The following is a 144,179-nucleotide window of genomic DNA, read 5'->3' on the forward strand; positions in this document are numbered from 1 at the left end:
CCAATATTCTTTTGAAAAGATTTACTTTGGAGTTATGGATTCCCTTACTTATGGGTACAACAAAGCAAAACCAAACTGCTCTCTTCCTGCTGTTTTAAAAGTTACTGTGACATATTTTCTTGAATTTATGTCCTTTTCTTAGTGGATGAAAAAATCCATAGTTTACATCGGTGAATAAACATGTGCTCATTGTCTAGGAGGTATAATGAGTTATATTGTAAATGGGTGTGTCTGTCTGAAGAGATCATTGAATCACTCCTTGTATCATTATTACTACACCCACAACAGCTTACTTCCCCAGGTGAGGCGTGTTTAAAATCGGAGATTGAAAGCACAAGAGGCCAGGTGTGGGATTCATGTTGACCCCAGCGAGCAAAAGGAGGAAAAATCCCAGAGAAGAAGCAGGTATGTTCTACAGAGTGTGGGATTGGGAGCTGTACATTATCCCACTTGGCACAGCTTCTGTGGCACAACAGAATTCTGTATTTTAGTTGAGAAACTGCTGTTGTGCTTCTAGCAGGCTGTCGATTCGTGATTGTGAGGATTTACTTACAAAGCTTGCATTGTTTAGTCAAGTTTTGAATCAGTTATTCTAGGATGCTTGCAACATTTCCAGAAAGGTTAAGGGGGATTTTGCTATCCAGAATGAAGTAGACAAAAATAAAAATAAAATAAAATAAAGATAAACGCTGGGAACAATAGCACACGCTGCAGGTAAAAGTTGAGAAAGTAGCTTGCTTGCTGTGTCGATTGACATTTAAGAGTTATCTGTTTGCCATGTGTTTGGAGACTGATTTGTAAAAGAGAGCTTCAGAGGCAGCAAATTAGTCAGTCTCTGAAAAATAAGGTTCTCCAAAGTCCATGTGGAAATTTAGGGGTTTTTTTTGTTCCCCAGAGAGAATAGAATGAAAGAACTCAGCTGCAGTTGATTAGTGCTTCGGAGAGAGTCTTATCTTTTATGTATTTAAAGAGGTTTTATGCAAATGCAAATAGGCAAAAGGTGAACTGAGAAGAAGCTATTATGTCCCTAAGCTAAAGAGGGCATCTTTGAAATAGCCACATTTTAGAATCAGTCTCTCACACAAGCAAGCTGGGCAGTGAATATTAGGCTATGCATAACTTTGGCCTAGTTTTGCATAGGGTGCACAGAAATGCAGATGTGAGCCATATGAATTGCGCTGTCAGTCTTATATTAGATATATGTCAAAGTGCAACTGAATGCACAGTCAGCACTACAGAAAACTTTTATTACTGATCCTATTGTTCCATTTGCATCTTCAGCGTTAGGAATGAGCTGTGTCCCATAAATCATTGTTTCTGAATTTAAAGGGGGTTAATGCTGATACGTTCCCAGGCAGCTGACAGTTTTTCCATGACTGCATTTCCCCATTCACTGCCATGAAGAAGGCATTTGTGTTATATATATATGTGCTTGTCTGTCTATCTGTCTATCAAGTGCTTTTTTCTGAAAAAATGTTTAGGGGTACTCTCATTTTCCTACTCATATTGAAATACTGCCCCTCAATGAGGCCAAACCCACAAGATGTTTAGGGATATGCCCCCCCCCAAAGCACTGTATCTATCTATCTATCTATCTATCTATCTATCTATCTATCTTGCACAAAGCTGTCTCCACCACTGAAGTGACTAGATAGCGGTCTTGGCTAGAGGAGGCCTGTGTGACAATGTGCATTTTATCCCTTCCATCTGCTTCCTTCTGCATTGAGTTTGCACTTCTTTACATTGCAGAAGCAACCACAGTGAAATGGCATAATTGCAAACCAGTGGTGCAAAGCTGGTAATCAGAGATAAGTTAATGGGTTGAGGGATTGTCCTTTTCTGTGTCTTCATCTGTGCCACTGAATTTATGCTTTACATTCATTTCAGGTGAATTTTTAGCGTTACGAAATCTCAGCATCATGTGGATATTTCTTTTTTTTCTGGGTAAGTGTTGGCATTCTAAGCATGCATCTACCAAAAAGAAAATGAAGTCTTTGAGATTTGTTTTTCGTGAAAAGCACAGAGGTAAAATCAGTTGTCCAAGATGGTTGGATATAATCTCTAACTGAAACTGGTTAAAAATTGTATGCATTCTACTAAAGACCACTCACAATAAGTACTTGGTGTTAAGATAGGGACAACCTCATCTTTGATATCTACCAAAATCAAAATATGCTACTGAGTAGTAGGCTGGGGCAGAAATTATAGATGTAGCAGACTGTGTAGCAGGACAGAGGCGCTTACCTGACCTCCTGGCAGGTGAGTCACTGCTGCTTACGAGGAGGGGGATGCAGGTGGTGCTGTGGTCTAAACCACTGAGCCTCTTGGGCTTGCTGATCAGAAGGTCAGAGGTTTGATTCCCCGCAGCGAGGTGAGCTCCTGTTGCTCTGTCCTGCCAACCTAGCAGTTTGAAAGCATGCCAGTGCAAGTAGATAAATAGGTACTGCTGCAGCGGGAAGGTAGACGGTGTTTCTGTGTGCTCTGGTTTCCACCACAGTGTTCTGTTGTGCCAGAAGCGGTTTAGTCATGCTGGCCACATGACCTGGAAAGCTGTCTGTGGACAAACACCAGCTCCCTTGGCCAGAAAGCTAGATGAGCGCCACAACCCCATAGTTGCCTTTGACTGGACTTAACCGTCCAGGGGTCCTTTACCCTTTACCTTTCATTTACCAGGAGGGGAACGGGGGCTGTGAGGTTGCTGTGGTGAAAACACGCAAGAGAACACACAGTCTTAGCGGAGGGATAGCTCAGTTGGTAGAGCATGAAACTATTAATCTCAGGGCCATGGATTCAAGTGAAATATTCCTGTATTGCAGGGGTTGGACTAGATGAACCTGAGGATCCCTTCCAATGCCACAATTCTATGAATCTATGAATGATCAGCATACTACTCGTATCAGTTAAAAAGATGGGTGGCTGTTTGACATAATAGCATAAATAGTGCTTTTGAATATTTAAGGTAGATACATTATCTCAGTAATCCTTACAATAACCCTTTAAGGTGGGTCAGTATTGAAGAGACCTGCACGTATTGCAGATTAGGGGCAAATGTGTGCAGTCCTGTACATGTCTACTCAGAAGTAAGCCCTGTTTAGTCAACTGGGGCTTACTCCCAGGATGGGTGTCTGAGTGACCACCTTGATGCCATTGAGTCCACAGCAGGAAGTGAGATTTCACAGAACCACTTCTAATTTCTAGTTAATTCACAACCATACTACACCAGCTGTTACGTTATCTCTGACGGCTTCTGGGAAACCAGCAGGTTATACGTTGCTATGATGATTTTTAAAATCTCCTTTTGTCTTTATTAACTGAAATTCGGTTCTTGTTTCATTCTAGCTTCACCACACCTCCTGGCTGCCCAGTCTACCTGCTCACATGGAGCTTGTTATCCACCTGTGCGAGACCTTCTGGTAGGAAGAATCCATCACTTGAAAGCCTCTTCTACCTGTGGACTTGTCCAACCTGAAACTTACTGCACTCCATATGGGGAAGTACGTATGGCATAAGTATCTTTTATTCACACAGGAAAGGTACATTGTCTAGCAGCACTGGCTGTCGTTTTGTGTTCGCCACTGAACAGAAATGGCAGTATTTAAACACTAAGGGGCCTCCTCAGCTTCCCAGAATATGCAATGCCTGGTTGCAGAGAAGTATCAGAATTTTAATCAGGCTTAAAGGCAAGAAGTAAAAACGTTAGATATTTCCCATAGGCTTCAGTTCTCCTCCATAACACATCCGACAGGGGCCAAGTTACATGTTGCAACAAGCAATAATGTTCTGTATGCCTTTTCTGTTTTGATTGGTGCCCTTATTTGGTCAGTCCCTATGTGCCTCAGCATCAGGGGAAATTTAGGCTCCTCGTGTTAACTGTATTCATATCTTTTTTGTTTGTTTGTTTTGCCCTTGTTCATTGAATGTCAGAGACATTCAGTTTTTACCTGTAGGAGTTTCTTGATTTAGGGCCTATGAGCACAGAGGTGGTTTTTTTTTAAAAAAAAAAATTTCGTAATTTATATCCTGTACATTCCAAATAAATTTATGTTCTCAGGATACCCAACAGAGTTGTAATTTAAAAATAAATAAATAATGTGTGCAAACAGATTTAATTTTTTGGGGGGCCCCCAAGAGAGTGGGGCCCTAAGCTATAGCTTGTTTAGTTTATACATAAATCCGGCATTGATTGCGCTCACGTTCAGCACTAAAGATGACTCATAATGTAACTGTCTGGATGTTACCTTCAAATTTGGTCTCCCAAACACACACACTTTTCTTTGCTCTCAGTGAAGAAAAGTACAGTGGTACCTCGGTTTACATACGCTTCAGGTTACAGACTCCGCTAACCCAGAAATAGTACCTCCTGTTCAGGATGAGAACAGAAATCATTAGCTAAAGTGGTGCTTCAGGTTAAGAACAGTTTCAGGTTAAGAACGGACCTCCGGAATGAATTACCGTATTTTTCACTCTATAAGATGCACCAGACCAGAAGACGCACCTAGTTTTTGGAGGAGGAAAACAAGAAAAAAAATATATTCTGAATCTCAGAAGCCAGAACAGCAAGAGGGATCGCTGCACAGTGAAAGCAGCAATCCCTCTTGCTGTTCTGGCTTCTGGGATAGCTGCGCAGCCTGCATTCGCTCCATAAGACGCACACACATTTCCCCTTACTTTTTAGTAGGGAAAAAGTGAGTCTTATAGAGCAAAAAATACGGTAAGTACTTAACCCTGAGGTACCACTGTAGATCAATAGGAGAGAAGCCACTTTTTCCATGAAATGAAGAAGTCCACCAGGTACATTTCCACTTTGCATGCAAAATGATGCCACCTGGATTTGGGAGGACTGGGACATGGCAACCGTCTTCCGACTTGGCATGCGCCAGCCACTTGCTCTGTATCAGCTCTGCAGTTTAATAAGTCAGTGCTGTGAAGACAAAGTGGCAACAGTTTCATCATCCATCTGCCCTTCCCCCTTGTTTTGGGCCCCAAGCTTCCTGGTGTACTGTTAATGAGGCTGTGTATCACGTTCCTCACTTTTGTGCCAAACGGTGGAAAAGTTTGAAAGTCCTTTTTTTTTTTTTTTTTGCAACCTCTGCACAGGGTATGGGAGGAGGGGCTGCATTCGCTTGCTTGCTTTCCTCACACTCTGCCCTGCTGGCCAATGTGCACTGTCTGAGTTTGGTGCCAATCAGAGAAGTGTCCCAAAGTGTGTGTTTTGTGTCCCAGAGTCTTTTGCAATCCTGGTAAGTTCCGTGCTGATGGAAGCACTCCAATCCCGAGCCTCTCGTCTGCTGCCTTTGCTTTGGCTGTGATTCCTTCTAACCTTTATACTTTGTACCCCCACAGAGGCAGCCTCTCGCCCAGGACTAGGCAAAGTGCAGCCTCCACTTCCACTATTGCAAATTATGCAAAAGGGGGCATTAATCCTGATCAGTGATTTGGAGGTGCTTGACCTCAGACTCTGGCTTGCCAAGAGATAAATCTTGGGTCCTATTAGAATCCTACATTAGTTTCCATCTCTTTCTCATTCTGGGTCAATAAAAATGGGTTGCCAGGGTTGCCACTGGCAAGGCTGCTATGCATTTAACAGCCATGGGACAGGCAGAGGTTTAACTGGTGATGTTTTTTCTAGCACACAGATGGAGGTGATCTTCAGTTGAAATTCTGTCTGTTTTGCTCCTTAATTAAGGAAAAAGCACTTTTAGCTGCACTTTTTAACAGCAGTTTCTAATCTTAGAGAGTAGTGAAAACCAGTCAAACATCCAATTTAAACCATAGCTGGCTATAACTTAAAGTGGATTTGTTTTTATTATGTGTTAAATTGTTGTGACTCATCCAAATGCAATAAGGAGTGGGATAAAAATCTCCCTTATTTTATCTTCACAACAACCCTGTGAGGTAGATTTTAGGTTGAGAAGTAATGGCTGGCACAGGGGCATTCAGTGTGGATTGTGGCTGAACAGGGATTGGAACACAGGTCTCCACTCAGCGCTCTAACTATGTAGGGTTAGGGTTAAAGGGACGAGAGCCATCACAGAAAAAAGTGGCAGCTCTGGGGGCAGATTATTGAGCTGACTGAAATCATATAATTAACCTCTTTCTGGTACCTGCTGTAATGGTGCCTCCGTAATAGGCATGGTACCTCTGATTGTCTTTCAAATAGTGGTGGGAGCGTTAAAATATTACAGTATGATAGCATTTTGGATAGTTTCAGTGGCAGGGAGGGAAAACATCTGAGAGGCTGGTTGAAATATTCCATTTTCAATCTTTATGTGAAGTGCCTTCCACAGTTCCAGCTTTTTATGGTGAGGCAGATAATCTTGGAGGCTTATACATGAACTCGCCAGTCTAACTTTCCTCAGTGTTTATTATATGAGAGGCCTTGGATATTAAGACTGCTGTTTGCATTAGGTCAAGGACATCAGACTCTCTCACCATTATCTTGCCTGGCAGTGAGGGGGCTATTAATGCATGATAATCACAAAGAGTGAGAAGATGCTTTTATCATCTGAGATATGGCAGGATAAGAGAACTATGTCCGTGTACACACACACACACACACACACACACACACACACACAGTAAGCCAAGGAAAGTGTCAGGTACTGTCTGTGGGGCCTAACATACTTCAGTTACTGCCCAGGGGTCGGCAAGGTTTATCTTGCCTGGGCTGGATCGGTCCTGCGGAGATCCCTCTGTGGGCAGGATTGTGTGTGTGTGTGTGTGTGTGTGTGCACGCACGCCCACGATTTCCGGCATCTGCGCAGACATGATTTCTGGCGCCGCGTAAGCGAGTCCCTGTGCTGCACTGCACCGGTTTAGTGCAGCACGTGAGCGGGTGGCTCGGTTTGGGAGCAGCTTGTGGGCCGGTCAAACGACCTCCGTGGGCCGCTCTGAGCCCATGGACCTTAGGTTGCTGACCCCTGGTTACTGCCCTAAGCCTGCTTACTCTGAAACCAGTCCTATGGAACTCAGTGGAACCTACTTCTGAGTAAACAGGCTGAGGACAAGATTATAAATCATAAAAAAGCAGGTGAGTTACGGCAAAAGAGTTACAGCAACTTTTCAAGACAGGTAGAGGTGGTACTATACGTAGCTATTAAGCAACTAATCATACTTGTTCTTCTTCTTCCTTGGCTTTTATCATAAGTCAGGATGGTATAGTGGTTAGATTGTTGGTCTAAGACTGAGAAGAGCTGGGTTTTGATCTCCACACAACCATGAAGCTCAGTGGGTGACCCTAGGTCAGTCACTCTTTCTCAGCCTAACCCTTTTTGCTGGGTTATTGTGAAAACACGAGAAGGGGGGGGGGCATGTGCACTGCCCTAAGATGCTTGAAGTAAGGGCAGAATCTAAAAAAAGTGTAATGTCAGAGCTGGGTGAAAGTGACCTCAATTTCTCCAGCCTCTCCAGAAGCCACAAATTTGTGGGTGTCAATTTTGCTGGATATTATCCAGAGATAACAAGACATTTGAAACATTCAAAACACCCACTTTTATAAAAAAACAAACAAACCTGTGTCTCATGAAACCTCATATAGGTTATTAATATTTCCATTTTATGAATATTGAACTGAGGCATGCAGATAGGGATATTCTGAAAGCCTTTTCAAGTTTCACTTGTTTTGTGGAAAAACATGGCTTCAGCTGGCATACTCCAGAGCACAGAATTGGGAGCTTCCAGTAACAGCAACAAACCTTTCCACCAGGGCATTTCTTGCTTGCATCCCCTTTTTACAGGGATGTGCTGTAACCTGTACAGTTCAAATCCTTGCCGGCATTTCCTGGCCTTTCCATTTGTCATCTGTTAAGGCTGTTGGTCTTCTGCAGAAGCCCATAATCTTCATGTGTGTTTCTTTGCAGTGGTAAGGAGATAGCACTGTTGAGCCCAGCATTCACATTAAGAATGGCTGGCTGGTGTGTTGTGGTTTCTCCAATCTGTTGCTTGAGCAGTTTCCCCTCAAAAGGTTTCTTATGAAGAAGGGGGAGAAAGGGCTGAGTGAACAAGTCTCTGAGACAAGCGCTTGCACGTTTGCCAAATGAAATAGGAGTTAGGGGGATTGCTTCATCAGATTCAAGCAGCACCACTCTCTAGATTTTGATTGCAACTTGCTACTAATTCTTCAGATTCTGTCCAGTCAGGGAAAATACTAGGGTACACACCAAAAAGCTGCTTTTGGCATTGGGTGGTATTTGCCGATTGGACTTACTGTGGTTGGATGTGGATGATGAGGGATTCGTTGAGTGATTGATTATATATCTATGCTACTTTTCATTCAAATGAATCCCAAAGCAGCTTACGATAACATGACAGAACATAATAGAACATCACAAATACAGCATAAATCTCATAGAACAATCAACAAATCATAGTAAAACAATCAGTCTATAAAACTATGTTAATAAAGCAACAACTAAAAAAATAAGCCAAATATGACAATTAAAGCGAAAGTCATGTTATACGATTAACAAATTGATACAGCAGTTAAAAACTGTAAAACAATATAAAAAAATAGCAACCGAAATATAAACTGAGCACTGCTTCAAAAGTCTGCTTAGCCATTAAACTCAGAGGGAGACCTTTGGCGAGTCACAAACTCAGTTTGTTTGTTCTCAGTTGTACTTGTTTCTGTAAGGGGAAAATGTTATGCTACCCTGAGCTTCTTGGAAGGGTGATGGGGTATGAACGTGATAAATAAGCACAGGATTGACTTTTGAGTTGTAGTCAGAGAGATGAAAATAGGTGAAACTATTTGTGAGTGGGTGGGTGTGTCTCTTAAACATCACCAATAAAAGAGGAGAAAAGAGAAAACAGTTTTGCATAAAATTTGCCTGTGCTAATTGATATGTATAGATGTAAATTTAGAAATATTACTATAATTTAAATAGAACGAATCTCACCATAGTGGAGAGATTGTGATTGGGGATCTTTTCTGCATGTTCAGTCAGGTGCCCAGTACTGAAAGCTCAGCTGATGGTCAATTTCAATGCCCCTGCTCTCACTTCTTATGGTTCTTTATCTATACATTAAATTGGATTTGGATTGGACAGCTCTTACAAACAGAGGGCTGCCCTCTCTAAAAGAGGACACAGGGCCATCCTGAGCAAAACAGTTGTCTGAAGGAACTGAAAAACTGGTAACAACTTATGTGTATAAATGATAATATTAAGATAGGCTGGTTTTTCAAAAGACCTTCAGGCACTTAAGCTGTCCTGGTGCCCCTCCTGGCTGTGGTGGCACTGCTGTTCACCAGAACTGTGACAGAGCACATAGGTTGCGGGGGGGGGGCACCAAGTTGGCAGCAGTGGCAGGTGCAAGTGTGCCAGAGATTGGTCCCAGAGAGTGGCAGCACCACTGCAGCTGGAGGATGGGGCAGCGGTGATGCCTCACCTCATGCAGCGTGACTGAACCTAAGTTGATACTTTGCAGGGAATCAGGACTGCTACCTTTCTCCTTATTTAAGTCCCATCCTTTGCAGCTGTATGACTTATTTTACTTCAGATAATGCCATGCTCTACCTTTCAGGGCGAAGCCCTTCTGAGGTGCCTCACACACCTAGCAAAGTCTTTGGGCTAAGATATGGCTGTTTTTAAGCCTGATACCAAGCAAATTTACCTTTCAAAGTTCATACGGTGACTATATATGCATGCACTGTTACAGTATGTACTGTGTGAGTCATTCCACTCTGGCACATCGATTAGCGGTTTACATACACAAAGTGTGCACTGTTACTAATTTCCTGCTGCCCTCAAATGCTCCTGCCTCGTATATGTTTGTTTAAGGCATATGCTGTTAACTTGATTATTAGATCAGCTGGTAAATCTGACTTTTAATCAGGGGAAAGCAGCAAACTAAATGGTATAATGTTGATTTAAACAGCTTGATTTATACAGTCCATTGCTCTTGAAAGGACGGCGCTTGTGTCCTTGCACGGCATCTCTTAAAAATGTCAGCCTATAAATCGCATAACAGGGCCCTCATGGGATTGGTTCCAGACGGAGCTGAAATCATTACGGCATGCAGAGTCAATTCCAGCATTTTTAAAGGTACTTGAGTTAAGATTACAGGCTGTTTCCCCATTCTCTGTGCAACATACTGGGAACGGGCCAAGCTCATTCTTCTAATTTAAGTGAGGCCTTGTCAACATCACTGTGTTAGAGGCAGTATCTCTAAATGGGCATGCCAAAGCCGCAAAATAAGTTTTCCACAGGCACTGTGCATGAGCGATATGTTTCAAGGTGGGGCTGAGATGAGACTGTGTGGCTACAGGTATGTGTCAGGGAGTTTAATCTTTTTTACGGTAGTGGAATAACCAAGAATGCATGGTGTATAGTTGGTGAACATAAGAATAGCCTGCTGGATCAGGCCAGTGGCCCATCTGGTCCAGCATCTTGTTCCCACAGGGGCCAACCAGTTGCCAATGGGGCACCTGCAAGCAGGACATGAGTGCAACAGCATCCTGCCCACCTGTGATTCCCAGCTGCTCATATTCAGAGGCATGGCTCCTCTGACAGTGACAACATGGAACTAGAGGACAATAGGGAGCTTGTAGTCTTCCAGCTGTAGCTGGACTACATTTGCAGACCCCTACCACCCCTGGCCATTGGCCGTGCTCACTGGGGCTAAGGGGAGCTGGAGTCCCACAACATCTGGAAGGCCATAGGTTCCCCAAGGTTGGATCAGGGGGTCCCTCTGGACTGTTGTTTATTTGCAAGAGTAGTCTGCAACATGTCATTGATAGAATGCAGCAGTGGTGGAGTGTTTAAGAGGTTCCTGTTAGAATGGTTCCTGTTCACTCACTACTTGGTTTTGCAGTTTTGGCTGACAGCAGGTGAACAAAGAAACATGGCTATACATTTTGCACAGCAATAACTGTTTCTCTCATGCTCCAGCCTAAGAACTCCAGCACCTCATGATATATATTTTTTTTTTTGGGGGGGGGGAGACTTCTGCCATTTGTTATGTTGAGCTTTTAGGAATGCATGCTTATCACTGAAAGAATATTTCAAATTACTCAGTATCACTTTATAAGCACCCAGCTATATTCACGGTTGAGCAGATATTGTGCATTCCTGGGGCTAGTATCAATTTCCTGGAAATCTTGTGTGTAATTTTCTCTCTTGCCTCTGTCCATTTCATACAGTGAGAACTGCTTTTGTTGCCACATGACATTTTTCCTACAGGGATATAATTTTCTGTTCAGCGAAAAGTATGTGTGCATGACAGTACACACGTTTTATAATAAACATGCATGCTGGGAAACTAGTTAGTACCTTGACTTTCGGTTTTGTTTTTTTTAAAAGCAATGGTAGCTATGGGGGGGGGGGGAATTGATGGGATAATATAACATCATCTTTGACACCCTGGATGGCATTCTTGGCCAACACTCCCCTTTCTTCACAGAGATGCAAAGTATCTGAGAGCTCTATTTTTGGAGCTGTCTTGTATGATGCGACTTGATGCTATATTTTCACTGGACTTAGGCATATAAAAAGTGTATTGTGTAACCCAGCTTTAATGGATGACCTTGCTCTGGGCTGAAATATAATTCCTCACAGTCCAGATCCTGCCAATTCTTGATAGATCTTTTCACTCTCTCTTTTTCCGAAAGTCTTAAGTAGCATCCCAGCTCCTCCCTGACACAATGAAGCCAACAGTGAACAGTTCCATTAATAGCACAAATGTAAGGCCATAGAAATCTTCAATTTGAGAAGCTGGTTATTGACAGGCTGGGATTGAGAGATAAGGCCAAATACGTGACCATGAAGTGCCCCAACCAAGCACCAAAGGTTTACACATGGGCTTTCTCATGCTAGAGGAAGCAGAATGGAAGGGTAGCTTTGCTGAGATGTTGCAATTCCGCCTTTGGTTTAATATGCACCCACATGTTCCATTAACTGGAGAGACTATACATATATTTACTCACTAAGTCAGCTTAATATTCTCTCCTTGAGGCGAATGACCTTCCTTCAGTTCCAAGGTCACTGGGATAAACAATGTGCAAGTTCATCTGAGGAAACAGGCCTCTGTGGAAGTGCACAATGTGGGTGGGGGTGAGTGTTTTTTGCAGCAGCTCAGCTATTTGCCTTGCATTATAATGCAAGTGATCTGCTACAGAGAGGCACATAATGCAAAAAGCACCCAAACAGTCACACATAAAACTGCTATAAGGAGCTTGTATGAACTTTGTACTTGGACTAAAGCTGCTTGCATTCATTCCTCCTCCTGCCTCTCTCCTCACTGCTTGACTGCATGCTTAATTAGGGTTTAATTGGGAAGAGCCCCAGTTTGGTTTGGGATTCAGCCAAATTGGGGGTACAGCCCTGCTGTTTTATCCTGAGTATAGTTCTGCTGCTTCATGTCCAGCTTTCAGGAATTTCAGCTTTTCCTGAAATGTTCTTACCTTACTGGGTATTCCTTTGCCACATTTTTACACAGGACGTTTGTTTGTTCTTTAAAATATGCTTTCCTCTTGGCTGCCTATTTTGCAGTACCACAGCAATTGATTTGCCAGCTAGCCAGAAAAGAACAACAACAGCAACCCTGGCCTAGTCTGTCCCTTCTGGGCTTTTTGCTGGCATCTGATATATAGAAAATCAGCCCTGGAGTCTTTTCATAGCATGGAGCTAAATATTATCACAGGCTAAATTGCTGCAGCTCAAATTGCTCTTAAAGGGACAGTGTAAAAACTGGTGAAACCCCACAGAGCTCTCTTTCACCCCCTGCCCAATTTGTTTACATCTCAGATGCTGGGGAGCACAGCTATATGCCCCGCAGAGCCCTCCTTTTGAAAGTTCCTCTATTTGAAGGGCTGTCCAATCCATGTCCACCTTTATAGAAAAAGAACCTGAATCCTGGTCAGACCAAAGTGCTGGGGGTGAATGGGGCAAAATATGCAGCCATGCAACTTGCTCAGTGTTGAACTTGCTCTAAGACTATGTATCTTATGATGTAGTGTTATCTCAATGCAAAAGAAAAAATTAGGGGCCCAACATTCAGCTGGAAGACAAAGTAGTGAATTATGAGGGTGGAGCTGGATGAATTCCATGGATCTGTCCATGGTAATCCACTCCTTGCTGCAAGCATGATGATCTAACTGTCTTGATGGTTCTGACTCATCACCTCACAGACATTTATCTGCTCAGCTGGACATACAACCTAGAATTAAGGTACCTGCATGAACAAGAATACTTTTTCACAGTTTCCCCCCTATTCAGAAGTGGACTCTATGCGTGGAATTTATAACCTTTGAAAACCAAGCCTTTTACATCACTTCCAGATCTTTAAAGCCTGGTTGTTGCCCCCCCCCCCCCCGCACTGCAAATTAGAGCTGTGATTTGCAACTGGGGAGTTTGGGGCCTGGGGGAAGCCCTCCTTTTCCATGCCATTTCCGTCTCCCATATCTCTCTTCCCCTGATTGCTTTCCCTTGAATTTAGGTTCAACACTCAAGCCTGCCCTGAAAACATGGATCTAGAGTGGGTGTGGGGAACCTCACCCTCTGGGTGCTGCTGAACTACAACTCAACTGGACATACAACCTAGGGTCAAGGTACCTGCATGAGCATGAATACGTTTTCACCCTGGCCATGTTTGCTAGGGCTGATGGGTGTTGTAGGTAAGCAGCATCTGAAGGACCAAAGGTTCCTCACTCCTAAAAGTAGGCTGGTAGGAGGGAGTTCCTCTCCAAAACTTTGTTACTGCTAGGTCTATAAATTTGCATAGGAGAAACAAATAGCCTGGCATGAGGTTCAAGTGCACTGTGCAGTTCTTCTAATCATAGGTTAAATCTGAGATGGAGAACCTGTGGACCACAGCTCCTGTCATCCATGGCCACTGGCTGATAGGAGTTGGAGCCCAGTAACATCTGGAGGGTGCCAGGTACCCCATCTCTGGGTTAGGCAAACACTTGGAGAGAAAATAGGCAATGTAAAGGACTGAATAGGCAATGAGTGAGATATTATATTGCACCCTTCCCAAGGGGTCTCTTGGTTCCATTTGGCTACCAAAGGCAACAGAATGAAAGAAGTTGACAAATGTTCCCCACTCTTTCTTATCTCCTGGTGATAGGGAAGAGTAGAGGACATTGGTTCAGGAGATCTCCACCATTTTTCTCATGAGTAGGCCCTTGCTTCTCTGTTCCTGGCAAGGGGACTAGCCGGCAGCTTCATGTCCTCTCCTTCCTGCCTATATTCTTGATCATAGAGATTGTGCCCTGTTCATTTAGCCACAACCACACTTGACCCCGAATAAGTGGCGAGTAAGGGATTTGTGCATTTCTGTCAAATGTCAGCCTTCCCAATTGTGATGTGTCCATTATATCTGGCAGCCAAAGCGCTTGGTAGAGATCTTCCAAAGCAGGGTGACCTTCAGTTCAGCCAAAATAAAATCCATAGTTTTAGTTTCTGGGGCAGGGACCCTATCTTCCCAGAGGAACTTTGAGACACACACCTCCTCATGAAAGCTGCAATTTCAACAATGGGCAGAAAATACCCTCCAAAGCAGTGGAAAGGTTACACAGCTTGCTCAAGAAAGCAAACGTCCCATGCGTCTGCCCCCAGTGTTAATTTTAGCCTCCCCAAATATTGAAAAAGAGCACAATTTCGACACTGTGGTGGGTTGCCACATGAAATGATTATTTCAGGGTCCAAGTGTTTCAGTGTCTGGGCATGAAGGCATCCAAACTTGGTAGGCAGCACATCTGGCATTAGCGTGATCTTGATTTGAGGGAACGCAAGGTCCTGCTGGAATTCTAGCAAACTTTTTGCATAGTATATTGTGCTAAGCAAAAACGGGCAAGATTTTGAAGGGTTCCATCTTTCTGAGAGAGCCTGGGAGAAGGACAATCTCCCTTGGTGTTTCAGTACATACCTTATTCACGTTTCATTGAGGGAAACTCATACAACAATGGCAGGAGCAGGGGTTTAAAACTGTAAGGAGAAACCAGTGATGGGAGCAATCTTCAGCTATTGTCCTGCTCCATTTCCTCCAGCCGGTCTGTGTTTCACCTGTGGCCAGGTGAAAGCTGCTGGCACCAGAGGAAGAGATGTTGCATTGGAGGCTGTGCTGGATGGTACCTGCACATTTCTGAGCTCATTGCACATCGTCCTGGAATGCTGGAAACAGCATACAAAACCCTGGATCATCAAGACCACGTGAAAGCTAAGAGTTGCATCCCAGCATCCTCTGTGATATTATAGGACCAGAGTAGACAACATGGTGCCCTCCACACACTGTAGAGTCCAACTCCCATCAGCTCCAGCCAGCATGGTCAGGGATGGTGGGATTTGTAGTGTGGCAGCATTTGGACAGTACTATGCTGGCTATCCTTGTTGTAGGGGATGCTGGGGTATATCACCCCTAGTTAGCAAGGCCAGAGCTCAGGGATGATGGGAGTTGTAGTCCAACAACATCTGGGGACCCACAGGTTGAGAACCGCTGCTCCTAGTGCATAGAATGTGGCAAAAAAATATGTTTATAGCAGATGTCCGTCTTTCCTTACAGGAAACTCCATAGTATTGCAGGACATGTCATGGGTATGGAGTTCAGAGGGACAGCTTTGATAGTAAATTAAAACTGATTGGGTTAGATAAGAGTATGCTAGATGAAAGGTTCCTGTCCTAAATATGAACCTTGTAACAGGTATTGCTGAGCAATGATGAATGAGCTGAGAGTCCATTATATTGAACCTCTGCACCTGTGTAAAGGCCATAGACTTCTATAACTGCACCCTCTGCCTCTGCCTCCCCTCTAAAAAACTCTTTTTAGAGGGGAGGCAGGGCCACTGTGTGACCTTGGGCCAGTTTCAGTCCCTACCTCACAGGGTTGCTGTGCAGATGAAATGGGTGGAGAACTTTGAGCTCCATGGATGAAAGGTAGGATATAAAAATGTAATAATCAATAAATAGGCATCTGCTAAGTCACTAGATAGCCTGGTTGTTGTTGTTTTTTAAAAAAGTCTTTAAATAGTCAGGACTTAACCGGATCTGTCATCTTTTAGTATTTGTTTGCCAAGTTGGGACTGAAGTCTCTTTAAGCCATTTGTGCACAAAACCATTAGGGGATATCCAGGCCTGGCCTGCTTCTTGAATTACTCACTCCAGCTGAGGGATGACATTTGCTCGGCTTGACTTTCCACCTAGTAACCTTTCACCCACTGAAGCTGCCTAACCTCTGTTTGACTCTTTTTTGGGGGAGAGGGTGTTAAAGGGTCTAGGTTCAAACTATCTTGAGATTTAGATAAAGGTTCCTTTGTTTGCCCAAATGAAACATCCCACCACAAAAGCTTGACCAACCCCTGCAAAGTTGGGTACTTGTGGCTAATCTTCTGCTGCATGGCAAATATTGTCACAGGGACATTTTTGGCAGTTTGAAGACTTCTCTGATTAAATTGAAGGTGCGAATTTAATCTTGTGTACCAAACAAAGGATATAAACTGGTGATCCAGAATGTACTGTTCTCCTTTGTGTTTAGGGGGATCTGAAGTTGAGCAAATACTAAGTGGCCACATGTGAAACTGGGGGAAAGAAGTCCATTTTCACCATAGTTGAACAGTGGGTGTTCACCCCTTGATCTGAAGCCCATTCTTTTTCTACTCTGTCATCCTTTAAACTAGGCAACTAGTAAAGTCGCTCTATAACTTCAAGGCTTTTTTTGTTTTAAAAAATCTGTTTCTTGACAAGCTTGACATTTCTTGACAAGCTGTCCAAATTTCGGAGCGTAGCAGTGGTTACAACCCATGTCTTTCTACCCTTTTGCTCATGCCCTTGGACATCATTCTCCGCATCAGGGATAGGGAGCATGTGACTCCCCTGATGTTGCTGGACTACAATTCCCACATCCCTGACTATTGGCCATGCCACCTGGGGCTGATGGGAGTTGAAGTCTAACAACACCATGAGAGTTGCAGGCTCCCCATCCCCGCTTTACACTCTAGAGCAGCCTTTCTCAACCTGTGGGTCCCCAGATGTTGTTGAACTACAACTCCCATCACCCCTAGCTAGCAAGGCCAGAGCTCAGGGATGATGGGAGTTGTAGTCCAACAACATCTGGGGACCCACAGGTTGAGAACGGCTGCTCTAGAGTTTCCTTTATCTCTACTGTACAGTGGGCTATAGAATATTTTTGGCCAATAAGTAGCAAACCTTAAACCCCAAAGCATCCCATGAAGAAGGATGTCAAATCTATCCGGCATAGCTTCAGCTCTTAGATCTACTTAGCATTGGTCTCCTAAATCTAGAGTTCCAGTAACATAATCTCAGAGATATTGAACAACCCAAGAAGAAGGACATACTTCCTAATTGGTACTGATTTTTATTTTATTTAAAACATCACTATACTGCCCTTTATCAGTCAGGCAAGGATGGTACGTAACAAGGTAAAACAGTTCCAGGAAACTCGGCTGGTTAAAATACAGTAAAAATACACCAAGCGGTAAGATCTATTAAACTATGCTCTGCTTTTCTTGAGGTTTGAGTGGCATCCTTACTTGGACTTTTGGGACACCTTTGTTATGTTCAGTTTTGAGCTTTTTTTATATGGTTGTGTGCACTTCTCTCTGTGTGTGTGTATGTGGTCCTCAACCTTCTGTCTTCAAAGTTTGGTGAAATTTTGGTTTTTATAATGGAAAAAAAAATATGAATCATAGAATCATAGAATCATAGAGTTGGAAGAGACCACAAGGGCCATCGAGTCCAACCCCCTGCCAAGCAGGAAACACCATCAGAGCACTCCTGACATATGGTTGTCAAGCCTCTGCTTAAAGACCTCCAAAGAAGGAGACTCCACCACACTCCTTGGCAGCAAATTCCACTGTCGAACAGCTCTTACTGTCAGGAAGTTCTTCCTAATGTTTAGGTGGAATCTTCTTTCTTGTAGTTTGGATCCATTGCTCCGTGTCCGCTTCTCTGGAGCAGCAGAAAACAACCTTTCTCCCTCCTCTATGTGACATCCTTTTATATATTTGAACATGGCTATCATATCACCCCTTAACCTCCTCTTCTCCAGGCTAAACATGCTCAGCTCCCTCAGCCGTTCCTCATAAGGCATTGTTTCCAGGCCTTTGACCATTTTGGTTGCCCTCCTCTGGACACGTTCCAGTTTGTCAGTGTCTTTCTTGAACTGTGGTGCCCAGAACTGGACACAGTACTCCAGTACTCCACAGTACTCCAGGTGAGGTCTGACCAGAGCAGAATACAGTAGCAGTATGAGAGAGAGACATTGCACACACCTTTGTAAATCAAGAAAATCTTTAATAAAAATACATTTTAAAAAATGGACATGAAAAGGAAAAGCTTCCACAGTGCAATAGCAGATTCCATGCTTTGCCTGCATGAAGTTCTAGGTTCAATCACTGGCGTTCCCACATCAAAACAATATGGGGTATCAGGGCTAGGAAAAAGCACTCCTGCTTTGCATCCTTGAGGGTCCTCAGCAGCAACAGGAGACACCACCATCACTAAGTTTATTAACTCAAATTTCCCACAAAAACCAAATGGCAGGTAAAAATGATAGAATACATGCAATTGGCAAATATGACAGGGAGAGTTAGAGGATATCTGATGCAGAAGGTGAATAAAGAAAGGATAGTATTTAAAGAGTACTTGAAAAATGGTTGTGATAACAAAAATCTCTGGGCAGACCTTGAATGATTCTTGTAATATATTGGTGACAAATAATAGAACTTTTTGTAAAGAAATGGGGGGGGGGGGGAGAATAACAAGGCACTGTGGGTAAAATAACAAAATAATAAACAGTACAATGAGAATAATCGGAAGTATATTTTATTTATTCCATCTTTTGTCTTCTATCTTTTGTTTTCTTCTTTTTCTTTTTTTTGTAAAGTATGTGTATGTAGGTTGTATATTTTATATTATTGTGTATTGATGTGTAGGTTGATGTTAATTGTTCAATTAAGTTCTATTTAATATATATTTTTTAAAGTTTATTAATTCAAAGTGAACATTTTCTTCTTTTCTGGATTATCCAAGGTGCACCGTATGGCCATGCACCTGACTTCTGAATTTACTTAAATTGAAATAAAGGTTCTTATGAGAGCCAGTGTGGTGTAGTGGTTAAGAGCGGTAGTCTCGTAATCTGGGGAACCGGGTTCGCGTCTCTGCTCCTCCACATGCAGCTGCTGGGTGACCTTGGGCGGGTCACACTTCTTTGAAATCTCTCAGCCCCACTCACCTCACAGAGTGTTTGTTGTGGGGGAGGAAGGGAAAGAAGATTGTTAGCAGCTTTGAGACTCCTTAAAGGGAGTGAAAGGTGGGATATCAAATCCAAACTCTTCTTCTTCTTCATATCCAACATTTGCTGTATCATAGAAGCCCATCACACCTCGCCCCCCCCAATGTCTTCTATCCAGGCATTGGCCAGACACAGACCTGCTAAGCTTTAGCAAGGTGTTGGCTTCATGGAAATCCCTTTTCCTAGGCATCCTAATCTGATAGTCACCTTTTGTCCTTTTTTAGTGGCAAATGAAATGTTGCCGATGTGATTCCAGAAAGCCTCATGTATTCAACAGTCACCGGGTAGAAAATGTCCTCTCTTCTGCAGGAAATACACGCTGGTGGCAATCCAAGAATGGTAAGCCTCTGCCTTGCTTAGTGGGCCTTCAAGAAAACCAAACAAACACTGTGGACGTGCTCTGGACAATGTCTTGGTTGGATAGCATAGAATAGTAATGATAAGTTGAGTGGGGCAAGGGTTGTGTAGATTCAGCAAACAGGGCTTGGGTTTCAGTGGATTAAATGCAATGGGGAAATGGATGACCTGACTAATGGGAAAATCCGTTTGCAATTTTGTTTTCACAACCTGCTATTCTAAAAACTGCTCTTGTCTTTCTCTACAGATGTGAATCCTGTCTTTCTCCAACTAGACTTGGATAAAAAGTTTCAACTTGATAGCATCTTGATGGATTTCAGGGTATGTGAATAATAACTCTTACACTATTTACTGGGGGTATAAACTTGAATTCAGATGGCCTTTGGAAGCTTAGCTGAATATTATCAGGACTCCAGATACATTACATACATCAGTAGTTTTCAACCAGTGTGCCATGGCACTCTGGAGTGCCTTGAATGGTGGTCAGGGGTGCCGTGGGCAACACTGGCCTCTGTCCCCCTTTCCTTCCCTCCCTCCTCTGATGCCCTCTTGTGTCTCTGCCTCCCAAAGGCTTGTGCAGCTGTTTGTTGCAGCAGCCCTGGCTACAAGCGCCCCAGGCGAATGGTGCCTCTAGGTCTGGTTGGGGGTTCTGGTTGCCAGGAGCTGAGGCGGCATCAGAGTAAGCGAGCAAGTTGGTCAAGGGAGCCCAGCCAGCCAGTCCACCAGCCCTTGTTTTTGGGAATGGACAGACAAGTCCTATGCCCCTGTGGGGCAGTGTGAGGAGGCACATCTCTTTGGGGCAGGGAGGGATGCAACTCAGAGACCAGGGGCGGCAGCAGAGGTGCCCATAGCACTCCCAAGGAGAGAGGAGAAGAGGTTGGGGGAACACCTCACAAGGGGACGGTGTTCGAAAAAGGGTGAGAGGCTGCCAGCTCTGCAGGCAAGGGGTGACATAACTGGGTTCCTGAGCCCCATAGGGGCACCACAGAATGGATGTAGTTGACCAAGGGAGCTGTGGATTCAAAATGGTTGAAAACCTCTGCATACACTATTATTATTCTGCTGGCTTAGGCTGCATCCAATTCCAACCCATTGTTTGTTAACGTTTTCAAAAAGATACAAGGAAAGGAGGAAAAACCTACATTAAAGAAACTGCAGATTTTCAAGAAGAAAATCAATTGTTAAGTTCAGAATCAAGCACAACATTAAGCATTTTTGTTCCATGTACATTTGCACCAAGTATATTGTGATGTGTTAATTTTAATTTTATGGGGGAGAAGGCACAATAACACTGAGGGGCACTGGAAAGACCCTTATGTCAGGTCTGACTATTTGTCCATTGAGCCCATGTCATCTATTTCTTTGGCAGAGATCTTCCCAGTCTTCTTTTATGTGAGCCTTTTTTACCAGAGGTGTGAACTAGGGATTTCACTTGGGATGGTTTGCATGCTCTGCCTTGGAGAAATGGCCTGCTCCTTTGAAGTATATCTTCCTCTATTTTGGCATGTCCAGTCCAGTCCAGTCTGCTTTGATACCTCTTTCCCTCTGTCCCTCCAGAGTCCTCTGCCCACTGGCATGGTGATTGAGCACTCTACAGACTTTGGCAAATCCTGGAAGATTTATCAGTACTTGTCCACAGATTGTGCCACTTCTTTTCCACGGATCTCTAGAGGTCTCCCTCAGACCTGGCAGGATGTGCGTTGCCAGGACATCCAGACTCAAGCGCAGAACGGGGGAAAGGTATAGTAAATGTGATGCTTAATGGATTTCACCAGACTTAAGACTTCTAGGACCTAATTAGTTTGACAACAGCCATCCCCAGAGTGACTTTACTGCACTCTTCCAGGTGCAGATCAACAAATGCCAGAGGGCCCAGCAAGCCCTTTTTGTGGAGAATTGGTAGCCCCTTCCAATCTAGCTGCTCTAGGGCACAGAAGATTTCAGGTCTCTGGGGACAATTTCTTAAGAGACATGCTGGAGCTCAAGAATCCAGCCCCTGACTTGGAAAAACTGCCCTCTGGTGCATGTGGGGAAGCTGTTGAGTAACATTAATGAGGTGATATTCTGTGTTAGAGATGCTTTCCCTCCAGCAGTGATTTCAATGAAAATGTTGGCAGGTGGGTGTGGCAACCCACTTGTCAAACATCTGACATCATAGCAACACCAGGTGATTGTCAGGTAAATCTTCCTATGTACTTATCAAAGTTGGCCTGTAGGGCAGGGGACAGATCTGCCCGCCCTGGGGGGGGGGGGTTGGCAAAAATGTTCCCCATCCATGTTCTAAATCATACAGGGAGTCTATCTAGAGAAGGCTTCTTACTCCAGAAGTTATCGCATAATTCAGCCTGGAGGAGCTGCACAACTTTGTTTAATATGCAGTCCCACAAGTGCTTTGTTTCAGTGCTTCCCTTCCATGTGAGTAATGCATGAAGCAGGCTTGTGTTATGGCTTTCTTTAAAAGGCAAAAAGTATTGTGGTTTAAATCTGTTTCATGGGATTTTAATTGCTGCCGCCACTTTTTGGCAAAGAGAGGGAGGGAGAGAGGGAGGAAGTATCACACAACCCTCCTTTGGTGGGTGAAGAGACTATAGTCTTCCTTGTAGCAGTAATTGGGTGCAAAATCGCCATTTTAGTGCTAATGTAAATAAGCATTTGCCTAACTGGGAAGTGCCGTTGATAGTTTTTAGAATGACAGGATAGAAAATCCCATGCTTTGACTGCCATCATTTTTCCTCCTCTGTTCTTCTAAGGTTGAGTTCAACCCCATTGGTCTTGCATCTGGGATGAGGACACCTCAAAGCCAAAAAATCAACAGTATGTACATATTATTTGTGTCTGCTGGGGTGGGGTAGGGGAAGCTTTTGGGGGATTTCAGGGAGCAGAACTTGTTTAGGCACCCAAGTGGATGGTTTATAAAATCCGGTGCCTGAGCTCACTTTCCTGCTCCTCCTTCCGCATCCCCTTTCCCTTGTTTGTCCTATTTTTTAGATCATCAGCCTGAGGGCAGGTCTTAGAAATGAGCTTTGTAAGCTGCTCTGGGAGCCTTTTAAGCTAAAGAGCAGGGTGAAAATTATTTAAATAAATTTGACTCCTTCATATACCAATGGGGTCAGTGATTTAAGGTTCCTGTGTCTTTTGTGCTGATCTGCATCTGACTCCAGTCCTGACAGCCTCACTCAGACTTTTGGTGTGCTCCTCAGTGCCAGGTGGCAAGTGGTGTGAGCTTTTTAAAGGTCCACCTGGCCTGGCAGGTGCCAGTGATGTTTGGTCCTGGGAGGCCCAGGCACTTGCCCAAGGATCACAGTTGCTGATGCTGGGCTCAGTTTGTTAAATGTGGTTATTGGGACCTAACAGTTATATTGTTTGTACTTCCATGTATTAAGAGGAAAACCACATCCAACGGAGTTTGCATCTCCCTTTCTCACTTGGTCCTTGTCCCAGGAGCTAAAGGCTTTAGGTCCCATCTCACTGTGTGTGTGTGTGTTTCCCTTTGTTTCTCTTTCTCTTGTCTCCAAAAGATCTGGGCCAGTTCACCAACTTGAGAATCAACTTCACCCAGTTGTCGCGTCCTGTGCACCAGGGGTACCGCACGCCCAGTGCCTTCTATGCCTTGAATGAGATGCAAGTGAAAGGGAGCTGCTTCTGCCATGGACATGCAGACCGCTGTGCTGCCCTGGACGCTGCTTCTGCAGGACACAATGTTATGGTGAGGCTGAGGACAGGGAAAGGTTGCTACAGATCTATGTATATCAGTTCTATTCTTCCCAGTTCTATTCTTAGATTCTCGCAGGCCTGCTCTGCAACCTGACCTCTCTCTACGGTTAAATTTGTCCTTACAGGTTTGTAGCGATACACCAGAAGCCCTCTGTGCTTTTGGAAAGCAGATAGTGTTTCCTTGTATTATGCAGAGTGCAAGTGACCAAGATGATAAAGGTCTTGCCATCTTCTCTGCCTGAGCCACAAAAAGAAGGTAGTTTGGCATAGCACAAAGGCCAACCAGCCTGCTTCAAATTGCATTTCTGACTACCTTTAAAAGGTCAATGACCAGCTGCCCTTGGGCTTAGTAAGGCTGCTCAGCGTGCAGCTACTAGCTTCTTTCTAACTGGGCTTCTGGGGCTGCCCAGAGGGCTGATAGGGAGGGCAGAACAGAGAGTGGTGTACATTTTCTTCTTTGCACATCCTTCATTCTGTAGCTCATATCCCCTCCTCATTGTAGCCGTCATAGCTCCTCATCATAGCTCTTGGAGGGGAGAATGGGCAGAAGCAGAGAATGGGGATGGTGGAGAAAACCATTTTGTTCACATCTTAAGGCGAACCTATCCACCAATTCACTCTTCACACCAATTCACAGCAGAATGCAGCAACCGTTTGAAACGTGCACTTCTCTGAATGTCGCAAAGCTGTTTTCCAATCAAAAACCACCTGCAAGACACATGCAAGCAGAAAGTGTGCCTCAGACTTGAACATATTAGTGAAAATAATGTACCAAAGTGCATTATTATAATAGAGAAAATGCAAGCATGTGCATTATTAGACAAAATGAGGAGAAATGCACGTAAATATGTGCTTTAATTTTTGTGTGGACTTGAAAGGAAAATGCATTGTTGCAGAAATGAGGCAAACTGAACCTAAGACTGGAAAAAAGAAAGAGCAACAGAGACAGAATCACCCCTGCCTAGCAAAAAATACTTGAGAAAGAAAATAATGCTCTGTCTCTATGGTCCCTTCAGATGGGATATGGCTCCATTGGGGCACAGAGGAATGTGTGCAAAGGGCAGATGAGAGCAAGTTTCCTCTTGCTTTTGTGCACAGGAGAGTGCAAATAATATTAGCCAAACAAAGTGACAGGCTTCTTGCAGGGGGGAGAGGGTGGTTCAGCACACCCCCACACCTCGATTTATAGGTGGTTTGCATCTTGATATAAAAGCAACATAGCTTAGCTTCCTTTATTGTCTGGCCTGGAGCAGCTTGGACTGGACAGGAGTTTCCAGACAGGAACTTCAGAGTTAAGCCTGAACTGTGAGAGGCAGCACACACAAAGAAGAGGGATTACACAATATAGTTTTTTTTAAATGGCAGCCGTACTCTGATAATCTTCTGTTCAGCCCGGGGAGTGGTAGGGACCATCAGTATAAGGGTTTTTCTTTTGCTTCTGACATAAAGTGCTCTGATTTGGCATGAATGCAGAAGAATCAGAAGAGACACAATGTGAGAATTCATAGCATACCGTAGAAGAGCAGGCTGATCTATGACACCCGCAAAGCAAAGCTTTCTTTGCATCTTCTAGGTGAATGGACAGTGTGTGTGCCAGCACAACACTGCTGGAACAAACTGCGAACAGTGTGCAGCTTTCTTCAATGACCGTCCATGGAGAGCTGCTGAAGATGGCAACCCCAACGAATGTCACAGTACGTATGCCTCTATCCAACTTCCTAGGGAAACAGGCCACACTTTAATTGAGCAAAGCTTTCTTGGAAAGATAACTGGAGTTTATAAAATACAGTGGAACCTCGGTTTTCAAATGTAATCCGTTCCAGAAGTCCGTTCGACTTCTGAAACATCTGAAAACTGAGGATCAAAGGGCTGTCAGCAAGTTCAACGGGGAAAATTGAGAAACATTCCTCGGAAGCCATTCAACTTCCGAGGCACGTTTGAAAACGGAAGCATTCACTTCCAGGTTTTCGGCGTTCGGCTTCCGAAATGTTTGGCAGCTGAGACGTTCGAAAACTGAGGTTTGACTGTATATACTTTGTGCACTGTAGCCACTGGAAATATTATGGTTTCTCCAGTGCTTTTTTATCTGGGGGGGGGGGAATGTAGGGGTATACATACCCCTAAACATTTTGTGAATCTTTGTACTTTTGTCCATTTACTATATTTAGTTTTCCTGATTTGAACTGTAAAATGGTGATTTTCTTGAGTCAAAATGAGAGTACCCCTAAACATTTTTTTTAGAAAAAAAAAGTACTGGGCTTCTCATCAGTTATGGGATCTGCAGATTCCTGAAAGGGTGGAGGTGATCAGGGAAAGGGGAAGCTGAGGTAAAAAGTACAGGAAGGAGTGTTTAAAAGAATCTACTAGCAAACATTTTTAAAAAGGCTGAGGCAGATGAGAGGAGAGCTTTGATTTCCATTTGCAAAGAAGCTAACTGTTTCTTGTCAAACTTCCTCCATCAGCTTGGAGAAAACAGGCAAGTTTGGGGAAATTGCAGTGTGTGTATAGCACAGTGCTGGTGGAATTGATGTTCCCTAAAGTCCTAAGGCTTGCACTCTGGCTGTTTTTCATGTTCTGTGTGGACCCACAATGTGATAAACCTCATGGTTTTATACGCTTGCTGTAGAACTAACCAAAGAGGGAGGCCCAAGCGCCACCTAGTGGTGAAGCTGAAGAGTATACGCACTATTTTCCTTGAACGTCATCTCAGAAATGGCTTTGTCTCTTTTCTCCTAGGGTGCAACTGTAACAGTCATTCTAACAAATGTCATTTTGACCCAGCCGTGTACCAAGCCAGTGGGGGTGTGAGTGGGGGCGTTTGTGAAGACTGCCAGCACAATACGGCAGGGAGGAACTGTGAACATTGCAAGACCAAGTTTTTCCGTAATAAGCGTTTTGAACTTGATCACCCAGAAGCTTGTCTCCGTAAGTGGGTGCTTAAGCATTTTCTTCATGAGTTTTTTCATAATCTTTTTTAACGATAATATTTGAATATTATAGTCTGTTTTATTCCAATGGTAGAGAGAATTCCCCTGTAAGATTGGTGCTCAAAAGAAACCTTTTCTGTATTTTAAGTTGAATCTGAAGTGTAGATATGCCTCCAGATTCTTCACGTCCTTCCTTGTGTCCCATCTTTGGAACTCACAATTCTTTTTCTGAGTCTATATTTTGGTAACTGGAGGAGATGATGAGGCTTTCCTCTTGCTCCCCCCTGAACTAGAATCTTCAAGTTCCTAGTGCATTTTCCTATGCATTTAAAAGGGAGGAGCAGTAAAGCTGCCTTGCAGCTGGCCAGAGAAAAATGAACGGGCTTGTTTTCTGAAATCTTTTGTGCCAATTTCAAGTGAGAGAGAGGAATCCTGAATGGGCAACCCTGTCTGCAAATGAAGAGTGGGAGAAAGAAATGATGAGGAACAAGGCAATGCTAAACCCCTACACAAAGCTCAGGTTTGATGACACCCTTTTAATGTGGCCTGTACCTTTAAAATTTGTTGATTCCATGTCTTCTCTTTTTAGCTTGTGAATGTGACCCAGATGGCACTGTTCCTAACTCCAGCTGTGACCCCCAGACGGGCCGCTGTGTCTGTAAGGACAACGTGCAAGGAGGCCGTTGCCATTTGTGCAAGCCTGGATTCACCCAGTTAACCAACTCTAACCCCCAAGGTTGCAGAGGTTAGTCAAATTTCAACCATGCCAAACTAGATGTGGGCATGGTGGAGATAGCCACCTCCTGCTGTTTATCCTCAATCAAAAGTTTATTTCTTTGGGAGGGCCCTTTATACACTGTGATAGAGATAGATAAATATGTTTAATCTACTTTTAAAGCTGTCTAAACTAGTAGCGACCACTACATCTCATTACAATTCATTCCATACATGAAAACTGTACAGTGGGTGAAGAAATTCTTCCCTTGTGTTTGTTTGGAACCTATAGCCATTCTCATGTTTTGAGAGACAAGCATTTCTTTCTCCACTGTTCATAATTTTATAAAGCTCTCACATGACCCCTGTTTAGTTACCTCAAAGGCCTCAAATCAGTCAAACAAGCACCTATCTTCATGGGGGATCCACCCACTTTGGTTATCCTTTCTCTGTAACCCATGAGACCATAATATTGGTGAAGCTCTGCTTGTGCTGTTGCACTAGTACGAATGCAGCACATAAACTGTGAGAAGATCAATTCAATGTGAGCAAAACCTGGACCATTTTCACACAGCCACCACCAGCATCACTGCTCTTATGTTGGCGGTGTGCATATGAGAGGAGCCAGCCAGCAGTAAATCACACTGAGCAAGTGGAGTTAACTCTTTATTAGCAAAAAACAGGATATGCACATGGGTGTCAGGTCTAATAAGAATAGTAGCTCATCTCTGGTAGGTCTTGCCACCTTGAAGCAGTTGCTGAAACTGCTGCCCAAAGTCTGGGGTTTTCCCTAAGCAATCTGAGACTGCGCCTGTGTGAAGCTATCTCCTGGTTCTGGGAGACCAGGGGCGCGGGGGGGGGGAAGCTTGTTGCAGCAGGAGGGGGAGACACTCATGCCTCTCCACCAGCTGGAGTCGTCTCTCTCTCTTGGCCTCTCTGCTCTCCTGATTTAGAGCCAGTGTGGTGTAGTGGTTAAGAGCAGTGGACTCGTAATCTGGGGAACTGGGTTCGCGTCTCCGCTCCTCCACATGCAGCTGCTGGGTGACCTTGGGCTAGTCACACTTCTTTGAAGTCTCTCAGCCCCACTCAACTCACAGAGTGTTTGTTGTGGGGGAGGAAGGGAAAGGAGAATGTTAGCTGCTTTGAGACTCCTTAGGGTAGTGATAAAGCAGGATATCAAATCCAAACTACTACTACTACTATTACTACTACTCTTCTTCTTCTTCTTCTTCTTCTTCTTCTTCTTCTTCTTCTTCTTCTTCCTCTGATACAGAAGTTCTCTCTGCCACAGACTCTTCCTGCTCACCAAACCCTGTTACCTTCCAACACCACCTCCTCCCAGTCTTCTTCCTCTTCTCCCTCTAACCACTCATTGTTGTCCCACCACCAGTCCCCTGGCTCTAAGCTGCCTTCCCCTGGGGGTTCCCCAGCTGATTCCTCCCATCATTTCTCTGCATTCAACCAGTCCACAACAGCATACTATGTAAGGGCAATCTAGCCTTAAAATTATTTTTTGAAACAGAGCAGGTTGAAACATTCAAAACATAGCCCTAGGAAGATGGAAGAAGAGGGAAAGAGTTTTTCTTTCAATTTCACACAGATTTGAAGATCTTAACGCTTATCCTCCAGGCAGGTCCCTTGTGGCATATGGTTTCAACTGAGGCTTGGCTTACATAACCAATTTCTCTAGATCCACCTTCATTTATCTCTCACAATCTCTTGGGCAGACCTTGCCTTGTTTTAGATTAAAATGAAATGTAGCCTCTGCAAGCAGCTATACTGATGGGTTTCAGCTCCCTCCCAGCAGGTGGCAGTAGCTGCTTTGCTAAGCTTGATCTTGGAGAACAGCCGCAGAACATGACAGCAATAGCTGGACAGAATCACCTTGGGGAAGGACCGTAGCCTAGTGGCACAGCAAATGCCTTCCATGCAGAAGGTTCCAGGTTCAGTCCCCGGCATCTCCAGCTGGGAATGTTCTCCGCATGGAACCTTGGAGAGCTACAGCCAGTCAGTGTAGACAACAGTGTGTGAAGTGGACCAGTTTGCTGGCTCAATAGAAGGCAGTTTTTGTATGTTCCTGCCATTATTCATAAGAAGACTGATCTCCTGTGGTCAGCTGAGGGGGGGGGGAGGGTCTGTGCTGAGGAAACAAATCTAATTTCATGGAACAATATCTGCTTGGATATGACTAGTATCTGGAGTGGTAATGGGCACTGTCTGTCATAGCCTCAGTTCAAAACTGTAATTGATTAGTGATGTTGCTAAAGAGTGCATCTCCTTAGTTTGAAATGCAGACCTCGGTGTCTCATGATGCTCAGCTCCAGTCTGAGATGCATGCTTTGATAATTGCAATGTCTGTGGTGATATCAAGCATGAAGAGCAACCAGCCTTCATTCTTAATTTGATGCTGAATAGATTTAGTAAATTTCTATACCACCCTTCATCTAAGGCTCACAGGGGGGTTTACAATATAATAGCACAAAAATGGATAACAAATGAAAACAATACCTCATCCGTCACACAGTTTTAAAAGCCATAGATTGTTTAATTAGCCAAAGGCCTGGGAGAAGAGGAATGTTTTCCCCTGGTGCCTAAAGATGTGTAAACTAAAGATGTGCAATGAAGGCACCAGGTGAGCCTCCCTGGGGAGAGCGTTCCTCAAGTGGGGAGCCAGCACCCGCCCACTGCCGCATCTGCAGATGTAAAGGAGAAGTAGAGCTGTGTGTTGTCAGCATATTGCTGACAATGTACTCCAAAGCTCTGGGTGACCCCACCCAGCAGTTTCATGTAGATGTTAAACAGCATGGGGGATAAAATTGAACCATGAGGAACCCCACATTGAAGGCTTCATAGTGTTGAAGAGCACTGCCTGAGCACCACTTTCTGGAAATGTCCATCCAAGTAGGACTGGAACCACCGCAAGTGGTGCTGCCCTCAACTCAGACATCTGCCCCAGATACAGTGGCCAATGGTATTGAAAGCCCGTGAGACCTCAAGGACACATTGATGAGAGGTTGAGGACATGAGGATACATTTCCCCTGTCTCTCCCCCAACAGAGGTGGTCACGAAGGGTGGCCAAAGCAGTTTCTGTGCTAAAACCAGCCCTAAACATTGACTGAAATGGTCTAGAAAATCAGTTTCCTCCAACAGCACCAGGATCTGGTCTGCAGCCAGATGGGTGGGGATCACCGACACTTCCAGGGAGATCCTTTCCTTCTTCCAGATCAATGTGTTTCAGGAAGTCTATAGCAGAGCTGGGGACTGGAGGCGAATCTGCCCCCAAACCCCTCCCTATCTGGCCCTCTGGATGTTCTCCTTGCTTGGCTGGATGGAAGACAGAGAGGGGTATATAGAAAATAGCCTACTGCAGAAAGGTCACATTTACATTCATTGGCCCACCTTCTATTGCCCCTGGCTCCACCTGCCATTGGCATGACTTTCAAAACCTGGAGCCAGCACGGAAGGGAAAGAATTTTACAACAAGACTTTGCTACTGGCGGACTGAAGGGTTTCATCAGCTTTGATTTTATCTATTTAATTCTATATCACCCTGTACCCACAGGTTCACAGGAGACCTGATACCTCCTGCGCACACCCCAGGAGCATCCCCCAGTAGTTCCAACACAAATGCTGGCTCCTTTGTTTTCCAGATTGCGCCTGCAGTGTTTTAGGCAGCCGCCACAACGTGCCATGCGACGACGAGACGGGCCGCTGTTCTTGCCTCCCCAATGTGGTGGGAGACAAGTGTGATGAATGCGCCGCCAATCACTGGAAAATTGCAAGTGGGCAGGGCTGCCAGGCTTGCAACTGTGACCCTCAGCATTCACGCAGCCCTCAGTGTAACCAGGTACTGCCCACGAAGCAGCAGTGCAGCAGCTTACAGCTCTAGAGGTGGGCGGGAAGAGGGAAATTCTGGGCCATTGCACTTTGTAGCACCACGATCAGGGCATTGTCTTCTTAGTCCTGCAGAGACAGGGGGAAGCTGTTTTGCTCAGTATCTAGGCTACAGTTGAGAGTACTTAGTACATTCGGTGGTATTGGGTGGTAATGCTTTCTGCAGATTTTACTAACTGAGGCTGTATATCTGGGCATGGGGGTTGCTGTTGCCTGTTTGAATTAGGGATGGAGGAAAAATTCATTTTAAAGCAAAGTGGCCTCATTTGCGGGTCCCTGATGGCTATGTGGATTAAAATGCAGCTGTCCATCAGATCACACATTTCTCTGGATTTTGCGAGGCAGTTTTTAAAAATGCACACGAAATTTATGTTTTATGGAAAAATGCATACAACAATCCATATTTGTGGGGGAGCATTAAAAAGCATACAGGACTGTGGCTGGTAACTGACTTTTACTCAGAGTAGATCCATTGAGATGAATAAGCCTAAGTTGGTCATGTCCATCAATTTCAATGGGCCTCCTCTGAGTAGGAATAGCATTCGTTGCAATCCCATGTATTTTAGGGGAAGGATGAGTACAACATGTGTACCATTTAAATGTAGTTTTTCTTTTGCATTAAACCGCCCCCCCAACACTGTAAAACTTAGAATGTAACAGACCTAAAACTGAACATAATGCTCAAATACATGTGAAACTAACCTGTAACGGAAATAGACTGATTTTTCCATTCCTACCACGAATGCTTTCTCATGAAAAACAAGCAGCTGAGGCCGAAGTTGGAGCTTTTCCTTGTAAATCCCTTCTGGAACTCAATTATTCTCCAGACCAACAGGCCTAACTCTGCAGTTCTACGTCAAAGAGATTTCCTCCCTGGCATCTTTCTCTCTTGTTTTGCAGTTTACAGGGCAGTGTCCATGCAGAGAAGGCTATGGGGGCCTGACATGCTCTGCTCCTGAAGTACGGGTTTGTCCGGACCAGTCTTATGGAGATGTCAGGACAGGATGTAGAGGTAAGGAATGCAGGTTGCACTCACCTGTAAACCACTGGGTGTTTAAATGGTTCTTGCCATCTTGCTGTTCCATCTAACTCGGGTCTGGAGGAGCCTGTGGCCCTCCCGATATGGTTGTAGTTCATCTCCCTCCTTCTCTAATAGCTGGCTGTTGGGGAGAAGAGTGAGCAGCCAGAGGGATGCACTGTGGAAATGTCAGCCTGTAACCAGCAAGTAAAGCCTGTGAGTATTTTTGAGGGATCCAGACCCTTCTTATTCTCCTCTCTCAACAGCTTGCGACTGCAACTTCCAGGGCACAGAGGAAATGGGCTGTGACAAGCTGACAGGCAGATGTCTTTGCCGTCCCGGCTTTACTGGAGACCGCTGTGACCAGTGCCAGCGGGGCTACTGTGGCAACTATGACCACTGTGAGGCATGCAACCCTTGCTTCCAGGCCTATGATGATGAGCTCCATAGGTTTGGCTTGCGCCAGGCCACCTTGAAAAATTCCACCCAGCGGCTTCCGGTGGGGACAATGAGCTCCGGCTTCAGCACCCGCCTCTTAGAAGCAGAAGGCGAAGCACAGCTCATCCAAGGGATCCTGGGAAACCCCCTCTTGACGGAGCAAGGGCTGGATCAGGTGGCCAACGCCATTGCGTCGATCAGGTGAACAGGAATTGCATTCTACTTACTGTCAGCAAGCAAGCATTGTCCAAAGCATGAAGATAACAATCTCTGATGCTTTGCTTTTAAGCAGTCTCTCTTCTACTTAATGGGTAGAGCATGAGATGCTTAATCTCAGGGTTGCAGGTTCAAGCCCCACCTTGAGCTAAAGATTCCTGCGTTGCCGGGGACCTAGAGAGGGGCCCTAGTTCCTTGCCAATCCTTCCTTGGGTGCTTCCAGACTGTCACTGTTTTGTGAGAGGGATTCAAGTGCATATTGTAAATGGAGGTTTGTGAAGTTGGATTAAAGTGCTCTGTTGCTCTAGCGGGACAAATCCAACTCGAAAAAGAGTGGCTCGGAAAATGACAAGGAAATGTACTTAAAAGTGTGGGTAAGACATATGAATGCCAGGCAACCAATCAGGATGAAGGCTCATTGTTACATTACTGCCCTGCAAACAAGATAGGAATGAATACTCGAGAAAGACCTCACATAGTCTAACCTCTGCGTAAACTTTGTGCAAACAAAGTGGAATGAATGTTCAATAAGCAGATCGTCTGCAGGAGCCCATTGATTCACTGGCAGTCTATGAAGAAGTCAGTCTTTTAGTCTCTCATAGGGGCACAGAATACTAATGACATGCTTTCATTTGTTTCACAGTATAAAATCTGTGAAACACTGTGCACATTCAAGGTGGTATCCAGCTGCCCATTCAGTGATTATATGTTTGAATCAATTGTTTTAATTACTTTATCCACTTCAGTCCTTGTCTGTTAATTATTATAAACTGCCCTGTGATCCTCAGATGGAGGGTTGTATAGAAAATTAGCAAACAAATAATAGTATTAAATTAAAATTCTGTTCTGTCCCTTCCGTTACATTTGTTGTCCTGCATTTGATACCAGTGGGTACTCGGCTGCTGATATATGAGTCAGAATCTTCAAGCTTTATTTCAAAGAAGTGCCACTGATTTCATGGGCGTATGTTGGCATGAAGGTTTTAAGGGCAGTAATCACTGGATGAAAGAAAGAGAATAATTACAAGATGTACCGGTATGCTGAAACCAAAACCAACTATCCTGTTTTTGTTTTGTTTTGTTAATTCCAGGCAGACTATTGAAGGTTTAAGACATGAAATACCTTTCAGGGATGAAGCATCCTCTTTATCCATAGATATGGATAATCTTGATAGAAGCCTGGTTCTGATCATCACTGAGTACCAAAACAAGAAGGCTCAGTTTGAAGCCAGCCGAAGCACAGATGTCTCAGGTATAATACCTGTGTTTCAACCACTACATTCATCAGTTCATACATAAGCGGCTGTATCTCCTACTGTAAATACGGACAATAATCTGATTATTGGGCGACTTTGCCATATTGTGGATTTTGTGTCCTGCCTGAAAGAAATTGAAGAGAGATCTTCAACTTAAGTCAGGCTTTCACAATCTTTCCCACTTCTCATTTTTCCTCTTCCAACCCCCTCCCCTTTGCCTGTAAGAGTGGATCCAAACACAGGAGCTTATATCAGAGACAACGTTGCACTCTCACAAAAGCACATTTCCTAGTGACCCTCAGAGGAAGCTTTGGTCATTTGCACACAACACTTTTGTTTTCAGCTGCTTAAAAATGGCAACCTACTGTGGATGGAATATTTTTCTTCTTCTTCCCCCCTGTGTTAAAGGTGTTATGAAACTGACCCCACAGCTCAGGGTGTGTAGCCTCATCCCGCTAGCATATCTAGAAAAACAGATTTTGCAGTGCTTCAAAGTAACTTAACAACTCTACATCAAAAAGAATGACTTTCAGTTTGTGAATTGACCCCGGGCTCCAGTCTCTGGCAGATCTGCAAGGCGTTTCTAATTATTCTTCTCACTCACATCACACAGCCTATAGTTCTTACCAGCAAAGTGCTGCTCTGAGGCTTTCCAGACACACCCCAGTGGTATTAGTAGGCCATTTCAAGAAATGTATGTTTTAAGTTGTTTCTGTTCCTGCTTGGTGATCTAATTAGAAGTGTGCAGAACATCCTCCCCTCCAGGGAATTATCGCCAGTCTGATTGAAACTTTTTTTTTGCTTCCCTTGAAAATCACTGGATGTTTCCCTTGATTAGGAAGCTCCAAATTAGCTTCCGGATTTTGCTGTAGGTGAAGTGTGATGGCAACTCTGGATGTAATATATTTACTCTGGAAGGCTAAAGAGGACTTTCCAGCACTTTCTCAAACCTACATGTTCACTTACTGCAGTAGCTTCAGTTTTGCCTCCCTTTCTGAACCCTGATGGAAGGAAGGAGGTGTGACAGACCACATACCTCAGCTTGCTAAGTTCTGATGTGAATCTTGGAGCTGCAGGTGGCAGAGGCACGTCTCTACTATAACATGTACAGTACAGCTTAGCTTTGTATAGTACATTTTCAAAAAACAAAACAAAACACTAATGCAAGAGAAAAACAGCCATTAAGCAGTTTCATGTGAATGGCGATTGGCAAGTGCTTTTCAGCTGGCGTCCTTGTGATTCACTGCTCTGGCAGATCCTCCTTCCTCCTTTTTTCAAGGTAGAACTCCATACCAGGAGGCCTTGAAAAGGAAAGCTGCATTGTGAGTCACTAAGCCATCTAAACATCATTTTTTCCTTTGTTTCCCTAGGAGCTTTCAAGACACTCAGCTCTGCGCATCAGACATCTTCCAATGCCAGCTTGCGCATAGCTGGCTCTTCCAGGCTGCTGGCCCAGTCTGCGGAAAACAGGCAGAGTGCTGAGGAGCTAGAGAGTGATCTTGCAAGCCATGGGTCAGGACTGGAGGCTCTGCAGGCTGAAATGGCCTTCTCTCCAAACTTGACTCCTGCCATTAATAAGGTGAAGCCAGCAGTTAACCTCTACCAAAGGTGCCGCTGCATAGCATCATTACTCAATTTGCCTCATAAATTGTTACCCAGTGAACACTGCTTCCCATTGTTCTGACTGCAGCCCAGTAATGGCTACAGACTAATGAGGCAGAAGGTTGTTTGGGGCCAAAGTCTGTTATTGTTATTGGGTGTTTTTTTTATTCCTCTTTTCTGCTGTTCTACTATTGCCATGGAGACTGATGTAAGCATCTCCGGTTTCCATGAAAAACCACCCATCTAATCTTGCTGCATTTCAGCGCAAGTGTTCTCAAATGAAATCTATGGGTGTGGAGGAGTTGGGGATATCAGGAATCTCAACTGCCTCTGGATCTCTTTCTCTCCTGTGAACCCTACAGTTGTTTGTAGTTGGGCAGAAATTTTGCAAAGGGGTGGGGAGAGGATGTCTGCTTTCCTCCTGGAGTATGGGTGAAGGACCTCCAACCCAAATACCCAAGGCAGCACTCATTGGCTCTCTGTCCCTTGAGACACTTTCCAGGCCATGTTCCTTCACCAGCCAAGAACTGCGCCCCTTGAGTGCTTTGGCCTGGCCTGGCTTTTGCTTGCCAGGATGGAGGAATATGTAGATATAGTGTGTGTGCAGAAATCTCTGGATTTTGTGTGACTGGAATGTACTGTACTAAGAAAAGGTAGGGCTTACAACAGTTGCCCTGTCCATTTGTGGCTCCGTGGGGCTGCAAATGGTTTCTTTTAGCTTGCTGCTGTGGCAGTGCTTTTAATCCCTTTCTGGGAAATTTTACTTAATATTTATGAAAATCCAAAGCATTATTTGTGTATGAAGTATTAAAGCAGAACAGCAATGTTCAGCTCTCTCTTTGGGGCTGCCCTTGAGGTTGACCCGGAAACTGCAGCTAGCGCAAGATGTGGAGGCTGCACTGTTCACCTTTTGCTATCATGTTACCCCGCTGCTGGAAGAATTGCAATGGCTGTCAATTAGCTGCAGGAAATTGGATGGAATGGACTTAAGAATGAGCAGGTGCAAAACGGACACAGACTGGAAAAAAGTGACCCACCCTCCTCCCTTCGTGTATCATTGTGACTACTCCTTTCCCCCCTTCCCCATCCCACCCCCACTGACTCCCAAGCAGTCCTTTGAGCTATCTATGTGCCCCTCCCAGTGGGAAATGTCTTCTGGGTCATCTCCAACCAGCAGTGAGCTCTCTACATGTCAAGGGCCTTGGCCATGCCCATAGAACCTTCTTCTTTGATTGCCTTTTATGTTGTCTCCATTTAGGCATCTAAAGCTGGGTGCTGTGCATCAGTGGATGTGCTATACTATAAGTGCATGAAGATAGTAACTCCCTGAATCATTTTTGGTTTTTGTATTATTGAAGGCATAACTTAATTGATTGTGTGGCTTCTCTGTTTAGATTTGCAGTGGCATCAGGTCAGAGATTTGCAGCCCTGGGGAATGTTCTGGAGAAGTATGTCCACAGCAAAACACAACTGGATGTGGCCCTGGTCGGAGCTGTACTGGAGTGTTCTCACTTTCTGGAAGTTCCATCCAAACTGCCACGAAAACCTCCCAAGATATCCACAACTTAAATATCCGACTTCAGGAGACTACACAGATGGTGTGTGTGTGTGTGTGTGTGTGTGTGTGTGTGTGTGTAGAAAGGAAAAGGAGAGCTCCTACCTTTGCCTTCTTGGGAGACAAAGAGTCTCTTTTGCAATTGCCAAGGAAAATGCATGACTTGTGCTGTGTGGCTTTTTGTGAACATGTGAACATGTTTGTCATGACACCCAACATGCAAACAGCATTCCTTCAATTTTAAACTCTGCCCAGGTAACTTTTCAATTTGGGAGATCCACCTGGCGAATATTGCTTTGTGAGGGTGCCCTGTCTGACAGGTACACTGCACAGGGCAGGGTGTCTTCCAGAAGTTGTTGGACTCAGGCTTTCATCAGCCCTAGCCAGCCTCATTAACATTCAGGGATAATTGGAGTTGTCACCGAGAAGCACCTGGAAGGCACCAGGTTGGCTGTCTCTGCACCAGCACAACAGCTGAAAGTGAAACATCCAAGAAGCATCTTGGGTGTGCCCTCTTCCTGAACAAAAATATGGCGTGTGGAGCAAATGAGAACCTGCTTGTGAATGTGCATAATGCATGTTGTTGTGATGCCATTGTGGGATTTTGCAGAAACAAATACCCATGTTCTGAGTGCCTGTTGGTTGTTGCAGAGAAGGCAATGGCACCGTTCATTTTCTTCCTCAATTTCTACATTTTTCACTATAAAAACACATTTTTTTGTTTCTGAAATACTAGGAAGCACTGGGTAATTAAGAAACAGGGAGATTGAAAGTATGGATGAATGACACTCTGGAACCAGCTTAGGATCTTAGAAACTGACTCTGCCTTGCATGTTGTTTGACATAGATCAGAGCTGCAGAAATAGCTGTTGGCCAAATTCAGACTAATGCCCAGAGCCTGGGAGACCAAATGACTTCAACTAGGGCCCAGATAGAGGGAGACATCCATCGCACCCAGCAGTTCATCTACCAGGTTCGCAACTTTCTGACAGGTAAGTCTATGCATGAAACTTCTGTCTTTGATTTCTTGCTGTTACATTATCTTTAAAATGGTCAGCTTTCTCATAAAACACACATACATGAAGCAAATGATCAAGTGCTATTCATTGGACCAATTCATTGATTAAAAAGTTTCATGCTTACAGGACTATGAATAGTTCTAAAATGTATGCTAAGGCCAGATAGATAGCAGCTAGCTGTTGCTGGGGAAAGGACAAAACATTAGATAGCAGGCAAGACTTCCTCCAAGCCCTTCAGAGACAAATACAGCAGATGAAAAGCATACAGCAAATTTGCCGCTATTCGAGGATGGCTGTTACAAAACCATTCTTCCTGCTTGTATTTTCCTTGCTCAATATCTTTTGCCGATTGTCTGTGACTCCTGCCCGCTGGTACAGAAATAGAATCCATTGTGCATCATAGTGGTTATGCACAAAAGCTTTATCCAAATGGTTATGAGCTGGACTACTTCCCAAGTTATGCTTAAAACATGTGGGAGTTTACTTTTGAGTCAAGGGCATGTGGTAGAAAAGTTGTACTGGCAGTGCAGGAGTGCATTTAAGAGAAAGGATGTGCCAGCCCAGGATCTAGTTGCAGAAGTTTGGTCAATGGGGGCCTTACCTTCAAAGATAGTGGTGGCATTCTGACATTACAGTTTCACACAACTTTGGGCAAAGCAGGAGGGTTTGACTTGACGCGCTTTGAGGTTCCTACCAATTCTAGGATGCAGATGCTGACAGTAATTCAGTGAGGTAACTGTAGACAAAGAAGGGAGCCATGCATATTTTCCTAGGGAGGCTGTTCCAGAGATCTGGGACCATCACAGAGAAGAGTCTCTCCCTGGCTCTTCCTTCCCACCCACCCCTGTTCCCCAGCAACACATAGGTGCTACTAACCAATCCCATAATAAGGAAGCTGATTTGGTGCCATGGCTTATTTTTTTGTTTGGAGGTGAACATTTTCACATTTGAGCTCCTGGGTGTATGAGAGTATCTGGAATTTGTATTGTTTTGCTAGAAGTTCCTCTCCTGTCATCTCTAATTGACTTAATGGTTCTTCAGTTGCCCATCCCTGAAAAAAATAAATTCAGACATGGGTATCTGTCCAGCATCTTCTTCAGGGGAGACCAATGTGTAAAGAAGAAGAAGAAGAAGATATTAACCACTTGTCCTACTCAGACTAGGCTCACTGAAGTTAATAGGCATGACTAACTTGAGTTCATTAATTTAATTGGATCTAATCTGATTAGGCCTTAGTTGAATTCCTCAGGCGACAAACCTATGCCAGCTAACTTCAATAGGACTTATTCCTGAGTGGATACATATGGGATTTCACTGTTAGGCTTTAGCCCTTGGGACTCTTACTTTAGAGTAAGCTCTGCTGAATACAGTGGACTATATTTCTGAGTATTTAATCGTCCAATCATCTTCCTGGGTAATTTCTTCCTTATGTATTTTAACACATTTGTTTTTAAATTGCAGGCATTATTTAGCATGTAAATGTGCTCCTCAATCCCTTTTTTTTAATAAAGTCATGCATTATCATTAGTTAATATTATTTTGTTGGAAGCCTATATATAACACCTTGCCTATTTGAAAAGCTCTCTCTCTAAATCCCCATCTCTTGCTTGAGACTTCTCCCTGAGGTAAGAGACAGGTCCTGTCACTGGCAAAATTCTAGCAGTGCATACTGACAAGCACGAAGGCTGTGAAATGACAAGTATCTAGGGGAGAATACCGAGAGGGTGGGATACTTTGGTTGTGAGAATAAATCATGAAACGTTGAGACATCTCAGATGTGGGAGATGCAGAGAGTGATGGACCAGTTAACTCCTGCTGCTTTGAAAAATGTCTACATGTAGAGAGAATAAGAAGTGCTGCTGACAGCTAGGGTGGCCAGATTCAAAAGGGGAATGTCTACACAACTGGAATGTTAACTAAGAGCTCCTCCAGACAACCTGTTTATTTAGAATTCACCTGGATTTTCTTGCACAAAGCTTATGCAGAGGTTAGACTCTATGCAGTCTTTACTGAGCATTTGTTCTGATTTGCGTGTGAGATGGTTATACAACACTGAGAATTTGTCCTGTGTTTATCCTGATTTGCTTGTGGGGTGTTTTTATATCCTCCTGTTAATCGTTCATTCATCCCACCCTTTTCACTGCATTTCCTTCACTTTCCGAACTGCAGAGAGGCTGATTCTTTTATAAAGTTGATTTGTTGCACTAGGGTGACAGAGTGTGTTAATCCAATTGGATTGTGTGAACTTAAATGTACAGTATGCGCTTGAAACCCTCCCGCAAAATGGTGACAGTTTGGTGGCATTCTATGGGGCAAATCTGAGGCCTTCCCCCAAGGTCCTCAAACCCTGAAAAGTTGGGGGTAGCGGCAAGAGAAAGCAGGGGTGGTTTAAAGCAGAAAAATGTTCAGTAGGAAAGCATGGACCCCTTTCCCTTGCTCCCCCTCCATTCAAAACCACACCCTTCCAATAATGCTTTCCATTGACAAAGGCCATCAATATGTCCATGCCTAGTTTCCCCCTTAACTGTTAGCTTCTGACCCTTCCTGAATTTATTCTTAGCACCCTTATGTTCTCTCTTCAATCTGCTTGCTTGTTTTTTTGAACATTTCTGGCTTTGGTAATATAAGGAACCAGTGGGAACCTACAACACATTTCCCCCTAGTGTATCACCCACATCCTAACAGGAATGCTCCTTGTCAGTGCTTTGTACAGTCTAGAACAGGAACCCTTTGAGTGTTGGTTGGAGGTGGCAAAGAAGCTACTTTTTCTTTCCACCCCTCTAAAAACCTCCTCTCACTGTGCTATGCAGTTGCAAAGGAATCAGGATTGATAAAGAGCTTGGAGGAGTATAAAATAGGATGGAGAGGGTCATTTCCTAATGCTGAGCTCAAGGATACTATAAACAGTTTGACACACCCACACAGGCCCATTCTCATTCTCTCCCTCCATTTCCCAGCCCATCAACATCCCATGGCTTAACTGGCCTCAGTTATGCCTTTAATTCCTAGACTCACACAAGCCTTGTTCAGGAGAAAAAGCCTTCGTGTGGTTCTAATAATCACAGGAGAATGGAGCCGTGCTCATTAGCCATGCTCCTTGCATTGTGTCCCCACTGCTCTCCAGGTGCAAGGAAATCAGGGGGTTACTCGAGAGCAATCAGGCAAATGCCTCTCTGGTCAGCTGTAAAGCCTCGTTATTGGTGCCAAAATCCTTTCACCATGCAGAGCGTCACTATACCGTGGCTCGCTCATTCACTGGCACAATCTGTGAGTGGGCGGTCCTTAAACCTTCCCCAGCAAAGTAGTTTCTTGGCACCCAATCTGCGCTTCCCCTCTCTGCGTGAAAGCCTACTGCGCAGGGAGGGCGTGGGTAACAGAGGACCTCTCTCCTCCCCGCTTTGCCCAGGCAAGGTGTCCTGGTACTGCCTTGTCTCCTCCGAGCCCTGAAGCTCCTCTCCATTGGAGGCGTGGTTACTCTCCTCCGTTGAGGAGGTGCTGCTCCCCATGATCTTTGGGGGCTCTCTGTAATCCATCCGGCTTTTCCCCTCTCGCCCCTGAGCCGATGGCAGTTCCCTGACACCAGGTGTCACAACTAGAAGGTCTGAATCTCCGAGACTGCTTTATGCCTTTGGGCTCCTTGTATGATTTCAAACCCTGATCACACAGAGCTTTAGCCTGTGTCACATGTTGTGGAGGCGACATGTGTAGTGGAGGCTCCCTTCTCCAGACCCCTTCCTCTTCATACGATGGAGGCACAACACCTGAATAGGGCTGTGGCCTGCCTGAGTTCAGTTTCTTCAGATTGTTTTCTGAAATCCTGGGCGAATCCTGGATTTTACCATAGCCATGATTGGACAACAGTGTTTCCTTCCATCTCCAAGGAAAAAATAACAGTAAAGACAAGAGTTTGGAGTGAACTCGGGTGAAGATGAGATGTGTGTGTCTTTGCACCAATATTTGTCCTGTAATTTTATTTGGAAGAGCAGCAGATCTGGCTTTCCCTAGCAACCCAGTGTTTGATTTGCTTCAAGGAACCTTCTGGTTTGTTGAATAAGATATATACTCTCACTTGGCCTCGACTTGACTTTTTTCCACTCTTATCTTTGCAGATCCAGATACTGATGCTGCTACCATCCAGCAGGTCAGCGATTACGTCCTCTCCCTTCGCCTTCCCACTGACACTGACACAGTCCTCAGGAAAATGAATGAGATTCAGAGCCTGGCAGCTAAGCTGCAGTGCCCTGAGACATTCATTTCCCAAACGGCTGGGGATGTTGCTAAGGCCAGACAGCTTCAGCAGCAGGCAGAAGAAGCCAGGTAAAGAGGCCTTTAGTACTGTTGGATCATGTAAGGAGAGTGATGGAACCTGTTTGTAGATATTATTCAGAAGAAAGGTCCTGCCCTATAGCTAGTACAAGATTCTTTGCCTTCTTGAGGCTTCCTGGGGACGTGTGCACAAAACCTCAAGTTTTTAAACCAATGCAAATAAGACACTATATATGTGATATGGTTTCATTTAGCACCCACTGAGATCTGTTGGTAGAAGCATGCCAGCCACATCATTGAAGCATCACCCCACTCTATTGGTTGAATACAGGAACATTGCTCTCCTTTCTGGACAGACATTAACCTTGCATCCAATCCACCTACACTAGTGGCCAAAATTGTGGAAACCTGTTGGAAAAAGTGTATTTCCGAGGTTTGGTGGCTCTCATAACACCACTTTCTTTTAGAGTAATACCATAAAATTATATATTGATGGAAAGATAATTTAATGAAGAATGTAATGCAATGAAGTTTGTTCAATTTTCTGTATTCTGTCAAAGGTTATATAGCCAAATAACCAAAAAAAGGTGGTGTTATGAGCCACCAGACCTCGAAATTACACTTTCCCCAAAAGGTTTCCACAATTTTGGCAACTAGTGTACTTGGGTTTAGTGCTTGCTGTAGCAGCATGGGGAGGTAGCTCCGAGTTCGTATTCTTCACTTAATTGCTGCTGTTGTTACTATGTGCACAATTTTTGTATTTGCACTGAATTATTTGTATAGGATTCCCCCCCTAAACCTTTCAATTACTTGGGTGGGGTCAGAGGCAGCTGAGTGAGGCACAGTGCCTTGCTTCAATGAAACTTATCCCCAGCCAGATCCAGTGAGTTAAAGGTGGTCAGGCCCCCACTTCCTCGTCCTTTTTGATGTCTCTTGGCAGCAGGGAGGCTATGCTGAGAGTATCCCTGCAAGTGTGGAAGGTTAGCATCTTGCAGAAACTTGTCCTTGGAATGGAGATGGGAGCCAAGGATTTCCTGGATGACAGATCATATATTGTAGCTGCTGTACATTACATTATTAGCTCTCACCATGCTAGCATAAAGTGATGGGATCTTTTACGCAGGCAACATTTTTCACTAGCACTTACTTCAGTAACCACCTAAGATTCTGAATTAAAGTTTGCTGGCTTATCTTGCTTGAACGCAGCTCAAGGTTTTGTCCCTGCTGCATGGATATATATATATATATATATATATACACACACAATACGTCCAAAGCAGCTCCAAGCATCATGGGAACTGTAGTTTACCTCTCACAGAGCCACACTTCCCAGCACTCTAAACAAACTACAGTTCCCAGGATCCTTTGAGAGTAAAATGTGCTTTAGATGTGTGGTGTGGATGCAACCTCTATTTATAGATGCTTGTTGTAGTCCATCCTCTCCGTCACTTCCCACTTCTTACTGGCCCAGTCTGTCTGTTTTTCATGTAGCAATATGTGATGGGAATTCAGAGGGGTTCTTTTTAATAAATATATATTTAACATTTTCCTAGGAATCGGGCCAATGCTGTTGGGGCCAAAGTGGAAGATGTGGTGGAGAATTTGAAGCAAGCAAACACAGCACTTCAGGAGGCCGAGGACACCATCAGTGGCTCTGGCTATTCCCTCCGGCTCATCCAAGACCGCCTTAATGAGGCGAGTGATACTTGAGTGTCTGGCTCTGAAGCCCCCAAATGAATGGCTTACTCTAAAGCAAGCCGGCAGGACTTGTGATCCTCCAGGCCCAAATACATCTTTATTGTTCTGTCGATGACTCATGTTAAAAAAAGAAGAAGTTCTGTGAAGGTGGAACACCTACACACTCCCCGACAGAAACAATAAAGCACATTACCTATTTAAAGGCATAACATTATAAAGATTGATTTCAGACTCAGAGCATCATAACTTCCCTTCCCTTGCACAGTCCAGGTAATGTCAACTATTCTAACCCTAAACAGTTAACAGAAAAATATTCAGTCCTATTTCAAGTCTGGATAAGCTAAGTGTCTTCATTATTTCCTGCGACATGGATTGCCAACTGGGAGGACATGGGCAGTTGGCCGTCTTGCATTTTTTCGTGCAAGAGAATATATTTTTGTACACACATATTTTTCCTGGTTCTGGGGAATGCTCTGTTTTTATTAGACAACAACAGCATCGTGTGTGTGTGTGTGTGTGTGTGTGTGTGTACGTAATCAATATTGTGCAATCTCCACCACTGAGATTAGCAGGGCATGGTTGACTTCCTATGGCAAGCAGGAGGTTCTTGGGGGAGCAGGAGGCAGAAATCAGTAATGACTGGACGCGCTTCAGTTTTGTGTTCTGCCAGCCATTTTGTATTCTGCCACGTCCTAACAACCACCATTTTAGAACTAGCACCCATAGCAGTCTAAATATTTGAAGTGTGCCTGCTGGTCCAAAAAAAGTTGGTGATTTCCATAGATTCTTGAGTAGAACAAAGTTTTTGCAATGAATATATTTTTTCAGGGACAAGAATTTTCATTGCTAAATGTTTCCTCTTTTGGGATGCTCAGATCCAGGCTGTCCTTAATCCAGTTGAGAAGCGTGTGCAGGACATCACTGGTCAGCTGGATGGTTTCACTGGGAGACTTGCCCAGCTACAGCTTAATGCAAAGCAGAACCTGTTGTTGACTGCTGATGCTCAGCAAAAAGCAGGAGAAGCCAGTGAGCAAGCAAGGAGCACTCAGCAGGTATGGGAAATGGGAGCTTCCAGACACTACAATGTTTCTTCCCCCCTTCATTTTAAAGCTGTCACATTGTGATTCAAGGAAAACATATCACTGTGTTTCCTGTAGTTGTTTGCATGCTCTGGGGTGCAATATTAGTCAAGCAGCCCTGGCCAATACCTTTTGGGAGCTGCTTTGAATTCTGCTCCCAGTTTGGTGGTTATTCATGACGATGGCATGGTGCCTCACTATAATATAGTGTCTCTATCATACATACCTTCTCTCTTTTGCTTGTCCAGCTTTCCATGCTTGGTTCAGTTATAGCCCTAAACAACAGACCACTGAGGAACTGATGGAATTCATAGAATTGGGTTGTTTAAAGAGCATTTTACATATCACATGCAGTTGTCAGCCTCAGCTCATCTTTTTTCATAATCCTTTGATCTAGTTATACAGGGGTATATTCAATGCACTTGTTCTATTAGTGCAAGGATTTGTGCTTGAGCAATGGAATTTCCCCCTTCCTCCTCTTTGCACCCTCTGCACCTTCCACAGATCTGCTCCAGAACATTGGGGGATATTGTATTGGAGGTTGGGATATTGGAAATTCTATGGCATCCACATGATAGAGCCGTCACATGTGTGACTTTAGCCTGTTCCCTCAATTTCTTCACAGAGACTTGAACAGGTGAGACAAAAATATGCAGAACTTAAGAGGAGGATGGGACAAGGATCAAACCTGGGAGAGCAAGGGGCTCGGATCCAAAATGCCCACAAGGAGGCCAGCACATTGTTCACAGAAGCCTTGAGTATGATGGCCAAAATGGGAGGTAAGGAGAGCATGACTTATAGCTGACCTCACAGTAATTTTTTCTGCCTTGCCTGACCACACAGGATTACGGATTTGTAAAGAACTGAAGGTTCTCTTTGGATTAATTTTATCTCTAGAATAAGTAGAATCCTACTAAAGTCAAAAGCAGTATTGAAGGTGTTTCATTTTGGGTACAAATCTGGAATGGGGAACCTTTGGCCCTTTGGATGTTGATGACATCCAACTTGCATTAGTCCTAGCTGGTGTGGCCAGTAATCGGGGTGATGGGAGTCTGCTGAAGACTATAAGGCCTTGTGAGCATGTTCTCCAAAATGGAGGCTGTGTGCATTTCTGGAGTAGCAAAATCTCTGCCAGTCCAGTTTCAGGGTTTTGTGGAAAGGTGAAACGAACGGCGACTGCAATAACCCCCGTGTATCTCCGCTCTTTCTTTTGATGCTATGTCCACTGAAGGGTGGGGTGGGGGTGTCATGTAAACACAGTGTCCTATAGAGCCACTCACAGGCTCACATCTTAACAACTGGTTGCCAAGCCAAGTGCCAGATTTTTTCGATGCTTCATTTGAACACTTCAGTTTGAAGCTTTCAAACCTAATGACTTTGCTCGACACGCTTTGGGAAGCAGCCAGTGCGTAGACTAAATGCCTTGGCCCCTGTAGCAGGTGGAGCATGAGTAACTGGCTGGCTCAGAGCCAGGGATGTTGCTGGAAAGGGGAGTCGGCGTTGCTTCCATTGATAAAGCTGTGCCTCTAATGAATGGCTTTCATTGAAGGTGCCTCTCTGTGCCAGAGACTTGGCAGCTGGCTGCTGCCAGGCAGTTACTCCTGCTCAGAATTTGCTAAATGCAGCAAGGAGTGTTGATATTACTAAATAGAGCAGCAGGCAATTTCCTATGCAGAACACGAAGAGCATATTTTACCAGTGTCTGCTGACGTCAATGCCAAAACTTGTTTGCCCTTAATCGGAAGGAACTGATTCAGGATGCTATGTGATAGAGCAGCAAATTTTTTTAAAAAATTGTGGTTCAGATTCTGCCACTGTTTTAGGCAGGCTCAGTGGGGGGTGTTAAGGATAGGCAGAAAATGTGGTCTGCAAGGCTCAAGGGTGTAGACTCAAGCAAAAGTCAGCTGCTGAATTTGTCTACTAAAATAGATGTACTACTATCCAGAACTTGCAGGAATGCTTGCATCAAACTGTGGCAGCACTTAATTGATTTGTTGTGCTCAAGGTCCTTTTTCCATCCTTGGAACCTGTCTTCTGCTTTCTGCATGCATATGCCTTTCCTCCTCTTGGGACTGAAGCTTGTTCTTTGCATTAGGAAGTTTAAAAGTAATGCTGAATTTGTGCACAAAGAGCTGTGCATGCTTGGTAATGCAAGCAAGGGGGAGGGTAGGATGCAAGGAATCAGCCTGTGATCTCCAGAGATAAAGTGTGACCTTGAGAGATTAACACACACTCTGCAACAGGGGGCACATTATATAACAGCTTAGTTTCACTCTGATCAGATGAATGAGAAACCCATGGCTGCTGCTGCTGAGCAACAGCCTACACACACATATATAATGTTAAAGAACTGGAGATGAAACAAAAACCTTTCTTTTCCGTGCATGTACCTGATTTCTTTTTCAACCCACAGCTATAGAAACAGAGCTTCAAGATAGCAACAGTGCATTTCTCCTTGAATCAGCCAAGCTGGCAGGCCTGGAAAAAAAGGTGGAAGCCATTCGCGATCATATCAGTCGTCGAGTTGAATATTATGCCACATGCACGGACTAGCACAGCCCTTCCTGTCTCCTTTCAGATGCCTTTCCCCCTCTTTACAAATAAAACAACTTTATCAGGAGGAGAAGCTAGCTGTGAACCAAAAGAGCCCTAGCTTTTAAAGAAGTCAGTGGGTTAATTTATTTGCCTTTCAAGGTCTTTTTTATACTTTACAATTACTGTTTTGAATTAAAACTTGCAGATGGTTCCTTTTTATGTAGAATGTGTACTTATTTTGCAACTTTTGCACTACAGAAACAAGGGGGACTGAAGCGGGATTTGGATTAGGGAAGAAACACAGTCATGAATAGTGATTGTGAGCAGCAATAATAATGACACTGCTGTATCTTGGACTTTATATTACAAGGACATCTTGTCTTCTTAGCCACCACCTGCTTTATTGACAGCATAACACTCTGCAGACGGCAGGAAGAAAATCTGCCCTTGGAGTTCAGGTGAGCGCCCTCCAGAATGAGTTAACAGACCGCTTCCTTTGCCATCAATAACCAACAAGCACTTAAAAACCAATCAGCTTTATTAAGCATGGTACATATTGTAGAATCACTGGCTTGGAAGCAGAACTTGGCTTCATCAAGAGAATAGGAATGCTATGTATGTCCCCTCTGCATCCACTGGAAGATGTACAAGGAATATGGAAGTTTTTGCCCACCTACAGCTGGAGGACATCTCGTTGGCTACCACAGCTGTAATGAAAGCTACACAAGCAAGCCAGCATAGAATGCATTCAGACTTGATCACCTTTTCCACATGGGCTCAGCACAAAAGAACTCCTGGCAAGTGTTCTGTTATTCCACTGGACAGCTACAGGCTATAGATACAAAGCAAACATGCTCCCTACTTCCCGCCCCAGCATAAAATATAGCTGTTTGCAAGGATGTAGATAAGTACACTGAAATGGCTAGCAAAAACTTGCCTTCCTTTCATATAAATGTTTTCTTGTTGGTATTAATGACCCCTCTAACATTTCAAGTCAATTGCATCACAGAAATCCTCAGGCCCAGTGCTTCCCCCCCACTAGAAAAATAGGTGCTGGTACTCACCATGAAGTTGTTACAGTAAGTGCCATATTTTTTAACAACAAAAAGAGGTGCCAGTACTGGAGTACCCCCTGAAAAAAGCACTGCTCAGGCCTATGAATGTGTAGCACTTAAATGAACAGCCACAGGCAACTGAGAACTCACTTCGGCCTGGCAGAGCTCAGACCAGGCTCCTCTTCTCTCTTCTTGCACAATTGATGTTTGATTTTTGTGGCTTTGAAGAGATGAATCCAACAGCCCTTCTGAAAGAGATGAAATTCATTATTCATGTGTAACATGATTCCCCAAAATTCAGAAGTGCTACAGTTGTTTATCTTGCGGTTGATGTTTTTAAAAGCTCTGCCCACTGAAACAGGGTGCTGAAATGGAGGATAGTGGCCCAGCAAAATCTACACAGTAATACCAGTGATAAAACTGCTGGCTCTCAAACTGCTTTTCCACTTGGCAGAGTTTATATACTTATTAAACATTAAGGATCTCTCAGAAGGTGGCACACTGGCCATAATCCAATACAGAGTTAAGCATGCTTTAAGGTGTGGGGATCTTTTTCATCCCAAAGGGCACATTTCCTCATGGGGAACCTCTGGGAGCTGCATGGGGCAGGCGTCTCCATTCATTAGAAGTCAGAAGTTTCTCTACACCCATCTCTCTAACCACCATCCAGGCAACCCACAGGTATCATCACACTTCAAGGACACATTCCAGTCAGGAAAAAGCACTCAAGAGGCATTGACCACCATGAGTCAATGGTGAATTAGAAAGGCCTAGAAGGCCATACTCAGCCTCTGGGTCTGAGGCTCCCTTCTTTAAGCTTTTTGACACCAATGGGTTTACACACACCTAGCTATGAGCTGGACAGACTCTCATAGGGGAGCTTGACTTAAAGACTTATTTATCAGAGTGAGATTGGGGATATTTTCATTCAGGGGACATATATGGTGTTACGGCGACTGGCTGACTATTCATATCCTAGAAATCTCTAACCATAGGGTCTCTTGGCACCTGACAATTTCTTATGAGACACATCAGCATAGTGGAAGTTTACACCCTCCAGCTAAGGAGAATGAGAAGCAACTGGGGGTGTGTGCACATGCTAGCAATTTGGAGCAGGTAGAGAGCAAGGGAGCAGAGCCCTTTTTTCTGGGGATCTGATGTGGGATAGTGGACCTGATGGCTTGCTGAGGAGGTGCATGCTGTTTCCTTTCATTTACTCCCTACTTGTATATTTGTAAACCAAATAAATACTACAACAAGCACCCTAGGGCTCCAATGGACTATAATGCAAATTAAACCAAAGTTTATAGTATGTGCCCAAAGAACTTTCTAGTGCATTTTCTAGTGCAGTGCACCCTCCTGCCCTCCAAAGGCTGTCCAATGTAATCAAATTAGGCATGAAAGAATAGAGTGGGCCACAACTGGGGGGGGGGGGCACCTGCATTCCCCTCTCCAGTGCTTTGGTATACATGCACATTTAAGCCAACTTCTCTAGCTAAACAAAGACACTTTTCACCTAAGCATTAAGCAAGGACAGGAGAGAATGGAACTGGAACTGGATCATCAAGGTTTCACCACTATAAAGGACCTGCAATACACTTACCTGGTAAATGTATGAGAAAGACTCAAATGGCTGATTTTCCAATCACATCACCAAACAAACTCCAGTTTGCCCAGTGCCAAAATAGGAGTGGTTACTGGCTTTCACTGGAACAAGGACTTCTGAGTTGAAATGACTGAGATTTGGAAGAGAACATTGAAAACAAAACAAGAGTGAATTATATGTGTGGAAGACAGTGGCAGCATTGTTTAAAAATACTTACATATGAATCAGCTCATCTATAGGTCAGCAGCTTTATGGCTCAAGGATCTATTCACCAATAAAGTGTGCAAGACGTAAACTACTGCTTTCTCCCCTGCATGATTTTGAAACTCACATCAGCATAAAATCCTTACAGCAGATTAAATGGTTAAGAATCAAGCTGACAGTCAGCTGGGGAAGTAGTCTACTGCTTAACTTTCAACAATTTGGGAATCCTATCAGACACATTTCATACAAAACTGAGGCCCCGTAGAGTGTAATAACACACTGACAACCAAATTACAGATGTATCCAGCCTGTACAAGGGAGTTTTGATGAGGGCTGCAGTTCAGATGAAGTCACACACCCATATGCTTCACTGCATATACATAAGTCACAGGTGCAGAAGTCTACCTCTGCTAATTAACTTCCCTTGCTAGATTTGGATATTTTTGGGTTGTATCCAATGTTAATCATACTCAGAGTAGACCTAGTGAAATTAATAGACAAGGCTAATTTAGGTCAACTCATTTCAGTGGGTCTACTTCAAGGAAAACTTAGTTGGATAAAAACCTTTGCCTTAACATTTCAAAAGTAAGTAGATTAAAAAAAGCCTAATTTGAAAAATGAAGTACTTATAAGGCTGGGTTTGCATGCAAGACCATAAAGTACATTTGAACATCTCATGCACTGCTTGTTCTATGTGGGAGTGTTGTTAATCTGGGATAAAATATGGATAAATTTAATGTGAACATTCTTGTCATTATAGGCTTTATATCCACCTTATAGAGTAACCTGAGAACAAACTAATTTAAGCTTCTTAAAGCTGTCATACTTTTAGGAGTTACTGTGAATCTGATGGGTTTTCATGATTTGATGACACCAAATCGCAGCACTCCACTTTTTAAAGCCATCAGTGCATTTTGGTTTTGTCAACGAATAGCAAAGGGAATCATTTCCAGCATGGTTTCCTAACAAAAGCGAATATTTTTGTGGGGTTCTGTGTGTGAAAGCAAATCACTTCAAGCCTGATATTACACCCTCAGGAAATTTTCAAGGCAAGGGAAATTGCCTTTTCATATTTTCCTTTGAATCAGAATCCGTGAGTTTGCAATAAATCTCAAGATATGCCAAAGAAGATGAAGCAAAAATGGTTAGAGGTACAATTGTTGCTCTGTGGGAGCACATGCCAGCATCTCAATTGGGACCTGGTAGCAAAAATGCAAATGGACAAAGCAAGTCTCTCCCCTACTGTATCCAGCTGTCCTGAATTGGTTTGGCAATCACAACCCATCTACAGCATAATGGAAAGGTTCACACAATGTATCAAGGAAGGCCAAAATGGTTGAGCACATTTAGCACAGAGGTATAATGCATACTGAATGCACACTGGATGTTCAAAACCTGACCCCACCCCCCTAAAACCCTACTGGGCAGAATTACCCACAATGTGCAGGCTTTGGACTTTATTAAAGTTCTCAAAAAGTCTCTCCAAGGTTCACATGGATTAGGCAAATGTTGCCACCAGCAAAGCTGGCCATTAGAAAGAATAGGGGGGAAACTGTTGCAATGGTCTTTCTGTGACACTTCTTTTTGTACAGTTGGCTTTAATATAGTGTTCATTTTTATATTTGCATTGTGCGTTGCATTGGGTGGCCTTGTAGTGCAAGAGCTAAGCCTTTGAAAAATGAATAAAAGAAGCATCTCTCTCAAACAGCTTGCCCACAGTAGACATAAGAGTGGAGGAAAGCTCTACATTCCCATATCCCCCTCCCCCTTTTTTTGGCTTAACATTTTCCCTCCCATTGGAAACAATGGAGGGCAGGAAGTGGAGGGAGAGATGTAGTCACATTCAGGAGCATAACTAAATTATTCCCCAGATAGAGGATGCATCAGAGAACTAAAGCAGTTCAGGAGCCTTTGGGTCCAAGCCCCTTCCTGGCATGTCCTTTGTGGCCATGCTGAGATTGGAGCTCTGGTGTTTGGAGGAGCCAGTAGTGAAAAAGGGAGGATCTAACATGAGATCTCCTTCTCCTGTGTTTGAGGTCTCCAAAACTGAGTAAGTTAAAGGTAAAGGGACCCCTGACCATTAGGTCCAGTCGTGGCTGACTGGGGTTGCGGCGCTCATCTCGCTTTATTGGCCGAGGGAGCCAGCGTACAGCTTCCGGGTCACGTGGCCAGCATGACTAAGCCGCTTCTGGTGAACCAGAGCAGTGCATGGAAACGCCGTTTACCTTCCCGCTGGAGTGGTACCTATTTATCTACTTGCACTTTGACGTGCGACGTGCTTTTGAACTGCTAGGTTGGCAGGAGCAGGAACCGAGCAACGGGAGCTCACCCTGTCACGGGGATTCAAACCGCATCCTTCTGATTGGCAAGTCCTAGGCTCTGTGGTTTAACCCACAGCGCCACCCGTGTCCCCTGAGTAAGTTAGACCTGATCTATTCCATGACCCCTGGCATGCCCTCCCAGGAACCATAAGATTGCGCCCTCACTGACAATTAGGGCCTCCTGTTCAACAATTCCATGTGGTGGAATGGACACTTACTGGGGTTTGGCACCTCTTTTGAGGAGCACTGACTCTGAGCAAAAAGCCGTCTTCACTTTCTCATGTGTTCCACATGCTGTGTTGCAGCTAAATGAAGGTCCGTTTGGAGAGCTCTGGTGGTCTTCTGTGGCTGTGCTGGAAATGACAGGGAGGGGTGTGGTAGGCGGGTGATCCACACACTTGCTGTCTGCCATCTTGCTTTGCTGATTAGAAAGCTCCAAAGTGTTCTGGCATGATAGCACAGGCGCCAGCATCTTGGCCTCTTGATTTGGTTCTTCGTGGCTGGCAACTGATGGAGTATTGGGTCTTGATGCATTTTGCACTTCTATGAGCGGGAGACTGCTTTTGGTTTTGGTATCTGGGTGGTGGCAGTTCATATGGAGCTTCTTCATGTGATGTACAACAGCTGCAGCATTGAAGGCTTGCTAGCAAAGAAGAAGATAACAAGTTTTGTACGAGTGTCTACCAGACTACTGAACATTAAGTCTGTTCAGATGCTACTTTGCTCTTGGAATTCTTTCTGGAGTGACATTGGAAGCAGACATCAGGTTCCTGCTCTCCCTGCTCCATTCCCTCAAGTAAAGGCAGAAGTAACAAGAAAACCAGGAGATCCCATGTTTATTTGAATATGGCACCTTTGCCAACCCAGTGCCCTCCATATGTCTGGGCTACAGTAATTGCCATCAGCGCCAGCTAACAAAAACTGGATATGGGGTCTGCCTCTCATGTTTATTGCAAAAGTGCTCAAAGGTTTGTAATGACTAAATGTTTTATCAACTGTGTTAAATAGAATAAATAAATAAAAGGCAAAGGTTACAAACCACTTTGCACAAGGGCAATGAAATCCTATGCAGACATGCTCAGAAGTGAAAAGTGCATTTTGGATACCAATCTAAAATTGGTATATAGAGCAGCTGCCATAAAGGCCTAACACAGGGAAAAGTTAAACTCCTAAAATGAATGTCAGTCCTTTATTTCTCTGGTATGACAATTCTGCCATTAATGAGGGACATTGTACAACATGGCAGGGCCAAATCCATATTAAGTCTTCTGGTATGCCAATACTAATGCTTAGGGGAGTTCCAGGAGGAGTGTCTTAGCTGGGAAATCTTTCTTTGGGGTATTTATTCATTGCTAGACACCGAACTGAATGTCCTTGGGTATCGTAATATGCTTGGATAGCAGCACCAAGCAACTTACCTTCCACTTGCTCTTAGCAAAATTTTTCTGGATCTGTGCACTGACAGATGGATATATGTCACGGTGGAGAGCTGTGTTTCCATTAATCCTGCAGACAGAGGGAGAGGAATAACAGGCAGAAAGGCAGATGGTGTTTGTGAGGCATTTTACATTCTTGCAACAGTTAGCTAATGCCTTTGTATGTTCAACCAGTGGTAATTAAACCCAAAAGGGAAAAGGCAATAGAGCACAATATAAACAAATTCTTCAATGTTTGAGCATGGTCAGAGGAGGATGTCCCCTCCCCCTCCCTGGCTGTCCTCACAGTGAACATCCATGCCAAATGGTAGATCTAATTCAAGGTGACCCACCTTTTCATACCAAATGGGCCACCAGAGTACTTTGTCATGGAACCCACGGCCCTTGTTGCACTGGGGGGTGGGGGGAAGCGAGCCCAAAATTTGACATGCCCTCACCCCAGCCCTTGAACTGCCTTCCTGAAGCTGGCTAAGTGAGACGCTGGGCTTTGGGAAGGAGGCGCGAAGCTCAGTCAGGGTCCAAGAGCCCTTCTACCTTTTCCCCAAAGCTGGAAAACCACTAACTAGGCTTTGGGAAGAAGGACTCTATGACCCTGTCAGAGCCCTCACACCTTCTTCCCAAAGCCCAGGACCCCCCCTTACCAGGCTTTGGGAAGGCAGCATGAGGGCTGGGCTGGGGGCATCAAATGTTGCTGAGGAAAGGCCCTGAAGGCCACAAGTGACCCTTGAGTCACACACTGGACTACCCTGATCTAACTTATAGGAACTAGAGCAGAGAATGACTGGGGCTGCTTCAATGAAACTGTACAATCTGTGGATCTTCTGAACTATAGAATCATAAGATCATATAATCCTTTTTCAGTTTTTGACAAACAAACATTGAACAATATTTTTGGAGGTTGTAAGCAGTTACTTGGGGAGGTGCAACCAACATACCTTATTTTGTGTGAACATGCCCCTGTCAAAGGACTTGGTTTGAGCAGGAAGCCACTCAAATGATCATTATATTCCCTTGAATTATTGTTTCATTTGTTTTTTCATCCTTTTATATTCCTGTTTTATTAGTTTTAGGTTGCATTCTTGTGTAAATTATATTGGCCATTTTATTTATTTTTATTTTTTTAATGATATTTATTGAAAATTTTTAAAATTACAGAAAAAGACAAAGCAGAGAAAGAAAAAAGAAAAAAACAAGAAAAAGAAAAAGAAAACAAACCATATCCAACAATACAAATTCAAAAAACAAAAATACACCACAAACATATAAAAATAAAACCAACATTCTCAAATCTTCAACTTTCATTACCTTCTTTCTTCGACCTCCTCCTCCTCCCTTTTTTTGTATCCCAGTTATTAATTATCGCAGCAAATCCTTTCCATATTTCATAATATTCTGTCATTACATTACCTTAATCTATTTTCATCTTATCTTATAAAAAACCTTAAAACTTAAATCTTATTTTTACCCACTTCTCATAACCATAATATTCTTGCCTAATTCTTTAAACATTTTTGCTAGAGCCAAGTAATTTCGTTCCAACATTTTCCTAACAGTCATCAATTTTATAAAACAATCCTAGTAATAAAAAAAAAAGAAATAGAAACAATCCAATCTTCATCCAGCGTCCCTTCCTCCTGGTCCCGGGTTTTGTCAGTCCTTTTTATCCCATCAATCTAGTGCATTGATCTGGTAACCTTATATCCGAGGCCCTTAAGTCCCTTCCATGTCCCTTCCGCAGCTCTTCTTCATATTCACCTTTCACTCGTGGGAACTCCAGCTTGGTAATGTTTTTGACCCTTTTCAACAAATCAGCCCCTTTTCCATAGTCCAGACTAAACTCCATGTAGTATTTTAAAACATGTTTCAGAATCCCTCCAAAATTGAGAGCCCCCACAGCTCCAAACATCTCACGGCCCATTGCCAGACTCGGAAAGTCCAAACATCCATGCATGGGGGGGGGGGCTATCCAACCCCCTATTTAGAAATAAGTCCAAACTTTATCTTTCCTAATCTGGCTTTTTCCAAGTTCATTTGTCAAATCCAAAAGCTCATGTTCCTGCTGGGCCGCAGCTCCCTCCATCTCTGGCGCCCAAGATTCCGCAACATCCTCTTCTCTCATCTGTTCTGTCAGGGCACACTCCTGATTTAATTCCTGGGTGGGCTCCATATAGTTTCCCACTGCCTGTTCAAAAATTCTGACCGCATTAGTCATCAAATCCGTCTTCTCAGTTAACTGTTCCAGTAGAGCATTTATTTTACAGAGAGCACACAACAGAGTTTCTGAATACATTGTCCTGCAAGGTCACAAGCCTTTTCCCTCGATTGTAATCTGTGACAGCTGCAAGCTCCCTGGAATTAGTTACAGTTTCCCAGTCTCCCTCTGGGGGAAAACTTCTAATTGTTCTTGCAACAAAGTTTCTTTTTTGAGATATTTTGTCAATATTTGTTCCTTTAAAATGCGAAAGGAAACAGTGGAATCACTATGTTTCTCTTCTTTTAGCTATCTGTCAAAAACATTTGTTTCTGGTCAATGAGCTTCAAACGTCAGTCCTGACACCCCGCTCCAGGATCAGGACGGTGGAAAGTTACTTTACTTTAAACTCACTTCTGCAGGTTTAAACAGTCCGAAAAAGATCCCCCTTCTTCTCCTGCTGCCGAAGGGGGGTTCGAGGATTTTAAATGATGAAAGCCTATCCTTTAGAAGCGATTTTCTGAGCTCTAGTTTACGTTGTCTTTGCTTTATTCTGTCTACAAAGAAACGGAAGGCTGACTTCCTGTTTAGACCTTCCCGTTTCAGTACCAAATTGAAGTAAATTTTTAAATCCAATTCCTTTCTGCTCTCAAATCCTTATTTAAAGTCCAATTTGTTCAAAGTTTAAGTACTCACGGGTGCTTATTTTAGAAGCCAAATTGTCCCAGGAAAAAGGCAGCGCTCTCCGCCAACGGCTATGCGGCTTCACTCCACGGAAATAGCAGTTGACTCACAGCACCGTGCCGCTTCCCCCTCTTCGCTTCGGAGCCCGTTAGTGGGTTCCTTTGCGGGTTGGGGGGGCGCTAAGGGTGCCCGCCGAGTCCCATGGTCACAGGCTTCATCCGCCTGTGATTTTTAAAAGGGTCCCCGCTTCGCCGTAGCGGAAAAGACCCGTTTCGCACGGAGCTAGTCCCTCCAGTTCAGAGGGAGTCCACCATTGCCGATGGCACCACCCCGGAAGTCTATATTGGCCATTTTAAACGTTGTATACTGATTAGAGGTTTTTGAAATATTAAGCTGTTTGTAAATGTTTTTAAACAAACAAAACTGCTCTTTATATTGTTCGGTACACAGGGCTGATGGAGTAATTCTTAGCTTTTTGAAGGGTCTACTTGCTTTAATGGTCATCCTGGGGAGAACTTAGAACACATCGCAAGCCTGTCTGCCCCTGTGAGGCTCAGCTCAATTGCTCCCTTGCTTGAGAAGGCTCACCATAACAACCTCAACAATCTGCACTAAAAGCAACACCAGTTTTATACTATTTTAATTGCCAGAATCCTCAGAACTGAAGTTTAGTAAGGCGGTAAGAATCCTCTCCACTTCTCACTTTACAGCACATACTGTACTACAATTCCCAAGGTACAGCATGTACATTCTTAACAAAGAAAAACAATTCCCTATTCATATTTTCCTGCCTGCAGGTTCCGGCAAACTGAGATCTCATAGAAGGTAATTTTGTCTTATGAGCCATGACCACTGCAATTTCTCTACGATACGGAGTTGCATGCTTTTATTCTACTAGCAGCACTGATCTTACCAGGGGTGCCTGAGGGCTTTCTCACAGGTAAACCTCTCATTCGGATCCTTCTCCAGTAAGTGACAGATGAAATCCTTGGCTGTTTGGAAGGAATGAGGAGAGGCAGGGTTCAGCACAAAGGCAGAAAGCAAAACAATGCACCACAGAGCTCATTGTTTCAGGGTTCACCACGTTTCATGGTTGTAACCAAATACATGGCCTGTGCTGGATGGAATGCTAATTTAGTTGACAAATTCCTTACACGTGTAAAATATTTTCTGTGAATGTCTGTGAAGCTCCCTTATATCCAGTGCTTTTTTTCTAAAAAAATGTTTAGGGGTACTCTCATTTTGACTCAAGAAAATCACCGTTTTATAGTTCAAATCAGGAAAAATAAATAGAGTAAATGGACAAAAGTAGAAAGATTCACAGAATGTTTAGGGGTATGCGTCCCCCTGAGTTCCCCCAGAAAAATAGCGCTGCTTATATTGATCAAACTACAGTACAATGCTGGTTTGCTTTGGTTGTCAGAACCTTTCCAGGACGTTTCTGAGCCCTGTTTCCGGAGGTCCTTCTAACTGGAGATGGCAGGGGTTGAATGTGGGACATTTGACTTATGAAACACTGAACTATGGTCCTTCCACTAAATTACAGGTTATAGCAGCCAAAATGCATATATTCTTGGGGAACTATTCTATAGGCAGGCCTCCTGAGGAACTGCTGAACTCCATATCCTGGAATTGTGACCAGCTGAATCCTGAGGAAATATTTTTATTAAAGTCTTCTTCCTAGCCTACTATTTTTGAATTTGATTAACATAGGAGTGTATTTGCTCTGGTGTGCCAGATCAAAAACTGGCCACTTCTCCAATGTGGCATCATATACCAATGTCAGGTGGATTGGAGCCCGCCAGAAGACGACAGGCCTTGCATTTGGTACTGAATTTAAAAAGCATCAAGTGCATACCCCATTGCAAAGGAACAACTGGAAGCACAACCTAAACCATGTGCTCCCAATTGTTCCTCAGCAGTAGGTCTTGTTTTTGACGTTGTTTGGCTACAAGCCAAGCCCTGCTTCTTGACTCCCAGTGGGGCTTGCATTCAGCAACAAATTTAGATGGCATCAAATGCAAGCTCTGTTGCACAGGTGTTGTCCCAATAATTTGTTGGCGGCTATGACTTTATCTGTTCTGCACCTGTTGTCGCATGATGCCAAGTGAGTGACAAGTGGAGGGGGCTGTCCAAAAATGGCTGCACAGGCCAAGCTGGCTAGTCTGGAGAGCCTAAATTTGCCCATGAGCTAGATGTTCCCAACCCTGATCTAGAACAAGAGCCCTGAAAATGTTGAACAACAATTCTCATCCCCACCCCAACTATTGGCCATGTTGGCTGATAGGAGTTGGAATTTAACATCTGGAGGGCAGCAGGTCCATCCCAGAATATCATAGGCTGAACTCTTGGCCAGCTGAAGTCAATGAAGCTTTGAGACCGAAATGTCTCTGCAAAATTGCCCAGTATTTCATTAAATATCTCTATGTTTCCTGGCCACAGTAACACTGAAAACCCATTGGTAAACAGGTCAGAAATTGAAAAAGGATCATCTTATTTATCCAATAATATTTGGAATTCTCAGTCTGAATTTAATACAATAGATCACTTTCACCTAATAAATGTAGCAGAACATTAGTAGCAGCTGATGCATTCCAAACTGTGTTACATTTTAGAAATGGAGATTTACCCAGTTTACTAAGAGATAAGAACTCCAGGGTCTAAAGGATTAGATATTATGAAATATACGAGTATCGATCATAAGCAGATTCCTAAGGGTGGAATGTACCTGATTCAGAGATATCATCCCAAAATGGAGACTCAAATTCATAGTATCCTTCTCTGATCTTCTCAAACAGTTTGGACTCTGTCTCTTCATAGAAAGGAGGGTATCCACACAGGCTAAAGGGGATTGGAAAAAGGAGAAAGGCCACCTGGATTAGATGCTGCTACTGTACACATGGCTGACCTTTAATTCAAGGAGGGATGGGTGATGAAGAAGAACAGAGGCCTGTGTTGGCGACACAAAAGCTTCATTTCGTGAACTGATTGTCAGGAGCCCTTACCTTACCCCTTTATAGCAGTTACAGATAGGTAGCCGTGTTGGTCTGCCATAGTCAAAATAAAAAAAATCCTTCCAGTAGCACCTTTAAGACCAACTAAGTTAGTTCTTGGTATGAGCTTTCGTGTGCAAGCACACTTCTTCAGATACACACCATAGTCAAAATAAAAAAAATCCTTCCAGTAGCACCTTTAAGACCAACTAAGTTAGTTCTTGGTATGAGCTTTCGTGTGCAAGCACACTTCTGTGTATCTGAAGAAGTGTGCTTGCACACGAAAGCTCATACCAATAACTAACTTAGTTGGTCTTAAAGGTGCTACTGGAAGGATTTTTTTTATTTTGACTATGGTGTGTATCTGAAGAAGTGTGCTTGCACACGAAAGCTCATACCAAGAACTAACTTAGTTGGTCTTAAAGGTGCTACTGGAAGGATTTTTTTTATTTCCCTTTATAGCAGGTGTGTTTTCACTGGAAGGGGGGGGGGGGCTCCAGAGAAGAGTCAAAGTCAGATTTTTATGAAAAAATATAAGCAATCATTGAAAAGATTAGAAGGGAAGATACATTGTCATGTGGCGCCACTGGGAGCTTTCCTTCCATTACGTATGGCAGGTATGCCTCCAGCCATGGAGGAAGAGCATAGCAATTATGGCTAGGGGTTTAGTCTTCTTTTTCTTTGGTTATGGAAGCGGTTGCCTGCTCTTTTTTGTCTGTGCTTTATTTATTTAGGGTGTGAGCATATTGCCTTTTGGGGGAGGGAGGTGTTGTTGGGGGAGTTCTGAGCATTGCCCATTTTTCTTCTGTGAAATGTATATTTTGTGGTGCACATCACCATTTCTTTGGGCCCTCCTGGACCCAAAAGGTTGGGGGTCCCTGGTTTACAGCATTTTAGCTTGTAAGCTTCTCAGCCAAGGTCAAGCACAGTCATGATGGAAGAGAGCAGAGGAAAAGTAAAGGCAGAACAGAAGAATTCCAGGCCAGGGCTTTTTCAGTGATGGCTCCGACCTGGTGGAATGCTCTGTCCCACGAGACTTCGGACCTGCAGGACTTGATCTCCTTCTGCAGGGCCTGTAAGACAGAGCTATTCCACCTGGCCTTCAATTTGAATTAGTCTGATCCTCTATTCCCTTTTCCCTTTCCTCTTTTATGAAGAAACCCTTTCTGGGACCCCACATTTAAATTCTTCCCTGGTCTCCTTGCTGGCCCTAGTAGGACCAACTTGGCCAGTTAGCCCTGGCGATCATTTGATGTCTACTGACTGGGGTCCTCCCCCCAAAAAAATGACAAATGAATTTTTGAATTTTATTATATTGATGCTGCATTTTATATTGTATTTTATGCTATTTTATGCTGTTTTAAAGTCGTATTTTAATCAATGTTTTATATATGCTGTTAGCAGCCCTGAGCCCGGTTTTTAAACTAGGAAGGGTGGGGTATAAATTAAAAAAAAAAAAAAATTATTTCCTCAGTTTTTAAAGAGACCAATATCCAAAGATGATGGTGCCATTTTATTGTTTTAGTGTTTTAAATTATAAAACTGCCTTGAATGCATTGAATGCACACAGTAAGAAAGAAAGCAGATTTTTAAAAACCCATAATAAGGATGGAAAACCTGTGTTTATAATGTTGGCTTGTAAATGTTGGTTTGTAATGTTGGCTGTATATCTGTTTATGGTGAGTATTAGAGCACACTAGGCTACTGAACAGAGTATTTTAAAATGGGAAGTGGGTTGATTCTTCTTTTCATTCAGGTCATCAATGAATCACAGATGCTTGCTTCTGCCTTTTTCTCTGTCTCTGTCAGCCAAGCATGCAGGCAAGAAAACATCTTGTGGGCTAAAAATTGTGGTGGACATTTGCAAAGTTATTGGGGTCAAGACTATTGGGGAATGACACTTACAGGATGTAGGTAATGACTCCGATGGACCAGCAATCCACAGCTTTGCTATATGGCTTTTGTTCTAGCACCTCTGGAGCTGCAGAAAATGAAAAGGAAAGCCGGGTTAGCAATAAAATGAGCAATTTGAAAGCAAACATTCCTCTAATCAGCACAAAAATCCCTTTCAATGATGCAGAGTAGAATGGAAAAATCCAACACCTGAAGCAGGTGATGATGCAAGTTGGAAAGTCTGAGGAGGAAATTATAGTCCATCTGTAACACATCTTAAATTATGTGTAGAATATAGGGCAGCCTTGAATCCCCTGAAATTACATTTGGCTCAGGAGTGAGACAGTAACTTTAAGCAGTGTATCTCCAAGCTGCCTACGGAATAAGGCTGCAGTTCTATGCATGTTAAGTCTAAACAAAATTCCGCTGAAATCAATAATCCTCTTCATTCATGAACTAAAACACGTGGAGCTGGGTTACCTATGCTCAGCATCTAGGCACTGGGTATGTCTGAAAGAGAGTCTTCAAGACTGTTACTATTTTGTGGGTGGGATTCACTGGTATACTGGCAAATTTAAGACTGTAATTGGAGCTCCTGTGCAGTTCCATTTCTTTCTTTCTTTCTTTCTTTCTTTCTTTCTTTCTTTCTTTCTTTCTTTCTTTTCTCTTTTCATTTCTTTTATTTTAAATTGACTTTTTACAGTAAGAAAAGCAACAGGATAATGTAGTGGAAAGTATGGAATGAAATTCCATTGATGCAACATTAAATAACCTCTCTACCAGCAAACCAGAATTAATGTCCAATAAGCAGCTGATGTTGTAGAACCGCCCACAAACTTTGTGCAAACAGATCAGGACGAATGTTCAATAAACAGAACGTTCAATTTCGAAGCGACTCTAGTATATAAAACTGTAGAAAAGACTCAATGTGACTGATCTTCCAAAGGGTTCCCAGTCACACAGAGAATGCCCTCAAGGCTTCAAACATGCTGTTATATGTATGGGGCTGTGGGGGCCAGACACATGGGACCACTCCATGCATTCAGATAACGTACACACAGGAGCAATGGGTTGGAGATTAAGATGTTGTGTATGCATCAATACATTCTAATTTCAAGATCCAGTCACCAACCTGCAAGTTGAGATAGCAATTTTCATTTTAAATAACTGCCACACACAAAGGAGAAGGAAGTAATATAGAAGTGGTTAGGCACTCAATATCATATTTATGTTCACCACACTCAAATAGATAAATCTGCTGGCAGGAAGTGAATATACTGTTGTCATGCATGATGACTTCAGTGATAGAGAGCAAACATACTTGCTTACCGACATATCCTGGAGTCCCACACGCTGTCGACATGATGCCATTCTGCTCCATTTTAGACAAACCAAAGTCTGTGATCATGATTTTGGAGTCCTCCTCGGGAGTTAGGTAGAGCAGATTTTCAGGCTAGGGATAAAGGTTGAGAGTATAAAGTAAAGTAAGATGTCTAAAGAAAGGGTTTCTTCCGTGGTTGCTCCCAAGCTCTGGAACTCCCTGTTAATGGAAACCTGTCTAGTCTCTGCTTATCTTCTGCAGGCAAAGACATTATTATTCAAAAAGACGTTTAGCCTTGTTAGATGACAGTATGGCAAATGACTGTAAATATGCAATTTGGGGCTTGGGACTGTTATTTTATTTTAAAAAACCTCCCTACCTGCTTTTGTGTTTTAATTTGTTAGCTGCCTTGAGCACCATTTGGTGATGTTGAAGCAAAAATACTGTAGTAAGGATTATATATGAATGACACTGCTAGTCAATGTAGACAAAAAGTATCTCAAGGAATTTACCTTCAGATCTCGGTGGACTATCCCATTCTCATGAAGATAATGCACAGCTCCCAGGACTTGCTGAATTACAATGCTTGCATCCTTTTCAGTGTAAACACCTCGTTCTAAAATACGGTCAAATAATTCTCCTCCAGACACACTGTGGAGGAAGATAATTAGACGAATCATAAAACTGCTCTTACTGAACTGCATGAATATGTCTGATCACATATTCAGGCTGTTCCGTTCAAATTCTACTTTCAAGTTCAGCACACCGTGCCACTGAATAGCTTGGAAGCAAAATCAGTGGGGTAGCAAAGGAGTTTTGGACCTGACTGGCGCTTCTTCAGGAAAATTCAGAGAAGCAAGATTCAACATTTAGATGTGCTGCATAAGAAAAGGAGAAGCAACATATCTAAATGGTGAACATCTGGTCACATCCACACTGTTTTTTAAAAGCACATCTCCACAAAGAACAGACTGTAATGGTGCTGGGAATTGTAGCTCTGTGAGGGTAAACTACAGTTCCCATGATTCTTTGGGGGGGGGACATGCCTAAAATATTTTGAGTCACTAAATATCTATTTCTACTATGCAATTGCTTCCGCTTCCTTCTCAGAGTTCCCATTTTTGTTGCATTTTTCACTGATCAGCCTATGATGAAGAAACTTGAAAATGCAGCTAGATAATGGAAGTTCTGCCTCCCATTTCCTGGGTCTTGATAGGGTTTGTAAATAAAAACCCAGTCAGTAGTAATCAAAACTGGATGTACTAACATACTGAACCTAGACCATGCATTTTTCTGCCATGTTTTCTTAGAAGAACAAGGATCAGTTTTCATTTAATCCTTTCAGTGCTTGAAATCCCCCGTCCCCAACCCTTTCCTCTGTAGTTTTGTTGGAAGCTGCACAGACTAGCTGGTGCAATCCAGTCATACAGGCAGATTATAAGAAAATAGTAACAGCAACAACAACCAACTTTGCTCACAAATCTCTTTCGAGTCTTCTGTGAAACAATCTGATTTACTAGTACTTAATTGTTACAAAGTACCTTCATTAGAAGAATCAACCTTTAATCCAGCAAGGCTTTCGGAACCTGATTGCTGACACACTAACCTATTTTCTTTTTTTAATGGTCACAGTATGAAATCAAATCAGAAATCTCTCTCTTAATCCCTCAGGGTTGCATCCAAGCAAATCATTCCATTCGCACAAGGACTTCTGCTTGCACAACAAAAGTTGCTCTCCCTCTACTCTCCCCATACCCCACAAAATCTACTCCAGAACAAACTTGGGGGAACTGCAGGGGAAGGAGTGGGAGTGGAAATTCCATTGTGCAAATGGAAGTACTTTTGTTAATGGGATGACTTCGTTGGCTACAATCCTTAGTTGCCTTTTTTAAAAAATGGGGGTGAGGTAGAGTCTGAAGATTTTCTTTAGAATTCAACTGCCCACTATGGATGGGTCACTTGTATTGAAGAAGACACTCCCCACAACCCATTGACCAAAACACTTCAAGTGGAATAAAGGTGAAAAGTGGCCTGCACATGGATTTTAATGTCACTGGGATCAATCTCTTTGAAGCTTAATAGTTTTTAAAAAGTGCTCTTCTCCCTTCTGTTCCAGATCCCTCCCTCAATCCCACCTACAATTTTCTTTTTCCTGCTCTGAATATCTCCTTATCAAGCTGTTATTAATGGAGGGGGTAGAAGTGGACTTATGGGTGGGGTTATGAAAATGAGGCTCACAATTGTACCATCTGCAATTCTGGGATATTGTGTGGACTTCATGGCAAAGATGTGTATGATGGACCTCATTCATGCTGTCATTTCATAACCAGAAGCTACTGAAGCAATGTGCAATAAGAGAAAATACAAGACTCAAAATAGAAAAACCGTAAAACCATTTCTACAGTTGCCCAACTAATATTCCATAAAATTGACTGTCAGACTTCAGAGAAAGCCTTAAACAAAATGTGGTAAGATGCAGCTCTTACAGCATAACAACTCACTGACATTTCTCTACTTACAGCTGCATGACCAGATAATAGTGGGTCGTACTTTCATAAATGTCCTCCAGAGTCACTATGTTGTCATGCTTTATTCTGCAACCAAAGATAGAAATGTTTCACAACATAGCAAGTGTCAGAAAATGTCAAACTAAAAGCAATTCCTCTCTTGTGCAACACTTATTCCATTCAGAATGAAGCACCATTACTTCAATGTACTTATTTCGATCTACACAGGAAAGTGGGAAGCATCCTTTTTTTCTAAGCACCGTGAGTCTCTTCTGTTCAAGGAACAACAAGAAAAAAATTGTTTGAAATTCTAGGAGCAAGAGAAATTTTCTTCCCAGCTATAACCAAAACCCCCCGCAGTACATTCGTAAGGAAAAGAGTTTATCTGTTTAGAAACCACACTGTTTCTGAAGTCTGTTTTGCTATGTACACTCAGTCTTTGGGAAGCATATCCCCATTCTTATTTATTACCTAATTTATATACTGCTTCTTAGGGCAGAATTGCCCTTTCCAGTATACAATACAATAATCACCATCACAAATAATAATAATAATAATAATAATAATAATAATAATAATAATAGGTTGCATCAAGTGATTGCATAACTGGCCTTCACTACCCTCTCCTGTGCCCCATAACCCTTCCACATGCCCTCAAAATTGACTTTGGAAGGTTCGAGGAACCACCAGAATAGAGGAAGAATGCTGAGGAAGGAGAGGATGGAGAAATTCCACATGCAAACACTAGATTCCACCCAATAAAAATAATCATTCAAATAAAAACCTCCTTGCACTTCTCATTAATGATGCAACTAAAGGTTGAATTCCCTAGAAACAGCTCTTATATTTCCCTCCCTTCCTCTCTAAGTTTTACCACTCCTTCTTAATAGTGTAAATATTTATTTGAGGGATCAGAATGAAGGTTGAGATAATCCACCTTTTTGTTGCAATCATTGGATGAACAATTGGAATGAGTGGCATAAAAGAAATAACTATCTCCCATTGATAGTCTATGCTATATAATAATTCAAGGAACAGTGCCTCTGAAAACAGAGTTTTTATTTAGCTATCATGGTCCATCACCCTCATTTGCAAAAGATCAGGAAGTCCATTCTGCATAATGCTAAAACCAGGTCTTTAAGTGTGGTGGCACATGCTCTTTGGAACATATCTGGTGCTGTCTTTATTGCCTTATAGCTGGATGTTGAAGATTTTTCTCTTTCAAAAAGCCTTCATAGTGGATCCTACCCTCTATCCCAGTTGGTATCTGCATGCATGCAAAATTACTTTCTTATACCCTGCCTGTAGGGCTGGGTTTTCATACATGATATTGTCTTGTGTGTGGTGTGAATTGTATTGCAAAATCACTCTTGAGATGTTAAATTATTCCATTTATGAATCACAACAAGTCTATGGTGCTGCTAAGCCCTCACAAAAGCTTGTCACCCACTTAGAAAACCATGCCAATAAGCTAACATGTGCCATCTAAAGGCTGGTTTAAATTTTAGCTGTTATATTCTGTTGGTTCCTGGATTGCAACATGGCAAGAACAGATCAGAAAACATATTTAAAGCATTTATTTCTTTAGTGCATTAAATAAAATATGAAACTTTGCTGTTTCAGCTATGACTTCTTCTGTCACTCATGGGACATGTTTTTTGTTGATGCCCTTTAGTGCTTCATATATACATATCTAGTAGCCTTTTTGCGAGGCTCTGGAAACAGCACCTGGCTTTGTTTTGGTGTCCCAACTATACTTACTTCTTCAGCACAGCTATTTCATTATCTAGGCTGCTGTCCCGGATGACAGGTGACTTTTTAATGCATTTCAAGGCATAAAGCTTGCCAGTCGTTCGGTGCTTCACCAGGAAAACTTCTGAAAAAGCACCTCTGTGAGGAAAGCAAAGATTGAAAGGTAAGCAAATCAATTTCAGAGGCATGGTTTAACTTCTATCACAGAACACATGCAGAAAACACTTTCACATCAATAGCCAGCAAGGAAAATGGTAATAAACCAACACTCCTTTCATATGCAGATGGCATTAGTAATTAGACCTGGGGGGTTGGCTGCAAACTCAAGTATATTAATTGCATAAATACACAGTGGGATTTGAAGTTCTCTATCGAGTGATTGCATAGGAAATGTAGAGGGAAAACAGCAGTGTAGAGTGATGGCTGAAATACAACAGCTGCAAAGATTTAAAAAAAACAACAAAAAAGTCTTGATAATGTATCATTGCAATGTATAAACCTAGAATGAAGACTTGGATTGATATGTTTGAAGATGGCATCAACATGGCAGCTTTCAATGAGGGGGAAGGAGGGGTTGGATGCATATCTATAATCACAGAATTGTAGAATTGGAAGGGACAGTAAGAGTCATCTAGTCCAACTCCCTGCAATGAAGGAATCTTTTGCCCAGCGTGGGGCTCAAACCCACCACCCTGAGATTAAGAGTCTTATGCTCTACTGACTGAACTACCAAGGCAAATCTAATACACATCCAACCTCTGGTGTCTTGGCCCTTTGCTTTCCCCTGCTATTTTCTACTCCATTGATTCAGAAAGTGTCTATAGGACTAGAATGGGATGGGCATTCATAAACAGGTTGATTCCAGCACATCACACTTTTGGTCAGGCATTTCAGTACAGCACACATCCATTGTTGGAGGTAAAGGCTTGGGAAATGGTAGGAACTGTTTTCCTCTGGACGTCCTTGCGTTAGTGGTCAGGCTGTGCTGAGGGAATAATGATAGAATCTGCTTGCCTTCACACATGAACAAGCATGCTCATTGCCAGAAGGGTTCCCCAAATTCAAGGGTTCCACAAATTCAAGGGCAGCTTTACCACACAGAGGCTGGGATGGCATAATTCAAGAGATGCCCTCTCTCTCTCTCGCCTCCTGCCCCCTGCAACACTAGAAGCATCACACCCATCTAGTCTCTCTTGCATGTCTTCTGACATGGCCTGGTCTGCAAAGAAGCTCAGAATAAAATACCCTATGATCTTTGGTTGAAGGGCAACATCTACACTTAATAAATGAATAAACGCAGGAAATTCAACAGTAATAAATATGACAGGAGAGGCCACAGATTTGCATAAAATTAGCTCATGTCAGATGCAAGAGTTGGCGCCCCGGGACAGAGCGCAGGTTGAAAACTCCTTGTCGTGGCTGGAGTAGCTCTAGGATGATGCAGTTTGCATTTCTGCTTGTGTTATTTTATATTGTGTATGCTAGGTTGCTCACCTATATGGATCATGCACCAGCAGGTTCATCAAAATCCTGCAGTCAAACAATGGGTGGGAAATGACCAGTTATTTCAGCCACAGCAGAAACTTTCTTTTTTGGCCTCTGACCTTAGTTGTCCAGTTCTTGATCAGCCTACTAGCTGGGCTTAATTAAGACCTGATAAATGAACACCCATCGCAGCTTTCAGGTCTATGGCAGGAAGTGTATTTTTAACTTTTTAAAGCTGGCAATCTTATTAAAGGCTTTTTTTGCAGGCAGCTAAACACATGGGCAGCCGAGATAGTGCTGTCTATTTTACAGGTCAATCGTGATTAATTCTCACCATCTGAGCAACCCTTGCAGCTGGTAATAGCTACTCTACCGACATCTCCACAGGAGCTTCACACTTCTGAAGCAAGATTCTCACAGAGCTGTCCTTCAGCTATGAGGAAATGCATTCTACAACTCACATGGTGCATTTATTGGGAAGGGATCCCTAATGTTCTCTGGGAGACAAAGTCAGCGGTTTCTCCAAAGCATTTTTAATGTTGCATCGATGGTTAACTTTTTGCAATGTTTGTGGTTTCTCTTCCCCCATTCACAGACCTGAGTGTCATTTTCAAAGAGAAACATAATTCAAAGCCATCTGGATAAAAAATGTCATATTCTTTATCCTTCAACTTCATTTCCCATTCAGTACGCCCACCTGCCTATTTACCTCATCTAGATGCTTCAATGATGCAAAAGTAAATTGAAGTTTAAATAAGCTAGAGACCTTAAAAAAAACCACCTGAACATGGTTTTTTTTGTATGTTTGCAGTACCTTCTTTGTAGTCCCTCTGTCTCTCCCTGCAAGCAAATACACACACTTACACACACACACACACACACACACACACACACAGACAGACATATTTAACATTGCTTTTTCGACCAAACAGATCCTGTCTATAGGCCCTTTTATGAGGCATCTTGAACTCCTCAGGTACTAAACTTTTTTATTCTGCTCTTTGGCCAAAAGGGCCCTGGAGGAGATACATAAGAGCAATAAGAATAATATCATTAACCAGGTTATGTAAAAAGGTGGTGATAGGGACTGTCTCCTTCTTAGTGTTCTTCCACTAACAGTGGAATCTGCGAGTCTTAGCCGGTGAAGGAGCAGCACTTAAAGACGATGTATGCCTTGTTGTCTTCTTCATCTTGTAAGCATCCCAAGACACCCCAGTAACTCAACCACTGGTGGAGAGAGGCTAATTTCTTTGATTTCTAGGCTTACACGACATCACAGCACTTCAGCCAATGGCTTGGGAGGTCTTAGAATGTGCAGCCTATTCCTACTTCCTTTTTAGTGATCACACTGGTTAGTGATGGTGGTGTGCAGGGACACAGCAAGGCGCAGCAGATTCTTATCCACTCTCTATTGCTCCTCCCTTGTTGCATGACTCAACAAGAGCTCTCTTTAAGCCATCTCCATGGATATGATCTTCAGAGAAACCCTGTAGTTTCTTTCAGCAGTGCCCAGCTTCGGCTGGGGAGGGCGGGATATAAATAAAAATTATTATTATTATTATTATTATTATTATTATTATTATTAATCTGCTGGGCTTGTGGGTTGTAGTCAGATGGACTGGTAAAGACAGAGGGTCTATCTGGGAAATATCTGCATGGGGCAACTTGCATTTGGTATTCCTTGCAGGTATTTCTGTTGCCAATTTGGCTGTCCCAGAAATACAAGTGGATGGCTGAAGCTGTGACTAGCACTGGCATATGGATGTTGTGCATCACAACAACAACAACAACAAGGTATAGGGAAAAAAGATAGGATGTATACTCATTATTGATTCACTTCTTTGGCTAAACTGTTCTTCATGGATATCAGGATGGAACACATGCCAGTTCCTAGATGATACTTGCCCTCAACAACCCATAATTTACACAGCACAGCTGAACCTTCCTCAAACATAAACAGTACTTTGGGGGTGGGGGTGGCATAATGTCTGCTACCAATACTACTGTTAAGAATTGTGCAGAATAAGCCATATTCATTCCTGTTTCCTTTGGGTATTTGAAGGCAAGGCCAGACAAAATGATATCCCCACAATTAGCAATTGCACCAAGTCATAAGCATGCTACCCCACACAATCTAAATCAAGACTGTGGTGCAGCAGGTAGAGGCCTTTAACCTTTTGCCACCTTCTAGGGGTTGCACCCAATACTCAGAGTAGAACCATTGAAATCAAAGAACACAATGAACTTGGGGCCCATTGGTCATAGTGGGTTTACTCTGAGTAAAACTTCATTGGATACAACCCTGTGATCCCAACTGGCCACCTTGTGCCTCATATTTGCTTTGGAACGAAAGTTCATAGTCACACCAAGGGAAGTTTTCTCCCAATGCAAATAGTAGATATGGGGGCTCTGATCTAGATCAGGACTGCGTCTGTGGCAAAGGCCCCCTAACAGCCCCATAGGCCAGATGACTGATCCACCACACCCACTACCAACTTTTTTTAATGCTATGTATTTAATGGCTAATTCTGAGAACGTTGTCTAATTCATGTTGATCCTCAGCATGGCCTGTGCTCAGCTCACCATGCCTGGTTTCTTTTTCTTTTTTTATGAGGTTTGGAAAACTAAAGTGCTGCTTTTTTTTCTTTAAAGAGAACAGAAGCCTATTAACTTAGGATCACAAATGAAGAACCAGCAGGTTCCACGGTTTCACAGCGCACCTACACACATGTGGCGTGTGAACAGCTCGGAATGGTGGCGTTTTGATGAGATTCTGGGTGCTCTTGTCTCCATCTTGCACTTTATTTTATTCTCTTACCTGCCCTTTCCAGTAACGCTTCCCCACCGAAACGCCCACTGCATAGGGGAAGGAGTCAGAATTTCTAGCAGCATCTTTCCTCGTAACTGAAGACAGTAGGAAATCAGCAGCCCACAGCTCAGATGCTCCGGCATCTGTTCTATCTTTCATTTCTAAACAGTTTAAGATAATTACAGCCCCACATTTAGACTACTTGAATCAACAAGCTGGCGCAGAGGAAACAAAAGCTTTCTCTCGCCTTCCTTCTGTATTGCACTGCAGGGTACTGGCTCTGGATAACTGATCTCATCCCTGGGGTGACTAACCATGGATGCATCACCAGCTTAGAACATGTGTTCATGAAAGCATAAGTGAAAAAGGCAGGCTATACACCCAATATATTTTAAAAGCATTTAAAGGAACAGACCTCTGTATATTCTTTTTAAAACCAAAGCTCCAGTTCCATCACTATTCAAAGTTAGGTAAATTTATCAGTTTCAAATCCTTGAAATAGGGTTTTGCTTTTCTCTCTCTAGCAAATGAAGCTTTCATTTAACCGTATCAATTATGTTTCAGTTTTGCTCACAATTCTTGTATCATTTTCCATTATAGGCTCACACTGCCACTGGCTGTTTATAGCTTTGTTATAAAGTGGAAGGGAGGCTTGGTACTTTGCACAGGGGCTGTTTATATATTTTGGGCATTTCCTTCACCTCTTGCACTTCAGTTGCCTGATGCAGCAATGTACAAGCCACAATTGACTTCCGTAACAGGAGAGTTACAAGCCAATTTCTGATTAGCCAGAAATAACAATCAGCTTTTAGATATAAAACAACCTATTTGGCCCTCCAGATGTTGCTGAACTACAGCCCTCAGCAGGCATGGCAAATGACTTGGGATGATGGGAGTTGTAGTTTCAGCAGCGTGTGGAGGGCCCCATACCTGACCTGCAGTAACATAGCTCATTGCCAGCACGTGAAACTTCTTTGCATGGTTAAGGGTTGGTATTAGAAGCGAGCAGGACTTTTATGCCTTTAACAGCTAGGGGACAGAAATATATTAAGCGGAATAAGCCTTTTGGAACTACAAATATGGGGCAAGCTTCACCTGTTGCATACCCACCAATTGCCCCAGAGAAAAGGGACATCAATTTTTTTCTTGCGAAAGGACAGTGGCCAAAATGGCCACCACAGTCTTTTGCAGTTTCAAGCTGCACTTTTTTGGTGCATGGAGCTGCCCCATATTTGTAGCTCCTAAAAGTGCCTTTTGGGGACTGTGATCTTGCACAGGTCACGTGACTAACACAGGAATGTGGAGCTGGAAGATGGTGTCCCAGATTTGGGCCACATTGTGTTGGAAGGTATGCTGTTGATATTCTCTCTGTTGGACATCTTGATGTGGAGGTAATGCTCTGCTTTGCGAAGGCAAACCTCGCACCAGACATGCAACAGTATGTCAAGGAGCGTTGCACCTGCTTTCCCTGACCTTTTGCCTTCTTGGCTAGAAAACAAGGTTTTTCGCCTGTTTGTCCTCTCACAGATTTGTTTACTAGACATAACGCTTGGCTGGAGCATGACCGGGGATGCAGAAGTAATCAAGTATTGGGGAACATTTTAGGGAAACACCTGCTAACATGTGTATTTGCTAATGCTGGAAATGTGCTTAGATGGAAATATATTAAGTTCAGGGTGGTTTCACTACTGTTTCCAATTGTTGACTTCTGCTAATAAAAGGAGCCTCTACAGAGCTAGCCGGCAGCTTGCTTGGAGCATGCTTGTCAGCGTGCTTCTGCACAGCTCACCTGTATCCAACCTCCTGCCATCTCTGTTATTCCTACATCTTACTACTTCACTTGTGACCCTGATATATTTGAGGTTGCTCCCCCCCAACCAGCAAAAGAAGCTACAACATTGCATGTGACATAAAGCATATGCAACTTTTATGCAAACTTGCATCTTCTTTCGTAAGTGCCACAGGGGGGCCAGTCTACGTACAGGGTACCCAACCCTGCCTAGACCCTGTTTCTACATAAGTATTTCAAAACAACAAATACTTTTCAACCAGTCGATAGCTTTTAAGATTAAAGTGCCTCTTGTTCATTTTAGGATACATCCAAATGCAAATTTTGCTCACGGGGAAAATCAGCAGTTCAGTAATTTGTCCTGGTCGAGATGCAAGTAAAAGTTGAAATACAAAGGTTTTTATAAGGGCTGGAGCTTTCTAAAGGCAATTTGGGACATTGTTGAGACACCTAAAAAAAAAAAGGAAGCCTGTTGGGAAAATGTAAATTGACACAGTGGCAGTGAGTAAAGTGTTTTTAAAAATCCATTATGAACAAAATGAATCTTGGTAGGCAGGGATAATTGCGAAGACAAGCAGACCCCTCACGGGCTTGAGGGAGGAGAAAAATGACACTTGTGGCACAATATTGGAGTCACTTAAATGCCATGGCAGAATTAAAGAGGATGCAATGTGTGAAGGAGAAATCTTTTGACCACTCAGCCATGTAATCATAATCAAGAGGCTGTGGCAGCTGCAATTGGGGCACAGGTCCTTATGAAACTCACTGATTGTGTTTGTCAAACAGAATGGAAAAGGGGGGGGGGAGAAAGGGGGAAAGCAAGTAAAATGACTCTGTAAACACTCAGCTGGAATGAAGCAGGCAGTAAGAAATGACGACTGCAAGCTGTACAAAAGATTTCTACTGCATCTTATAACTTAACTAGACATCACACGGGGAGGGGGGAACCTGTGGCCCTCCGGACTCCTCCTCCTCTCATCTGTGACCATTGGCCATGCTGACTGAGGCTGCTGGGAGTTAGGGCTGTGCTGTATTTATACTGGTATAGTTGCTATCTGATCCACATGGTTTTCAGTGGGAATTTGTAGCTGACTGTCTGCCTCTTTGGTCATGTTTGTTGTTATCAGAGAGTGAGAGTGGGGTTTCCTTTCCACGCTAGTGGTGGGTTGTGTTCATATTGAGGGAAGTCCAATGGCCATAATGACACCCATTATACACTCTTATGTTTCTCCATGGAACTCTCCTTAGGGCACCCCCTTTCCTCAGCCATACTCTCTCCTCCCAGGTCACACCCCACACCAGCCTTCCTTCTTTTGTAATATACAGTTACTGACTTGCACTTGTGTGCATGAAAGGGTTAATCTGAACCCTGATCTTAAATTAGAGTGGGTGTGGCTTAGCAGATTATCAGCAGCCTCTGCCCCCCCCCCCCCCCCCGTTTCTTTTTCCCTTTCATGGTTCCTGGAACAAGTAAGCCATGCAGCCATGGCTCCCTGCAGGTGAACTGATCTCTCCAAAAGGAGATTTAACAGCCTGCGCTCTAAGATTGCAAGATGCTTTTTGGAAGTAAACTATGCACTTTTCTTTTAAGTCATTTGGAACCCTTTTCACCTTCATTTTACTGCTGACCAATGGGGACTTTTTTGATGCAACTTCTGGAAACTCGTTGAGCAAAACATTCACTTATTTGCAAAGCTCGGTGTCTGATTTATCCTAGCCTAAGTTTTTTGTGGGATGCAGGTGGCACTGTGCTGTAAAGCACTGAGCCTTGGGCTTGCCAATCGGAAGGTTGGTGGTTCGAATCCCCGCGACGTGGTGAGCTCCTGTTGTTCAGTCCCAGCTCCTGCCAACCTAGCAGTTCAAAAGCACGTCAAAGTGCAAGTAGATAAATAGGTACCGCTCCGGCGGGAAGGTAAACGGCGTTTCCGTGTGCTGCTCTGGTTTCGCCAGAAGTGGCTTAACCATGCCGGCCACATGACCCGGAAAAACTATATGCGGACAAACATTGGCTCCCTCGGCCAGTAAAGTGAGATGAGCACCGCAACCCCATAGTTGTTCACAACTGGACTTAACTGTTAGGGGTTCTTTACCTTTTTAAAGTTATTTGTGGGGAACATTTGCTTGAAGGTGGATGAGAGCAGATGTAAATCTAACCAAGTTTTAATGTGCTTGGAGCAATTGCAATTGTACTAACTCTGCTACAAGAAAGATCTCTTCCAAACCCCTCTGTCTCCAACAGCTTGGCATTCTCCTTGAGTGTTTTTTCCTCTTTGAAATGTGTCTATGAGCTCTGACAATGACTCTTGCTTGTGTGGAATGAGGCTAGAGTGGGGCATGTTAATTTGCAGAAACTTGCCTACTATAGGTAAAGGGTAAAGGGACCCCTGACCATTAGGTCCAGTCGTGGCCGACTCTGGGGTTGCGGCACTCATCTCGCTTTATTGGCCGAGGGAGCCGGCGTACAGCTTCCGAGTCACATGGCCAGCATGACTAAGCTGCTTCTGGTGAACCAGAGCAGCGCACGGAAACGCCGTTTACCTTCCCGCCGGAGCGGTACCTAATTATCTACTTGCACTTTCGATGTGCTTTCGAACTGCTAGGTGGGCAGGAGCAGGGACCGAGCAACGAGAGCTCATCCCGTCGCGGGGATTCAAACTGCCGACCTTCTGATCGGCAAGTCCTAGGCTCTGTGGTGTAACCCACAGCGCCACAATGTACTATTTTATTAGTTACAATAATTGCTCTACTAAGTTTTGCCTCTGGTTCTGGATGTGGTCCTCAGAAGATTACCCATAAGAGAATGGGGGCTGAAAAGAATTTCCCACCCCTGCTGTACTGTGTGAAGTTATCTTTTCTGAAAATTCTTTCACAGTGGGGTGAGCATTATTATTAATTATATCGTGCCAACTGATTTGTTTTTAACTAGTTTCATTGTTACTGTTGTTGTTTACCTCAGGTACCTTCAACCTTCTCCAACCCAGTACTCACTTTTAACCCAAACATGCATTTAGGGACCCATTTCTTAATATTTTACCCTGTATTTGCATAGTGGTAGTGCTCCTGTTGCAACCCACCTTGGATCAGGCCATGACCTAACAGTGGTCTGCTTCCAGTTGGGTGCTGACTTGCACCTTGAGATGACTGTGCATAAGTGCTTTTAAAGATAAATAAAAAGAATAATGAACACTTACGATCCAAGTGCTTCCATGAAAATGAATGTTTTTCTGATGTTGCTGGTTTGTTTTTTCCAGGAACTGCCCTCCTCCTCTTGTTGGCAGCCCATTTTCTCCAGAGTTGAAGCTGAGAGTTCTGACAGGAAATCAAAATGGTGTCAGAGAAGTAAAAACTGTTACAGGGATTAAAACAAAACAAAACCTGGTCGCTGCTTTTGCAGCTGGAACACAGTTACTAATGCTAACCCTCCAATACATTCTCATCTTTGTGTGGCAGGTCTATTTCATTTTCCAATAGGCTCTGGTATAGCCTGTGGCCCATTTCTGTAATTCAGTCCCCTTCTCTGCTCTGTAGCCTTTCTTCAAACCACATGCCTGAGGAAGACTAAACTATTAGAAATTATGTGAACCCACAAAGGACTCTGTACTATCATGTGATGAAGTCTATCCTAATTTGGGCAATGGTGATTGGGCTGCTTCTCACATCAGTGGTACTCCAAGGCAGGGATGGGCAAAAAGTAGATCCGAATCTACTGGTAGATCCCCTGGCGAGTCTGGGCAGATTGGCAAAGGTTTCTGACTTCTGTTTAACAATAGCAATAACCCTTTCTTTCTCTCTGTTGAAATTAAGAAAATGTGGGTGGGGGTGGAAGCCAAATAGGAGGGATCTTTGTGTGAAACTGCTGAGTGTTCAGTTCTGGTAATGAATACAAGTTCCTGGGCCTAACACCTAGGCTGTGTACACATTACCACTTACTCCAGATCTAGCTCATCCTACCCCTGGTGTCTGAAGCCAACTGAATTTAAGTGACATTAGCCACAACCCATAAGTATCCCATAGCTGCTGGAGAAAAACTCCTATTTGATTCATTTCCCTTCAAACCAGCTTCTATCCAATTTATAAAAAGGAAAGAAAAAAGGAAGCCATGCTTAAGCTGAGATGTATACATTTCAGGCAGCTGTAGTACATGTGCAGATGTTATTGTTTAGTCATTTAGTCATGTCCGACTCTTCGTGACCCCATGGACCAGAGCACGCCAGGCACATGTGCAGATAGCTTCAGTGAATTAGAGTTTAGTATGGGGAAACAAAACAGGTAATACACATCAGATGAAGACATTTCTGGCTCCTCTCTGGTGCAAACAGCAACATATAATAGTAATGAAATGCATTGGGGATGGGGTAGGGCAGGAAACAACCTCCCTTGAGTTTCAATTCACAGAGCCTGTTTAAATAGCCTCTTCGTGTCCCACCTGCATCACTATGGCTCAAACCTAGCTGATGGATCTTGGGGATCTAGTAAACAAAAGACATCCAGTAGATTCCACAAGCCTCAAGCATGCCCACCTCTGTTTTAAGGTATCGTGCTTCACAGCCATTGAACTTAATGTGTAGGAATACTAAGTCATTCTTCTTGAGCAGGAGACTCACTTTTTTTAATGGCTGGTCTCCCATATCCACTATAACATTAGACTGGTTATGGTAAAATTGACCTTCACAAATTTTGTAAATCAGCAGTCTTCAGCATTTCTCAACCCAGGATTCCTGCAAGATGGGACTTGCTTTTGTTAATTTTAACCAGACACAAAGGGAAGAAAAATACATGTTGCTAATGCATGAGGTGAATTATCATGGCAACACCTAGTTATGGTGAATAACTAATTGTAGCTATCACACACCAATATTTTAAACCAGGAATTGGTAGGTAGCTGTGGCATTAAGACCCACCGGCCACAGCAAGGTACAAAATGTAAATTTAGGAAGAGACAGTTTTCCTCTACCACATACATTATTTGCTGGGGTGTTTTGCAAGTCTATGGACTCAGCTACATTAGCAAAAGGAAAAAGAAAAAGAAAAAAAGCCTAGTTTTTAGAGAAAGCATTTTGCTGTTGCTACTGATTGTTAAAACATTTGAAAGTTAAGGCTTGCCAATCTACCATTGTGCCCATCACAATCAAGATAAACAAAATGATTGTCTCTGAAGTTTAGTAGTGCAGTAGGTCCATCCGTTACTGAATTCAACAATGGTGTTTTGCTCTTGAGGTACCCTCTTCTGCTGTTGTCTTCAGACTGAAAGAAGGCATCACACACTCAGGCTGTGCTCTGGTAAGTTTTGACTAAAATAAACCCAAGCAGGGGTTTCAGCACAACTTTGAAAGCTAAAGTTTTAAAGAGAGAGCTGATTCTTAGCCGAGTTGAGAGCCTACAATTCTTACTGAAGACGCACATCCTTCAAGAAATGAGCCACTAAAAACGTACATGTGAAACACAAGCATAATTTCTATTAATGGCTGAGTCCTATTATTCACTGTGATAGACAAGGTTGGATTCTCATTGCAAAAGATATTAAACCTGTTCATTGTTTATACGCAGAGAGCAGGACATGTTACAATTACCATACTGAATCAATTTTGGAAATAATCACATGGAAACTGTTCCCTTTCAATCCCATCACAATGCACCGTAATGATTATGCTTGCTATTTCTATTAGGGTGGCTGCCTGCACATCTTCATTTTAAATGGAAAGCTTTGGGATATTAGATGCTAACACAGTAGTTTAGATGCTAATGATGGTAGTTTATAGTTGCTCTTAGAGATGTAGGATCTCATTCTGACTACGCTCATTTAGTTTAATAGCCTACCAATGGAATTCAGAGCAAGCACACAGAAAACCAGACAAGTTCTACAGCCACCAGAATGAATGCCCCTGTCAATTATTCCAAGATACGAATTAGTGGAAACAAACCTTAACTTGACAGAGTTAACACTTTCCATTCAAAGCAGGAATTAAAGAAAGATACTGGCCATGAATGCTCCCAAATGCTTAGTTTATTAAGTTAGCGAAAAATTACTATATGGCCCAACTGATCAAAAAGGTCCAGAATGTATCAAATGATTAGAATATGAATGGGAAACACATATCTAGATGTTGTTGGACATCAACTCCCATCAACTCCCTGAACATTGGCTGCACCAGCTGGGCCTATGAGAGTTAGTGTCCAACGACATCTTGAAGGCCACAGGCTCCCCCATCCCTGAAGTAGAACTCACAAGACAATATTACTTTGGCATGAAGCTGGGGCAGGACATAAAACTCTAGAAAGACATTTACTCTTCATGAGAACCCTTGCCAGGATTTGGATAACAGTATTTTCCTTAACCAATTCCTTGGATAATGAGTGCGGGTGCATCTATTTTTTTTAATGGCAAACAATAATATTTTGAAAGATCAGTAGGGTAGCCAGGTGAAAATAAGGCAGGGCTCCTGCACGTTTAATAGTTGTGCCTTCTTTTCCCTTACCCACCTGAGTGAGTAGCAAGGAAGGTGGATGTGCCTCCACTAGAAACCTCCTTAGACAGCACCTGTTTTAAGAACTATGTCCTTGGGTGGTCTTTGCCAACCTGGTGCCCTCCAGATGTCTTGGAACTGCAATCCCCATCAGCCCCAACCAGAACATACTGGCTGGGGCTGATGGGATTTGTAGTCTAAGACATCTGGAGGTGACTGCGTTGGCCAAGGCTGCTTTAGAGTATCCTGCACTCTCCACAGAAAAGTGTTAATAAATAAAAGATTGGGCCAGGAATTTGTATCGTCGGATAAAGTCAAGAAGAGAGGCGTGGTGATATATGCAAAAGAGAGCCTGTCACCCAAATTCTTATTTAAAGATGAACATGGAAGAATTTTGGCTATTGAGATACAATATCAAGGAGAGAAACTGTTGATATTAGGAATCTATGCACCTAATGAAGGGAAATCGGAATTTTACAAGAAGCTGCAGGAGACAATGCTGGATTATCTGGACTACAACAACATCATAATGATGGGAGATATGAATGGGGTCGTATCAACTAACATGGACAAGTCATAAAGTCAAAATGTTACAAAAGACGGCAGACTACCTAAAACCTTTTTTGAAATGACAGACAATATGGATTTGATTGATGTTTGGAGGACAAAGAACCCACTAGGAAGAGAGGGAACATTCTTTTCTGAAGCCCAACTGACCTGGACAAGAATCGACCAAATATGGATTTCTAGAGGCCTGGCACCTAAGGTCAGAAAAGTGGAAATCTGCCCAAAGACCTGTTCCGACCATAATGCAGTAAAGATGGATATGACACTACTACCTACTGGATCCTTTAGATGGAAGATGAATGACAATTTGTTCAGAGATCAGGAAATTACTAAGAAGGCCCAAAAAGTTTTGAAGGATTATTTTGAGATAAATATGAATACTACGGTGGAAAAAAGAATCGTCTGGGACGCAAGTAAAGCTGTAATGAGGGGATTCTTGATACAACAGAATGCAGTAAAGAAAAGAACACAAAATGAGAAAAAAGATAAGATCTTGGATAAAATAAAAGAATTAGAGAAGAAACTAAGAGTGAATCCGAAGTCACAGCCAACTCTGAGAGAAATTAAACTTTATCAAACACAATATTCTAAACTGATAAATCAGGAAATCGAATGGAAGGTTAAACTAATGAAACAAAAAACGTTTGAGTCGGCGAATAAATGTGGAAAACTGCTAGCTTGGCAGTTGAAGAGAAGACAAAGATTAAATACGGTTACAAATTTAGAGGTTGAAGGAAAAAACATTCAGAATCCAGTGGACATTAGAAAGTGTTTCCAGAGATACTTCAAAAAACTATACACCCAAGGGCCGCAAGACGAAGTTGAGATTAAACAATTTTTGGCAAAAAATGGACTATCCAAATTGTCACAAGAAAATAGGACAATCCTGAATTCTAAAATAACACGACAGGAGATTGAACAAGCCATTTAGAACATGCAACTCGGCAAATCTCCAGGGCCAGATGGGCTGACCTCCAAGTACTATAAGACATTAAAAGACTATTTGATACAACCTTTGATGGAGGTCAGCAATGAAATTATGGAGGGGAAGAGGGCACCGGAGTCGTGGAAGGAAGCGTTTATCACATTAATACCAAAGTCGGAAGCTGAAAAGACACAACTTAAGAACTACCGTCCCATCTCCCTTCTAAATGTGGATTACAAAATATTTGCAGACATTTTGGCAAGTAGATTTAAAAAAGTTTTAAATGAAGTAATCCATAAGGACCAGGCCGGCTTTCTCCCAGGTAGACATTTGTTTGCTAATACAAGGAACATTATTGACATTTTGGAACTTTTGCAAACAGATATAAATACAAAAGCAGTTTTAATTTTTATAGATGCGGAGAAGGCCTTTGACAATATCTCCTGGAAATTTATGATGGGAAATTTAAAAGAGATGGGAGTGGGACGGGGTTTTGAGAATGGGATTGAGGCGATATATTCAGAACAGAAAGCTAAATTGATAGTTAATAATGTGGTTACAGAAGAGTTCAAAATTGAAAAAGGGACACGACAAGGTTGCCCTATCTCCCCTTTGTTATTCATTTCGGTTCTGGAAGTGCTATTGAACATGATTAGAGGGGATCGGTTGGTGGAAGGAATTCAGGTCGGACAGAAACAATACAAATTAAAAGCTTTCGCAGATGACCTGGTTTTGACCCTGCAGAAGCCAGAGCCTAGTACGAAAAGAGTATTACAACTGATTAATGACTTTGGTCGGGTGGCTGGATTTAAATTAAATAAACAGAAAACTAAGGTCTTGGGAAAAAATTTGACTGATACAGAGTCAGAACGGTTTCAGAATGAGACGGAACTTAATGTGGTTAAAAAAGTAAAATACCTAGGGGTAAACATAACAGCAAAAAATCTAAGTCTATTTAAGGACAACTATGAAAAATGCTGGACAGAAATTAAGAGAGACTTAGATAGTTGGTCAAAATTGAAACTTTCTTTGTTAGGCCGAATTGCTGCTATCAAGATGAATGTATTGCCAAGGATGTTGTTTTTATTTCAAACACTTCAGGTTTTGGACAAAACGGAGTGCTTTCAGAAGTGGCAGAGAGATATTTCCAAGTTTGTCTGGCAGGGCAAAAAGCCCAGAATTAAGTTTAAGATATTAACTGATGCAAAACAAAGAGGGGGCTTTGCCCTGCCAGACTTAAAGTTGTATTATGAAGCCGCAGCGTTCTGCTGGCTAAAAGACTGGCTACTTCTTGAAGACACTGATGTGTTAGATTTGGAAGGGTTTAACAATGCTTTTGGATGGCATGCATATTTATGGTATGACAAGGTTAAAGCAAATAAGGCCTTTAAGAACCATATTGTCAGAAAATCACTGTTTAATGTCTGGACAAAATATAAAGACTTGTTGGAAAATAAAACACCAAGGTGGCTTTCACCTTTGGAAGCTAAGGCCCGAAAAAGACCCAATATGGAGGCTAAATGGCCAAAATATTGGGAAATACTAGAAAAGGATGGAGATAACTGGAAATTGCAGAGTTTGGAGAAAATGAAAGACAAAGTGCGAGACTGGTTACATTACGCTCAGATTAAAGAAGTTTTTAAAAATGACAAGAAACTAGGGTTCCAGGTGGAGAAATCGAAACTAGAAACAGAATTGTTAGAACCAAAGACTAAGGTACTTTCAAGGATGTATAACTTGCTGTTAAAATGGAATACACAAGATGAAACGGTTAAATCGGCTATGATAAGGTGGGCACAGGACATTGGGTATAATATCATGTTTGAGGACTGGGAAAGGTTGTGGAGTAATGGATTGAAATTTACTGCATGTAACGCTTTGAAAGAAAATGTAATGAAAATGATTTATAGATGGTATATGACCCCAGTCAAACTTGCAAAAATTTACCACCTGACTGACAATAAGTGTTGGAAATGTAAAGAGTGTGAGGGAACGTTCTTCCACCTCTGGTGGACTTGCCCTAAAGTGAAGGCGTTCTGGGAAATGATTTATAATGAATTGAAAAAGGTATTTAAGTATACCTTCATTAAGAAACCAGAGGCTTTCCTTTTGGGTATTGTCGGCCAAGGGGTGGTAAAGAAGGACCAGACATTTTTTATGTATGCAACAACAGCAGCAAGGATACTTCTCGCAAAACACTGGAAAACCCAAGATCTACCCACACTGGAAGAATGGCAGATGCAACTGATAGACTACATGGAACTGGCTGAGATGACTGGCAGAATTTGTGACCTGGGAGAAGAGAGGATTGAGGAGGACTGGAAGAAATTTAAGAATTATTTACAAAAATATTGTAATTTGAGTGAATGCTAAACAGGATGCTAGATCAAAATAACTGAGCACCACTAAATTTAGAGGATTTTAAGAAAATAAGTAAGATTGTGAAAATTTAACTCCTTTCGAGAACTAGAAGATTATGAAACACAGAAGGGATATAAGAATGTAAATAAGATAATAAATTGCTGACAAAATGTTATAACGATGAAAGTGGGAGCGGGAGACGTGAGGAAGTCCAAAGAAAATGTGAAATTATGTTAAGATAAATGTTATATTGTTTATTATGTTTATTTCTATTGTAAAATCCAATAAATTGTTTAAAAAAAAATAAAAAAAATAGAGTATCCTGCACTGATATCTAAAAACTGACATCACTGCACCAATATCTGAAAAAACCCAAAACATAATTGTTTGCTGATCAATATAAACTGGGGGTTTCTGTATCATCTGGGTTTACAATATACCTACTTATGTGGGAATTCTGCACATTTTGAGATGCAAACAGATGCTCCTTCTTACAACCTAGTTCTATAAAGCATTGATTAATTAGAATTCCCCTCTTTCTCAAAAAGAGCTCAGAGCAGCATATGTGGTCCCATTCTTTTTTCTTTTAATCTTTACAACGACCCTGTGAGGCTACAAGAGAATGATAAGCCCATGGTCATCCATGGAATTTCATAGCTCAGTAGATAACTGAATCCAGGCCTTCTCAGCAATCTATCCACCACATTGAGTCAAGTACCCAGTAGCACTTTATATGATGAACAGAAAATGTAAATGTACCAAGAAAATATTATACCTTTGCTTAAGAAGTTAGTCCTTCAAAACAGATTTCTGGGAGCACTATTAAGCGCAGGCACTTGAGAATTCTCTTTCTCTCTTTTTTGTGAACCAAAGACTAGGAATTGATGCTAAGAACAATATTGCCTAAATACTGGACTAAAGCACACTCCATTTCTCACTTTTCAGAATCAAGGAGGGAGAGCCTCCAGGCCCATGGCTGAATTTGCCGGTGTCCTAATTGAATCTTTTGTTAAAAGGAACGTTCTGAACAGGGAGAAATAACTATAGCTAAAGAAGCCAAAAGTTCACTTCTTGTGGCAGGTAGTTAAGATTTTCAATTCCTACTGAAACTGTATTTGCCACCTTTAATTAATGGGGTGACATGATTTTCCAGTGCCCCAGCATTGGGTTTCAAAGGTTAATTCAGGTGTACTGAAAGAGAAATTGACTCAGCTGCTAAAGAATGACAGCTTCAGTCTACAAACTCCTTAAAGGCCAAAATGTGAGTTGGCCTTTATCCACTTGCAAGTGTGCATGTTCCCCTGTGAGCTGTTAACTTGCAAGTCTCGGTAAAAGATGGCTTTCTGTGGCTGTTATCTGCATGCTGATGGACAGATTCAAAAGGGAAATCTTTATTGTCAATACTTGCAGCTGTCTAGTTTTATTTGGCATTGTCCTTGACCTACCTAACAATCTGCACAAGAAACACCACAAATTGTAATACTGCATGGCTGAGTCACATAGTCACTGGAAAGTTTGCCGTCACTGAAATTTGAGGCAATTCAGATATTTGAAACCTGGATTTTAAAGACACAATCCTACTCAGAGAAAATCCTCCTCACCCTGAAAACAGGGCCACATCACAGAACTGTATTGCAAAAGTCAGTGTTCACCTAATCAAAAGAACTTTGACAGGATCAAATGAATGTGGAGGGTAAACGTCATCCGATGGTTCATTCCTCAAATAGTTTAATCAGTACTGAGCCAAAGAGCCACTCTGAATGCAATACTGTATTTTGTTCTTATTTGTTGGCTCTTGGGCAAGATTGAATTGGTTCAGCACTTCTTTAGAATAATATAACTTGTTGGTTCAATGCAAAAATATAAAACTTGAATCTGGCACTGTCAACATTGTACATTAACAAATTAAAATGCAGTGCCTGCACAATGAACAGTGTTATTTTCCAGAAAGTTCTGGCAATTCTTTCTGGGCTGGCCAAAATAGACCTGATTGACAGGTGCATAAGAATGAGATAGCAGAATGAACCACCTGAAGTGATGAACTGGGTTGTACCACCTGAGACTCCAGGTGAGGGGGTATCATGTCTGAAGCTTCTCTCATATCAAACCCAAGCCACAAAAATAACACTTCTTGCTAGTAACAAAAAAAACCTTAGCACACAAGGTTAAAAAGCTTTAGTCCCGTCTGTTCCTTGCATACAAGTTTCTTAATTGTATTGAACTTATAACTTTACTGAAGCAAAGTGTATGTTCTTCTACTGAGGTACAGAACCACCTCATATTCACTTAACTCCCATTAAACTCAAACTATACCTCCAAGTCAACGTGCATAGAATTGCAATGTAAGACTGCAAACTCTTCTCAAACAGATATGCATGTCTTTTTTATTATTGCTATCCTCATGAAACATCAGGAAAGACTGGCTAATATTTATCAGGAGACATGTAATCCATAATGAAGACTGGGTGAAACTAATTTTTAAAACTGACTTTCTGAAAATTGTTTAAACAACTCTGAGGAAAACAACAGCAGAAAACTTTCAGCAATCATGTCAGTGCTCAAAGCAGTATATTCAAAACAAACAAAGTCATGACAAGTTTTTTAATCATTAGAATGTTGCTTTCAAGAGATTGAACTATTAGATTTCTTATCAGTACCCAACCTTTTTTAGGTGGGCAGCTGATGGGTCATAAAATGACAAAGTCTAAATTTCCCCTCTCTCTACTTTAGACAAGACTTCTGAAGCACAAGAATAGAAGCATGAAAATAGAATCTGCCGCACCTGAAGTTTCATTCTTGTATATAACACCTTTTCCAGAAATGGGACAGGGAATCATGAAGTTTGCTCCTCTCAGGCCATTCAGTTGAGGAGCCTGACTGTTCAGCAGACAGCATAAATCAAACATACAGCTGAGCTGTTCCAGTCAGCATGCTTCACCTTGTGATCAGTGAATTCACATGGACACCATGTGAAAGCTAAGCTTCGAAAAGATAGCTTGAATAAGCCACTGAAATGAACTGCAGTGACATGAGGAATCAAGAAGCCCCTGTCATCAGCAAGCAAACAGGGAAGCTGTGAACCAAGCTGATGGTGCCTTGAACAGTTAGGAAGGTCCACACGATACCTCATTCTCCTTATGGATATTACAAATGTGTAATGAACATGTGATGGAATGTGATAGGGTTGCCATATGTCTGGAATTTCCTGGACATAGCCAGTATTCGGCCATTGCAAACAGTACCCGGGCGGAAAAATCACTGAAATGTCTGGGGAAATCTGGATGTATGATTTTGGCACCCCCCAATAGTTCAGAAACATTTTTTCCTCCTCTGAGATTTTGCAAAAGAAGCTGAATAACTTTGGGCAAAAATAACTTTTGTGTCCGGATTTTATTTTTTGAAATAGGGCAACCCTAGAATGTGATAGCAGATCACATGGGAGAATCTCATTTTCTATTCCCTCAACAATTTCTGTTGTCAACCATTTTGCAAGTATGTGCTACATTCATTAATGGTGCTTGGGCACCATCAAGTCTCTCTAGCAGTTGGAGGCCACCCCCCTTTTTTAAAGGAGCTTAAGGTAGTATGATAGAGCCTTTGGGTGGAATTCAACATGGCACTGAGTATTCGGTTAGTGTAAGCATTTTCGCTTGCCAGATGGAACACCTTCTGCATGCTGTCCTGGGGTTTCTTTGGAGCCTCTAGAGCAGATTTGGAGGGTGCATATAAAGAGAAAAGATGTGGGAGCCCTGTTGCACTAGCAGGAGTTTTTGCCCGGGGTTTAGCTTCCACACTGGGTTAGTTAAACCATGCACAAAGCCAAAGATTGAAGGACATGATATGGAATGATACCTCTGTCACACTATATTCAACTCTGGGGATGGGGACTTCATGCAGATGTTCAAACGGTCCACTGAACATACAGTGAGGTGGGAGAACAGTCTTCACACTTTCAATTCAATCTACAGATTGCATGTATAGAGTTGAACCTGCATAGAGCTTCACCTGCACAATAGGAACTCTGGTAAAGCGGTGTTCTCTAATTGAATAGAGAATGTCCTACACACAAACTGTACGCACATATGTTCTATGCAAACGTTCAACTGAAGAAATGTAGAGTGGGGGCCCATCCTCACAATCCCTCTTATGTGTTCACTGTACACAGTTTGAACATCATCAGTTGTAGGGGGGATCCCAAAGCTAAAATATAAAGTCGTTAACTGAACAGATGCCCCCTTTGCACCTAAATTCTACCACTTCCCCTTCTTTTCCTGATGTTTGCCCTCCTTAGGCTACCCATCTGTTGGGTAACAAAAACAGAACCACCAGATTTTAAAGTGTTGATTTCTCTTTGCTCAACCTCCTGAGGTTAGTGTGTGTAGGCTTTTCAAATAACCTAATGAAACATTTCCAGTATGCAGAAATTTAAGAGAAAATATATGCTTACCAATGTCTTAAAAGTCTAGTGGTGCAATCTCTGTAACTCTCAACTTACCCTGTTGCAGATTTCTCTAGCGTTTACATAGTTTTGGAATTTCTAGTTGTGTTACGGTAATTTAGGAGTTCTTTCCTGAGATTTGCTTTGCAACCAGATGCCATGCATGTTTGCTTTTAGAAGTAAACCTCATTGAGTTCACTGGGGCTTACTCTTGTGTATGGTATAAGTGTATATAACTAATTCTTCTAGGAGCCAAATCCCATGGCACTCAGTGGAGCTCCCTCCATAATAAATAATAATAATGATGATAATTAATAATAATAATAATAATAATAATAATAATAATTACAAGACACCAGGCAGTCCCATACTTTTTTTAAAAGAGAAGGGCTGGAGGCTAGTTCAAATTGAAACCCATTCTTCAAACTTCTGTGATTATGGAAATAGTAAATGATGGGCTCACAGCTTTTGTTTACTTGTGATGTCAAGGCAACTTTGCACAGCTACAAGTACGAGTACCCATAGCTGTGAATATTCCCTCTACCTGCTCCATGCTTCCACTAAATTGCTCTAAAACCAGCCTAAATCTTAAAGACTACTGATATATACTACTGGAAAGGGGGAATCAGATGCTCAAAACCACAACATAAATTATCCTCTTCTGTCACAAAAAGAAAGATGAATGGAAAGAAAAACATGAGAGAAGGGAAGAGGAAAGACTTTCAGTACATTGCTGATGAGACCTGTAAGTCAGAGGAAGAATAGACACATACTATGTATGTCATACATCTTGTAAAATCAAATGCTTGTAAAGGACAGGAGTGTCTACCCTTGATTTACAATGTATAAAGTTTGCTGTATAAAACAAGACAACTGCTCCCTGGAGAGCCTTAAGCAGGTAAAATGCATCACACATTTTCATATATTTTTGCCACCCAACAATAAGAACATGCAGAGTTGCTGAATTGCTCTCTTCTGTAGCTTAACCAATAGATCTATTTGCTTTGCAGACAGAAAGAAGTTGCATTATTTAAGTCTAAGGGGAGTATTACCTCCCCCCCAAAACCCCCCCATATAAATATAAGCTAGCGTTGTTTTCTTCTCTTTGATCCACAGAATGATGTGCCATCCATTACAATCTAAGAACAAGTGTTACAACCTTCATATGAAAAAAATGTGCTTGGTTTTTATATATTACAGTACTGGCAGATCCGTTTGGGTCTGCTGCCTAATAATATATTACAAAAACTGCAGGAACATTGCTTGAGAGACAAAGTTAAGATTCAAAGGAAGGCAAAACCATGCCTCTTAACCTCAGCCCGTATAACCAAAGAGAGAGAGATGATGATGCATGTAATCAGAACTATTTGACAATATAATTCAGCTCATTTCCTGCGTCGTTCAAATCAAGCTCTTCTAGCAGTCATAATCATTGTTAAGAGAACAGGACAAGAAGGGGACACTTAATATAGCCTTGCTAATTGCATGTTAGAAGATGACGACGAGCTATGCAGTAACACCATTGATGCCAAAGGAATACATTAGGCTAACAGTAATGAAATGGCATTCAAAATCTCTCTATTAATTTTCATATAAACACAAATGTTTGCACCCCATGCTTAAGTTCTCCCAGAATAAAAGTATCAGGTAAAGTATGACACCAAGCAACAAAATCTGCAAAGCTGTATGTTCATGATGAAGACACAGAGGCAAATCTAGCTTGGAAATAGCCTGGCCAAAATGCCCCCTAGTACTTTGGACAAAACAGGTACAAGACAGAAATGGTTGTCAAGGAATAGAATCAGCTTACCCCTCAAGACCAAAAAGGAAGCAACTTCTCTTCTCTGACTCGGCTGCTCTGCTCTTACAGGTCTGCAGGGATTAAAGGCAGGCACTGTGCTAACAATAAAGTGAGATTAAAGGGGAGGGAAGCAGGAGGCTCCTTTCATGAGATAGTAGCTAGGCAGCTCTTAAAGGGGAGTGAATGAGCACCAGAATGCACTTTCTCTGTGAGTGCCTCTAAAACAGCAATGAAAGTGGTGTTTTACATTTCCGGAATACCTGTCATCAACACACTCCAAGCTACGTAGCAACAGTCATTAATTTATATTTCTGCATGCGAGTAGCAATTGGTTTAGCTGGTCCCTAGAATGGCACATTGTCAAAGGAAGCTCATTACCTGTTAAGAGTCCTCTTATTTTTACCACCTGATTGTGAAGAACTGGTTGCTCTCTGGCAGCTGAAGTAGCACCAGATGCTTAGCAGTTGGGAAAGAGCCAATTCTGCTGTGCCACATTTGGTAGAGCACCTCTGGAGTCTGCTTTTTGCAGAGCTGCTCTGCACATGGTCAGAGGCTGCTTGAAGTGCCAAGGTGGAAGGGTTGTTTGTGTTCCAAGGTCAGATGGATCAGATTAAGAGGGGGGAAATCAGGTCCCAGCACAAAGACACCAAGATTATAGAGCTGAGCCATAAGATTTTCATAACAAAAAAGGGATGTGGACACCTCCGTGAAGTCCACCCGAGTTTTACACACACACACACAGAGAGAGAGAGAGAGAGAGAGAGCAAACCTATGCAATTTAAACTAAAAGGTGCTACAAACAGCTGCAAGATACAGTGGTACCTCTGGTTACGTACTTAGTTCGTTCCGAAGGTCCGTTCTTAACCTGAAACTGTTCTTAACCTGAAGCACCACTTTAGCTAATGGGGCCTCCTGCTGCCGCCGTGCCACCAGAGCATGATTTCTGTTCTCATCCTGAAGCAAAGTTCTTAACCACAGGTACTATTTCTGGGTTAGTGGAGTCTGTAACCTGAAGTGTATGTAACCTGAAGCATATGTAACCTGAAGCATATGTAACCCGAGGTACCACTGTATAAGCTTGCAAACAGTGGCCAGATAATTGTAGCAGCATATATCTTGGCCTGGCTGTACCAGCTGCCATTTAGTTTCCAGGCCCAATTCAAAGTTCTGGTTTTTGACATATAAAACCTTCAATGGCTCAGGACCACAACACCTCAGGGACCACCTCTCCCCATATGAACTGACATGATGGCCTTCATTGCGTGCCTCCTCCATGAGAGCTCTGCAGAATAGCAACACGAGAATGGGCCATTTCTGCAGTGGCTCCCTGTTTGTGGAATGCTCTCACCAGGGAAGCTTGCCTGGTGCCATCATCATATATCTATAGACACCAGGCAAAAACATTCCTCTCCCCCCAGGCCTTTGGCTAATCAAACCATCTATGGCCTTTTAAACAGGGGTGGGTGTATTGTTTTCGTTACTACATTATGTATATACGCATTGTGAATTGCCCTGTGATCCTCAGATGAAGGGCGGTATAAAAACTTAATAAATAATAATAACCTCACAACTACAATACTGAATTCCTAGCCCAGGGGTCAGCAAAGTTTTTGTGGCTTGGGCGGGTTCACGGTCCCGAAAACGCCGCTGTGGGCCAGAGTGTGTGTGCACGCATGCGTAAATGCTATTTCCGGTGCTCCTTCCGGCGCGGAGGAGGCGTGCGCAGCTTCCCATTGGCTGCAGGAGCTTCGGCAGCAGGGGTCACCAAGCGGGTGGGAGGGGGGGTCCATTGGCTGGTTAAACGACCCCCATGGGCTGCTTGTGGCCCATGGGCCTTAGGTTGCCTTAGGTTGCCAGCCCTTATTCTAGCCCTTTGAAGTCTGGCATGCTAACTCCAGATGAAAAAGGGTGCCAGTAGGTGTTAGCTAGTGGTGAAGGAATTGCACTTGGAACATGCTCAAAGGCACCATGTGGTCAGTTTTCAGCAAAGTTGTACTCAGAGTCAACCCACTGAAATTAGTAAACAGGGTTAAGTTAGGTCCATAGATTTCCATAATTCTGTGAGTTAAACCACTGAGCTGATCGGAAGGTCGGTGGTTCGAATCCCCGCAATGGGGTTTCGAATCCCTGCAATAGCAGTTTGAAAGCACGTCAAAGTGCAAGTAGATAAATAGGTACTGCTCCGGCGGGAAGGTAAACGGCGTTTCCGTGAGCTGCTCTGGTTTCGCCGGAAGCGGCTTAGTCATGCTGGCCACATGACCCGGAAGCTGTACGCCGGCTCCCTCGGTCAATAAAGCGAGATGAGCGCCGCAACCCCAGAGTCGGTCACGACTGGACCTAACGGTCAGGGGTCCCTTTACCTTTACCTTTACTCTGATTAGAACTTCGTTGAATACCTCCTTTTGTTATTGCTCCACATGTGTCAGACCTATATCCTAGTATTTAAAATCCTGCATTACTGCAAGACAGTGATAACACGAACAGGGAGCATCTGTTTTCTTTCTTTCTCAGCACAAGCCAGTATGCTAAAGAGCTTCATGAAAATAACTTGCTTTTGCATCTCACTTCATCTTCATGATGCCTATGGGGTTTTGCCATAAATGTGACTTTTTAAAAAAGACACAGCTGACTGGATTCCACTTAAACACAAGTGGAATTGCCCACATAAATTTCACTTCGCCGCTTAATACATTATACCTATGTCTCAGAGCTATAATGAAGATAGATAGTTTTTGGAGTTTAAATTATATGTGTCCGCCTCCCACTTAGCTTTCTCAATGTATGGAGAAATGTTGCCCTCTAGAGGAAGATACGGAGTAGACTTCAAGGAGTCTATGCCTGCACACCACTTCTCTGATAAGGATTCTACCTAAGGTTAGAATAATAGAATCATAGAGTCATAAGAGCTGGAAGGGACCCCCAATGTCATCTAGTCCAAGCCCCAGCAATGCAGGAAATCTCAACACACAGTCTCCCATCCAGTTTTAATCTATACTGGATCCTACTTAGCTTTGCAAATGAGCTAGTGGTCTTATTGCTGCACCACTAGGTTGAGTCAAAGTTTCTCAGAAAAGAATTTTATCCTAAAAATAATAATTGCTCCTTCAAGCGCATCCTGAACAGTTAGAGAATTTCTAACTGGAAAGTATTTGACAAAATGGTCTACCCAGCTTCACCATCCATGCATTTTTGAGTGCAATTGTCAGATTCCAGTTTCATTTTCATCATCTTCATCATCATTGTTAAATTATAACTCACCATCCCCCCCCAATGGGACACCAGTTACCTTACAAAAATTAAAACAAAAATGGATAAAACTCAGAAAGAAAAAGAAAAAGAAAAAGAAAGTTTTAAATAACAAAACTATAATGGAATTAAATTAATGCAAAACCCTCAAAACATATTAAAATACAGATAGCAAAAACAGTAAACACAGCACAGCACTATTTAAAAGCCCTTTCCTTAAAAGTAGTCAGATCCCAAAGGCCTCTTGGAATAAAGTTGTTAGCTGTTGCCAGGAGGTCAGTTAAGCACCACCATTTCACCCTGCCAGTTGCTCCCGATTTCTGTTATATTTGTATTTAACTTTTCCTGCTTCAGTCTAGGTTGCCTCCCAAGTATACAGCATTAAGGGGAAACAATAATGTATTAATCTTTCCCAGGTTTGGCTGATTGTAGCTTCTGGAGGGTGCTCTCAGTCAGGGAAATGTCACAAGGGGAAGACTTAACTCTCAATTTAACGGCATAGGTTTTACAGGGCATTTGAATATCTGGGGTGGCAAGGCTGTGCCCCAAACCCCTGGCCTACCTGGCAGCAAGTCAGTATGTCAAGTTCAAAGTCCAGGGGTCAACCCACACAAGCAAAGTCCAAAGGTCAGGAAACACAGACCAGGGTCAATCCAAGTAAGCCACATCTGAAGTCCAGCAGTCAGGATACAGTCTACAGTCAAACCCAAAGCAAAGTTCTGCAGAAGTCCAGGAGCATCCTAGCCAAGGTCCATCAACATGGGTTGTTGAGCAGACACAGCACCTCACTCTGCTTCCTTTGTGTACTTTGCATGCTGATTGCAGCATCTGGGCTTGATGAGGCAGGGGACCCTCACCTGCTCCAAGCCTACTCCACCTGAGGAATCACATCCCTCCTCCCAGAGCTAGCGAGTCACACCTGGGCTGGGCTGTGGGCCCTTGTTTGCCTCAGCTTTCTAGAGGGCCTACATCCCCCTAAATCTGGCACTGGTGTTGGCATGGACAATTTACTGCTTTGTATGTGCATAACACAAGATGCAAAGCTGGATGAAGGATATTTCGTCCTCCAAACCCTGTATCTAGATTAATTAGAATAGAGCTCAACCTCCTGTGGATGGGTTTAATTTTAGTCTTCTAAATGTGTTGAATTTTGTAGTTGTGATTACTTAGGAATGTTGGAAGCTGTCTTACAGGAAACAGGTCAGAACATTTATTTTGTTGTGATCCATCTAGCCCAGTATTGTCTAAGGCAGTGATGGCCAAACTTGGCCCTTCAGCTGTTTTAGGACTACAACTCCCATCATCCCTAGCTAACAGGACCAGTGGTCAGGGATGATGGGAATTGTAGTCCCAAAATTGTTGTCCCCAAACAGCTGGAGGGCCAAGTTTTGTGCACACTCCCCTTTTGTGGTTTCCAGCAACTGCTATTCAGAAGCATTACTGCTTCCAACTGTGGGGACAGAGCATGTGTGGTGTAGTGGTTAAGAGCGGTAGACTCGTAATCGGGTTCGCGTCCCCGCTCCTCCACATGCAGCTGCTGGGTGACCTTGGGCTAGTCACACTTCTTTGAAGTCTCTCAGCCTCACTCACCTCACAGAGTGCTTGTTGTGGGGGAGGAAGGGAAAGGAGAATGTTAGCCACTTTGAGACTCCTTCAGGTAGTGATAAAGCGGGATATCAAATCCAAACTCTTCTTCTTCTTCTTCATGGCTAGTAGCTGTGGATAGCTTTATCCAGGGCCAGCCCATCCATGACACAAGGTGTGGTGACGTCGGGTGGCAGGATCCACAGGGGCCACAGATCCCAGATCTTTAGTCTCCCCTTGTTTCCGATTTAGATCTTCACTCACTCTTTCTCCCCTAGCAGGGGGTGCCATTTTGTGGTTTTGCCCATGTGCCAAAATAAGGCCCTGGCCTTATCCTCCATCCAATCCTTTTTAAAAAAACAATCAAGGTTAGTGGCCATCACTGCTTCCTCTGGCAGTGAGTTCCATAGCTTAACTATGCCCTGAGTGAAGAAGTCTCTTCTTCTAGCTGTCCTGAATCTTCCAACATTGAGCTTCACTGGATGTTTTAGTGTTTAGGGAGACAAACTTTTTGCTCTCTACTTTCTTCATGCCATGCATAATTTTATGAACTTCTATCATGTGACCTCAACTATTTTGACTGGTATTGGTTCTCTGCAAAAGACCCTTTGCATCACTGGCTGTCTGATCATACCCAGCAACCCAGATATACTGGGGTGGAGTGGGGGTTGATCCTAGAATTTCCTGCATGCAAATTCTGTGCACTGCCACCAAGCTACCCTCATCCCCAGAGTCTGCAAACTTCTGGTTCAGCTTTACTTCTGCCTTACATCTATGCAGTCTCTTTATTCTCCACCCCCACCTAATAAAATCTCCTGGCTGTACCCATTTCACAAGATAATAATTGCTAATAGAACTGAAGGGTTTATTAATCCAATTACTACACCCACATTTAAACACTGGCTTCCTGTCAACACAGGGAGCGCTAGAAATGTGATTTTCTGGGGGTTTTTTTTATTACTCTCATTCATCAACCATATTGAAAAAGACTTTTGCAAAGTGTGACGGTGTAATTTTTTAAAAGCCCCACAGTTGACTAGTTTTCCAATCCCGAGAATACTGAATTGTTTTTAATTAGGCTGATAATTAGCTGAAAACCTCCTCATAACTTCGTATTTATGAAGACTATGATAATTGACTCATAAAGAAAGCTCATGGGGATTTGAAGTTTCCTGAAAACCAATATGGATTTTTTTATAACGAAAATATAAAAGGGCCACGAGCTGTTAGCAAAAAAGAGGAATTGTTGGTAATAGCTCAATACTGCTCCACCACCACTGAGCAGTTGTTTAGTTTGATAATTTTGGACTCTGGATTTAATGATCTCAGACCAGGTGTGGGGATCTTTATCTCTCCTGACCTTCGGGCCCCCTTTGACAGATGGGCAGGGCTACCCACTCTTTGCCAAAGCTGTAGTGTATAGGGGTTCCAGACATCTTTTGGACAAAGTTTTGTGACGTCAATGGTATATGCCTTGGTTTCCTCCTTTAATACGGACACAATAATGTTGTAGCCTTGAGCATCACAGTGTTTCAAGTACCTTAAAACTCCACAGTTACAGGGCACTGTTGGCTACAAGGAGTTGTGGATTCCGATTTCACAAAAACAGGAGATTTTATTTGTAATGTAACAACATAATGCATGTTATGCTTCTTCCAAATGACATCTTTGACCATTGGTTTCTATGGCAACAATTCACTTGTACTTGGCCAATTCTTTAGTTATACAAAGACCCATTCTCCTGACACATGGGAATCTGCAAGGCTATCTTCAACCCAACAACAACAACAACTGTTTTGACCATGTTTTGCAGCCCTCCTATTTTTGGGGACTTAAATCTTACAGCTATAAAGTACCAGGAATGGTTGGTAGATGCATTTTTTTAAAAAAGGGGCTTCTAAATGCAAGTGTAATGAACAGTGCAAAAACAACAAATAGCCATGTGTGTATGTGTGAGGAAGAACTTGTAGATAGGCTCAGGCTAGTCACCATTCTTTCAGCTACAGCTGCCGCCCCCCTCCCATCTGCAGTATGAGTACAGCAATAATATTGAACAATAAATCCAAAGTAGTAAATTTATGTCCTAAATTCCCAGTCCTCCTGCTAATGCGACATCTGCATCTGCTTTTCCTTGTCAGGGTTTTTTTTTTTTTCTATCAATGTAACATGGCAAATATGGAAACAAAGTTGTTTAAACGAACTTCTTCTTCTTCTTCTTCTTCTTCTTCTTCTTCTTCTTCTTCTTCTTCTTCTTCTCCTCCTCCTCCTCCTCCTCCTCCTCCTCCTCCTTCTCCTCCTCCTCCTCCTCCTCCTCCTCATCCACCCATCTGACTGGGCTGCCCCAGCCACTCTGGGCTGCTCCCAACAGAATATTTAAAACATGATAAAACATCAAACATTGAAAATTTCCCTAAACAGGGCTGACTTCAGATGTCTTCTAAAAGTCAGATAGTTGTTTATTTACTTGACATTTGATGGGCGGGCATTCCGGAAGTCAAGCATGTGCCTTTTGAAAAATCTAGAGCATGGCAGATCAAAACTCCATCTTTCTATTTTACTCTTCACTATTGACTCTGTAGGAGTTTGGCACATGGAAAACAACAGCGGCATTTCAAATCCAGTCAAGCATATTCAGTTGCACATTATTTCTCTTGATCCCATTACAGGCCTAAGCATACATTAGGCACACGTGAGGGCAAGACCCCAAGCATCGCAGGAGACATTGTCTTCCCAGTTATTGGATGGCAAGATTCTGCTTTGTCCTTCTCACAAAGCAATCTCATGCAGCATTTAGAGGTGAACTGGGCAGCAATCTGAAAAGCAGCCCTACTGTGTGAAGCTAGCAAGAAGAGGAACGACTGCCCTCACAACAATAACAAAAGAAGGTGGGTGGCTTCGGATGCTAAAGAGAGCCTGATAATTTTCTTTCAATTGCCATTCTGAAATGGGGAGCAAATACTGATTAGTCATTTCGCTGAGTTTCTGAAGACAACCCATCAATCTCTCTCACTCCTGCCTCCTCTATGTAACCTCTCCCACACTTAATGTATATATTATGCTTTGCTTTCTCACTTGAATGTGGGGTGGTGGGCGGTATCCTGCAGAAAACATTAGTTTTCTGATAGATGTTGTTGATTGGACTACCAAGGAGACATGAGTTTCTGGATGGGGATGTGGGGGTGTAACACAAAGAACGGATAAATCACATCAGAAGAAAGTGAGTTCTTTTGAAGCTGAACATTGATTTCACTCTGGGTGGGATCAAATGACCACTTACCGCATGGTAATGACTTGAAAACTCCCTGTGTGGCAACTGTAGGCATACAAAGAGTTGGCCATCTGTAGTCAAGCATTGCAGTAAAGATTTAGAAAGCTAGGAAAGTGTGTGTGTGTGCAAGCAGTCTTTTATAAAGGTTAGAATCTTAAGATTATTAGCTCCTCACACAGGTAGAGCTACTTCTTCAAAAGTGTAGCATGGGTATGTGCAGTTGCACCCCTCTCTAGCCTCCATTCAGAAAAGCGGGAGGCATTATCAAATTTTTTGACAAAAACACTCAAGGAGGGTAAGATGGAGGGTCAGTTAGGGGTGTGATCCATAGCTGTCAACTGTCCCTTATTTGGCGGGAAAGTCCCTTATCCCAGCGCCGTGTCCCGCTGCTGTCCCTTACTGATGATGTCCTTTAAATTTCCTGGGTTTCAAAAGAAGCAGCTCCTCTCCCTCCCTCCCTGCCGGCCAGGGAGGAGGGAGGCTCCAACTGTGTTGCTTGGCTGCATTGCTCACCCAATAAGGAGTCTAAGAACAACTGGGGGGGGGGTGGAGCTTGCATGCCTTGTGCCGATCAAATCGGCCGCTTTGCCTGGGGACTCGCCTTTGCTCAGTGCTTCCCAGCGGAGAGGTGATGGTGGTTTTCCTTGCTGCATCCCCTTTGCCGGGTTGCTGCGCTGTGGGAACCACCGCTTGAGGCTTCATTGGCTGCTGGCTGGGCTTTCTGCCTTTGGCTCGGAGGGGCTCAGAAGTTGAACATACCTGTGCTCGCAAAATCCCTTATTTTGGCTGCTGATCCCTTATTTTCGAGGCTCCTGGTCCCTTATTTTCAAATTTGTAAGTTGACAGCTATGGTGTGATCTGGGGACTCTGGAGGAAATGTGTGGTGTGGGAAGAGCCCCAAATAACTCCAAAGAGAGTCTTGGAGAGTCACATTTATCATAAGCTTCCCCGCCCCTTCTCTAAGTGAAGTTGATATTGCCTCCTGGCTACTTGGAGATAGCCTAAGGGATCTGTTCCCTCATCTCTGGTGGAGTTGTGATCCTCATGCCACTGTGGAGTCTGTGCATTGTGGATCATAGAGGCTTCTCTCCTCCTGGCTGTCCTCAACTGCTAGCTGTCGGAACATGCCTGGGGGGGGGGGCAGGCACATGCACCCCCCAGAATGAGACAGACCTCTCCGGGCATCTTCCTGATGAAGCACAGCCCAGGACATTCACAAATCAGTCCCAGTGCGCACCAGCGACACATATCTAAATACTATCTGCACACTCACTCAGCAGAGTATAGCAGAAACGAAGTGGAGCTTTGATTTGTGTATTCTAAGTATTTATTAAGCAATATATACAGGACAAAGCAACCATGACGTTCTCTTACTTCTCCTCTGAGAGACAGAGAGAGAGAAAACAGTACAAAAGTACAGTACAGCAGAAGAGATAAGACTGGCTTCTGTTCTCACACTTTCCAAGCCTGGAAAGTAAACACTGACATGTGGTGTAACAGTCACACATCCAGCAATGGAGGAGTGAAATACTAACACCAGTATCTTTGCTCCTGGGTACCCTCTCTTCCTGCTGTGGTCAGGGCCCGCCTGCCCATGAAGCAGACTGAAGCAGCCACCTCAGACAGCAGCATCTTGTGAAACAGTGCTCCCGTGAGCATCCTGCCTGCCTCTGCTGCCTCTGTGGTCATGCAGCTATGGGAATTGTGGCTTCCGGCGAGATGTCATGAGATCTTGGGTAACTCTTGTGAGATCTCACCAGAAGCTGTCAACATGTGACTCCGGTAGGCAAGGCTGTGACTGGGGGTGGTACCCTCCCATTTCACCTTAGGTGATGAAATGGGATGGGTTGTCCCTGGTGATGGTCATGGATTATGTAGCACCAAAGGCAGCAGCAGGATGTCAGTGGTCCTGCACATCCCCAGCCTGGCGAATATTTACATCCAATTCCGAACACACAACTCCCACCCTCCAGACATGGCCACACTATTTTCAGCCTTTTAGAAGGGATTACTTTCCAGGAAAATAACTTACAGAATGGGCACGTTCAACAGCTGCGCTCACACAGGCCTTTTATAGTTATTTATTATAGTTAATTAATTAATATACCGCTTAATGCCAAGATAGACCTCTAAGCAGTTTTCATAGTATAAAACACTCATTACACAGAGATTAAAATATAAACCTCTGTAATTAATGTACATGATAAATCCTATTAAAATATAGGCATAATTAAAATATGCAATAAAATGGTCCCATTGAAACAACACAGCAAGAAAAACAGGAGGCTCAGGTGGGAGATCAAGGGAATGTTTGTGTGACCAGGTGCATCTTCAAAAGCCAGCAGAATACCAACATGGACAATATAGTTTTGCATTTCAGCAGGGAGCGTGTTGTAAAACACCAGCACTACTAGTGAAAAGATCTATCCATCTATGTATTGCCACACGCTAATAACTACCAGGCTGTGGCAAGACTAATGGGGTTCCACTTGTTGATCTTAACCCCCTTTCAGATAACCTGGCCCAGAGTGGTTCTTAACGAAGAAAACAACAGATGACTTTAAGTAGTCTAATCTCTCCCACATGACAAACATGTTGTACTTTCATTGCTCCTCTCTGCCTTGAAGGAAATGCACTCCCCAGCCCCATGTACTAGAATGACACCATCATCATTAATTTTTCCAAGGATCACAGGGTTTACAATATAAAAACCCAAAAATACATACCATAGCAACAAACAAAATCATTTACACCTTCTGCCATACGCACACAGTTTGAATGGTAATAATTGTATAATTAGCCAAATGCATGGAAGAAGAGGAATGTTTTCACCTGGTGTCAGAGGAGTCTCCTTGGGGAGAGTATTCCACAAGCGGAAGCCACCAAAGAACGGCCCGTTCTTGTGTTACTCCACCTCTTGTGGAGGAGGCACACAAAGAAGGGCCTTAGGTGTTATATATTGTTGTCATCTTAGCTGAGGGGGTAGATTAGGGTGCTTTCTCCTTCAAGAAGACTACGCTCCCTCAACAATAATTCCCACCCTTAACATACAATGTGGCCAAATGTTGCACTACAGCTGAAACGTTGGGTCCGGTACACTGGTGATGTTGTTTCCAATTGTTTCCAACTGGGCAGGGACTTTAAGTTCCTGTAAATGATGCCCATTGGTGGTGCTACATGTATCAAGTAGTTTACCATTGATAGCATCACAGGGAAGCTAGTGCCACTACTGTCTGAAAAGCAACTTGTATCTTGCCTACAAAACAAACCTTACTGCAGCATCTAAAACTGCAGGTAGGAAGGCATAGCCCGGGCACCACAATTTTGGATATGAGAAGCAAACACAAAATGTTGTGAAGACAGTTGCAAACCTTTTCCTAAGGCTTGGGTCCGGAGTTCCTGTGAAATTCTCTCCTGCAGAACTTTACAGCCTTCAAAGGGTTGAAGACCCATCAAAACAGTGTGAGAACTGGCATGGTGAGCTGCAGAAGGAGGAAGAAAAAAAACAACAACAACACTTCCCTGTTTTCTACCGACTGGATCAAAATGGAAGAAACTGAGAATGGAAGGAGCCTTTCCATTTAAGGAAGGGACAATTATGATCCAAGCTATAAAATATCACTGGATTTTAAAAAATATATAGCCATTGAATTGTATAAATCAAAACCACAAAAAACAAGCTTGGGTGTGTGTGGGGGGGGCACACACACACACACACACACACAGAGAGAGAGAGAGAGAGAGAGAGAGAGAGAGAGAGAAAGAGAGAAGGCCCCCAGTAGTAAATGCACCTTACCACAGAACCACAGGATGTGTTGATGCAGCCACATGGGTGGGCAATGCTGAGGCCTGGTGGCTGAATGTGCCACTCCAAGCTTATCTGGTCCTCAAAACTCTCCTTGGACCACATTCCTCTTCTGGTTTGCTTTGCACTCTTGACAAGTGCTTGTGTCTTTTTAAAGTGTGTTAATGTCTCTCGCTTGCCTGGAAGGGCAATGGTCAGAGGTGTGTATGTATGCAGAAACCTCTGCCCTGGCATGCCACTCTGCCAAGTTTTGCTTCTGGTCCTGCCCATGAAATAATGTGGCCCTCAGGTTGAAAAGGGGGGACACGCAGCAAAGGATTAGTTTGGTTTGTGCTTTGGTCTCTCTAAGGCATCTGTGGACTTGCCCCATTATGTCACATTGTTACCATCTTATACACACAAATGAATTATATCAGTTTATGTTGGCTTCCCTTGGATTTTCGATATACACCTGTGTGTGCCTAACTTTAAAAAAATAACACAATTTACCAGCAGAGGGCAGTGGACTATAAGCAATAAAGTGATGGGGACAAAAAAAAAAAAAGCCTGTATTTTCCAGAACCAAACTAGATATTTAGAAGCAGTGCTTATAAGAATTTTAGGATGCTGGTAGTATGATTTTGATTTTTTGACTGGATTATATTTTTTTGAGTGAACTGCATTTAATCATCTTGTAGAGGTATATATTTTTTATTTTTAATTTGCTTTCTGATATTAGAGGCTTTTCCCACTGGCAAAATTTACTTAGAAGAGAATGCTAAACTTGGTTTGCAGTCACTGGAGGTGCAATTCTCAGCAGGCATAGTGGAACAGTTTGTTAGATTCCAGCTCAGAAAATATTCTGTGAATTTAAGAGCACAGGAAAAATAAGAGCCATAGATACATGTAAAAAGGTCCTTGCTATCTCCAGATAGGACTGATACAGACCCCTGCCTGAAATCCTGAAGAGTTGCTGTGAATTGATCCTAATATGCCCATTTCCCCCCTATGCGAGTTTGCCTATTATTCCATTTTTTTAATGTACAATTTACTCTAGTATATACATTTTTGTGCAGATTAGTTGGCTGGAGAACTGCATTTTGAAATTCAGAGAAGTTCTGCAACTTTTTATATCAGAAATGTTCTAGGGATGGTGGGTTTGTTGCATTACAATGCACGAGTGGCCCTCCTGGCAGCAATAATGTTTTAACATTGGGGAAACATTGCAGAACAACGAATAAAGCTAAATTATTTGTGGATGGTCCAGTATAAATCCAGCACATGGCAGAAATTACCTTTCCCAAGGTGGGATAAAGGGGGGAAATAGGTATTCTCTGAGGAGCTGCAGTAAATCAGGAAGTTGTCCCTAGCACTTGGGCACCAATGGTTACTTTAGGCTTCTCCAGATAACCTGTTTATTGTCATTCATCGTTTCCCAAAGTGGTAATGTCTGCTCATCATGGAGTATTTGTTTGTGTGGAGGTTATTTGTCTTCCTGTCAATTAGTCATTATCCCACACTTTTCTCACTCCCCATCACTTTCTTCATTGTAAAAAAGAAGAAGTCTGTGTTTTTGTTAAAGTGGATTTGTTGCACCAGAGGGTTTTAATCTACTTTAATAATGCAAACCTAAATTTCTGGCATAAGATTGGATTCCTCCTGTGGTGGTTCCTTAAGAATTCCTGGGAGGAATGCCAGCTCTTTGATAAGGTATATCTTCTCAACAAACAGCCAGATAAAAGGCAATGATGGGAGACCAAGGGAAGGCTGAGTCCTCATAGGTTTCCTCGAGTCCTATATGGTATGAAATGACTTTTGCAATGAAGGGAGATAAGTACGCTTGGCAGCTGTTCTGGAGCCATAACTAACTGAGTAAAAAAAAAACGGAGAAGAATTAGGGAACATTGGGAAGGAGGTGGGAAAGGGAACCAAACTATCTAGGAGTGGAACAATCCAGGCTGATCTGATGCTAGGCTGATGAAGACCAGGAATGAACAGACTAGAATCAAACACTAAGGTTTAGAAGTCGCTAACTCTTAGGGGTTTACCATGAGTTTGAGGCTGCTTGAGTCCAACATGTTTGGGCATTGTTCACGTGATATTTCCCTCATCCAGAACCCATCTCTTTCCCTGTAAATTGATGGTGTTTCCTGCTTGGCAGGGGGTTGGACTCGATGGCCCTTGTGGTCTCTTCCAGCTCTATGATTCTATTCTATTCTATTCTATTCTATTCTATTCTATTCTATTCTATTCTATGAAATTCAGATTTCCCCAACCCTGGAAAAACCTGAAGAGCAAAGCAAAATTCAAACCCAATTCACTGCTACCCAGCTGCTAATCTCTGTTGTCTGAATTTCTTCAGTTAAGGAGGCACTAGGCAATCTTAAGGAAGGGGTGGGAGTGTAATCCAGAGTTGGTGTTTGTTCACAGAGTGGAAGTGAAAGGAGGACCTTCTCTATCCTTGCACACTTTCAGCCACTTTCTGAAGACTGCCGAAGGGATTCATATAATTACCAGGGGGTGGGGGAAAGCATGGCTTTGTTTTTGATAGAGGAAGGAAGTTTGTGGGGCCATCTTAATATTTGCCAGTGCATTGGACCTCAGAATGCCCACAGGAAGCAGTGGTTTTCTTAGGACTTAAAGGAGCAACATCCAATTGGCTGTTTGTTTTGCAAAACTATGGACTGAGCTGTGGATTGAACTTGGGATCCTACCCTTGGGTGAGCCTGCCCATACAGGTTAGGTCACCTGAGGGAGGCACTTCCCATAGATCTGGAGTTCAAGTAGGATATAAATTTACCGGTACTCACTTTAGGTAATTGGGTCAAAGGTATGTGTGGTCCTAATCTTGATGGGGAGCAGTGGATGTTCAAGTCCCTGTAATGTGTTTACTAACACCCTTCCATCAGATGTCAAGGAGACAAGTACCTATACAACCTTTAGAAGGCATCTGAAGGCAGACCTGTTTAGGGAAGTTTTTAATGTTTAATGTTTTATTATATTTTTGTATATGCTGGAAGCAGCCCAGAGTGGCTGGGTGTCACGGCTCTGTCCAGGCTTCAGGAAAGCTATTCCTCCCCCAGTTGCAGCAAGAGCAGAGAAAACAAGGTAGAGTCCTTTTTAATGAGTTTTATACAATCCTAACAGCAAGAGACAAAAGAACGCAACAAGCCTTAACAACGGCGTTGCTCCAAACTGGGGCTCCACCTCCCTTCCTTCCTAGCAACAGCACTTCCCTTATGGTGGCCACCCATGATCAGTTGCCATTGATTACGTTGTTCCTGCACCCTTAATGAACGCTGAGTTCTGGGGGAAGGGGGATCTGAAATACTTTCCAGCGACAACATGTCAACTGGTTCCCCTTCCACATTTTCCTCCCCGCCCCTTTTTCTAACACTTGTCAACTCTTCTGTTCACCTGTCTCTGAGCTATGACTTCCTTCACACTCCTCAAAGCCCTGCTGTAATTCAATACTGCATTCCTCTCCTTCTGCAGCGTCAGGGGGAGGGGGGGGTTGATCTCCACCATTCCTCCCCCTCCCTCTCATCCTCTTCAGTCCAGTCCCTGACACTGGGGCAACCCAGTTAGATGGGTGGGGTATTATTATTATTATTATTATTATTATTATTATTATTACCACCAGTGTTTGGCAGGGCCTCTTTCCTCAGGCATGGAACATCTTCCAGCAGGACTCTTGAATAAATTGGATTAGGATGCGCCTTGGATGTCTTAATTAGGTTAAACCCCTCACAGAGAGGAAGGCATTTGGAATTTCTGGAGGTCTCACACTACTTCTCACAACTAGTGAGAGTCAGTCCTATTGATTAAGATAAATAGAGGGTGGTGCTGTGGGTTAAACCACAGAGCTTGCTGATCAGAAGATCAGTGGTTTGAATCACCTCGACGGGGTGAGCTCCCGTTGCTCGGTCCCTTCTCCTGCCAACCTAGCAGTTCGAAAGCATGAAGTGCAAGTAGATAAATAGGTACCGCTCCAGCAGGAAGGTAAACGGTGTTTCTGTGCGCTGCTCTGGTTCACCAGAAGCAGCTTAGTGATGCTGGCCACGTGACCTGGAAGCTGTACGCCGGCTTCCTTGGCCAGTAAAGTGAGATGAGCGCCGCAACCCCAGAGTCATTCGCGACTGGACCTAATGGTCAGGGGTCCCTTTACCTTTACCTAAGAACACATTGCAGCTTTTTTGTCTTGTATGCCCAGGTTTTTGTCTTGCATACTTTCCCAGACAACCTAGAGACAGCATTGACTCGAAGGCACTCAGTGCATACTTGCACAGACAGCAAGGCTGTGTTCCTCTGCAGCAGACAAGATGAAATAGAATGGTAACTATTGTCTGGTAGGAAAGGCCAAACAAACTCAGATGCTCCAGTGCTTAGCTAAGACTGTTTACTGCTACAAAGTGTATTGGAAATCCAGGGCAAAATTTAGAATGATGCTATTCATCTTCTTATTCTAGCTTATCTCTTGGCCAAGTTCACCACCTGAGATGATGATAACAACTGCCTGGAAGCGATGTGTAGATTACTGACTCACAGCGCTGCAAAGCTACTGTGAAGTGCTTAAAGTAGGCAGAGAAGGCAAAAAAGCAGTTTGATGTGAAAGTCCTACAGCTGCTGTTATATATATAAAAAGGAGTAAGACACAGCTATTGGACTGAACAGAAAGGGGCCAGGGAAGTTGCTTGTAAATGTAGCAGAAGATGAATGTGAAGAATTGCAGTTACATGGACTTCAGGGTTGGGGGTGAGGATGGACAAGGCGTGGGTCAGGACTGGGGAACATGAGAGCCTCCAGGTGTTGGATTCCAAGGCCCATCAGTGCTGGCCAGGATGGTCATTGGTTAGGGATAATGGGACTCCAACAACATCTGGCAGGCCTTAGACATGCCAACAGAGCTCATCAGATCCCAGCCACAGATCAGATGGGCTTCACTTTAGCCTCCTATGTCTGCCTCCCAAGCAAAAAACAAGAGAGATTTATATATATTTTATTTTCAAAACAAAATGCAATTTATTGGAATATACGACAAATAGTATTGTGGCTCTACAAAGGCGCTCTCTCTCTCTCTCTCTCTCTCTCTCTCTGTGTGTGTGTGTGTGTGTGTGTGTGTTAGAGAGTACTTCATCAGATGCATGGCAAAATAGGTTCTAGTAGATAAAAGCTGTTAACACAATAAATAAAATTAAATGTTTTTAAGGCATCACAAAAATCTTTTCTCTTTTTTTGCTATAAAGCACTCCCCTGGATTGGTTTTGTTTAGAAAATGTTGACAAACTTTGGGAAAAGAAAAAAACCCCACACAATAATGATTGTGTAATAGAATTCTAGAATTGACCCAGGAGCTATCCATCTCCATTTCTGTCTCTAAACATGGCATGATCCTATGCTGTCATTTGGAGCTTCATCCCTAAATAGTAGGAATTTCAGGGTCAAACGTCAGCCACAATGGCACCATGCATTCAAAGGACTGTGGTATCACTTTAAACAACCCTGGCTTTCTCCAAAGCATTCTGGGAGCTTGAGGTTATTATGGCTGCTGAGAGTTGTTAGGAGACCCCTATTCCCCTCCTGGAGATATGGTTCCCAGAATTCCCTGTGAAAAGGGCTTGGTAGAGAAACAGGCAGTAGTACAGAGAAGTCCAAAACCCCCTAACATCTCTCTCTGACAACTGGTATCAAACTTCTGTTAATCATCTCCCCTTGCACACCCTCTTCCAGGTAAATGTTAGTTTCAGTGCCCTACCCTGCAAGACAGTGTGATCCCAACTGCCCAGTTTGTGATTTTATTATTTTCAATGACAGTGTATTTTGTTATTAATTCTGGTTTCTTTTGGGTAACCTGTCCTCAGCTTAAAAAGTAGAGATAATAATAATATCAAAGCCTAACTGAATTGTTGCAGACTGTTCATTTGTATTCTGTTCCCATTTAATGCTAACTTTTTGTTGTTGTTGTTGTTGCTTTTACTTTCTCTTAACACCCCATAAACAAATCAGAAGAAATGCTCCATAAAGGGCAGGCAGAGTCTAACCACTGCATAAGTTTTGTGCAAGCAAAACACTCTCAAGCAGCCGGTTGTGTATGTTGATGGGGAGTTGTATAATTCGCAACTAATAACATGATGGATTAGCTCATGACATTTGGGCAACCATATTCCACATTATTATTACAATTAGGACTGCATGGATGAAGTATCATGTTATCTCAAGCACAAAATGCTTGCCCCAAACAGAAAGTCAACTTGAGAGGATGCATGGATCTGATTTTGCAGGAAGGCCCAGGAAAATTCCTTCCTTCCTTCTTTCTCCCATTGTTGATCCTTATGGAGGCGATAACACTGTATTATATCTGTAAGGAGGCTCACATAGGCCTTATCCTAGAAAAGTTGCTTGGAGGGGGTTGTGAGACCTAATGGGCTAGCTAGCCTCCAGACTCCCACAATAGCTGTGTATTTGATGTATATCAGATGCACACACAGAGAGCACCACGGGACTCTGGCCCAATCAGGAAGAGCTCTAGACACATACATTGGTATGTGCCTAGAACACCTTTCAACATATGTCAGAAGCAGGTGTTGGGGGAGCATGGTTGCCACCATAACAGTGGCTAGCCCTCATGGTCCTGCAGTTCCCTCTTTGTGTGGGGAGGATCTTATGAGGTGCCCCACACATATGCATTTAAGACCGAGACTTTTTAATGCACCCATTTGTTTGTCCCTGACAATTCTTAGACATGTCTGCATTTGGTAGCTCTCTCTTTCCAGGAATGTTCCCAATAGCACACTTCAGGCCTGCCTGAATCTTTCTGTTGGTTAGGATAATCAACATGGGACTTATAGCTGAGTAGCAGGAGTCAAAAAACATGCGGGCATCTGCAAACCTCAGTGAGACTGGGGATACACAAAGGTTGACCATCCAGAAGACACTGTCCAGTCCAAAGCTGAGAAGGTACATGGCCAGCAGGCCCATGACTGATTTTGCTGCTCGGATCTCTGAATGCTTCAGCTGTAGCATGGGCAAGCGGCTCATCAGTTTCCCATGCTGCCAAAAAACAAAGAGGAGGTATCCACTTGAGAGGCTCATCAACCCCAGGAAGAAAATGTCTCGAGTGACAAATACCACTCCATTTCCAAAGTACAAGAGTTGGTTAGGAAACACCACACAGCAGAAGTCATACACTACCGTGATCTCTTCCTCGGTGCAGTTGGTACCGGTGCGAGGCAGGGAGTAAAGCAAACGGGTACAGCAGACCAGGAGGTTGAAGCACCAAAGGGAAAGCATGATGGAAGGGAGTTTTGCAAGGATGCTGTGCCTTAGCCGCAAGCATCTGAGAGGACATGGAGCAATGAGGAGGCACTGGAAGCAGCCTAGCATGGAAGTTAAGAAGATGCTCATGGCTCTGCTCACACAATAGATGTAGAGGGTGATGCCACAGGTCAAATTATCATGCATGGTGTGGATGCCAAATGCTTGCAAGGTGAGTGGGACACCCCTGGTCAGGATCACCAGGAGGTTGGCCAGTGCAAGTTTGCCCAGGATGATTTCACTGGGTGTGAAGTTTTGCCGGCAGGTGGCTTTGAGGAAGGCATAGAGGATGGCTAGATTTCCTGGGATCCCTATCATGTCGAGAGAAATGAAACCAAGCATGTTCACTACGAACCAGACTTGCATCGCGGCGTAACCCTGCTGGGAGGAAGGTTGCTCGCTCTGTGTATTCTACAAGACAAAAGTGTTGAAAAGTAGCAGAGAATTGGTTCCCCCCCACCAGCAGTCAACAAAGCCATATGTAAATTAAATTAAGTTCCTTTTTTGTTGATTGGAACACACACACACACAGCCCACTCATGTATTTATTTAGGAGTGCATCCATGTAAGCCCTTCTGTTTGCAAAATTATTGCATGCTGGAAAACTGAAAAGTTGCTTAAGATGCTGAATTCTAAGATAGGGGGAAAAGTTATTCTGCAAGCAGACATTCCTGCTTGAAAAAGTGAGAGGCCTTTCAGAGGCAGCATGGTGTAGTAATCAGAATGTTGGCCTAGAACCAGCAAGAACCTCCACTCAGGCATTGCTAAGTGTTCCTTATGACATCTGTTTGGCAACCACAATGAATGGGGCCTTTAGCACCTAGATTTGTATATTAGGCAGACATCCTCATGTATTTCATTTTGGATTTATCTTCTTCCGATCTTTGCATTTTAATTTTACATTGAATTCTTGTGCACCATTCTGAGAAGATTCCTCCCTTCCCTGCCACTTGATTTAGCAGTATCCAAGTTGTGCCCACCCTGTGGAATGCCCTCCTGTCAGATGTCAAAGAGATAAACAATCTTTTCGTAGACATCTGAAGGCAGCCCTGTTTTGGGAAGCTTTTAATGTTTCATGTTTTGTTGGGTTCCTTTGTATTTTGTTGGAAACATCCCAGAGTGGCTGGGGCCATCCAGTCAGATGTATGGGATACAAGAAACAGATTGATATTAATAATGATTTTTATTATTTTTATTATCAATAATGATTTAATAATAATAATAATAATAATAATAATAGAAGCTCACTGAATGAGTTTGGGCCAGTCATTAACTTTTCTAACTTCCTGAATCATTGTCAGGATAAAACAGGAGAAGCATTTATATCTCCCTAAGCTCCCAAGAGCAAGAGTGTGATTAACAATGCCATAAATAACAAACAAGCATGCAGGCCTTAATTTCAAGTGATATATATCGCAATCATATCTTTGGAGGCATTGTTCCAACTGATAACCTTTCTGTACTGTTAAAAACTGGTGATTTCTTTCAAGCCTGTATCAGCCCCCTTTTCACCCGTTTGAGTTTGCTTTGGCCTTAATATGCTAGATTAAAATGTTTCTGCCTCTGTAGGATGTTATAGACTCAGTGTGATGGAATCACTTTGTAGTCTTTTTCCTTGCATAAATGACATAAGCTTTCCACTCATGTCCCTAGATGTGTTCTTCTCAGTTACACTGCCAAATTCTGACAAGGGTATCTGCACAGGAGACGGCTTTCATTTCATGCTGGCTGATAACCATTTCTGTTTGACATCTACTTGGCAGCCTTTCAAAGACAGTTTGGTGATACGGTTGCAGCCAATGCTAAAAATGTGTGAAAGTAGGTGGGTAATTAGATCTTATAAGAACTGAAAACTTTAATGATTATGTCTGGAATACAGTTTGGATCAAAGTGGATGGAGATGTCTATAGAAATGAAAAAAGAAAAGGGGGTGGAGGGGAAAGGAGCTGGAACAAATAGAAGGGGGGTGGGGAATCTTGCCATAACTTCAGGGAAAACAAAGCCATGCTTTTGTTTCATATTTTCAAAGGGACGTGAAAATTGTATACAAGTTCCTAGACTGCCCTAAATCAAGGGTGTTCACAAAACAAATGTTGTTGTCACAGGTTTGCTTATGCTTCTATGGCTATCAGCATCCATTGCGAAAGGCAACAGGGCACCTAAAAGGGAGCAATTGTATGCACTGGTTAATTTCCAAATTTAGGAGGGTATCCAACTAAATAGTTGCACAAGCAGAAGAACTTCAACTTGTGCAATGGGACTTCCCCCCCCTTCACTTGCCTGTGCATGTCCTACACCCTCCCTAAATCTGCTTTGGATGAGAGGAAACCCCAGAACATTTAAGGGGCATGCAAGGGAATGAGAGGGGGGAAATATCATGGCTCAAGTAAAAATTGTTCTGCTCATGCAAGGATTTGCTTTGTGCTACTTTGGAAACAACGTAGAGAGGTTACTGAGGACTTTCTGTTGGATCCACCTTGCATTACCAAGTCATATATTGATTGGGAAAATGCTCTAACTTCTATAGAACTATAGAAACAGGAAACATAGAATGCGTACATTTTTTAAATAAACAAGATTTTTGTAGTGCAAGAGAATCCCATGCCAGTTCTATGGGCTGGACCCAGACTAGCAGCACAATCCTAAAATGTTGACTCAGAAAGTCCTGTTCCTAGGCAATATATTGTGTGTATACATCCACTCACATACTAGTGAATATAGCAATAGCTGGAAGATGTAAATTGGTATTGCTAAATGGAAAGACAAACTATATTACTAAGACTAATATCTGACTACATCCGTGTCCAGAACAGACTTAAAATAGTATTTATGGAGTTTAAGATACTGAAGCTGCAGATAATCTCATTATGGAACTAGCTAACTAATGGGAAGATGTATGACCCATAAACCAGTAAGTGAAAACTGCTTGGATTTTTGCTCACTAAAGTAAGCAGCAGCAAAATAGCTTAAATCCGGCTTGGAAATCTGTTTTAACAGAAATGGATTGCTTTTACAATGCAATCCTTTATGTGTCTGATACTCTGAGGTGCACGTGTATAGGACTGTAGCCACAAAGCATCTTTCAGCCTTGAAGTTCAAAGATCATTTACATCAATCCCCACCAATTTGCTAGTCTCTAACATGAAATTCAATAATGGATCAGCACCGAAAAATACCTGTAGTAACAGCTGGGGATAAGTTGTCTTCCTGTTGTTATTTCTAAGCTCCCACGCTGGAAACTGAAGCAGGTAAATTTGCCATTGTGATGCAGCTGGGAGGGAAAACGCTATTGCTTGGAAGGGTGGAAGGAAAAATTACGCGTCTCATAGTACACAAGTACACTGGAAAGAAGCAACCCACAATGGGATCTGCAAAAACAAGCCAACAAACATCTTTTCCCCTCTGAAATAATGGAAGACAATGGTGTAAACCAGAGATAGCCAAGCTTTTGACATTCAGCTTCTTATGCAAGATGTCTCGAGAGGAAACCAAGTCTGAGTTTTTCCAGTGCAAATCCTCACTTTCCCATGCTACTGTTGTCAGCCTCTCAGAAGCCGCAGCAGTAGCACAGCAGATACCAGCCCACACTAATTAATGAGGAGCTGGGCAGGCACAGCATGTGCACAGCCACTTCACCAGGCTCCTTAGAGGGTTGCAAGATTGAAGGCTGGAAGTCCTGCCTGCTCCCTATCTATCCCTCCCACCCCATAGTTCTTCATTGTCTTTCCTGCTGCTTGCTGAAGTGAGAAGCAGGTTTGCTGTTCAAAGGACCAGAGGCCAGCCACTGAACTCTGGGTGCAAAAAGCTAAAAGGAATCGGAAGAAGTGGGCAGCTGTTAACCACTGGACCTGGTAGGTCCAGGGCAAGGAAGTCACTGGTTGGCTCCATTTTCTTCCACATCCGCTCCCCTTGAAAAGATACGGTGGATACTTAAGCATTAGTCATATGCACAGTAGTGCAATCGCTTGGCATCTAACAGAACTTTTCACTTTACCACAGGGAAGAAAAGCAGGCATCCCCCTACTTATGTGAGGGTTACATTCCAGGCCCCTCATGCCTAAGTGAAATGGTGTAATGTGGGGAGCACCCTCTAAAAAGCCTCTAAATGTCCATTCTGCTCCCCTCTCCAGCTCTCTCTCTGCACAACTGTCTCTGCAACTAGAGCTCTGGGGCCAGCAGAAGGTTGGCGGATGAGCAGAAAAGCGGCAGCTGCTGCTGCACTGCCCCACATGCCAGCTGCTTAGGCAGGGAGGCAAAGCAGCTTAAACAAAGCTCTGCTGCACCTCAGGTTTCTTTGGGGCTTCTTTCACCCTCACTGACATCCTCTTCGGGCTTTGGGGAGGGTCTCCTCACTAGCCACAAGGATTCTCCAAGCTCTATCCCGACATTTCCTGGCATGATTCTATTTATTTATTTATTTATTTATTTATTTATTTATTTATTTCCTGGTGCTACATGTATATGTGGTCACATGTGAGTAGAATGCAAAGGATGCCTGTATGCTACCTTGAACTCCTGAAATAAAGGTGAGATAAGATTGCAATGAACAATTAAAAGGAGTCATGCTTAGTTCAGCTTCTGCCAGGAAACAGAGGTTGCAATCTTCCAACTCTAGTTACTATATTGCTACCTACTTTTCCACAACCCACCTTTCATCCCAACACCAGTGTCCTTTGAAATGACCTGCCTGCAGCATTTGAGGGGGAAATGCAACTAAAAAAAAATAAAAATAGGGAGAAGACTTTTACAGCGGTTACATTCTAAATGGATATGCAAGGTGCAATTTCCCAGTTATTGTCTTGTTCTTTGTTCTACAGCAGAAAAAGTACAGCAGAACCTCCTGCCCTTGGATATAAGGCCCGTGGAACCTTAATTACTTGGTTCTGGTAAGCAGAAAAACTGAGATGAATGTTCTACTGACATGAAGCCCCATGGTAATAAAGTCCTCGTCTTCTCTGTATGACCACATAGCAAATAGTACTGTTTAATTTGCAAGTAGCTGGTTTTGTGAGTTGCTGGTTTTGTTTTGTTTTTAAATCTGCAGCTCCTTTACCTAATTTCGCTATACAGTGGTTTCTTTTGCTAGAACAATGAACGACTAAAAGTAACTTTAGGCAGTTAACTTTACCAAGAGATTTTCATGTTCATTTTAACCTTAGCCAATTAGTTTCCATGGGCTGACAATCATTAATTAAAAACTGCCAAGGGATCATGTAATTGGCTCCTAATAAACACATGCTGCTAATTCAGCTACTTGATGCATTTATTTACAGCTTAATTGGGTATCAAAGTCTCCAATCCTCTGTCCCCTTACATGGAAGTAAATCAATTGACCTCAAAGGTACTTACTTTTGATCAGGCATGTAAAGGTTTTTAAAATTAGGAATGGGTGAATCTATCAATTCCAGTTTTCTCAGTTTCTTGTTTTTCCAATCTAAACAAGAAATTCCCCCACTTTTACATACTAAGTTTGCAACTTTATTCATGTTTGGTGGGAATGTCCCCATGTTAAAAACATTTGGAATAGAGCATTCTCCATTGTATCTACAATTACAAGCCAACCTCTTTCTCCAAATCTTGCCTTAGCCCTCCTATCTTTGGACATAGATTTGGGCTCACCCCTGCAGAACAGTAGGTTTCTTACTGACCACAGCATGATCAGCGATATCTCAGCAATGAAAGAACCAGACTGAAATACCCCTGAGCATATGAGAAATTAATATCTGAGATACAGCAATGTCTGTGCATCTCACCAGATGCAGAAGAGCAATTGAAGGCATAATGAAAAGAAGTACCTGTCAAGAAACGGGGACCCCTTGCTTTAACTATGTTAATGATCAAATTCAAGACCTTTTTATACCAACCGCTCATCTTCTCAGTCTATGTCTGCTTTCTTTATATCCTCAGGTCAATGTCAGGCTTTCAGGATTACATTATTGTTTACAAGAGTGCCTAAGAGTCACCAACCAGGGCCAGGTCCTAAATAGTGTCTGATGAGGTAGAACCCATCCTTGCATTTAAGCACTAGCCTGGTAACTATAAGTGACATGCAGGTGAGGGAGTGAGCAGTTGTAGGAAATATGGAAGGCTCCATCCTCTATGCACCAAACATAGAAATTGGAGAACTGCTAGAGGAACATTATTTGCTGTTGTCCCCCCCCCCCGCTCCCCAGCGTCCAGTGGTGATGATGATGATGTAAGCTAGTAACTTTTGTGAGGCTTAGTTACAATACTGATGGAATGAATTAATCACCATCACCCTGGGAGCCGAACAGTGGAGGGATCTAGATAAACAAGTACAAATTACATCAGAGTTACTACAGTTGGGGGTCATAAAGCTTTGCCAATCCACTACAAATCTACTGAATCCACTACAAATCTACTGCCAATCCACTACAAATCTACTGATTTACTTTTTGCACAATCCCTGCATTGGAAACGGAGCATGATCTGTGTCAAAATTCAAAGCTGATTTGGTTTTATCTGGCTTGATGAGATATCTGGAGACATGATGAGTATGATAGTTCTGCTCTTCCTCCACATTGCTGCAGTAATGCTTCTGAATGCCAGTTGCTGGAAACCACATGAGGAGAAAGTGCTCTTGTGCTCAGGCCCTCCTTGTGAGTTTCCTACTGGCATCTGGTTGGCCACTGTGAGAACAGGATGCTGGAATAGATGGGCCCTTGGCCTGATCCAGCAGCCTCACCATATGTTTTTATCTTGGATCACTCAGATAAAATATGGAATACAAACATTTCCCACCATGCGTTTCATTTTATTCATAAGCCCAGACAATATTGCATCCCATTCTATCAGCTGTTGCTTTATCCTCTTGCTCAAGTCACGTATTTCCCAAGTCGATTATTTCAAATGCTCAAAGTAAGCTCTAATAGGAGGTGGCAGCCAATTAGGAGCCTAAAAGAGATTTTCATCAGCTACTGGAAAATTAAATACCATAATTATTTAGCTTTAGCTGCCTACATACTCAAGGGGTTAATTATGCGCCTGTAAAGAAACAACATTTGTTTTGCCCGGCTTGGGGAGTTAAAAGGGTCACACAATGGGAATATGGCCTGCAGTTGTGTTTGTTAGATTTTTAAAAAGTGAGGCCATGGAGCTTTAAGGCAAGACCAGAGTCTTGGCACTTCAAAATTTGCCTCTACGCCACTGCTGCTACACATTCATCAGAAGGGTTAACTCTTAACACAACGTATGTACATACAATCCTGTGCCTATAGGCTCTATATGTAGAACTGTTTACGCACACATTTCCTGAAGGTATGAAAAAGTAAGAAGTAAGTTCCACAGAAATTAATGGCATGTGCAAAATGCAGTGGAGATATGCACATTCCCCACGGTCTGTTGGAGATTGTGTATATTGACCAGAGAATGTTCACAATCCCCTCTTCATTGACAGAGTATGTGCACTAAGCCAGTTGTTGAGCATATAGCAATGACTCAACTTACAGTACCCTAACACACACCCATATTTTATATATAATAGTATTATAGAAAATCACGCAGAATATTTTGTGTGTGTGTATATATATTATATACCAAGTGCAACAGTATGATATATATTTTTTCCTTTTGCCTGTCATTGCTATTAGTTCCCAGTGACCCAGCACCTATTCTTGCAACTTCTGTTGCAATAATTTTAGGGATAAGACACATGATGCAGAAATAAATTCTGAGGTAAAGAAAGGCATGTTTTCAATTTTATTTGGGGACCAGGTTGATGAGTTAGCCTCTGAGCCCCTACCTCATACAGTTGCTGTAAGGATGGGGGTGGGGGTAGGGAAGGACTGCACGCTCCTAAGAAAAACAAACATCATGGTTTTTCAGTGGATATAGATAATCCTGCTCATAAGACATTGTGTTCGTGTTAAGAATCAACAACTCCAGAGGATGATAAAGCAAACCTGAGTGTGTGTAAGTCTGGTCTCATTCATATGAGTTCATTAATTCATGCTAAGAGTGACATATAATGCAATAAGATCCTTTTGCCGTTATATGGCGACAGCAGAGGAGCTTAACTGCTGCAGCTACTGGAGCCTATCCCTCTTTTTTATGCCTTTCACATCACAGGATATTCAAGGAAAAAACAGTGGAGTTGTTTTGCTGAACTGTTGCCACACAACTCACTGCTGGGGTTGATGAGAAAATGAACAAAGGATTACATTGGAGACCTTGCACGGTCTTGTGCAATTGTTCCAGATATACTTTGGCAGCAGATTGGCTCAAGGGAAGATATTTTGCAAAACAATTTGAACAAAGTCATTATGATGGACGGAACAACACATACCGTAGCGGCTTTTGTCAGCATGTAAGGCTCGCAGGTATGAGAGGGGCTCAACAAGCCACAGAAGATACAACCCTTTGCTGCAGACTTCGCCTTTGCCAGGTTTGAACAGATACTAGACCTGAAACAAATGTAGAAAAACAAGATGGGATCTGAAATGGCAAATGTGATGTGAATTTTGTCACCTAACCCTAAAACCCAACTAACAGAAGAGAGTCATTTATCTGTTTGTTAGCTTCTAGTGGCTGTAAATAGTACTCTGGGCCCAGAGACATCTGAGGTGATGGGCCAGCTTTAAATCAATAAAACTATCAAATTAAATCCTAGCTTGTGGGGGCGGGACTTTGGATAGGGAGCCTTCCTTACTCGGGTGAGCAGGTCTCTGCACTGAGCACCTGGGGGCAGATTATGATGTTTTCTTGGCAAATCTCTAAGATGTGTGAAGAGCAAAGACTAGTTGTAGTTTGGGGATCTATTTTTCTTTTTTCCTTTTTAACCAGGCAGAGGGCTTTCTCGGCAGTGGTGCCCTCCCTGTAGAACACCCTCCCATCAGATATCAGGAAGCTAAAGAATTACACTTTTTAGAAAACATCTGAAGGCAAAGTTTTTAATCAGAGAAGTTTTTAATGTCTGACTCCCCCCCCCCATATTTTTCTGCAAGCCACCCAGAGTGGCTGGGGAAACCTAGCCAGATGGGTAGGGTATAAACAATATTATTATTATTATTATTATTATTATTATTATTATTATTATTAATAATATCTCCTTACTGGCAAAGTGGGGGCACTTGTTTTGCATTAGTGATTGTGAACCACCAGGGCAAATCACAGTTGTACTGGAACCCACTTTTTGGAGTGCATACCCTCCCAAGGTCAGATTAAAAAAAAATCAATTAACATCATGAAAATTCAAAATGAGAAAATATGATCTCTCAGATAAGCAGGTCCTCTGCTGTTTGGGGCTTCGTATTTCAACAGTTAAACCAAAAACTTGTCCCAGTAGTTAATTGGGAGCCAGTACACACCCCTTAAGGATGGTGCTGGGAATAGGGCTGCTCCTAAGAGCAGCTTAGTTGTGGCACAATATATGTATAAATAAACAATTTAAAGACGTTTAACATAGGAATATGCTTACACTGAGTTAGACCCATTGGTGCATCTAGCTCAGTATTACTGACTGGCAGACGCTGCCTAGCATTTTCAGATGGGGGTCTTTCTTGGTCCTACCTGGAAACGCCCAGGACTGAACCTGGGACCTTCTGTATGGAACCCTGATGCTCTGCTAATGAAATACAGCCCTTCTCCTGACCGATAGTGTGAACACAACCTGCATATTCTCACTTTGTCTTTTCCCGAAAATCTCACAGAAAAGAGGTACTGGCAGTAATGGTGATCATTGGAAAACAGATTGCCCTGCGTTCCTGAGTAGAAAGGGTCAAGCCTTCTTCAGAAGTCGGAGTGGTGGAAGCAAAGCAAATGTGCTCCCCTGTAAAAATTACCTGTGAACCATGAGGATCTCTCTGAAGGGAATACTATAACATAAGTCAGGCACACACTTGAAAATATCTCCCAAATCAGTGCTTGATTAATTGGGCATTTTATTAGCTGAACAAAGTTTTAGGCACTATTAAAACAAAAAGGGAATAGAAAAATAATTACAGGACCAAACACCAACAGAGAATACTAATGAAGGATTTAAAATGCAATTTAGGATTTAATCAATTCCTTTACAACCTGACAGATAATTAATTAAGCCTTAAAACAGATGTCCCAAAAGCATGAACCGAATCTCGGGCCCTATTTATCTGTCACATCCACTCAGTGGCGTGATAGTTTCTTGGCATTACCAGGTTCCAGTGACCTTCGAGCAGCTGAGATTTCTTAGTCAGTTGCTCCCTCCCTTGGCCTCAAAGGAAATTGCAGTCCCCGTTGGAACCTAATGTTGTTTCTCACTTGCAAGCAGCACAATTCCAGAAGGTGCATCAGATGAGACGTTGCTGTTATTTACAGAGAAGAATGTGGTGCAGCTACACTGTTCACAAAAGTGTGCAAGAACTGATGCCACAGTGATGATAGTGTAGGCTTGGCAGCACACTAAAGATTCACAAGTACAGCCTGTGATTTTATGTGACTGCCAGCATCAGAAATAAAAATTCAGTTTCAGGGCAGTGTATAACAGTTGGGAGGTTAAAAAAAAGGGGGACCTCACTATTGGATTTTTGTGAGTGGTGCTGGTGGAGAGCATTTACTCCAATTTTCCCCGGTGGGCAACTGCCAAAAAAATAACACCGCCTCTACAATAATGATGCATAATGATGAGAGGAAATCTGTTTAAAAGACTGTTTTAAAACAATGCTGTTACAGCCAATGACACTGGTGCTAAACTTTGATTTAAAGGTAGTAACAATAGCATTGCTCCTGCAATTTCCTGGTTTACTAAATCATCATTTCACAAATGAAGACAGAGCCGTGCTGGTAAGTCTCGAATACCAATGCCAACTTCAGGGCCTATGCTTCCTCACGCTCCTCAAGTATCCATTCCTATAGACTCTGCTTTAACTGGTGCATTTACAAATGGAAGCGGCCTTGTTTTGAGTCATTTGACTGATCCACCTAGGTCAGTATGGTTGACATTGACTGGCGATGACTCTCCAGGGTTTCAGACAGGAATCTTTCCCCAACTCAATACCTTGCGGGTGCTGGTGTGATGGCCTGGGAATCCGATTCAGAGGCTGAACCGGAGGAATCCCAGCCTGCACAGGAGTCCCCGCCTCCAGGGCCGGCTGAACTGGGGCAGGGCCTTGTTTCTGAAGTGCCTGCACCTGTGCTGGATCCTCAGGAGCAGGCACCAGGTGAATCCACTCTGGCTCCGGAGGTGGTTGAGGACACAGTGCCTGCAGGTGTGCCTCTCCCAGCCCTGTCAGGGGAAAGTGAGTCTCCCCCTGGGTCCAGTAACCCTCCAGCCTCTCCTGAGCTGCAGAGGCTCGGGGCAGAGAGGAGGAGGGAACTGGTTTCTCCCAGGAGGGGTGCTCACCTTAAGGCCAGGAGAGGCGGGTCTCCTGGGGGCCGGGACCACCACTGGCCTCAGAGAAGATAAAGGCCAGTCAGCCCGGTCCCAGGTTGTGGGAGCAACGTCGTTGAAGAGCTGTTTCGGCCAGCATCCAGTCCTGTTCCCCAGAGTTCCTGTCCTTGCCCGGCTCCTCGCTGTGGACCCCGCTACACCCGTGGAGGACTGTCTGCGACCCTTGACTCAGGTCCTGGACCTCGCCCCACAGTAACCTCCCCCCTGGACCAGCTCAGCTGGGTATTAAACATGGGAGCTTTTGCATGTGATGCATGTGCTGTACCACTAATCTATTGCTCTTTTTTGTTTGTTTGTTTTAACTCTATAATGAATTGACCCACCGTGGTTTCAGATCCAAGAGAGTGTGTGCTCTTTGGGCTAAAGAGGATATACTTAGAAAAACATAATTGTACTGCAATATGTTATATCGTATGAGTTCAAAATGAGGCTTCCCAACTTGTGAGATGGCAGTCTGTGCATTGCCACCCTAATGCCTTAGGGTGCATTAGGGGCAAGATGCAACCAATGCTCCACTAGAAGATTTAACTTCTAAAGACCCTGGTTAAAGGGTCATTTTCTAAAGAATGAGCAGAACCCCCCCCCCCCTTTCTGAATGCAGTAAGGCTGGATTACTGTTAAGTTGTGGGTGAACATATCAGACGACACAGCAATTCTTCAGACAGCTCTTGTTTATTCACAGGCCAGAACAGAACTGAGATGAAGGGTTCAGCCAACCTGCTTATATAGAGCTCAACTACAAGGCAACAGTAACAACTTTCTGTAACTATCCAATCACTGAACGTCACTTTCAATTCCTTATTTGCATATGTGGACCTGAGTGAAAACTATCTACAGTATCCCCCTGCTGGCCCAGGGTGAGAACTTCAGTACATAACAATTACCACATTTTGAAGTAAGCTACAGTATGCAGCAGACGTTACCATCTAGAGCAGTGGTGGTCAACCTTTTTATACCAATCAATGCCCACTAATGCATCTTTCTTTATGGTAAAATTTCCTTACCGCCCACCAGTGCTCGATGGAAGGAAGATTCAGCTTGTGCTGTAGAACCTCCTACCGCCCACCTAGAATCCTGAAATGCCCACTAGTGGGCAGTAGAGACTAGGTTGACGACCCCTGATCTAGAGAGTCCTCTGCCCAAAAGACCATTAAGCCTAGAGCCTAAAATTACCTGACTGCACTACTGCCTCCAGTCTGGTGTTTGGGGTATAATCAGTGGAAATTAGGATCTATTCTCTTGCCTCCCACTTATGGCTATTACTGCGGTTGCCAATAACCGTTATAGCTTTTGGGTAGCAAAACCATGCAGCAACTCTTTAAAAATGGAGGATCGCACCACTGACCTTCAGCACTGGCAATTGAAAGAGATGGATCAACCCAATGGGGGCATTGCATTGAACTGCACAGAGTTCAGTACTCAGAGGTTGGCTGAGTATGGGTATCCGTTGTTCATGGCTCTTGTCCAATCAGTACACCCAACCAAACATGGGAGGGGTTTGCAATTTTGGGGGAATTGTTTCCTTCTCTCCACATATTTTCACTGTGTCCTTTAAGAATCATTCCTCTTAATAACTAAAGCATTGCTGCATTGCAGATACTCTTATTGTAACTGTCAATGCTCCTAGCACTCCTCCGCCCCCAATTCTGCGGTATTTGCTATTGACTTGAGTAGGATGTGAACTGAACCCCAAGTGCACAATTCGAACTGATGTAGGGGTTTTATTTTGTAGAAACCAAAAAGAAGAAGAAATGGTTTCTTCCATTACAGTAGAATATAAATATTTAATGTGTTAAATATTAAATGTAATAAAGTAGAGGAATACCTAAAGGTGCCCCATTTCATCATTTACGTTAATGATGTTTTAATTTTAGTGATTTCTCATTGCAAAGAGAGGTTATATTGTATAGAGAATCGTTTTCTTACTACATGTGGCTTGATTCAGGCTGCTTGCTGGCAGTTAGCATGTCTGTTTGGGTTCAATAAATATTTATCTATCTTTAAAAAGATCTTGTCATACTGTATTTTAAAAGGCCTCCAAAAATAGAAAAAGTCTGAAAAAACATTGAGAAGGCACCAGGCAAGCTTCAATGGAGTGAGCATTGCCTAAGGTGGGGCACCATGATAAAAAAAAAGTATTTCTCTGTCTCTCTCCGGTCACTACTTGCGTAACCTTAAGAAGTAGAGGTAACAGGGAAGGGTTTCTGGAAATTTTCAAATGCAACGTCTTTTCTCATTAACTGCTGAGAATGGTAAAAAAAAGCAACAACATACACAACTTTTAGTGTTTGATGTGCTTCCCCTCCCTCTGTATTTTGTTGGAAGCCACCAGAGTGACTGGGGTAACCCAGTCAGATCGGCGGTTTATAAGAAATTTATTATTGTTATTGTTATTGTTATTGCCCATAGGGCTGATTTTGGCGTACCACTCGTTTTAATGGCACCACCAATTTTTGTCTCAAATTCTACTTCAACACTTTAAAAAATAAGATAAAATAAACCTCCAGCACTGTTGTAATGTTATGGTCTTTCTTAAGCAAGCATTCTCCTCTTAAGTATAAGAGATAACTGATATCATTATCAAAGGAGAATGAACATTTTGGGAAAGTTCTCATGGGTGGAGTATTTTTTTGGGGGGGGAGCTTACCTTACTTTTGAGGTGGCTGGGGGCTGTTTTGAGTGCCTCTTCTTTCATTCTGCAAATCATCTCACCTGTCAACTGCACTCTGCAGCCTCCACAGGTGCTCATACTTCAACTGAGGACCAGGAGAAGATTGGTGCCATTGAGTCTTCCTCCCAAGTAAATGTGTTTAGAATTATTGTGACCTTTGTCATACTGAACACGGATACCATTTTTGAACCCACTGCTTTAAATCATGTACCTTGCATTTCTGGAGCTTTAATCTCCAGACATACTGTGAGCTTCAATCAATTTAACTAATCCATTAATCAACCACTAGATATAATAATACATTAACATTTGCACCTCAAAAAACCATATGACCATAAAAGTGCCTTTCTGGATGAGACTAGAGGTTAGTTTAATGCAGCTTTCTGGCTATAATCCCAGCTAATTATTTTCACAGAGTAATCCTATATTCCCATTTTGGTGGGACTAGAGAGACATTGCTGCTACAATTGTGACTGTGAGTATACTTCTCCCTTGGCAGCTCTAATAAAACACTTTTTGTGTGTGCGTGCACACAGTGGCTGTCTGTTCATGCATCTGTGCTGCCATCCTGCAAGGCAAAAGTGCTTCTGAGTGTTTGGCCAGGCATGGAAATGGCTAGAGTAGGGGGCTTGGCCTTTAGCAGCAGAGAGCATGTCTCCATATGGCTTCCCTTGTGTGGAGGATGCTACTCTTTGCTATTGTGCCTTTATGTGTGAGAGTATGTGTGTTAGAGCAAGACAGTTCAACAAGATATAGTATTCACATATGGCAAAGAGAGAGACAGATGCAGCAGTTACATATTATAGCGTGTCTTCTGCCTTCCCTTGCTTGCCAGTGTGGGATGCTCTGTCCTGGAAACCGCAGTTAGTGTAGAGGAGCTAAATTCCTTGCTGGATGTTTGTGCCTGCAGTTTTGAGGCAGTGGTACCTGTTAGGATTCTAGGCCGAGGGATGTTAACAATTTGCACAAATTCCCCATGTGTGTTGTGAAGCCAACCTGTTTTGTGCAAGGTCTCCATAATTCCCACCAGCAGAGCTCTCCTTGGTGTGCTCTACTTGACATGAAACTCAGATATAGCCACAGGTTGTGCACCCTGCTTGAGTCAAACAGCAGCAGATGGTTTTGTGGGCCTGTGCCGTTGACCTGACCTCCATCTAGCTGAGTCCGTTCTGCATACCGGGATGGAGAGGCGGTGAGGTCAGCATAGTGTAAATAAACCAGCAGAGCCAATCTGATGCTACTGCTGGTGCATTTTCACCTCACCAACCTCACCATCACTGCACCCCTGCATCTTCCCCATTCTGATATGCTTCAGTGACAGCCTTCAGGTGAGTGGTGCAGCCCCACCATGTTGTCTTCTTCTGGAGTTATGTTAACTGGATGGCCATAGCCTTATAGCAGCTGGGCAATCCTTCCACCGGGGTTTTGCCATCCATTTGGCAACCCATCAAGTAACCAATGTGAGAATAAGTTGAATGGGTAGGACTATGCAGATAGGAGCTGGGTTAGTTCTTTATTGACTTCCATCAAATGATATGGGACAAACTAGTCTGGAACAAAGTTGTAATAATGTTCCCAAACCAGTTTATCCCTTGGGTCACCAGGACATGAGACAGACTTAGCATTAAACCAAGTGGTGTCTCTTAATCCAATCCACAACCTTCTCACATCTAAGAGAGTTGCTACCCATTCATTTCTATAGGAACAATGAAGCATTGAATTTGGAGACAACTATAGAGTGGGGGAGGGGGACTTTCCAACGTTATACCTGATTCTGGGTAGTTTGGTTCCCATCAACTAGGATAACCCCTTCAGGAAGTTGAGACACCTTGTACACCATCCCAGACATTTCTGCAATTGCAGTATATGGGTCATCTCTCCACAAATGTGCCATAATAATAATAATGAGCAGTTTTGGGTCATCCCTCCACAGATGTGCCATAATAATAATGAGCAGTTTTTCCGGGCTCAATATACACAAATATCTCTTGACTAACTGTAGAGGTGCAAATTGTTTAATGTTAAAAAGTCACCTAAAAGCCTTATCACTGCCCAGGGGGCTCACCCCCATTTAAGATGGTATTTTGTAAACAACCTTGTGATTTAAATCCAGTTCATTGCAAATCCATAAACATAAGCAATCAATTAACAACGACACCTATTAATTTAATGCATTCTGCTTGGGTATTTACATTTTTTATTGCTCTGGGAAACAGCAATTTAACAGACGTAGGAGGACAATTCATACTTATTTTCCTTCACATTTATTCTAAGGGCAGTTATATGACAGGAGAAAAACAAAAAAATGAAACAAAAAGAACACCCTGCTTAAAAACAAAACAAACAACCCACTTCAGAAAACAGCAGTTGTGTACGTCTCATTTGATCATGTGTAGTACAACTTAACTCACAATACCCTTTTGTCATTATGCTGAACATTCTTGCTTCTGCCAGCAGCAGTCAGTGACACAAGACACTCACTGTAATGATATCACAACACAAGATAAGGTGTATTACATGCTCCCTGGGGAGAGATCACTACTGGCAGCACCCAGTGTTTCCCATAATGTGTAATTCTACCCTAGCTGAAGAAGTTTAGTTGGAGCTCAAATTCAAAAATGGCAGAGGAGTGCTGCGTTTCCTTCCGAGCCAATTTTCAAATTTCCTATGTTTATTAGCACTTCCCTTGGGACTGACAATCAGTATATTCCACAACCATGGTGAATTATAGCATCTTTAATTTAATTTACTATTAGGAAAATAAAAACAAGAGTTAGGGCGGTTCACAGCAGTCTGTAAATCCATCTCCCAGCACCAGACTTTTCATTAGGAGGGCCTGAGTTATTGCAGGGTCTCCACATGGCAATGCCAAGTGCTATAACTTCTAAGCAGCCAAGATTTATACTGATTTATCCTTCTGAGAGCCAACCCCTTTCTCATAAAAGCCGCATATCAGCTTTGTGATGCTAGCCAGCAGACCACCTGCCTCCTCACCACCTGATTTATCATTCGAGTCATCTAATGCCACCGAATTCCACCCAGAACACAACTCATTCATTATTTAGGCACTAAAGGTCTAAACTCACTTTCAGGTGTTGGAATTCAAACACGTCACACTTCCTCCTCCTGACTTCAGGCTGTTGAGCCTTTTGCCAAGATGCAAGGTCCCCCCGAGAAAAGAAAAATGATGATCACATCTTCCTGTGATCTTTTTCTTTCTTTCTTGATTAATATGCATGGAGGAATGAAACAATGGCGGATATGGGAAAGTCACTGATATAATATTTAATGTGACTTGCCCACATTCTTCCTGACAAAAACTCTGTGCTTTTAACATCTGACTTTCGAGGAGAACTTCAACAGGGGCAGTTTCCTTGGCATTCCATCCCCATTCCATGAAAACTGTACTGGCTAAATTTCTCTCTGCTATATAGCTATTCCAGTAGTGATGTATGGAAGTGAGAGCTGGACCATAAAGAAGGCTGATTGCCGAAGAATTGATGCTTTTGAATTATGGTGCTGGAGGAGACTCTTGAGAGTCCCATGGACTGCAAGAAGATCAAACCTAGCCATTCTTAAGGAAATCAGCCCTGAGCGCTCACTGGAAGGACAGATCGTGAAGCTGAGGCTCCAATACTTTGACCACCTCAAGAGAAGAGAAGACTCCCTGGAAAAGACCCTGATGTTGGGAAAGATGGAGGGCACAAGGAGAAGGGGACGACAGAGGACGAGATGGCTGGATAGTGTCTTTGAAGCTACCAGCATGAGTTTGACTAAACTGCGGGAGGCAGTGGAAGACAGAAGTGCCTGGCGTGCTCTGGTCCATGGGGTCACGAAGAGTCGGACACGACTAAACGACTAAACAACAACATGTAGCTATTTCATTCTAGCCAGGGGCATGAAATGATAACTTGCAGAGTTTTTTGTTTTTTTTTAAATAGTCCTAAGGCTGCATGCATCCATAAAGCACAGATGGCCCATGTCTGGTGAAGAGGGCATATGTACCATTTGATAATATGTTTTCTTCCTCTACAACAAACAAATGCAGCATATCTATAATGGTACCACGATGGTTAGCCACTGTCAAGTGAGTCAGGTTTGACATGGCAATTCTTGGCTTATACCCTATCAGCTGCTTGAGTCTGTCCGGTGCTCTTTCATGTCATTTGATACATTTTTAAATCACATTTCATTGCCAAACAGCCCCAGAGCAGGGTATATTACATTCAAATATACACTACATTTCAAAGAAAGCTGGGGACTATACAAGCTAAGACACCACCAGCATGTTGGCTATGCCCGAGTCTGGGCAATTAAGTAAGCCTTAAGGTGACATAAAAAAATTGTTAAGGCTTGTTGCCAGCTACATCTAGGTGCCGATGTCTGCCATGTTGCCACATACAGAATTTCAATTGACTGCAATACAGATAAGAGTGGCTCCACTTGGTGGTGGGGTACACATGTTTATTCTTATTTATTTATGAATAATAATAATAATAATAATAATAAGAATAAGAATAAGAATAATAAGTGGCTCCACCATAGATCTTAATGCCTGGGTAGATCTATATGGAAGAAGAAACTTCATCAGGTATCTAGGTCCCCAGTTGCATAATACAGGTCAGTATAAACACCTTGGGCTTGGTTTACAACATATAGGCTGGCAGTGGTACTCTTTCAAGACTTGTGTAGACCAGAAGTAGCCTGCCTGATGCTCTCCAGATGGTGCAGGTCTACAACTCCCAGAATTTGTGACCATTGGCCATGCAGGCTGCAGGTGATGGAACTGTGAGTTCAACAACATCTGTAGATCACCACATTGGCTACCACTGCGGTAGATGATCTCACATAACAGCCCAGCTGTGACATTCTACACTAGCTGTAGCTTTTGAACCAATCAGCCCCTAGAGCTATGAAGCACATTGCTGTTGTTGTTTAGTCGTTTAGTCGTGTCCGACTTTTCGTGACCCCATGGACCAGAGCACACCAGGCACTCCTGTCTTCCACTGCCTCCCGCAGTTTGGTCAAACTCACGCTGGTAGCTTCGAGAACACTGTCCAACCATCTCGTCTTCTGTCATCCCCTTCTCCTTGTGCCCTCAATCTATCCCAACATCAGGGTCTTTTCCAGGGAGTCTTCTCTTCTCATGAGGTGGCCAAAGTATTGGAGCCTCAGCTTCAGGATCTGTCCTTCCAATGAGCACTCAGGGCTGATTTCCTTCAGAATGGCTAGGTTTGATTTTCTTGCAGTCCATGGGACTCTTAAGAGTCCCCTCAAGCACCATCATTCAAAAGCATCAATTCTTCGGCAATCAGTCTTCTTTATGGTCCAACTCTCACTTCCATACATCATTACTGGGAAAACCATAGCTTTAACTATACGGACCTCTGTCGGCAAGGTGATGTCTCTGCTTTTTAAGATGCTGTCTAGGTTTGTCATCGCTTTTCTCCCAAGAAGCAGGTGTTTTTTAATTTCATTACTGCTGTCACCATCTGCAGTGATCATGGAGCCCAAGAAAGTAAAATCTCTCACTGCCTCCATTTCTTCCCCTTCTATTTGCCAGGAGGCAATCTAATTTTGAGGCTACCAGCACCTCAGATTAGATCACTGTGACATTTCTATCTAGGAATGGCTGTAACTGGCATGCCAACTAAAGCTGGCAATAGGTGCTCCTCACTGCGAAGGCCACTTCTGCCTTTGGTGACAGTGTTGAATCTAGGCAGTGGTGAACCTTGGCATCTCAAATTTCAGAGGTGCCCTGTGCAACACCAAAATCTGATGCCCTCTGCCTCTATGGATGCCATAGTTGCAGTATCTGCTGTGGCACCCCAGAATCTCCCCTAGATCTGTCTTTGATCTGGGAACCCTCAGATTACATACTTGTGCTACATATTGTCCAGGTAAGTGCTGGAAATTCTAGCTCCCAACAGAGTACTAAATAAAAATCCTGTATTATTAATTACATATTACTTTCCTATTCTTCCTAGGGCTAGGATTGTACAAGGCATTATTCATGCTTAAGTTACAAATGTGGAGTAGATGTATCACTTATACAGAAGCATATTACCTCCTACCTATATATATGATTAAATGACTTTACTAGAAGTGTATATCAAGCCATAAAAGAATCTTATGGACATGAAAGATGACTTTTAATATGCTCTTGTTACTGTTGCGGCAATGACACCTGAAATGGCATCTCACTAATCAAAGTGTTCTAATGGGACAGAATCTGATCTGCCAGTCCTCAAGAGAGAGCTAAAGGAAATGGAGTGCCAGTTTGCTTTGTGGTTTTTATTGCAGCATTATAATACTTTGCCAAATGGGACAGCTCCTGTTGAGTTTCATATCGATGTGCTCTCATTTGACTTAAATAAACTGTATGACCCTATGCCAGGCTGTGCAAGAAGGGCCAGTGAGATCAGTACTGTGACAGGTGACCTTTTATCAATCAAATACATTTATTCATATTTGTTTTCCTAGGTGATGGTATTTGTCCTTGCAGTGCATTGTTGTGAAGTGTTTGAAGTTCTTGTAGCCAGAATCATGTCCCCACCAACCCAACTCCCAGACTTTCCATGGGAATGGAGAAAGCACAATTTCTGAGAAGCTCAGAAAAAGATACGAGAGGAAATCACTTCCCATGCAAAAGGGAAGTGAGAGGTAACATAAATTTTCAGGCCCATTTCACTGAAGGTGTTGTCAAGAACTGGAACCACAAGCCCCTGAGCAAGTCCTAAAGGGATACAGTGGAACTTTGGTTTTCGAATGTAATCTGTTCCAGAAGATCGTTCAACTTCCGAAACATTCGACTTCCAAGGATCAATGGGTGGTTGGCAAAATCCATTGAAAAAAATGGAGAAACGCGCCTCAAAAGCCATTGGACTTCCGAGGCACATTCGAAAACTTCCAGGTTTTTGGCATTTGGGTTCTGAATCATTTGGCTTCTGAGACGCTCAAAAACAGAGGTTCCACTGTATGATCAAGGATGCCCAGGAAGATGGAGCCATGCAGTCTTGCAACAGCCAGTGGTAATGTAAATTAACACTAATTTTTGAGAGGGAAAATGAAAAATATGATTTTTTAAATTTTAAAGAAAAGCCTACATGAGATTGAAATCCAGATGCTGTGACCTCAGCTCAGTTCAGTGTTTTCTGTTCAGCTAGATTACAGACATTTTACACAGACACACTTGTGAGTATCTCGATGTTTCCAAATATGTTATTTTCCAGGAAACTCACAGGGGTCTGAACATATTCTTCCCACTCCTTGCAATTTATCAATACATAATTCAAACATCTGCTGTTTCTGTATGTTTGGCTGAAGCAAGCTCTCAAATGAGACCAGTAGAAGGTTTGCGTCCTCACATATTATCTGGGCAAGTAGTTTGGCTCTTAACTGCTTCTTCTGATAGAAAGCAGGAGCAGCAGGAGCTCCTGGTATGTCATACAAATGTGATTTAGACATGTCACCAGCGATGGCCCTTGATGAATTTCACCCGCAGATGCTGCCTACAAGCTTGACTTCCCTTGTATTCTCACCACATGTTTGTCTACATTTTGCATTCTGAAAATGGAACAGAGTTTATCAGCTGCAGTTCATTTGTAAATGTAACCTTTCAAGATTCAATATTTGTTCATTTCCTAACTGCTTTCTTTCCATTCTCCATTCCTTTCTCATTTGGGGTACCATGGTAAGGAAGTGAAAGCTAGAAAATCAAACCTTATACTCATATATACTTGATTATATACTTATAATCAAACACATACTGAGTTGGTCCTTTTAAGGTGTGCACGGTAGCTTCTTATAGCTATGAAGATTGAATTTCTTTCTATGCAGTGGAGAGCACCAGTGACTTAGGTTTTTATTTATTTATTTATTAGAAAGTTATATTTGCTGCCTTTTTTGTTCCAGACGAACTGCAATGTAATGTTCTTTGTTCAGTCCTGTAAGTGTCAGTGTGCACACAACCCATGTCTCTCCTGAGGACTGATCTTGCGGCAGGCAGGTATCCAATCTACCCTACAACTTCTTCTTCCAGCAAAAATGACATTATTTGTCTCATTGTCCATTGTGGCAAAAGGGTATAAAATATTTAAGGAGAAATTTGCTCAAGGCTGAACATTAGGTCTTATACAAAGCAGTGCCAAAGCAGAGGTTTGCAGGCAGAAAAGTCACAGGTTCAATATGTAGCATCTCATCCCCACCACCCTCTTCAAGGAGCTTCAAGTAGCAGATGATGAGGAAACGTACCATTGCCTATGAGCCTGGAGAGCCACTGTCAGAAAAAGCAGGCAGTGATATGGATTAAAAGAATCTGATCCAATAAAAGACAGCTTCCCAGGTTCCTAATATTCCTGGTGAGAAATGTTCAGGTACATATTTTTTTTTTAAAAAAATGTTAATTGGAATGTTGCTAGGCAAAACAATTGAAACCTCCCCCACACTGTGAAAAACATCAAAAGCAAAAATGCAGAAATAGATGTTTTTGAACTGTGTAATGCAGTGCCCAGAGACAATTGGCACTGCAAATCTTGGGACATATGGGCATTTCAAGGCCAATACTCACAACTGCGGCATTCACAGTGGCCCCTTTCCCCCATTGCGGAGGCTCCTTGCTCGTGGCAAATGACTTGTCTGGTTAATTTGCCTGAAGCAAAAACTGGCTGCTTTGCCTTCCATATGTGCTTAGCAAATTAATTAAACCAATGAATGAATCATAACAGAAGCTTGCAGGCTAAGATGCCAACGTTCGATCTACGATGCTTGGCCTTTCGAGGATTTCCCCCTTGTAAGTTCTGAACACTGCTGAAATAAAACTTTTAAAAACTGGATGAATTTATAATGCAATATTTTCTCTCTCCCCCGCCACCTGACCCGCCTTTGGCCTGTGACAATTCTTTCTCGGTTTTTGCTAACAATGCATTCCAGAGAGCATGAGACGTACAACAGGAACTCAGCTGTCGAAAGGCACAGAGCTGCCTTTCTAACAAGCCTCGGTTTTCTGCCTGCCCCTCTCCGATTATATTTTTGTGCTCTCATGATTAGCTCCCGGTAGGAGCCAAGCTATGAATCTCTCCCCAGCCCTGGCTTTTTATTAGTATGGCCCATGCAGGTTTGGTGAGATGGAACAGCTATAACTCTGAGATGCTGAATAGGAAACCTTCATTTGCATGAAAATGAGGACGCCCTGCTGGCCGCCGTGCCTGGATCAACTAATAAATATTTGCAGCATTTTGTTCTCATTAAATATATGCAGACACGAGAAGCACAAACAATGTCTCCTTCTGGCACACAGCCTCGGCGGAAGGCCTGGGGAAGGACACTGTGCAACCAAGGAAAGGCTCTTCAGGAATAATTTAGAAGAAACAAAAATCCATTAGCTGGGCTGAGAGGAGTCAACCCACACAAATGTTTTTCAGCATGCAGTGGTGGCAGAAACAGCTTTGCCTAGTTTGGCTTTCAACCCCATCAGTCAGTGACAGCCCCACGTGCATTTGCTAGAACATGCCTACAAGATGTGGCTTTTGATATGGCATTGCAGACATGGCTCTCGGATAAATTTATGGTGTCTCACTGAGTGCCAAAGTGGTTATACAAACAGACTTTGCCTCCCTTGAAAATGCAGGGCAGTGACCTCAGATCTGAAAGGCTTCTGGCTCACACAATAACATCAGATGCTTGTAGCTGGATCTCTTTCTCCCTTTGCACTCTCACTGTGGTCTCCTGTGGCTTGATCCTGTGAGCTGCTGCACTGAAGTTGATCTGACTCATGAGAGCTTGAGCTGTGATCCTGTTGTGGTTTGTGTTGTACAGTATTGTGGACAAATAAAAAATGCCAGGGTTCAACCTTACTTGCATAGCACATTCATTTTCCCCTACCATGAAAATAGATACGGAAGATTATAGAAAATAGATTATGGGAAACGATACGTTATCCTGTTGGTTAAGATTAAAAATAGCAAACACATTCTCTGAGTACTTATGCTTATGCAGGCAGCATGGCCCCTTCCACATACAAGAGGGAGGTGTCATCAGCCTTAGAGAACTCCCCAATATTTGCAGAAGCGCATATCATGTTTAGGGGGAAATAATGTGGGGAGTGGGCAGCCCGAAACAGCCCAATGCAGACTGAGTGTGCTCTGTGGCCGTGGAGTGCTGACTGACTGTTGGAAGGGGAATAGAAAACCAGGAGGTGGGGGATATAACAGAACATCCTGGAATTGGACATGGCCAGCTGGATGAAACCCTGAGCAGAAGTACTCTATACTGCAGGACTCTGTTGCAGGTCCCACTTATATTTCATAAACTACCAATAAAGTGCCATATTATGATGTCCACTAAAGACTCCAAGAAATCTGAAAATGCTAGAGACAGATCTGGTTGGTAGTACTTTTTCCACTCTGCGCTCCAGTAATTACTTGTCAGTTTTCAGATTTGAATAGACACTTGCCGTATTCATTCTTCCTCCTTAGCGGCTTGGCTCTTCACAATGACTAATCATTGATGAGCGATCAAGATTATGTAGAAATGCAGCTTACACCTACGTCCTAGGATGGATGTTGAGACAAGTATTCTGCCTGTGTGGATGTGTGGAATAAGAGGTGGGGGGGGGGAGTGAATTTTGAGTCTGGCTGACAAGGGGCAAGAAATTTGAGTTTTTGCAGCTGGCTAGGGAAAAAGGCAAGCTGGGAAGGCTGCTGTTACTTCCAAGGACAAATGCTGTTTCATTGTAAGTGCTTCCTTTCTGTGTGCCAACCTGCTCCTTGGTTTCATTGCTAGATTAATCAATTAAAATTTTACTTGATCAATCCATGGAAGCCATTTTTAGTCAGTGAGGACACATTTTAATCAATAAGGTCATTTCCTGCACTGGCTCAAGAAGTCACATCCAAATGTTGTATTAATATTCAATGTATCCCTCAATTATGAAAGAATTCAATGACAAATTATTATGCAACTAATATTCTTTAATAGGTTGACAGTCCTACAAAAGTGGGAAATGGATTAAAACGTACTCATCCCTATGCAGAATCTGGGAATGGCATGATGAATGTCTACCAGTGGCTGCTTATCTTTATATGAGTGTCTCATAACGTTGCACATATCCCTTAAGAGGGCCCAAGTAAATGTTGCAGACAGGCAAAAGGTCAACAGGGGCGGAATATAGTGAACAGTATTCTTTACACTCAAGCCAATCTCAGTGTGGTAGCTGTCATCTAGGTTGATGCATCTATAAGCTATGAGTGCATGAGTCTTAAAAAATGGATGTGGAAAGCCTGACTCTGTTGCTGGGCAGTTAGAGATTCATATGCATCCTCGCAAATACCTTGCATGGTGCAGCCCATTCTTCATGGGAGCTTTACCTAGAAGGCACTGCACTGTTCACATTTCTTTCGGTGACAGACTGTGCTTTGGGGATATGGACACACATAGCTTTTCAAGGCACATCCATCAGCACACACACACACACACACACACACACACACATGCACACACACATTCTTTTCTTTAATAGCTTTTAATAATTAAGTCTAGCTGAGAAGCTTTGATTGCATTATACACTTAGTGGGTTAATTAGAAACCTCTAAATAAGTTGCAAGCTGGTTCCTCCGGACTTGGCCCCTTGGTCATTCCCCCAGCTAAAATGCTTGATTCTCTGGAGGGCTCGGGTTTGAGAATTGAATGGAAGTAATTGCTCCCAATAAGTAAGACTACAAAGTTAAGTAATTTAATTTTGCCCCCTCCCTCTTCCCCAAACCCCCAGGAACCAGGAACAGCTGTGTAACACTATCAATAAAAATCCCTTTAAAAGGTTAAGTGGGTGTTCTATTGGAAATGCTTAGAATCAGGGGAAATCCAGTAAAGACGTTTAGCAGAGTGATAAGGTTCTCATTGAATGAATGTTCTCCCTCCCCCATCAAAGTTTTCTTTGTGATTGCTTGCATGTCTTCCATGTATACCCATGCAGCTAACTTTTCCTTCTTGGAGGGCTCTGCTTCCTCCCAAGAATGCTCATCTCCCCTATTTGTATTATTGGCAGCACAAAAGGAGATATTTGCAAAGCAATGGGAGGTGGCTGGCTTTGGAGCCTGTCCTACTCATTGCTTATGATGATTAGCTAGTCAACTGAGATCTCACAAGGTTCTGCAGCATTTGTGAGATCTTGGCAGCTCAAATCTTGGGAGACCTGGGATTCTGGGTTTCCCTGGAGTCAGGGCATTCAAATGGGAGCAACAGCACCAGGTGGGAAGTTGTGTCATGGAAAGCCAGGACAAACCACCAAGCGGAGCAAGGAGCTAGGTAGCAATCGCAACTCTCCCCTCCCCTGTTATTGCTCCCATTTTAACCGACATTATAGCAGTCAATTTTGGGGGGCGGGGGGCAGGGAATCAAAGTTGTGGCCATTTAGCTCCAGCACTCCTTAGCTGCCACATAGAAGATGCACATGAGAAAAAACTCCTCAACTCACTTCTCCACCTTGAAACCAGTAATGCTTTGGGCTCAATCTCCTTATCAATGAAGCATGCTCAAAGATTGGCTTTTATTAACTGACTCCTTGCTAGAGCTTTCTCCAAGTCCTGCTGAGCTGTAGGCAGTTTAAAGTTCCTTTAACTGTCAAGCTTATTGCACCTACCTGTATGATCACAACTGCCTGCCAAGTTGCTTCTTTTAAATTGGCCACCTGTAATGAAGCCTGGGAGTTTAGTTGCCTTTCGTGCTGGGGATGTTTTCTTTTAAAAGGTAATCAGTTGTTGTTTTTACAGGTGTATCTTTCGCTTCCTTCATAGAGCTCAGAGTGGTGTTTTAGCTTCACAGCACCCCCTGAGATAGACAAGCTGAGAGATAGAGAGCTGCATAGCAAGAAGTCCTAGTAAGATTAATAACTTGACAGGGGTTGCATCTGGGTCTCCCAATCTATGCTCAACATCTTAGCAGAATTCAAGTCAGTCCACTATCCATCCAGGTAACTGAACCTTTGTTTGCCAATTGTGTCAGAGTATTTTGCAGTTGATGGGCATTGATGTCCTAGCCTCAGCTCCCCCAGTGAATTGTATTATTGATAATACCTCATGAAGCCAATGCAGAGTACAGAGCAGGAATCATCACTCTTGCTCTGGATGGTTTAACACGTTCACCTTTCTCCATGCTCCCCACACTTCTGTTGGCACCTTGTGAAAGCTTTCACAAAAAGCTTTTCACTTTTCCATTCTATATTGGCTCTCTCTTAAGGCCCAAACTACCTACCATTCCATAATCACTCTACAATGCATCCAACTGCTCTCTCTCTCTCTGCTATCAATAACATCTGCTCTTGCTTAATTGTATCAGAACACCTGACAAATAGTCCATTTCCCCAATCTCTCCTAATATTCCATTCCTATGCCATGCTTGAGCTCTCCTTATTACATAGTAGGGACTGTTCCTTCCAGGCACTGCAGGAGATAATAAAAAAAATGAAGCGCTTGTAGTACTTTCATGCTGTTAAGCCCAACATGTTATTTTAGGCCAGGGTTTCTTAAAATTGGACGGCAGGTCCCCAAACTGCAACAATGAAAACAACAGCAATTGTTGTCCTATATCTGCTGCATACAAAGATCCAGCAGATGGCAGCATGGAATGTTTTTGTGTGTTATATATTCCATTTTGTAAATAGATTTGATGCAGTGTTCAAAAGCATTTTCCTGAAATACAGCATTTTATCCAGAAGAAAGCTGAAAGTAAGCACAGATATCCAGTTATCTTATAAAGTGACTCGGTTAAACATAAGGTGATCTAGTCCCACTGGAGTAAACTCCAATAGTTTTTGGCAAACACTGGGGTTTCCTTGCAATGGAAATTAGCTTTAAGTCCTTATAATTATATATGGATTACTATCTGTGGGTTGGGGATGAGATAGATGGGTGGATGTGCTGCAGTTGTTGGACATCTGGCCCATGCATCTTTAAAAGGATATTGCCCCCTTTGTTATTTGGATTCAATGTCTGTGATACCAAACCTATCCCTATGCCATGTGAATTCTTTTTGTAGAAGCTGTAATATCACTACTTTTCTGATAAGGTTAGGGATATAGCTGGTATTTTGCTGGGATCTAGACAAGGGAAAACTAGCATTTCCACAAGAAGGCAGTTGGGGTCCCTGTGCATCAGCCCTCATTGAAATCTTGCCACTTGCTATTCTTCATCACACAGAAAACACTAATAGTATTGCCATGTCGCCACTTGCTCTTGCTTGTGAGATATTAATGTGAAAGATAATATATTGGCCAGAATCAATACTTTTCCTGACTTAGCAAAGATCATCATCCATCAGTCCCTGCTTTCATTTGATAAAATCCTCTTATGTCACTTTTACTTAGACTGATGAGATCACAGTGGCCCTTTTGTTTCATGATCAATGGAGCCAAGATGAAATATTGTCCTATAAATTAGCACCTCTGGATCAAGACTGTGAGATTCCCCCAATGGCTGCCAAGAGGACTCACCAAACATCATAATAAAGCACAGCACAGTCTAATGAGTTAATTAATTTAGAGCTGGAATTTGCTGCACTAACACAAGCTGGGAAGCAGCAATATAATATCCAAACAGTGGAGTACCATGAACTCCGTTCGGTGGTTCCTCAAGAATCTTGAGTCAAGATGTACAGACTTTAGTCCAAATTATTCCTACACACAGAGGTCAACTAAATATGATGATGATGAAACACAGGTTACCAAATCAGTTTGTTTTCTCTCTCTTATAATATGAAGGTGAAGCCTGGAAGGTATTTGCATGGACCGGCGGAGTCCCCCAAACCCTGGGCGGCCCCCATGTGGAATAACGACTCAAGAAAATGTGCTATGGGATTAAAATTGGCCACAACTTTATTATGTTTCAGATGTGGGTAGATCTTGGCTCAGGCATTGGACGTTTATCCCTCTCAGTCCCCTGCCAGGGACCTGGGGAACATCAGGGTTATCCAGTTTGTGTGGGGGATGGGCTGGCTCTGGAGAACATATGTTCAAGCAGAGAGAGCCCACCCCTGTTATGCCGTTGTCACAGGGGAGAGCAATGACAACCTCTAGGCATACGGCCAAAGCCTCCCCTCAAACAACCCCTTTAATGGGGAACCCTGGTATCGCCGCCTCAAAGAGGAGGGGGCGTGGGTCACCGCTACATGCCCACCCCCATTTAGGGAAGACTAAAGGATTCTGCCCAAGGCCTGATACCGCCAAAGTTGTGACGTTTTGCTATGGGAAAGGCAAACCTGCCAGTGCAGGAGAATTCCTTTCCGGCCCTTCAACAGCGACCTTGACATAGCAGCGCCTGTGTACCTGTGGAGAAAAGGTTAACCTGCAAAAGAAGTCTTAACTGAGGGTGGGTAGGGTCACCTCCAGACTGGATTATTGTAACTCGCTCTACATGGGGCTGCCCTTGAGACTGACCCAGAAACTCCAGCGGGTGCAGATTCTGCAGCGAGACTCCTTACGGGGTCCTCACTGCGAGATCACATTCATCCGATGCTATACCAGCTGCACTGGCTCCCGGTGGGGTACAGGATCAGATTTAAGGTGCTGGTTTTAACCTTTAAAGCCCTATACGGCCTAGGACCCTCGTACCTACGGGACCGCCTCTCCTGATATGTCCCACGGAGGAACTTACGATCTTCAAACAAAAACATCTTGGAGGTCCCAGGCCACAGAGAGGTTAGGCTGGCCTCAACCAGAGCCAGGGCTTTTTCGGCTCTGGCTCCGATCTGGTGGAACGCTCTGCCACAAGAGACTAGGGCCCTGCGGGACTTGACATCTTTCCGCAGGGCCTGCAAGACAGTGCTGTTCCACCAAGCCTTTGGCCAGGGCACAGCCTGACTTCCTCCTTTGGCAATCTTCACAGAACTCTACCCCAATGATTGCCATCAATTTGATTTGAATTAATTTTATAATGAAATGATTTTAGAATGTTGTATTATTTTATTGTTGTTAGCCGCCCTGAGCCCGGCTTCGGCTGGGGAGGGCGGGATATAAATAAACATTTATTATTATTATTATTATTAGAAGCTCTGGAGCCAACTGACGATTCCCAGGTAAGATCCTCCCCCTATTGTGTGGGCAGGTAGTCCCTCCCCCTACCTGGCCTGATCACCTTAGCAACGCCTCCCAGGCAGGATTGGGCAACTGGCTGAGGTAGGCCAAGACCTCCAGGTATCCCACCTGGGGAAGGCAAAGCCAAGCCTGTGCTAATGGTGCCTCATAGGGTCCAGGGGGCTGTACGCAACCACTCAAAGGGCACCCCCATTTAATGTGGGGAGTGGTCATTGTAGCAGATATCTGTGGGGGGGAGAATAATACCCTTAACCCACTAATTCTTTCTTGCAAAACTCACCCCAAATTTATTTGCACTGATTACCCCTCAGTCAGACTCTGAAACTAGAAGTGAGTTCAGTTAGAGGGGAAAATTGTATTGGAGAGCAGATGGGGAGAAAATAATTGCAAGAAATAATTGACGGATCTGGAGGAGTTGAGTCACTGCCATCCACTCAGGAGTGCTCTTGCCCAATCAACATGCAGTTAAGACTACGTTTTGCTGAGCAAATGTCTAGTTTAAGTTTCAGTGCATTCCATAGCACATCCCACCAAAGGATATATTGGAAGCCAAAGAAGAGAAAGATGCTGCCTCGCAGCAGTGAATCGGGTGGGGGGTAGTGTTGCAGACACATGAAGTTTCCACATACCAGCCCCAGCACTGTCCCTTCCTGTCCCTCTTGCTCAGTCCCTGAAGAACCCACCCTCCTGCCCTGGGATGGCAGTAGAGGTAAGAGGGGGAGGGGAATAGGACTTTTTGTCTGTAGCCTTGTTGGCCATGGGAAACTTGGGGTCCCCTTCCCCCACTCTATTCTTTATATGGGGGAAGGCAGAGTAGTATGAGAGTGGTGAGCACCCTGAGACACCTTTAAGATGCTAGGATTCCTTATACTGGTCCCTTTGAGCTGCGGGGTCCAGGGGGCAAGAAAGGGACCTCCTCTGAGGCTTGCACTAAAGCCATGGGACTTTGGGGGAATGTTAGGTTGAAGGACATCCTTCAAGACCTAAAGGTATGACCTGCTGGGCAGGAGACAAGTAATAAAGTGCTCCCAGTCTAGGGCAGGCTCACGCTAACCCCCATAGCTTAGCTCTTGATGGGGAGGCTGCTAGCTGCCTCCCACCTCTGCCAGTACCTGCACAGTTAGAAATGGCTGCAGATCTCATTTAATAAAACGGTGGCCCTAGTTATTCATTATCCATCTCTCTCCTCTTTCTTCTGGATATGGGCACAGCAGGGATCCTTCCAGAATCTGATTGGATATTTCCACCTGATATTACCTGCTCTTGATTCTCAGATTTGTGATGGCTTCTCGCCAAAATTATGCTAAAACAAATCTTTCCGGGTAAATATGATCTGAACAGTTTCTATAGCAGTGTGGCTGAACCCACATCCTTTGATGACTTCTCTAGAACAACTCTGGTTCATAGTGGGATTGTGTGTGTGTTATGGAAAACTGGAATTTGAACAAACTCTGCAGAATCAAAACCCAGAATTTAAATTTGGACTGCATTAGCACAACCAGCTGTAATCAAATGATTTTATATACAGTTACAACTGTGGTCACATATGTTTGGTCTGGTTTTCAGAATCTTTTTCTGTGCAAAAATGCTAGCAATGAGCTAGTCTGCTATTTTCTAAAGTTTCCTAAAGTTCTGTACAAGTTTCATACTTTTAAAGTTACAGATAATTTCAGTGCAGCTAGCAGACACACACTTACACACCCACGTTGTGAGCTATTTGGTGAGAAGTAGTTATTGTGCATACAACAAATGCCAGAGGAAATTACAGAGCTCCTTCTTTTAAACATAGAAAATAACCTCAATCTCTTGAAGTGAGAAAGCAATAAATACATTGTGGCCCAAAAAGTTGTACACCATAGGGTAAAGTACATCCTGAGAATAGATACCAATGGATGGATGCTGCTGTTTTCTAGCTAATATGCCCCTGTTGCATCATTTGCTGTTCAGTGACATTGAAGTATCTTGAAACAACCAGCCTGGATTGAATGATGAATGATGCAGCGCAGCTCGAAGGTTCAGCTCTTTCTTTTTTTAGCCTGGCAATTTGGCAGGGATTTGTTCCAAACAAGTTTACCACTGTTCCCAAAGTGCACCAGGCAGGGTTCAAGGTAAACAAAACTTTGCTGTTGATTCTTTTTGTACATAAACCACAGAACGTCACCTTCTTTCTGGCTACATAGCTGCCACTTCACTGTTTCTGTGGTAGCGGAGGGCTAAGAGTTACAGAAACTTTGGTACCAAGATACCAAGAACTTTGATCATAAGAACATAAAGAGGAGTCTGCTGGGCCAGGCCAATGGCCCATCTAGTCCATTGGAGGCTGGGGTGGCTCAGCACAGTCAGTTTTTTTGGGGGGGGCATCCTCCCAATATTTTGGGGGGCCCAGAAGGGGTCTGGGCCCCTTGGAGTTGGTGCCTATGGTGGACATCACTGCCTCCTGTGCAAGCAAGTTCCAAAGCTATGGGCTTCCAACATTCAGCTACGTTGGATGTTCATAAATTCCAGTGTTATGAGAGAGGGAGAAGAACTTGCCTCTATTCACTTTGTCGATGCTATGCATGATTTTATGAACTTCTATAATTTCACCTCTTACTTGCCTTTTCTCTAAACGAAAAAGTCCAAAGTGCTGCAACCTTTCTTCATAGGGGAGTCGCTCCCTCCCCTTGATCAAGGAATTTACCTTTTTCACAGGTGTTGGGTTGACATCTTCATTGAGTTCTCCATTACAACCCCAAGGTCTTGTTCCTGTTCAGTCACCACCAGTTCAGACCCCATATGTGAAATTAAGTTTTGTGATCCAACATTATCATTGTTGCTCTTACTACTACTACAATTACTACTACTACTACTACTACTACTACTACTACTATCCTGCCCAGGACGGGACTCAATGTGGCTCAATATAAAATAAAATAATGTAGCTAAAATACAAAAAAAACCCTTAAAAAGTATAAAAGATGATCCTGAAAAGGTGATTAAACTCATGTTCCTGTGCATCATGGGGATAGGGATGGGTGGGGAACCAGGTGCATTTCACTGCAAGAGGGTTGGGGGAGGGGTCACCAGATTTCAGCCGTGCGCAGGGTGTCATAGTACCCAAGTCCACCATTGCTTCTTCCCCCAAGTGAAGAGAGGAAGAGGAGGAAGCCTGGAAGGGCACAAGATGCAGTAAGGTGTCTTTTAGTTTTCTTTACAGAAATTTGAGCAAGGGTGCCCATGTAGCCAGGCATCCCAGCATGGAATGTTTATCCCATCCCTGTCACTGCCCACACTGTGCCCTCCCTATCTGAGCTGCTGCTGCCACCACAGATTATGTGCCCAAATAAATCTAGGGACCCTATTCTTCAAGCATTACCAGAGCCCGTCACAGGGAAATATGCAACTGCTCCACTTGCATAATCAGGACTTTGTGTTCCTCGGCTGACATAGAAGGAGGAGGTAAATAGCTGCTTATTGCTTTGCTTCTCATTCCTCTGAAAAAGAGATAGCAGTGAAGTGATGAGTTACACACCTGTCTTATTGAAGGTGAGAGCTTGTAGTGTGATTCTAACATTTTCTCCCTTTCTTATTCTGAAGGTTATTCTTGCAACTTTAATTGAGATGATATATTAATAGCTGAAATATCTTTCACATTTTTCAGTGGATTTTCCAGAGCCTATCATTATTAACGTGTCAACAGGTCTTCTCTTTCTCTTCAGCTCCAGATGGTGGCCTGAGGTATTTTTATTTTTTTTACTTTAAAATTAGGTTGTTCATAAAATAATAATTATTAATAATAATGTTGACTCTTCTGTTAACACCACTGCTTCAAATAAACTCAGCACCTTTCTTCCAGTGTTGTTAATAAGGTAGCAACGAAACAATAAGAATGGGGAGGGGGTCTGTGTTGGTCTGCCTTGGTCTGTGTTGTCAGAATAAAGAAGGGGGTATCATACCCCCCCAACTTTTTTATCCAAACTATTCTGGACTCATTTCCTCTTTACCCATACACAATTAAGTCAGGTTTAGTTTAGGGGTGTGTGATGGATTCCATTTCTGTGAATTCTGATGCAAACTACCATGATCCATGCCTACCAGACTGATGTGCAGATTATAATTTGGATTTTGAACATCTCCAAATTTTGTGGTGCAATGCTTGGCTAAAGAATATATGTGCCAAAATGCATGCTTTAGGATGCAACCTGTTTCAAAAGGTTTACACTGAGATAATATGTACATTCCTTTAGTAGTGCATCTGGTGCCATTCTAGTACAGGCAACTCCCCATTTAAGTGGGGGTTACATTCCAGGCCTCCACATGCATAAACGAAACTCACATAAGCTGCAGTACATACAGCTTCCTGCCCAACAGCTGTTAAATGGGGTAGTACAGCAGTAGCAAGAGCTTCCACATGCCATTCTGGAGCACTTGTTGTTTTGGCTCACTGCTGTCCCCTTCGGGCTCTGGGGAGGGTCTCCTTGTGAGCCACAAGGACTTTCCAGCTCTCTCCCACCATTTCAGGTTAGAACTGAATTATTTATTTATTCCCCAGTGCCACACATATACACGGTCACCTGCGAGTCAATAGCACATAAATTGTGGGTGCCTTCTAGGAAATTATGAGTGTCTTTTAGGGATGGATGAATCTGTCAACTTTGGACAAATTAGAAACAGGGAGAAATACCAATCTTAAATTCAGTTTATCACATTTCTACATCACCTTGTGATTTT

The 144,179-nt window shown here is 43.1% G+C and overlaps 3 protein-coding genes across 3 annotated transcripts; 1 reads left to right on the forward strand and 2 right to left on the reverse strand.

The window, feature by feature from the left end:
• The first annotated feature begins 265 nt into the window (after window positions 1-265).
• On the forward strand, window positions 266-47,752 carry LAMB3 (laminin subunit beta 3). Its single transcript, XM_081009790.1, has 23 exons — window positions 266-405; window positions 1,888-1,944; window positions 3,340-3,494; window positions 19,470-19,584; window positions 19,850-19,923; window positions 21,160-21,342; window positions 22,353-22,416; window positions 23,121-23,308; window positions 24,890-25,010; window positions 26,053-26,241; window positions 26,833-26,988; window positions 30,609-30,805; window positions 31,753-31,864; window positions 32,137-32,509; window positions 33,615-33,775; window positions 35,150-35,358; window positions 36,776-36,979; window positions 37,784-37,928; window positions 42,065-42,272; window positions 43,775-43,916; window positions 44,795-44,971; window positions 45,624-45,777; window positions 47,412-47,752. Exons 1-23 carry the CDS (start codon window positions 357-359, stop codon window positions 47,549-47,551), a joined length of 3,573 nt encoding a protein of 1,190 aa, XP_080865916.1. The 5' UTR covers window positions 266-356; the 3' UTR covers window positions 47,552-47,752.
• Window positions 47,753-48,053: 301 nt separating this feature from the next.
• On the reverse strand, window positions 48,054-86,951 carry CAMK1G (calcium/calmodulin dependent protein kinase IG). Its single transcript, XM_081009864.1, is given in 14 exon segments — window positions 48,054-48,836; window positions 50,192-50,324; window positions 52,938-53,362; window positions 54,138-54,225; window positions 57,944-58,022; window positions 59,759-59,871; window positions 61,929-62,004; window positions 63,246-63,369; window positions 63,750-63,888; window positions 65,757-65,831; window positions 67,506-67,634; window positions 76,771-76,888; window positions 86,679-86,709; window positions 86,714-86,951. Coding segments are annotated over 13 exon segments (1,566 nt in total). The 5' UTR covers window positions 86,792-86,951; the 3' UTR covers window positions 48,054-48,836; window positions 50,192-50,233.
• Window positions 86,952-108,704: 21,753 nt separating this feature from the next.
• LOC308479507 (olfactory receptor class A-like protein 1) lies at window positions 108,705-109,697 on the reverse strand (the record flags this gene model as incomplete). The annotated part of the gene is made up of 1 exon (XM_081010218.1): window positions 108,705-109,697. One exon carries the CDS (start codon window positions 109,695-109,697, stop codon window positions 108,705-108,707), a length of 993 nt encoding a protein of 330 aa, XP_080866344.1.
• Between the last annotated feature and the right edge of the window lie 34,482 nt (window positions 109,698-144,179).

Source organism: Podarcis pityusensis, assembly GCF_964106645.2.
Source record: "Podarcis pityusensis genome assembly, chromosome: 6".
Taxonomy (NCBI): Eukaryota; Metazoa; Chordata; class Lepidosauria; order Squamata; family Lacertidae; genus Podarcis; species Podarcis pityusensis.

Coding starts and splice junctions, on each gene's coding strand:
- LAMB3 (XM_081009790.1), top strand. CDS start 357: ATGTTGACCCCAGCGAGCAAAAGGAGGAAAAATCCCAGAGAAGAAGCA. Junction 42,273..43,774: donor CAGCAGGCAGAAGAAGCCAG/GTAAAGAGGCCT, acceptor ACATTTTCCTAG/GAATCGGGCCAATGCTGTTG. Junction 44,972..45,623: donor AAGCAAGGAGCACTCAGCAG/GTATGGGAAATG, acceptor ATTTCTTCACAG/AGACTTGAACAGGTGAGACA.